Below are 139,665 nucleotides of genomic sequence, written 5' to 3'. Positions count from 1 at the left end.
TCCAACTTGTTAGATTTGAATCACTGGTCCAATTAGCAGGTACACACTCACTTCAACAAAAATAATATTTGGGTGCAGTAACCATGGAAATTCAAAGCCAGAGATACTTATGAAGAATTTATGGGCAATTTTTTATATCTAGATTTAGATTTCATTTCTGAAGAACATTTATTTTCCATTTGAAATGCACTCTAATGGCATGGGGCAATATCAAATGTCATTCTCAATTATAAAAATATGCATCAGTCATATTTTCCAGAGAGTAAGTATGTCTGGTACAACTACATGAATAATTTATTTGATAACATTATTAAAACCAATTTTATTTTTCAAATAATCAGAAAATTTGAAGTCTCAGGAACCTGAAGTTTGTCTTTATACAGAGCATTTGCAGTATTAAGTCCACCAATAGCTGTTATTCTGATGTTATTTACATAATGATGGCGAGCTGTATCACTTTAGACTGGCCAACATAATAAAGGTCTGACAGACTTCAGAAGGCAAGTTCAAAAGAAATGTTACTACTCTAAGCCTTGTGTTTCACTCTCCTGACGCATATTTCCATCTTAAAGCAGGGTTATATGATCCTGCAAATCAGTTCTCCAGGCATCATTCTTAGTGCTGCAGCTTGCTCAAGCAACCTGCTTTACACCCGAGATAATCATTAAGTGGATCTTAAGGATTGCCACATGCACACCCCAGTTAGATATCAGGAAGAAATTCTTCCCTGTGAGGGTATTGAGGCACTGGCACAGGTTGCCCAGAGAAGGTGTGGATGCCCCATCCCAGGAAGTATTCAAGACCAGGCTGGATGGGGCTCTGAGCAACCTGGTCTAGTGGAAGGTGTCCCTGCCCATGGCAAGGGACATGAGATTAGAATGAGATGACCTTTCAGATCAGTTCCAGCCCAAACCATTCTCTCATTCTATGATAGCCTTGCCTTAGAGACACCAACATCCTCAGGAGCTGCAGGGCAGAGAGCTAGTGAGCTGGGTGCAGCTCTCTGCATTCACTACAAGTCTGTCAAAATCTGTCCCCATCCTTCTTACTTCCTCCAGAGAAATTGTTGGACATGGAAAAATCTCATTTCCATGCTCAGATACAGTCACTCATTTACTTGTATCCACTTCTAGGCATATTCTAGATCAATTCATTCTTATTATAGATTAAAGCAAAAATTAAAGACATCAAAATGAAAGACACACTAAAACCAAGGGGTTACATTTTCTGGTGTACCTCTTAGAACACCTACATACAGTACAGAGTACTTTAAAAATGTTGGGCTGTGGCAGGAGACCTCTCTTTCTTTGTAATGTGGTAGAGGAACCACACTATCTTCTACAAGAGGTAAGGTGCTGTAGAGGTGCATGATGTAGAGGAAAAATGGCTGGTGGTGCACATGGGGTCTGTGAAAACCACGGAAGGGTGAAGAAGGTAGGGCTGGTAGCGTGAATGGTACCCTCACCTCCATGCAGTCAGTACACAGCTCCAATTTGTAACACTGTCAGGCCAGCCTAAGGAGGTGGGGAGGGATGATAATTGAATAAAGCAAAACTGTCATAAGTATCTGAAGCAGAACAGGCAGAAGAAAGAGAAGTATCTTTGGAAACTCTGAGCAGTGCCATATTTCTTTCTATTTCAGTTGTGAAAATGAGTTCATAAGTGTTGATAAGATCAGTCTCAAAAATTGAGGCAATTGCCTTCTCAAGTAACTAAATGCAAAACCATAAGAGCCAATGAACAAATGGTGAGAACAATTTTTACTTTTTTTTAATGAAAAAGGGACAAAAATAAGCAAGTATATGTTTACACAAAAATAACATCTAGTCCTACCTGTAGGTCTTCTCGGTGCCAGCTTGAAATCTTTACTAATTAGTAATTATTTTAAATGTGTGCGCTCTAGGGAATCCATTCTAGTTATAACAGCAATGGAATGCGGAGCGTTTTTGTCTCTCATTAGTGAATATCAAGAAGTGTTATGCATGTGAATGGGACACAAAACCATCTCTGTAAGAGCAGTGCCTAGCTGCTCTCTGCAAGACAATGCCTGTTTTGTTTGTAATTTTTTTTGTCAAGAGCCATTTGTGTTGAGCAGTCCCACTGAGTTTGGGAAGCCTTTGTGTATTATTATACACAAAACACAAAATCCAGTCCACTTCAGGCCTAAAACAAGTCTCAAAGAATCCCCTGGCTTACCTCTGAAGGATGAAGGCTTTCCCAAAGAAAGTGAGAAATTTCTACAATTAGTCTTTATTGTTTCAATACTCTCTGAACTGAACAGTTGGCCTAAATTTCAGTTTTATACAATTTAAAGCTCATGGTAAGGCCCATTATTTCTTTACTGTGTTATTTGCAAAGAATGCCATTAGTTCAAATTGGTCAATACATAATTATTATGCCACACCAGTGCTTTTTGCAGGGGGAAAACAGAACAGTAAGGACACAAGAGGACTCTCCTCCTTTCCCATATTCACCAATATTTCTAAACAGTCATAATACTACATTCTACTAACCATTTTCATTACTGAATAGATATTATTTACATAAGGAGAAGTATAACCAAACAAAGGAAGCAGCTTCCATGTTCAGAAACCCAAGCCTCTTGCAATCAGCATCCAGTCTTTCCTCACACTCTTCAGAACAATGAAACAAGATCTTCCATCTGGGTGCATGGCTTTCTGTTCCTTTCTCATTTTCAGTGGTAACAGCCCTGCTACATCTCTTCCATTTCAATAATGGATCTCCCTTCCAAGCTATATCCTTTGCATTATTCTGCACTTCCAAGGTGATTTTTCTCCTACCTTTACTGGGCAGTCATGTAAGTTCTAATGTGGAAACTCTGTTGTTTCTCCATTAAACAGAATTAGGTTAGTCCCTCCCTGTCTTTTATTATTCCAGTTCAAAATGACAAGTGTTGCTTACAGTTGAAATTTTAACAAGTTCTTCCCCTGTGACAATTTTTCTTTGTGAGAACACTGTTGTGTGAATCACAGTGTATTGCACAGCTGACACAGCTCAGTTGCAGAGGTGGTGTTGGAAAAGCAATTCAGAGTACAGAAGAGTGGGAAAAAAAAGAAAAAACTGTGACAATAAAGGCACAATTTTCACAGGTAGCTAATTAGAATTTGTTGTTAATTACATTTTGCATAGTTAATTATTTTTAATATTATAGAGAATCCTGTCCTTGTTAAAGCATGCAGTTTTCATCAGCTTCACTAAGCTCAGAAATTCAGCCTTGTATAACCTTACTCATACATATAGCCTCACTTACACAATGAAAACCACGCTAGTTTTTAGTCTTCCAGAAAAACACAGGCCCAGAAGCTTGCTTTCCAGGTTATGTCTTCCATTAGAAAAGAACAGTTGTTTTGCTTCCCCCAGGCCAGACCCAGTGTTTCTGTCCAGGGAGTCTCTTGCTTTACAGCCCAAACCAGTCTGATCACATTTCATCCTACATTTCTAAACGCATCAACAATAACGAATTCTCTGTGGCTCTTCGTGTTATTTCTTTAAATTATCAATTCAAAATAATCACTTCATAAAATATTTGAGATGCATGTTGTTCTCTGACTTGCAAAGTAGCTTTGGAAATGCCAGCCTGAGTATGCCCACTAGACAGATCTTCATGAGGCTTTGGAAGCATACATCACACAGATATTCAGATATCCATTACAGACCTGTTGAAATTAAAAACATTTGACATACAGTAATGGATATTACATATCCATATACATATGTCCATATACAGCAATTCAGATAGAAAATAATATATATATATAAAAATTCCATATACTAAAAAATAACATTGTCCATATACTAGAAAATAGCAACTTCCATAGGCTGTCTATCATTTTCAAATTAAATACAATTCTTGACTGAGAGCCAAGAAGAAAATGCTTGCATTTAAAAGGCCTTTTCAATTACAAGAACATTCTGTATAAGGTTAGCTAATAATACCATCTAATGATTTATTATAGTGCTAAAGTATATTCATAAAACTGTTCACCTACAAGTACTAGATTTGCAAACTGGTCAAGATGTAATTTAAAAATCCCCCCAAACAACAAGGAAATGCTAAGTAAAAATCAACATGGTATTACACTGGAAATTGAAATGTGTCATCACTGTTATACTAACTTATCTATTGAGAGCAGAATTGTCCTAATACCATAGAAATAGATTATCAGAAATAGATTATTCAAATTTGCAAATTAACCTTTCAGTGGGCAATGCAACACAAGTGCTTTGGAATAATTTGAAATTATGGAGGGATGTTCAATAGGCACTTCCAGCAGCAAGACCATATCAAATTTTGAGTTTAAACAGGAATGTTGCAACTTTTTCCTAAGTTATTATGCAAAGCTAGGTCATTGCAGAAAACTTAGAACCAAAATGAAAGTGATTTGCCAAAATGAGAAAAAGCATTAAGTCTATTTGATCTCAAAAATAAAAAAGTCTCATGCCCTTTAGTTAGGGTGGGTGGCTGCAGCAGAAGGAAATTTTACTAGATAGAGATGAGAACAGTAACCTTTAGCCAATAATCAGTGCATAAGGAAAATCTCCCAATATATGAGAAGTGGGATGCTAATTTTAATTCTTTCCATTTAGAAGCTACCGAGCATTGTATTTCTCCTAATGCCTGGAAGGTGGCCAACTTTAGCTTTTATACATTGCTCAGTATACAGGGAAATCCTTTGTGAATGTTGATAGGGAACCTTTACTCGTTTAAGCAGGAAAGGAAGCGGTATTTCTATAAAGGATTTGTTAACCTAGAGCCATATGGTATCCTTTCATAACAAAATGCTTCATAAGGAAAAAAGAACAAAATTACTTTAAAACCAGAAAAGGTTAGGACAAGTTCATCTTTTGCCATGGATTGTCCTGGCTACAGGATGTTGGGAGGGGCATTAGCAGTGGAATAGAAAGGTCAGGGGCAGGTGGGTCAAAGCACAATCCCAGGTATAATGGCCAGGGTGGGGGAGGAGGGAAGGGAATAAAGACAAATTGTTAGGTCTGTCCTTTAATATTTTAAATAAATCCGAGCCCAAAATAACATTGGGCTACTTGTCTTAATGAATCAGGCAACTGTCCACAGCTCTGTTTACAGCGAGGTGTAAAAACTGTTGGGAGAATCTGTGCTGGGCTTCTCCAGCATGCCCTTTCATAAACAGAGTTTTTTGCAGCACTTCTGTTTTGCCAACCCCACATATTACAATTTCGGGAACTTGTTTTATCCTCAAGGGAGAATGGCATGATATTTCAGATATGCTAATAATGTATATTGCGCCATAAAGTTTGGGGTTGGGACGCCAACAATGTTAGTGATCTAAAATTAAATGAGCTCAAACAGGAAGGAAAACAATCTGGGACAATGTGTGCTTCAGCTTGTTCCAGCACTAGGTCTTCTGTGGATTTGTGTTATGTTGGCTACAAGCACAATAAACTGTTGCAACCAACAGCATTTGCACCTGTTGTATTTTCTGCTTTCAGTACAGAAGTATTTGCACCACTGAACAGGACAGGATCTGGGCCCATTGTTTAGTGCTTTCTTCAGAGCCATAGTTTAGCATGCCCTTTCAGCCAGGCCACAGATTTGTCTCTGACACATCAATTCAACATGCCAGTTTTTTTGAAAAAACAGACTCAATACACCAGGTATCAGTATTTTTGAAAAATCAGACCTCCACTATCTTTTCCACCTTATTCATATTCCTTTGAAGAAAATTCGAGCCTGGGAAACCTCTGCTATGAATCTACTCACCTGTATCAATTTCAAATTACTGCTGTATTTGCAGACAGTATAGAAGATTTCAACAAACATTTATGAAAACTTTGCTATAAGGTTGACTGACTGCTCTTCTGTGATAGAAAGCTGTGATAGCCATGCTGTGGTGGGAGTAGTCCTGCTTTATCACAAATCTCAGAGCCCTTCCTCTACAGCTTCCCTGACACTCACACAAATGACCCCTAGTAATTGTGTGCACTTCTGGCTCTGTATATACATGCATTTCAAAACACCAAATACTCATCTTCCACCATCTGAAGAGTCTGATTCCTGCTCCTACTGCTTTCCAGAGGGACTCTGTCTTTCACCATAATCCATTAAAGACAAGAGTGATTTTTAGTTTTTATCCTTTATCACTCATACAATCAACCCTTTCAATTACTGATGGCATTTTAAATTCTTTTCAGTTGCTTGATAATTCACTTTTCTCTTTGATACTATTATTTATTACCATAGCCTCAAGAGAACCTGAGAAAATAGAAACTGGCTTTGAAGGTAACATACTGCATTTGAAAGCAGAGCCAGAAGGTAAATCTTGTTTTACAGCCTGACACATTTATATTAAAATAGTTTTGATTCTGATATTAGTGATGTTTGTTAATATCTTACTAATGTACAATATATCATAGGAAAAAGACCACTTTACTTTTATGAGTTCCTCAAATTGTGATCATCTTCCTTCCTGTTTTGATGACAAACAGCTGAAATCCCATTTGAAATATGCAGTTGTATTTACTTGTCAGAGAAATAAAACTGCAGACACTAAGTTTTACCTGGAGTAAATCAGTTAGAACTGGTTTACAGGACTATAAAGTAGGTATAATTGGAGGCATGTCGCTAAGATTATCCATATAAAATACAGAAATATGAGATATAATACTCCAGAAGCATATAGTTTTATAATAATCAGTGACCATCAATTCTCCTCCCACTTACACTGTTGTAAAGTACAGGTAGGATTGATTTTAGCTAGCATTATCCATACTGAGATAGTCCTTTAGACTACTTCTAGTGTCAGTGACAAGGGATAGACACCTCAAATGCAATTTATTCTACCCCAAAGTGAGACAGAGGAATTGCACTGAGAAGTACAGGCATCTTTCTGCTCACTACACAAGGAAGAGAGTGAAGTGCAATCTAAAGCAAGTTTGTAAGGCTGACAGAATGGACATACACAGATGGTGCTCAGAGTAAACTCTTGTCATGGTTTTTTCTGTGACCTGTAAGAAAAATATGCAAGATTTTCCTCTTTTTTTCTTTTTTCTTCTTTTTTTTTTTTTAATTAAGAAGAGAGGTCACAGGACTCTCATCTCATTTCTAAAATCAATTCTGATAATAAGTTAAATGCAATCACTCCAGTTATGTTAGTCCTGTTACATTACATTACAGCTGGCTTACTCCCAGGAAATTACAAACTAGATTTGGTTAGCAATTCATGTTTTGACTGTAAAGTTCTCTGTTCAGAATATGCTAGTTCAAAATTGTCATTACAGCCTCACTGTAATGACAGTGCAGCTTCTCTGCACTATCAGAATACTTTTTAGCAGAGAATGATGATGCCCAAATTTAAATCAAATTTATTAATCTTTGTCACCTCAACAAAAATATCACTACAAACACAATGCTTATTGTCATATTAACTTGACATTGTTTAATAGAAAAATAAAAAGCTATGATAATGTATTTCCCATGTACCTAATAATTAGGAAAATAGTTTAATTTCAAAATATAACATGACAATATATTTTAAAAAACAGTTACTGAATCTACTTAGGAACTTGTTAAGGCAAAAACATATTCTTTAAGCCTATAGAATCACAGAATATCAAGATATTTTATGTTATTCTAAAGTTGGAAGGGATGCATAAAGATGATGAAGTCCAATTCCCTGCTTCTCTCAGGATTACCTAAAACTTAGCCACGTGACTTCTTGGACCCTGACAGACTTGGTGCCATCACCACTGTCCTGAGGAGCTGGGCATTCCAGTGGACAACCACCTGTGGTGAACCTCCAGTGAAGAACATTTTTCTGATGTCCAACCTAAACCTCCCCTGACAGTGCTTCATTCCATTTCCTTGTGTGCTGTCACTGGTCACCAGAGAGGGGTCATCACCCATCTCTCTGCTGCCCCAATGGCATCTCTTTTCTGAGACCTGCAAGCCAACATGAGTTTCACTAGGAGATACTTTTTACTGAAGACTCTTCTACAGTGAGATTTTTCTCTAATGCTCCAGCCCTGAGGAAGAGCTCCAGAAAAACTCTGTTTTAAAAATTACTTTAGAACAGTAATTTAGGCTGTGTTGTCTATTTCTGTTGTTCACTAACTGGTTAATTAATAGTAATTTGCTTGCACCCTTCCTTTTGGGTATCAGATACAGGAGTTTTTCAGAACACAGTCCAAAAGAAGTTCAGGGAGTTGCTCCACCATGTAATGCAGTTATGTCACAAGAACACTTCACAGAGTAGAGGAGAGAAAACTCTGCTACCACAGAGTGAAGGCAAACTGAACTGGAAGCAAAAGGAAGGAGCTAAAAGGGCCTGCCCATACAAATATTACTGCACATCAACCCACTCACACCCTAATTTTTCACTTTTTCCCCATTGTCCAGAGTGTTAGAGACAATGCTGAGGTAACATCCTCACCACTGTGTCAACCCCCTACCTACAAGTATACTAATCTAGGAGATGCTGAAACATACATACATGGCTGTATGTATTCTGGAAGATTTTTCATATACTAAGAAATCAGTGTAAATTTTAATTATCTTCAACATTTTGGAAAACATATGTTACATCCGACTTAACTATATTTTGCTGTTCTGTGGAAGAGTCTCACAAAGTCTTAGCTATAAATTATCTTCCCTGACAGAGTCCAGCAGGGGCAAAAGTAGACAATGCTTTGGTTCTTTATAAGATGAGCAACAAACAGACCTCCAACTACTTTACATAACTGTCCTAAGTGGCTTTGTAGGTGATGCTTTGAGTGGTCAAAACTACATATGGACAGAAGTTTTGCATTTATGCAAACAGGTCCCATTTCAGTAGCTAGCATGGCACTAACTTCTCTGCAGGTAACAAAGGCTTGCTGGCTGCTGGCTCTGGTCAAGTGGCATTGCAGTAGCCAATGGACATCCCATACAGCTTTAATATTTCACCACCCTAATTCAAAAACTAAATCAGTCCCAGTTCTTTTACAGCCACTTAGTTGGATGTTTTCTAGATTAATCTCCATTATTTCACCACCCTAATTCAAAAACTAAATCAGTCCCAATTCTTTTACAGCCACTTAGTACATTGGATGTTTTCTAGATTAATCGCCACATAGGCAGACAATTTTGATAGACTGACTCTAAGTGATGCTTTGCCTTACTTCACTGGTATATAGTACCTGCTATTACACTTACATGGCAGTCTTGTTAGCTTAGTTTGGCTGGAAAGAGCTGTTACTGGGCTAAATTAAGTTAGAGTTTGTACCTTAAATCATTCATGTCCATCAAAATGGACAATAGCAATTAAAATGTCAGTAATTCTAGTAAATCCAAAATATTAATGCAACAAAGTAAAGAATGATAATAATGGGAAAAGTGCAAAAGAAATAACCCTGGAAATGAAAATTACTTTGTATGTATTAATAGAGCTTTGCTGTTCAGATTTTCAGAGTCTTGTTTCAATACTATATTGGTGATACAGAGTAAATATGATTTTGCACTGTAAGACATTTTTGCCTGTTATGCAAATATTACATTCAATTTTAGCTCTCAGAAGCATCCCATGTATTTTCTTGACACATCCATCCTGAACTGAAGAAGAAATTTAAAATGGTGTCCAGTCAGTCTCCATTAACAACCCAATTGGTAACTAAAGTTACAAACAATCTGTTTTTTCACTGATCAGTGCCTTTTGTAATGAAGGCATCTTGCAGAGCCATCTTTAGTACTAAAAAAAAATCATCATCTAACTAAAGATTGCAACCCTTGAGCAGTTCTGATTTTCCACAGGACTATTAGAAAACCATACAGACCACACAAGTTCTATTTTCATCACTATAATGTATAGCAATTTGTTATGGACTTCAATAATAATATCAACCAATTTTTGTTCTGTTTGATTTTTTTTAATTTGGTGCAATTCTGAACTAATATTTTATTCACAGAGTTCTCCAATTTTGAAATACATTTTTGAAATATATTCAAACGCCAGTGTATTACCAGAGAACACCAACAAAGCTAAGTACAGAAGAGATTGTACAGAAGAGAAAGTACTTGGATGAGATGTTATAGTCTCTGCCTTCAAAAGTGACATCACTCAAACTCTGCAAACATTTTCTGTCCTACTGTATTGCTATGACATGGATAAGTCTGGAAAAATTTTATTGTTGCATCTTTTGATTAGAACTTCTCATAAATTACTTATTTTTGCTAAAAATATTCACCAGGATTTACAGTATACTACACAAGCAGATGAATGACCTCCAGAGTACCTTGCAAAAAAAAACAACTAAAACTTTCCGAGTGGCAGCAACCAAATGGCTGATGCTGAGACCACCTCTGGACTGCCAAAATTTTAAGCAAAACCTATAATCTCAGTATATAAAAACATTGCAAGAAAAAAATTCAGATTATCTCAATGAACTTGAAAATCCCATCCTCTTTGATTCTAGAACAAGTTTATTTGAGTTCAGAATCAATGTCTGGGAGAAGAGCCAGATATTTATGCAGCCGTTGCGTTTGAAACTGTACAACAATTAGATTTAACAGTTTTGCGTATTTTGGAACTCATCCACTTCCCAATGGTGACATTGTAGAGATCAAGGACAGGAGAGGGTGGTTTTTACCCACCCTACCATTACCGGAGAGAAGAAACATTTTAGGAGCCGCAGCACTGGCTGCATGCCTTACAGATAAACACATTTTTATTGCCAGTGCTCTACCCTTATATTTAGAGATGGAATTGCACTGTATCAGTTTTCCAAAAATTGCACAGAATAAATACACATTGCAAAACACCTGTTAATTTCTAGAATATTTTGAATGAAATAAGAAAATTCCTTTTATAATTACCAAGGAATTACATTCCTTAACGTCAAGAAGGTAAGAGGTATGGTGACTAGAACCCCATGTAAGTGGTTAATTCAATGTCTGCCTTCTGCCTCTCCATGAAAAAAAGAGCAGCTGAAGTGCTTACCTGGTGGTTTTTTATTAGCAAGGGTCACAGCATAAATTTCCTGGAGTTCAAGTATGGCCATTTTTGCCTCTCTGTCCAAGGCCTGTTTATACAATTTAAGGGAGGCTGGACTAGCTCAAGCCCTGGCTCAGAGACTGCATCACATGATGCATCTGAATTCGTCCAGAGCAAGGACCCAATGGCCTGGAGCACAGCCAGCAGGCTGAATAAATGTCACCTGAAAGCAGCCTGGGAGACACACTCTGGGGGGCTGAGTGCTCATTCACACAGTGGAGAGGCGTGGGGGGCAGTGGCCTTCTCTGCAGCTGGGGCAGAAGGGAGACTCTTTCCAGCATTTCAGGCCACAATACTGGGAGTGGGATCAAGTGACTCAGGTGCTCCAGTTCATGAGACAAAGCTACTGAAAACAGTGGAGTGGGAAGAAACAACATGAACCAAGAAATGGCAATGAACTACAGACCGTAGAACCAGAAAGGTTCTAAGCAGAAAAGCCTAATGTTGCAGATTCTGAAATGACATTAATAAAACACTTCGGTGCACTAAGGATCAAAAGGAGACTGTGGCTGTAATTACTGTTCTACCCATTTGCAGAGGTGAACAGGAAAAAGCTGGCAAGATATGAGGGTTCCTCTTCACTGAATGTTTTCTGATCAATTCCCAGTGTTACACTACTACCTTCCACATCTTAAATGAACCTAACTTCTATGATTGTATCATGCATACAACTGTAAACCTTCGTTTCAGAATTATTACATCATCCAGTCCATTTTTTTTCAATATAGCATGGATTATAAAATTTTATGCTTTCAGGATCAAAAGCAGTTGGCATAAAATACGTGAAAATATGAAGCCGTCTAGAACCAAAGGTGTATCAGAGGCTGAGTATATCCTCCTCCATTTCCCAGGGGTTTGACTGCTTGGGCCCCAGGCTGTGCAGCTGTCTAGCCTTGAACTAGAAGTGTAAGCAGTCTTGTGGGTGGGACCATTGTTCTCTTTAGAGATGCTTTCAAGGTGATAGTCCTGTCCTTGGTCTCTGCCTAAGCTACATGGCAGCTCTACCACACCTAGTGTTTACCATTGTCCCAGACCTGGACTTGCTGTCTTGATTTCCAGGCTTGACCTCAGACTTGATTCATCATTTCAGTCTTGTACAGTGATCTGGACTGTTGGATGAGCCTGGTTACCCTCACCCTTGTCAGAGAGGTCACTGCCCCTACCTGCCCTGCTACCACAGCTCTCTCCCTTCCTTTGCTGGGCAGCTCGTGGTTGGATCAGACCTTCCACTGGGAGTTGGCTCCAGCAGGTCATTACCTCTGCAAAACAAAATCAAAGAAATACATCTTTGTTAACTAGTAACTACTTATTCTTGCTGATTTTCCCACAGAACTGAGGAACATCAATGCCTCCTTACTATAAGGAAGGGATTACACGTTTTGATCAAATAACTGTTTGATTTCCTGTAGGGATGTAAAGGAAGTTCTTGAAGTTGTTCACTCTCAGACATTTCCTTTTATCTCTCAAATAATTTACAATCCTTTTTCTACATCATTGGCTTTTCAACGTGCTTATGAAACATTATGAGCAGAGCAGCATCTCCTATTTCTTTATGTTATATAGAGCACATATAGAGAGATCCTGTCTGTGTCACATTGCCTGTTTCTGGAAGTCCTTTTTGCTCTGTCATATCAAGATTGCACATTCAGATGCTTGTTCACTGAGGTGCTCCATCCTACTCTCTGCAAACTGCTTTTGACAATACATTTACCCTTCTCTTCTTTCTCAGCTCCAATCCCCATCACCGTCTTTTTTGTTCTTGGGTCAAATTGGATGAAACTCCAATTATGCAACAGTGTGGGTTTCTCTGCCCCATGAGAGAAACTTGTGCTGTCCTTTTGTGTGGCAAATGGTCAGAACAGCACTGTTGCTTTAAGGTGGTAAAGAATTGATGAGGCTGGTTGGGAAAACAAGCCTTGTCATAAATCTAGTTTGTTGGGGAGATAAAGATGCACACAAAACCACTTTGATAAAGGTCAGAGGGCCCTACTGCTGCCTCAGTACATGGAGGAAGACGATCAAAGTGTTTATTCTACCTCTTTTGTCAATTATAAATTTTGACCAAAAGTAACTGAGCCTCATTAGGCTCCATTAACATATTCACTTACTCACCCCTTGGGATGCAAATGAAAGAGAACATGGGATTTGTAATGCACGTATGACCAAATAACACATGATTGTTCTATCCTACTGGGACAGACCAAAAATTATTGTATAAAAGGGGGGTCTCAGGCAGAAAGGGTTGAAGGGAAATGCACGTATGACCAAATAACACATGATTGTTCTATCCTACTGGGACAGACCAAAAATATAGGGGGAGTCTCAGGCAGAAAGGGTTGAAGGGGAAAAACATTCATGCCTGCTCAAGGTCAGTCAATAGACCATGTCTCTCCTTTTCTCCCAGAGGGAAGCCTTTGCATGAGCTTTGCACCTCCATCTGCATTGGAACACAGCTGGGAATATTCATTTATAAATATATAGCATGGTTAGATCTTACTAATCTTTCTGTGGAAACACATATGAACACTCTGTAGTTGGTGCATTTACCACCCACAATCCTGAACTTGCTTGCCTGGTGCTTCAATAAACTCATGAATCTGGAATGTTCCTAGTCCTTACTGAATTGCTCAGACCTTCAGTAATGTATAGAAGTTTTTTCCCTGTTATTTTGCCTAGCATCAATGTAAATGAAACACACTTAGTCATGAAAAAGGGTAGATAAGACATCTTAAGGCCAGACAAATATTAGCATCTCATTCTTCCTATAATTTCCAAGTGTTTTCAGATGTATTTGTATAACCAATGCAGAGATTGTCTCAAATAGCTTTGTGAGAATTAACTTAGACCTGCTAATTCCAGAGCATTCATGGAAAGGTGATTCTGAAGGAATCCTAATTCCACATCTTTTAACTCCTGAAAGAAAAGAATGGAGATTTTAATGACACCATGAGGTCAGAGGAGCACTGGAGAAGGCAACCAGCACAATGGGATACACACAGCTGTGGGATGGAGCTGCTCACATCGGCTCTATGGAGTTGACAGACTGGAATTTAAGTCTGCAGCCCCAAAGGGCTGACTGTATGAAACCTGTAAGAAAATTCAGATAACCATTATACACCTAGGTCTGCACCACTAACAGGTTGACACTACAAGGCTTGGGCACAAAGTCTTCTAAAGTTATAGGCATGAGATTTCCAGAGCATGCCCTTCCTTTCCTACTCACATTATGGTCTTTTTACATAAGGATAACTGGCTTGTGTAGTATGCTACACAAGAGATATTGGGGCAGCTCTTAAGAGTTTCTTCTTCTTTGTGCCAGAGAAGATGGAAATGTTGCTGCTGCCCTCACCCCTCATCCATGACACAGCAGGAAAGTACCTTACTTACTGGATAGAGACAGGGCTAATAGAGTTATCGAAACCCATTGGCCAACATGACTTTTTTTTTTGCTTCAATCATAATAAAAAATAGGTTGAAATTTTTCTTTAAAATAAAGCAGCTCAGCCTATTTCCCTCAACCATCATCTTTCCACAATCCTTTCCACTTTATCAAAACATCCACACAATTATGCTTCAGACTGGTTTATTTCTTAATATTTCTTTCAGCGTCTTTAAGCTACATTTCTGGATCAATGCCCATACTAACTGTCTTTCAAAGGAAATGAATTTGAGTCATATCATATCTTGGCTTCCTGCTTTTATTTCTCTATTATGCTTTTCAGAGATATATATTTGTTTGTGACGGTTTTGAGAGCTCAGTTCTCTCTTAATTTAAATCTAGCTATCATTCATCTGTCCTGGGGTGACTTTATGATGCTGAATTGTATCCCCATTTGTCTTTTTAGCCCAGAAATAAGTTCTGCACCTTTAAAACTAGATCTGAGAATGAAGGGGGGAAGAAGGAGAGGTGGTGGAATGTCTGAGGCAGTTGTATTCAAAAACATTAAAAATAAGAGCTTTCTTTCTCACAGACTGTGTTGTCTGCAGCATGGACATGTGGGGGAGAGCTCTCCTTGGCTTTTTAGTTAGTTTTATTTTTAGCTAGCTGAGGCAGAGAAGTTCCTGGACTGTGGTTTTTCTTTTTCTTGGAACTGATAAACCTGCTCTGGACTGAAAACCCAGAAGAGCACAGGGAGCTCACACCTGTGGCTTGCTGGGGCCTGGAACGTGGCATTTTCCAGCACAGGAGGGACTGGTAAGAGACTGAGTGAGCCAAGCTACACCCCATGGAAAGGACTTTCTGAATTTGCCATCTCTTCAGAACAGCAAGAGGTTCCATTGTTCAATATTATTAATTTTCTATGTTTGTGAATATTTTGCTTGTTAAATAAACAGTTTTTTCCCACTTTTCTCCAAGGAAATAATTTTCCAAACCAGTAGAGGGAGAGGCCTCCTGAATCTGCTTTCTAGAGGGACCCATTTTGGAGTTTCCTCCCAAATTTGCCCTAAACCAGGCATCATCTTTCACTAGTCCTGTAACTGCAGCTGTTCCTGCAACAGCCTTGAACAGTTAATCGAAAAAGAACAGCTATTTATAATTACAAAATTCACATTAAACATTATCCTAGTAGTGTCAGCCTAAAATTTTAGGCTTGATTTAGCACATGGCCTGCATTAGTCCCAGCCCAGCTGCTGCTCTGGGCACCTCTGGTGCACAGTTCCTGCTCCTTCACTCTACAGTTGTTTTACTGCAGCACATTTTCAGCAGCCTCAAATATTGCTCCTGCTTCATCACAGTAAAGACTGAGCCAAGAAATGTAATTATCAATTTATATGTAAGATACCACTATGAGCAGGAAAACAAATGATTCAGTCCTCTGCCAGCATCAGTCTTACTAAAATTGTTGCATGAGTTAATTTTTTACCTCCATCCTCTCAGAGATAATCAGGCCCTTTTCTAGTCCAAAAAGGAGATAATTACTCTAGTTGGAAAAAAAATCAACTTCAGTCTGTACCTTAAATTTGAGGAGAAAAAGAGGGGGAATAAAGAATTTTGCAAAAGGAAAAGGCGTTTTTCCTTCAAGTAGGTCTCATTTCCATGTCATTTACTCACATAATAATTTTACATTAACTGGATTTTGGGGTGGAAAGACTATTTGTGAGGAACAGGGAAAGAATGCTTGCCTGTGTTAATAGCAATTATCCTCAAGCTTTATTTTTCCAAGGGAGGAAGAGGCTATTAGAGGCATCTGTTTACCTATGAGTAAGAAGCAGCAAGGGCTGTACCTGGCTGCCCTTCTAGACACCCTTGCTATCCCACATTGTGCTACCAGGCACTCACCTACCTGTGCTGGTTTGAGCTTCTGCTATAGACAGACCTAGCCTCTCAAAGGCACATCCATTCTCCTCAGCACCATCCACTCATTTTCTAAAAGCAAACCTGCATATCTTGCTCCTCAAAGGTAAGAAGTGCTCCAGAAGAGAATTCAGCTTCAACATTTATGGACAGAAAAGGGTCCTTGAGCAGCAAGGGGATAATTAACTGTTATCTAATCCTGCCTGTCTTCAGCCTCCAATCTCCTTCCCTCTAGCCTCTGCTTTGGGCTTCAGGGAAGGGCCTGAAGGAAACCTGGACAAATGGAAATTCCCAGTTGACACTTCCTTTCTTTAGGTCTTTTCCCCTTAGTCTTTAGGAGTAACAGGCTACACATATATTTGCACATAGGTTAATACTGTAAGGAATCATCTATATTTGATTCTGTCTGTGTTTGATGCATCACTTTTTGAAGCTTTGGCTTTGTAAACCACACAGAACTTCTGTTAGGTTTCTGTTAAGGCAGAAATATCATAACAGTAATATTGCTTACAGTTTAATCCTCAGTACAGGAAACTATGTAAAAAAATTATATCCTCTAATTTTAGTTCAGTCTTCCTTGGATTGAGACTAAGAAGTTTGAGCTGAAGATCATCATTCAAAGTTACAAGAAAGTGAAACAATTGCATGAAAGATTGCATAGCTGATTATTTTTCCAGCACAGACTAGACCATAAACATCTTTCACATTACTGAGCACTTACACATGGTACCAAAAATTACCAGTTAAGAGCAACAACTTACCCAGCCTATCCTTTGAAACAGAGCAAAAGCCTCAGAGGCATCAAGCACTGTAAAGCCCTGAAGCTCTTTCAGTAGAGGAACAAGTAAATCCTTTGTTCTTCTCCAGATGTTTCTCTTCTCACAGATACATCTAAGGCTTTATCCCACCTGAACATCAATGATGTTTTCAACGCTATAATTTCACCAGTTACAATTCCAGTGGCTGAGCATTCCTGAAATAAACATGCCAAACGGCTTCTGTGTGAGTCTTGTGTGATCACCCAGCCTCAGATCTGCCAGGTGAACCACATTAAAAAGACTTGAAAAGGTGTCCTTTGAGCTGTGGGGTCTCTCTCATATCCCTGAAGTCTGAAAGTACCTCACAGTCAGGATTTTTCCTAAGCAAATGCAAGAGCACCCAGAGAATAGTGCATGGGAACTCACTCCTGTGACCTCTGAAGCATGGTTATGGGACAGCCTTCTGTGGAGACAGACTCCCCATTTCAACCAGAGTTTCTTGCCCCTCTCAGCCCTCTCATACTTCCTTCAGCCCTGACTCCCTTTCTGCCCACTTTGCCTGCCAATTTGTTCTGCTGGTACAGAATGGGAGCCAGTCCCTTCTGCCTTGCTGCCACAAGGACCAGTGTGATCAAAACTCAGCAGCTTTGCTCCCTGCTGCCCACTGCTATGACTTTCTCTTAGGTATCTAACATGCAGTATTCCCATGTTGAAGTACAGGCAAGTTAAAAATAATTCCACTACAGGGATACTACTTTATACTCATAGTGGCGCTCTCCATTTTCACAGTCACATAGCACAAGATTAAAATATATCAAGAGCTGTGCAATGATCTCCCTTGCCATAAAGGATGGGAGGAAACCAACACGCTGGTATAATTAGTCTATACAGGTACAGCAAACCATGTGGTGCAGGTACAGCTGCTGGCCTAAGGAAGCTATTCTGAAATGGATGAAAATGAGATTTGTAAGGGTTTGGGGCCAGCTCTTGCCTTTCTTCTGAAGGATTAAGTGAATTATCTCTTTGAAAGGAACATAAAGTATTCCTTTCATATATGCATTCAAGAACCTATTTTTTGCCTATTTCACAAGAGCTGCCTGTGTATTTGAACTTTCCAGAATCTTGCCCCTGAGCAAGCCGTAATTTATAAAAATTCAGATTCATGATGGGCAAGAAAGAGAAGAAGACCCTGGGAACCAAGGGCTGCAACCCTGAGAGCTAAAAGTATTTGGCTGATTGTTTGCAACAGATGGCTTACCTTAAACACTACATTTCCTTTCCTAAGTGTATAGAAAATTATTTAAGGCATTACAACAAGGTTTTTTAATATAGCACTGATGCTTTCCTATTTAAGAACCATCTTTCCCTCCAAAATGTTGGCCTACTGCCCAAGAATTCAGCATAGGGCTGCTCTTCAGCGCAAGTTTAGGATTTACCAACCCATCCACCTATTTCCCTTGTGACAGAGCTCCACATTGTGGGAGGAACGTGCACAGAAGCAACAAAAACAAGGGATGCTGAGAAGAGAAAGCATTATCCAGAATTTACTCTGCTATTTCACTAATCAGTTTTTCACAGTAATAATGTCAGGCAAAAACTCCAGTCTTTCTTTTATCAAAGAGAGCAGACTTATGATAACAACATTGTTTTATCCTAGTCTTCCTAAGCATGTTTGATGCAGCACAGAAATGAGGAAGTAGAGAGCCATCCAAGTCCAATGAACTACTTAAATACAGACCCAGCTAAGCTGATGGTAAGTTTAGATGTCTTGGAGCATAGGCATAGATCAGCATCCAGAAACAGCTACATCTGAAGATAGTAAATGTGTTCATCTTGCTGAAGCAATGATTTACTTAGAAAGTGCATGTGTTAGAATTTTCAATGCTGTCATTTCATACCTGTTTAGTTTCTCAATTAATTTTAGACTTTAAAATGTAAACTGCATGTTTACCTCTATTATTTTTCAGAAAAGTTAATAAAGGAGGTACTGCCTATTAGTTATTTAAACTGCAGGATATGAGAATCAGAATGCAATGACCTTTAAAAATGAAGTTGCTCAGTACCATAAAATTTTGTCCGTATGCCATGACTGGGTGACATTTTGTTGTGCCAATTTTGTACTTGGCAAAAACTTCAATTAAAAAAATAATTCTTCCAGCCTGTTAGTGACAGTGGTCAGCCTATTCTCTGTAACAATTTTTTCTTTTCTTTTCTGGGGAGCAGGCTCCATGGCTCTGGAAGACCTGCACTGACTGTCAGGGAGCAGCAGCAGCAGAGCTGCTCCATCAGGGGAGGCAAGCCAAGAGCTGAGGGTGACCACAGGGCAGGCAGTGCCATCTCCAGCACAGCTCAGTCCCTGAGCTGGGCAAGCAGGGCACAGTGGTGACTGGCAAAGGCAGGGTGACAAATCAGGTCTCAGCCTTGGAGATACAAACAGGCATGTTTGTCAGGGAGCTGGCTGGGAGCACACGCTGCTATCAAATAGCTCACAGGCCCTGACAGCAGCACAGGACACTCCAGCCACCCCACAGGTGTTGAAGAAAATGACAGTCCTGTCCATCTGTACCCCTAAGCCATCTGACATCTTTCAACTTCTCCAAGAAGGGAAGATCTCTGCCCCATTGTAGTCTCCTTCCTGACTCCTTCTTGCACAGGTTCAGTGATTGATAGGTTTATGATGCAATATTGCTATATCAGCATACACTTTCACTAGAGGGTCAAATTAAAATGGCATGAAAAGGCAAAATGTGGGAATTTCTTGTCTGCAGCACCATTTTAAATATAATTTATGTTTAACCCAGATGGGCCATCTGAACTGTCCAGACTTTCAGACTATAAAAACACACACTTAACATACTGTTAACATACTGTTAAGTTGCTAATTCACTTTGTAAGTATTTCTAAAACAGAAGAAAAATAGTTTCACAGCAAGGACATTGTTCATTTAATTCTAGCATATAGGGATGGGGTCAAAGATAATGATTTCTGTTGCATAAAAGCTCAATAATCTACATTGATCTCTCATTTCCTCTACATTTCACTTTAGGAAACCTACTGCAGCAATATTTAAGTGTCTGACTGGAAAGAAGGTGGAAAACACAAGGTTTCACCCTTTCAAAAACATTAGTCATTGGAACACAGGTAAGCAACCAAAAATACTTAAAGGAATTGAACAGAAGAGTTTGAAGTTTGAAAACAAATGCCAGGAAAAAAAATCCACTATAAAAACAGCAGAGAGGGAGTTCTGAAACCTCAGACACGGAGAGGGACTCAGTCAAAATTTGACTAACAAGTGAAGACCAGCAGTCAAAATTACAGTTTTCCTGGCTGTTACGTTTTGCATGAATGATGCAGATTGTAGTTCTTGTCATGTGGGGACAGGAGATAGACCTCAGGCTCCCTCTGTTGGAGGGAGCACTGCCGAGCATCACCCCAAAGGACAGTGGGAGCTGAACAACAGCAGTGAACTGCAATATTTACACCCAAGTGACTGCTGGGCAAGTCTGACAGGCTGGACAGAGGGGACAGAGAAGGTGGGGAGATGGCATCTCTAATTTCTTCAGAGTTCTGTTCTCCCATGTTCCCTAGCTTTTCCCCTGGGAGCCAGACAGGTACTAGCACAACTTGGCCCCTACAGAGGTATTTCCTTGACAAAGGAGAACCCTCCTGTCACACATGCACAGTGGCATTTGGGCATTCAGATGTTGCCATGCTATTTTGGAATGCAGAGAAGTGCTGCTTTTTCCTCTGCAGTGTGGAATTAGACGCACCGAGCCAGCAGTCCTCAGATTGCTTTTCTGCATCCCCCTCACCATAAGTGTGTTCTGCATTTTGGATGCTCCTCCCACGTAAGAGCTGCTTTTGGTTTGGGTGGATGCAGGGTGAGTGCTGGCTGGAGTGTAGCAGGGAAGATGGCAAGCAGAGGGCAGATGGAGAAGGGGACAAAGTGGCCCCTGCCAGGCAGGCTGAGAGAGGACTCAGGAGAAGGCTCTACTGCTGCAAGCCACAGAGCCAAGCCAGCACCCCTGAGCAGGACAAGGAGACAACAGAAGAAGAAGGCTTTTCCCTGCAGCTCTCAAAATCCACAGATTGCCTCAGCCACACTTTTTTGGTGAAGCCTGCCTCTTACCCAAAGGGAGCCTTTTAAGCACTTTGCTCCCAAGTAATTTTCTTGCTTTCCTACCTTCCCTGCTCATCTTTCAGCAGCTCCCCAGGGACAGGCCATCTTCCCTCACCAGAAGATGTATTCCCCAGATCCCTAATGAAGCATCCATTATCAGTTTTGGAATGGCTGTGCTAAAATGCCTTGTCCTCTCCAAAGATCATAAACAGTAGCCAGCAGCCCAGGATCCAATTAATTAATTAATTAAGATGTGTAGCTTTACTGAAGAAAATTGTTGTCAGGCAATGAGAAAACCAGGCAGGATAAGAAAAGCACACATACAACAAAACAAAACACACACCAAAAAAAAAAAAAGGTGAAAGTGTTGACTCATATTTGTTATTAACTTAAGGCCTCAAGAGAACTGTGCTGATGTGGAAGTTAGAAAACTGAGGAAAAAACCTCAGAAGGCAGGTAGAAGACAACAGCTCATCAAGACAGAGGATTATCCTGCTCCAAGGAGCAACAGATGTTTTCCCACATGACTGACAATGGTGTGACCAAGAACATGTTGCCCTGGGGTGCTGAGGCTTGCATGCCAGACATATTAGGCTATTTATCCCCACGGGTTAGACCTGCTCCCTTCTGTGCACATTCACCAAGCAATAATCACTGGGTACTCAAAAACCTGTGTGCTCCTGCATGGAAAAAGATGCCCAAACATTAGTGAGCTGGTGGAAAAGAAGGCTCTCAGTCCAGATGCTCAGGTGGCACTTAAGTGTGCCACTTTCTTCTCACCACACCGCTGTTCCACTTGCCCAAACTTAAATAGAGCTCAGCTCTGAATCTCAGAGCCTAACTTTAATGCATTCATTTCACAGTTCAGATCAGCAAGTGTTCACATGTATTTGCCTTAAGCACTACTGCAAATAGCAGGCTGTTGGTTTTCCTTACTTGCTAGAAAAAAACATTTCCATCCACTTTTTCTCAGCACCTCAGCATGGGGACCATTTCCTCGAGCCACTGTGTGGTGGTAGCCCACCTTGCAGCAGCAAGGCAAGCTATGGCTTTGATTCTGCTATCATTGTTTTCTCCATTTAGATCAGTTCACAGTTTTTTTTTGCTTTTTGAGGAAATTCTAACAGCCATGGCTGAAAGCCTTCCCTGCTCTAACATGGCAGATGTTTCAGCACCTGTCATTGTCCCTGGGTATAACAGAAGATGCTAAAAGGAACGGCGGGAGGGGGAGGGGGGAAAAACAAACAAAACAAACAGACAAACAATGATTTATTTAAGGTCCCAAAGAGGGAAGTCTCCCAAATATTAATTTTAGGGGTTGGCAAAACTGAAGTCAGCCAAACAGAGTCCAAAAGAAACATTAAGGTAGATAATTATTCTGTTCCAGCTACTGTCTAAATCTCAGACAGGAGGGAGCTTCAGGCACTCCTGCTGTTCTATTGCTGAAGTAGCAATTATCTTATCTCCCTTTCACAGTGCTATTATGCAGTCTCATTTGAAGGAAAGATGTCCTGAAATAAAAGATTTAAAAATACTCTTTTGTTCACAGGTTCCTTTTAAAAAGTGTTGGGTTTTTTTCTGTTTCCTTTTTTAAGTGACTTTCATTTGACATAGGAACCTCATCATTTCATTGAATTTAAGATTAGGTCATTAAACCTGAGACACTATTGTTTGTTGCACTCATCCATGACTCTCTACCACTACATCTCATTTCAGCAGTGGTCATCATTAAAATAATAATTAAATACTCTTAATAGTAAAACTAGAGACAGTATGATGTACACCAAAGACCACTTTATCTCTCTGCATAGGAAGACTTGTCCTGAAGGTTCCTGCAATATTTGCTGGACATCTCACAGCCAGTAAACATGTCTCAGCACTTCAAAGTTAGTGACAGCTAAGCACAAGGATTCCTGTTCTCCAGGCTCATTCTGACAGTTTAGCACCTAATACCTTTTGTACAAAAATCAGTTGCTGTCAAGGTGTCAGTAATCACAATCTCCATATAGCCTGGATAAATATAACACTTTGACAACTATCAGTAGAACTGTGAGAGGAACCAAACCCTTTGGAGTAAGTATTTGAGAAAAAAAAATTATCAAATGAATCCATAAGACAGATGTATGTCAAAGAGAGCCTCAAGTATGTAAATAGAATAGCTGAAATTAGAAGAAGCTCACCAATTCAGTTTAAGTAAATAATAAGTAAGTAGAATAGCTGAAATAAGAAGAAACTCAGTAATTCAGTTTTCCCATGTCCCTTGTTCTTCAACTGCTAACAAGAAACATGACTTCCAATTTCACCTAAGTAGTCAGCATTCCTGACAGCTGCTTTGCATGGAGTCAGACCAAACTCAACCCAAACATTTTGGTCATCATTAAACTCTAATTATGTTAGGATCTATGATGTACAACAAGGCATTAATATTGACCTCTCACATAACAGGTCCTTTAACTACTCAAAAAAATTACTTTTCAGCATTGACACTGACAGGCTTTAGAGAAGATTAAATAAATTTCCCTAGAAGGTGAAAATACCATTCTGACCTTGACTGAGATCTTGATGCTACATTTAATACAAATGAATACAGCCTTGTCATATTAAAAGGTGCAGATCAGCATATGCAATGATTGTGGCACAACACTGAACATCTGTTAAGCACAGTGAGATTAACCTCATGCCAAATGGTTTCCTTCCAGCATAGGTCAATAACTACAACAGCTGGCTTTCAGTACAACTCTTTAACCAGATGTTTTATACATTAAACTCTATTTTAAATATTAAATACTGTCCTGGTTTCTGCTGGGATAGAATTAATTGTCTTTCAAGTAGATGGTAAAGTGTTGTGTTCTGAATTTAGTGGGAGAATAATGTTGGTAACACACAAGTTTTTTAGTTCTAGCTAAGTAGTGTTGATACTACATCAAGGACTTTTCAGCTTCTCCTGCACTGACAGTAAGAAGGCTGGAGGGACACAAGAAGTTGTGTGGGGATACAGCTGGGACAGCTGCTCTAAACTGGCCCAAGGGATATCCCATACCACAGGGCAACATGTCAGCATTAAACTGTCCTTATCTCAACACATGAGTTTTCTCACTTTTACTCTTCTGATTCTCTTTCCCACCCTGGCTATGTGGTTCTTCGTTTCTGGATGGGGTTAAACCACAGCAAATATTAATTACTGCAGTAGCTGTGTCTGCAGCTGCCCTGATCATAGAAAGCTTCCTTCCATCATGCACTGTCTGGTAGACTCTCTCTAGAAACAGTTTGCATCAGCCTATCCTGATTTCTAGAATCCTGTTTAGGCCATTAGTTGGGAATCCCAGCATCTCAGCATTGCTCCCCCAGAGCAGACAGACTGCTTCTTTGTGCTCTCAGAGGTAATGATGAGTGAGGTTGCAAAGGTAGCTTTGCTGGTGGGAAGGTACATATTTAGTAAATAGAACATATTGCTATGGTGGCATACCGTAAGCACCTGGAACTAAATAACTGGGTCCTGGGAACACAATGGCTTGACAGTTTGCAAATGCATTGTCAGTTGAAAGTGAAGCTTCAAGAGGAAAGTAGTTAAATAGGGGACATTTTCATGGTATCCTATTGTTTGGTTTGAAGGAAAAAATCCAGTTCAGATACATTGCAATGCATTTTCAGTTTTCCAACAATACTGAACAGTGAAACCCCATTCAAAAGCACCCACATAAAAATAAAATTTATCATGACATTCCAGCTTCAGAGTAGAATATACGCTCAAGGGTACAAAGACTGATCTCTGAACAGCCAGGTGGTTGCAATATTCCTTGAGGTGTTTGCTAGAAAAGATGTTTTGCTGAAGAACAATGTAGAAAATCCATCCATACAATGTAGAAAATCCATCCATACATTGTTGAACTACCCAGCAAGTCTGACGAGCAAGTTTACTTGATTAATAAGTGTGCCTCCAATGTTCCTCACTTTAGAGAATTTTAATTCTTCAAAACTCCAAGGTATACCCTAAAATGTTGTCTTCACTCATGGAATTCAGCAGCTGGCCAGCTTAACAGGAATAGATTTTCTGTAACCACAGGTAGACCACAGGTAATTCAATGATTACTATGCTTTATTTAGGTATGCAGCTTATGAAGCGAAAAAGATCACTATGTCAAAGCTTAAGATAACATCTGTAAGTCTGAGTCACAAGCCAGAACTCCCTTTATCTCAAACAGAAGATTAGTATGTCCATTTAACAGACAAGGTATGAAAGACAGGCAAATTCTTCACATGAGAGATTGTAATAAAGCTAGGGGAGGGTGGACTTTAGGATGATTGTGATGACCATGCCTTGGAAGCCCTGTTCTAAAGGTTCGTGCTAAAATACTGTGCTGAGCTTCTACCACACTCCTAACAGGAGGAAAGGGAGCTGGATCTACATATGCTATACTCATCACATGAAGATTTTCACCAACTTTCGGAAATCAGCATAGAAAAGAATGCCCTCATCAGAGTTTGCAATTAATGTAGGTGAACTATAACATCTGCTACAGGATTAACTGGGAAATCTCTGCTTTCTTTTGTGCTCCCTAGTCATTCTGCAGTGCAAATGTGAGCAGACATGATGTTAATTAGTATGGATTCTCTGTGGCATCATCATGCACACTTATCAGAACTAGCTATCTCACTTCTGCCTGCTGCATGAAGGACAGGTTTTCTCTGAAGAGATCTGTTTTCCTTGCAGAAAAGCTGAAATGGTATGTGGTCTGTTTGCAGTAGTCTTGCTGTACTTCCTGTGTCAATAACTTAAAATCAGTCTTGCATCACCTCTTCAGGATGCTGAAGTTCTCCAAACCCCCAGAACTGTCTGTGGCCACTGTCATTTAGCAGAGAAGTTGTTTTCCATGGGCAAAAGTGGCAGTAAGCCCTCATTAGCCATTCAAACCAGACTTGCACATCACTAACAAGCTTCCTTGCACCAGCCTTGGACCCTTTGAAAAATGAAACCACCCCTCACTTTTCTGCCTTGATTTGAGTTGCCTTGATTTGCAGCCTGTTCTGTCCTTGAAGAGAGCTGGTGTATGCCGAGGGCTACCCCTCCTCTTGTAAACCCATAGGACAGAGCTTTTCTGCCTTGATTTGAGTTGCCTTGATTTGCAGCCTGTTCTGTCCATAAAGAGGAGCTGGTGTATGCCAAGGGCTACCCTTCCTCTTGTAAACCCATAGGACAGAAACACCACAGAAGCTTGTGTGAGCTCAGTATTGCAGATGGAAGGCAACATTTCATTGCAGTCCTAGACAGTCAAATTCAGATATCAAGGCTGAGCTTAATTTTCAGTTCCAGCTGCAGAGGAGCCAGTCTTGTGGCTATTGTCAACAGTGCAGTAGAACTCAGCACTACAATTTCACTTCACAAAGATCACTCTGGACTTAAAAAACCCAAATCTGGGCTCAAAGACTCAATGAGGTCCTTAAGTTAATGAAATAGAGAGCCAAAAAGCTGAAGGACCCATCTTTGCAGAGCAATACCTTTCATTCATTCTCCCATCCATACATATGGATGCCCGTAGCAAATCAAGGGCTGGACTGCAACAAAGGTCCAAGTCCCTTCCCTTCCTTTCCAAAGCAGAACCACCTGTACCAGTGATGTCCTACTCATACCAAAGCCACTTTTTATACTCTTAGTAACTGATCAAGACTGTCTATAAAGGATTTTGAGGGTTTTTTTGGCCTAGGTTCAGTGGATCATTACAAAAGTCTTCATACAACTGCCCTTACTTTGGTCTTTGGTTCTCAAGAGCTAGAAAAGTAGGATTGCTGCTGTCTTCTTGCTGTTTAGTTTGCAATCTCAGTTCTTACTGCTTCAGTTGCTGGCACAGTGGATCTTTATAGTGCTTCTGCCAAGGAGATTTATTGCTGTTGCTTCAGGGTCTGATTGAGCTGTTGGTAAACTTCCACCCTGCTCTCCCAACTATTTTATAAGCAGTTTCAGATTATCTTCTGGGCTCAGTTACTGTATTTTCATTCTGTGCCAGATACAGAATTATCTGATTTTCCTCTAGCCTTGACAAAACAGCCCAACAACTGATTTAATTTGAAAAAAAACCCCTTTTTTGTATATAAACCAAACAAAATAGAGGAATCCAAGGCATTACAGAGGAAGCAATCAATTTGTTTAGATCAGGCACAAGCATTTTTCTTCCCCCTAAAATCAGGGGAAAAAAAACCCATCCAAATCAGAAAAGGTCCATTACCCCTGCAAAAAAAAATGGTGTAACCTCTACCAACTTTGCTCTCTCACTTTGAACTCCAGCTTACTTCAATCACTCATCCCTTCCATTAGACAGGAGACTTATAAAAGTCTAACAAATACTCCTCCTACCTCTTGGCTGACCCTAAATACCCATGCCAATGGAGGGGAGCAGAGGTTTTTGGAGGAAATGCCATATAAATCTGATGTTCCTTCTATGCAATTTGTGTGTCCATGAGGCATCAGGCTGATATGGCATCAGTAATACTGAGCATTGCAAGGTCAAAGCCAAAGTAACCCAAAGCCTGTTATTTTGCTATACATGATGACACAGCTTGGGCACGAGTAATGATGCTATCACAATGAAACTAAGCCCCAGAAGACTACATGGACCTAAGGAGTTTATATAGGCCATATATGTAATAGTTAAAAAAAGGTCATCTTATTCAAATAATGATAACAGCTGTTTTCATTGAGGCACTTTTATGTCTTGGTCCAAATTGTTTGTAAATTTAATAAAGCAGATATTGGGTGAATTCAGGCTGTTTTCCAAGATATTTGTAAATTTAATATTTATCACTGCTGCACATATTATTTTGGTCTATGACTAATCCTGACACTATACCTATGGCAAGTGCAAAAGTAACTACTGAATAAGGCAGATGAAGTATGCTAGAATTTCCTATCCAAAAACATACTTTGGAAAGGCATATGTAAGATTTATAAGTAAGATATTAAAATGACATGGTTAGAGTGGGTTGGAGTGAAATGAACTTGAGATCTCTGGTACCTACTTTTGTCTTGGTTCAACCACACCAGAGAGAGATTTTGAGTTTAAAAACTGGCCAGGTTTGAGCTCTGTTTAGAAACTTGCCTGAAAATTAGACGCAAAGGCTGTTAAATATATATCCTTTTTCCACTGTGCAAGCATAAATTATTTCCTGTAATAAAATTTTCTGTACATGTTACTAGGCTGTATATAGATCAGAAATGGATATTTATAATTAGCCTGTATTTGTCTTCACCTCTATCTTTGTTTCCAAGGGTTGCTATGGATGACTGTTCTTCCACCTCCTGTGTACTCATTTTGCAGGTCTTGTGAGTCTCACAAGGATGAATCCTCTCTTCCATCACATTCAGTATTGATACAATGACCTGATGAAACAACCTAGGTGAAATATGGGCACTAGTGCAGTAAGCATTACATATCTTGCCATTAAACCTTAAAAAAATCATCACAGTGTTCCTGTGCCTTCCTGGGACAGCTGCCTCAGGCAGTGTAGGTAAATTAAGAAATATGCAGACTAGAAAAATATTTCCAGGAGAAATATTTCTAACCTCGTATTTCCTGAGAATGCCAAAATATGTGTGAAGAACCATGCCCAATTGCTAAAAATTACAAAAATGCCCACTTTCATTTATATTAAGCCAAGATACCATAGCCCACTTCCTCAGACTGATGTTGCCACAGGAATCCATTATGGACTGATTTATTTCAACATATATCTAGAAATAGTAAGAACTGCAGCGAGATACCTGCTACAAAATATTTTGCTGAGCAAGGAAGATTACTTTCAGCTCAGCACTTCATCTTTGAGTGACTGAGTTCTCTCAAAGAGGAGCGGCCCTGTGATGGCCCAGCTGTATTGCTGCCAGAGGGATCTCCAGCCCTTCTCTGCAGTGGCAGGATGGCTTCTGTTCCTGCCCTGCCAGGACACGGAAGATGCTGGATGATAGCTGAGACAGAAGGCGCATAAATAAAATCTGACCTTGCTCTGTGCCATTAGAAGAGAGTTAACTTTTTCCTGGAAGTAAAAGTGGATTATTGGATTTACGGCACGGGGGATTACGGATCCCCAGTTTTCGGGCAATGTGCGTGACTCCGGGCAGAGGCCAAGCTTGCCCAGCGTGTAGCCACACAGTGCCGGGCGGATTGTCCGGCTCTGCCCCTCACACACACTGCCCGGGCAGGGGGGATGGAGCGGCGGCTCCGGGTCACGGCGCCGGCTGTAAATGGCAGCCTTGACCCTGCCTGGCCCTGCCGGGCGGGCCGGGAAGCCAGCGTGGATTTTAGAAACCCCACGGGAAAGCGAGAGCGCTGGAAAGAAGCGCTGCTCCCACACCAGAAACTCTGGCCGGGCGGGACTCGCCCGTCCTGCACAACATCCCTCTGCACCTCTTCTCGCATCACTGTCCTTCCGCATCCTTTCGCCCTGCTAGCATCCTCCTCGCCTTCCCCATCCCTGTGCCCCTTTCTCCACCTCCCCCCGGTCTCCGCAGCCCCCGCCCGTGAACGCTGGCGGCTCGGAGCTCCTGCCCGGTGTGCGGAGCCCCGGCAGGGCCGGCCCGGGCCGCGGCCATGACCCGGGCAGCCGCCGCGCCTGCAGCTCTCGGCGGGGCCATGCGGATGGCGGGCGGTGCGGCAGCGGGCGAGGGGGCAGCGCAGAGCCCCGGCCCCGCCGCCGTGTCGCTGGGCTTGAGCGTGGCCGTGGTCTCCAGCCTGGTGAACGGCTCCACCTTCGTCCTGCAGAAGAAGGGGATCGTGCGGGCCCGCGGGAGAGGTAGGGGCCCGGCGCTGCGGTGGCCGCGGGTGGGAGCGCCCCTCCCGGCGCTTCCCGGCCGCCCTCCGCACCCCGCGACCCCCCGGTCACCTCCCAGGTGTGAGGGGCCCCGGTGCCCCCGGCCGCCCGCGGGGCCGCTCCCCGCCCCGCCCGCAGCCCTTCCCCGCGCTGCGGCGGCGGCCGGCCCGGAGCCCAGGGCAGGAGGAGCAGGGCTGCCGAGGGACCCCGCGGGGCCGGGGGGACGGGCACCCCGGGCCGTGTCAGAGCCTGTGTCGGGGGCTGGCCGTGTCGCCTGGTGTGCGGGACACCTTCCCGGCGTCTGTCGCCTTAAGCGTGTTGGACATCAGCGGTCCGTGGCTGGACCGAGGCGCAGGGAGGCGATGAGCGGGCGGAGCGGCGGCAGGTGGGGTCAGTCGGGATGTGCCGGCGGCGGAGGGCAGCGGGCGGTGATAGCTGCGCATCGGCAGCAGCTCCCTGGGGTACGGCCAGAGCGCTGGTCCGGCGCCCTGTGACAGCGCCGGGGGATTGAGCGTTGTCTGCTCCTCTCCGCACACAGCTTCTTCTTTTTCATGAACTTGTGCGACTTTAGCACCAGTTTCTGTGGCTTGGATAGTTTCTTGCCATGAACAGCATCGGCACATCTTGTTGCTTGTTTATTCCGGCAGTTCCACAGACGCATGCAAGTTGTATCAGTCATGTGGTGGTTTCCACTTTTTGAGAAGAGACAGATCAATAACATAAAACAATTTATTTCTTATATTTTTCATATTGAAATCCCATGCCTCATTATTATTTCCTGAGATGAACATATTCAGGAACTGTCTGTGCTGTCTAGACAGTTTAGCCAAAACAAAGCTGTAAATTCACAAGTGTGAACATATTTTGAATTTTATTTTGAAATTTGAGCTCCCCAAAGGATGTACCTGAACAGTATTTGCTAGTTGCATCTTCATGCTTTGAACATAGGAAAATGCAATTTTAAAACATTTATTTATTTGCTTTTAGTATCAGGCTTTTATGTAAGGGGAAGACTGTAAACACAGGTTGCATCATGCCTTTGAATTGTATTACTGTGGTCAAAAGCCATTTGTTTTTGTTGGTGATGGAGTCTGTGTTGGAGCATGTGTCCATAAGTTCTAGGAACTCTTTTTTGTGAAAAATCCTTTTTAGTTCCAGGATGAGGTATTTTCTCTGTATACGTTGCATGTGTGTAAATATGTACATATATGCACACATACAAATATATATATTTGTATTTTCATTTTCATTTCCTGCTGCATCTAGCATGTTCAGGATGAATGCAGTGGAGCAAAGCAAGCTTGGAACTATGTTACTACAACCTGGCAGCCTGATCTAAAAAGTTTTGTTTTGCTTTTTCTGCAATGACCTTACATCTAAAGGCATCAGACAAACTTTTGTTTTGCAAGCATAGTCTCCCTTTCCCTCCAAGATGGCTGTAACCCATTTTGATTGTCCACAGAGAGATCACGTTTGCATCATAAATACAAACCTTTTTTTTTTTTTTGTAAGGGAAACAATGAGAAAACACAAGAGAAAAATAGTTTTGCATCCCAGGGCAGCAGGAGGAAGTTTCCATTTAGAGTGTGCTTATTCCTGAAGAGCTTTCAGTGGAGCACTGGGTTAAGTGAGTGATGAGCATGTTCCTGTTTTCTCAGTGCTAGCAGCTGTAAAACTTCCTGTTTTGAAGATATTTCTGGTGTTTGTGCATCTTGCTGAGCATGTTGTAGTTCTTTCTATTGGCATGCTCAGTGAGGAGACACCCAGGAAAACACCCCAGGTTTCTCTCTGTTTCATGGTATGAAACAGTAGGGATCTGCCTTGAATCCAGCAGTTGGAGCTGTGAGTCTGAGATGGCCAGTGTCAAATGATGCCTTCTTTCCATTGTCTTCAGCAGGTGTTGTATAATTAACAAGGAGGCACTTCAAGTCTCTTCTGTCTTCTCTCTTGAATCAATAATATAGTATTGATGTAATTAGCAATCCTTGTCTAGTTAGAAACAGCAGTGGCTGACAAATATTTTGCAAAGTTACCTTACTTGAGTCAATATTTTCTATAATTTCTGCCCGCAACAGTGTTTTTATTTTCTATGCAATAACAAAAGTCTAAAAAATTACTACGCCCACTCTAAAGCTGGCCATTTTCATTAGTCATATTTCATCTCTTTTCAATTGTATAGTGTGATTTCCAAGTGCTTAATACTTTATGTGTCTCCAGAGTTAGTGATGACTGTTTTTCTTCCATTTGGGATTTCAGAGTAGGTACAATATTGCCTACTACTCCAGCAGCTTTTAAGGGGCATCTTCCCAAATGAATGCAGAGCTGTATTGCTAGAAAGAGGAGCAAAACACAGGAGCACAACTTAATGCCAAGGCTGTGCTCAGAGAAGGCCATGCTTTAGTTTAGGAAGTGGTCATGAGCCTTGATGTTCTGCAGAAGCAGAACTTCTGTGGTGCACAGGCTCCACCTGGGCACATCCCAAGGCAAGAGCTTATAATCTGCCAGTGAAAATAATCACCCTTCAGTTCAGGGGGCACTAAGGACAATGCAGAGATTTTGCTCCTCACTGAAACAGTGAACTATTTAGGAATTCAGAGGCTTCAGCTGTAGCCCTTTCCAATGCTTAAATGGAGGAGGATCGGGCAACACCGTGGTCCTGCCAAACTTGTGGGCAAAAACTGCAGAAATAATTTCTCAGCTGCAATTTTTCCGATACAATTTCACTGAGGTTGTATTAGCAACTAACTGAGCCAATTCATGTTCGGTTTCCATAGGTTTACAGTTCTCCTAGAAGTGGTTCTAATTTGTATGTTTAAATGTCACCCTCAGAAGCATTTGGTGATATTTTGGATGCTTTTCTACACAATACTGTATTAGTGTCACATAGGTGGTACTTCAAACTGGAAACCAGAACTTCTGACTAACGTATTGTGTTAAGATGCTCTTACTTAGAAGCATAAGCAAAATCCAAAATGGTTCTTTTTTTTTTTTTTTTAATCTCAGATTCATTTGCCTTGAAGAATAGATTTAAGATTAAGGTCTTTAATAACTGAGACTGTTGTTTCATAGTTCCGATATTGTGATTTCATATTTTTCTAATACATTTTCCTGTACTTCCAGGTACTTCATACTTAACTGATATAGTATGGTGGTCGGGCACTATTGCAAGTAAGTATCTTAAAAAGTTTTGGGTTTGTTTTTTTTTTTTAGGAGAGCTTTGCTTAGATGGTAATAGGAGACATCAGGAGGTCTGGGTTTTCATCTTTAATCTCACACTTCCTTGTAATGAAATTTCCATCCCTAGAAATATTCCACTTTTAGTAAACTTACCATGGCTACCATGCCTGGTGGTGTTTGCAGAGGCAAAGGAGCTGGGACAAACATGAGTCAGACATCTTTCCACATTTCCAAACCATTTGGTGCTTGCAGCCCTTGGCAGCCACACACTGCTCTGCCTCTGGGTTCCTGCATGGTTTGTGTCTCTGTATTGCACTGGCCAGCTCAGTTTTTAATAAAAGTCAAAGCTGAATTAAAAATTGTTGCTGTGCACAAAAGGGCTCATTGAGCACATGTTATGTTTTAAATCAGAAAGCATTTAACCAGGCTCAATTAAAAAAAAACTAAACCAAAACAAAATTCTTTTGGTTTCTTGTTCAACAGATAAAGTTTCAGTTTTGCTTTTAATCTGCAAGATTAATTGCTTTTGCTTTTAATTTGCAAGATTAATGCAAAGCCTTCTCTGGTGCTGATATGAGATCAGTGTAATTTTACCTTTAATATCTTTGTAATTCTGCTCACACCAAGTTCATTCTCTGATGTGAATCTGGAGCATGGTGGGCAACTAGCTTTCTCCTCTAACATGAGCCCTAGTTCTACCCACAAACTTAGAATCACACCCCACTTTTAGATTCTAATCCAGCCTTTTGTGAATTATTTGGAAAATTCTGATGCTGTTTCTGAGAAGTATATGAGTCCAGTTGTGCCCCTGGTTTTGTGGCAGCAAGGTAAGTCTCTGATTTTTGGTTTTGTTGTCTTAAAGCTATGCAAAAGAAATGAAAACAAATAGATCCCATTGAAGGACAAAGTTCACAGCAAGTGTAGAAGCCAACAGAGCTTCAGAAGAAAAGTCCTCAGCTGATTTAACCTGAGTTTAAGTAGTTCTTTGACAGCTTCCTCCCCTGACAGGATCACTACTGCCTAAGTAAGAGTAAATCTGTGCATCAGTCATTGTTTGTCACTCCTGAGGCTCCCATCTATAATCTGTAAGCAGAAGGAGTTAAAAAAGGGAGGTTTTATTACAGAACTTATCTTGGTGAATCAGAGAAAACAATTTCATGCTTAAAAGAGCTGACTGAATTGAATGAAGGCAAAACAGCTGAAGGGAATGGTATCAGTTGGATTTTTTCCAGTAGCTAGATGCAGGTATTTCAAAACAAAACCTCAGTAGCTTTACCGAGGAGCTGAGCAAGAAGAGTTGCTTGTGCATATTACAGACTCAGAATGGCAGCACAGTCACAAGCAGCAATAGCAAGGGCTGGGTGGGCACCTATGGGATGCAGAGAAAGGTGTCACTGGGGAAAGGTGTTACTTGTGGGATTAGCAGTACCCCCAGTTATCTGGGTGAAATGATAACAGCTGACATCATTTTCTCAAGCAGAGAATTTGGAGTTTGGATGACTAACAAAAACCACATAAATTCTATCAACTTGTTCTCATGGTATTTGTTCACATGGTGAATAAGTGTTTCTGTGTTGGCATGCTGACTCAACATAATGCTGCCCAACCATTTGGGGGCCCTGGGATCCACTGGATTACTGAAGACTTCAGAGGAAGGGCTGCACATTCTGCTAAGGGACTTTTCCTTACTCTGTAGTCAAAAGAGTGATTGCAGCATGTGTACAGGTATTTCAATGAGCATTAAACTAATTAATTGGCTAATTAATTAGTTTCAGTGCAGATTTTGATGGCAGCAGAGATGTGACTGGTTCTTATAGCAAAACATCTGACATTAGTGTTGTATTACAGATGGGGAGTACACTTGTGAAGTGCATCTCCTGTTTGTCACCACAGATTTAGCTGTATTTCACATTTCATAGTGGAGCTGGGGCTCCTGACCTGGTCTTTAAAATAAAACTAGGTTGGAAGATGAATTCTGGGAGCATACTTAATGTACTTGATGCATGTGAGCTGCAAATAGACTTTAGGTTAGTGGGAGCAGGCTGAAGTTTGTCTGAAATAAGCCCCCTGGAACAGATATCTAGAATATATCCCCCCCCAGAATAGATATCTTTTGCTGTACAGGTCTACTCCTGGTCTCCTGCTAATGGTGACATGCCAGTGTGCATCAGGTTTTGTGGTGCAGTAACTTTGAGGGTACTGGTACTTGTTTATCATATTAAAAGCTTGGTGTGCCTTCAAGAACTGAAATCATGTCTTGACTTACAGCACTGATATATCTGATGAGGAATTTCTGTTCAGAGAGGACTGGATAGGTTGGCAGCAAATATTCTCAATGTCAGGTAGACGGTAACAATCACTGAGATTTTTTTTTTTTTTAATTGGTGTTAACTAGTCCTGGTCTGTCATTTGTGATGGTAAGGGACTGTTACTACTACTGGTTACTACTACATGGTGATATGGAAAATCTCCAGTAAGTTCTGTTGCCTTACAATATGTTCCATTGGACTGAAGCTTCAGAGACCTACTTTATGGATTAATGTTGGTGCCGTCTGTTGAGAGTTCTTCCAAGAGAAAGTTAAGACACCCGACCTCCAGAAAAAGCAACCTTTTGTCCGAGTCATTTGGAAATTTATGTAATCTGCAGAAGTGCAGAGTGCCAGCTGTGTGCCATTCTCCATCCAAGATCTGCCCCAATGCCTTCAGATGCCTTGAAGATAATGCCAGAGCTGCTACATAGATCTCCAAACAGCCTGAGGCTGATAACTGAGTTACTCAGTTCCCAGGGACAGGGAGACCACCATGTTTCTTGTGCCTTGGAAATGCTGCCCATCAATTTCTCTGTCTCACTCCTGCACATAGAGGAAGCCTCAGTGAATTTAATTAGTATAATTTTTTCACACTCTGCACTTTTGCAAGTTAGTTTGTCTCCTTAATATTTCCTGTAGGTTACACAGGTCTTCAGCTCTACTGATAATGTGAGCTAAATTGGTAAATTAATTAATGTTTGCAGAGCGCTTTGCAGATGTAAAAAATTGGATGATAGTAATGATATTTGATAGTTGAGGGCAGTGCCAACCTGAGCATAAAGACATCTTGGATTCTTGAAATGTTTTTAAATGCTGATAATGGCTTTTAACAGCAACTGGAAATTGGAGCTGTATGTAATTTGTGTTCAGTCTCAAGCTTCTTGCCAGTTACCACAGACCCTGTAAGTATGCAAGTATGTTGACCTATTATAAACTTGCCAGCACTTGCAAAACCATCCAGCTTTTATTTTTTAACTGAAAACTTGAACACATGAACTGTTATCACAGCTGTGATGTGCAATACTGTGGTATATCTTGGAATTTGGTTTTACTGGAGGAAAGAAAAATAAGGTTGAGGCTGTTACTATGTCTTGTCAAGCATGTTCTTTTTACAGTTGTCAGGAATGACTTTGGATGTTACATAGTGTTATGAAAAGTTCATGTATATTGAAGAGCCCTTATGCATGTGCTTTGTGTTTCAGTAGTAGATTCCTTAGCACTGTCTTTATTTTCCCCCCAAAAACTAACACTACTGTTAGGAACTATAATCAAGTACATTTGCTTTAGGTGAATGCACATTCTAAAGATGAAACCAGGGATTATATATACTTTTACCCCTCCTCATACCAATATTTGAGTGTAATACTAAGAGTATAATCCATAAGTGTTTCTAATTTATAGTCTTATTTATATTTAACTAAGAGAAGTTACAAATGAGATTATTTATTGTGCCCACCTGGATACTCCTGTGTGGCAGATATAAACCCTGTATTAACAAATAAAAAATTACAGAAAATTTCCAGCCATTTTGTTTATGTGCAAAATTAACAGAACTGAGCAAATTGTAACATCTGTTTTCCAGTTAGGTCAGTCTTTCCCAAACGGTATTGGGCAAGTTTTGATTACTTATTTTTACAGAGGGGTTTCAAGGCTTATTTCTGGTTCTCTTGACAGTGGCACTGGGTCAAATAGGGAATTTCTTGGCCTACACTGCAGTCCCAACTGTGCTAGTGACGCCCTTGGGAGCACTTGGCGTTCCATTTGGGTAAGAGTTTGCTTTTCTTGTTCTTATCTGGATGTCATTACTACTTCATAAAATGTCAGATGGACTCCTTCTCACTGGAGGTCCACTGAGAATTGTCAGGTTTATGGCTGTTCATGATGTGTTACAATGTCACCTATTCCTGTTTTCCCCAGGAAAGCATGGCTGGGGGAAGGCAGTGGTGAGGAAGGGTTTTCCTGAGTATCTTCTGCTTTTAGCTCTCATGATTTGAAACAGACAAACATTTTTTTTCTCTCTTTTCTGTGATTTTCTAGACTTTTCTGCCTATTCTCTTGTTCACAGTTCCCTTACTATGTAGATCTTTCCTTTTGTCTCACAGTCTTTCTCTATCCAGCTATCCACAGCCCACGTGTGTTTATTGATGCTGATTTCATGTCATTGGATCTGGCCTCTTTCCAAGGAGGAAAACTCAAGGGAGTTCCTTGCACATGCATACCCCCAGCCTCTTAGAGGTTATGTTTATGGGAGGCACAGAAAAGGCAGTGAGTTTAAGGAGTTTAATATGTAACTAATGTTTTGTGAATAGGTGAATTACAGTTGTGGAACTACTGCAGTGAAAAAGCACAACTCTTTGAAAAGAAAGCTCTGCATTGCTTTGAGATTTTTCTGTTGCCTGCTGAATTGTGACTGCATCTGCTTCAGAGTGTAGATGGCATTGCTTCATGTCTTTCTTTAGTTCTGTCACTATGAAGCACACTGATGGTGCTCTAAGTACCACCTATTATTTTATCCTAGGCCACATATTTTTGCTCACTGTGGTCAGCTACATATCTGAGCCCAGCCCTGGGAACTTTGAAACCAAAGGTCACTTATATCTCATGACTGCTTAGCATAAAATGGGGCTTTGTGACAGCTCACCAAATTTGTAATGGGTAGATGTTTGCCTCAGGGGTCAGATGTCTGGTTTGTGGGGTTTTGGTTTTTTGCGGGGGATGGGTGAGGGGGGGATGTAGTTTTGTTTTTTGGGGTGTTGTGGCTAGGAGTTTTGTTGGGGTTTATATCTTGTTTTGTTGGGGTTTTTTGGGGTTTTTTTCCTAAGGTGAGATGTCAAGGATGGAGTAAAACTGCAAATGGATGAATCTTTCCTCAGATAAGTCAGAAATACATTTTGAGAATTCATCAACGTTTGATAATATTCCTTTGAAAGGGAAATTCGTATGGCACAGCACTGTTAGAACATTATTAACAGGATGTAGTCAAACTTCTGTTTTTCTTCCTCTTTTCAAAGGTCTATCTTAGCTTCTTACCTACTGAAAGAGAAACTGAACATTCTTGGCAAGCTGGGATGTTTGCTGAGCTGTGCTGGGTCTGTTGTTCTCATTATCCATTCCCCAAAGTCCGAGAGTGTAACGACTCAGGCTGAGCTTGAAGAGAAGCTTACAAATCCAGGTAGTTTGTTTTTTCATTAATTCATAATGATTTTCTGCGGTTGAGCAGGAGCACCCTTGAGGAAGAGGCTTATCACTTCTACCAGGTAGAGAAATTGACTTATAAAGAAATCATGATGTGACAGAGGCGAATCAGTACAGGTTTTGTGTAAGAAAACTATGCTGTGCTCTTAGAACTTGCCATACTTATTGGGACAAGTGTGCAGAAAGGAAAACATGGATACTTTTGAAAACATTATCCTGAACAGCAGGCTCAGAACAATGGCCAGTTGAACTTGTAATTTCGTAACATTATGAAAGACTGTATCTTGCTATTTAGAGATGAAAAGTATAAATCTAGGACCTCAATTTGTTTTATACAAAACAAAAAAATACTGTCTTTCTTCTTTCCTTTATTTCATCATGTTTTTTTAATTAAAAGTTTATACTAAATACCAGTTATGTTCCCAGATTTATTTGCACAATAAAGGTATGTAGAAATAGGCTGTTGAGACATATGCTGAAATGCCTGTTCTTTCTCACCAGCTGCTGGAGGACACATCCTGGTACTAATATGTTCCAGGCCCATTTTTATTTCTCTTGCTTAAGCGCTAAGCTGCCAACTATTGTTTTTCTTGTATTTGCTTGAAGTGAGAGAAACTCAAACCTAATAACATCAGCTATTCAAAAAGTCTGCAAACAATGAAAAGAAAACAAATACCTTGGTTTCAGTTTACCATTTAAATCTGAACAAAGTGCATTGGCTATGCATTTTTTAAAAACTCTAAAGCATGAAATGTTTTTCCCTAATCTTATATGTGTACTGATTGTATAATGTAAATAATATGGCCTCATGTTTGCTCTAATGGTCCCTACTCATGTTCTCACCTTAGGGGGATCTAACTTTATGTTTAAGCTCTTTGCTGGATCCACACACTGTGCCTTAATGAACTGTGTATGAATGAGGTATTATCCTTCTGTCTGTCACAGGAGACTTTAAGGAGTATAGTCCTAGTGGAAAAGAGAATAAAATTTTAAAAAGCCATTTCAAATGTGCCACAGTGTGTAATTTTCTGCATGGTTATTTGTTTTTCCCCAAGAACATGACATAATCATCAGTTGTTGATGCCAACATTTCTGGAAGCTCAGTGATTTGGGTCTATCTTCAATAGCAAATCATAATTGTGATGTATACCTGAAAGTCACTGTTAGGACATGATTTGGCTGCTAAAATCTTTAGAAGGCCAAAAATTCTTATGTTGATATTTTCTTGTTTTCTTTTTGTTTTCCAGTTTTCGTGGGTTATCTCTGCATAGTGCTGCTAATGCTTCTCCTGCTTATCTTCTGGATAGCTCCAGCTCATGGACCTACTAATATTATGGTTTACATCAGTATTTGCTCTCTGTTGGGCAGTTTCACTGTTCCCAGCACAAAAGGCATTGGGCTGGCTGCTCAAGATATCTTTCACAATAACCCATCAAGTCAAAGGGCTCTGTACCTCTGTCTGGTACTTCTGGCAGTATTAGGATGTAGCATTATCATTCAGTTCAGATACATCAATAAGGCACTGGAGTGTTTTGACTCCTCTGTGTTTGGTGCCATCTACTATGTTGTGTTTACCACCCTAGTCCTGCTGGCTTCAGCCATCCTTTTCAGGGAATGGAGTAATGTAGGAGTTGTAGATTTTTTGGGCATGGCTTGTGGATTCACCACAGTGTCTATTGGAATTGTTCTTATACAAGTCTTCAAAGAATTCAACTTCAATATTGGAGATTTAAACAAACCTAACATGAAGACAGATTAAAATATTTTTGAGGGGAAACTGGATGGCTCAGGGAAGGATGCAGAGCTGTTCATTTCTAGGTCACTATTTCAGGTTGGTAACTACCCTCTGACAATTTGGTGGCCTATGTGAAATGAACTGGAGACCTCCATCCAGTTTCAAAGGATGTCCATGTAACCCAGTCCACACAATAAATTACCTTAATTGGAACTACTAATTGAGTCAGCAGAGAGACTGATGTATTTCCTCACTGTAAAAGGTAGTCCATCAGAAGAGCTCTGTGAATATTCCAGCAGACCTGTGTGAAAGCTTGTATTGTGACTTCTGAGGTACCATTTCTGTGGGCAGAGGACATCAGTTTCTAATGCACTCAATCTGATACCTTTCATCATAAGTGATGTATACCTTTAAATAAGGGGGGAAAAGTAAGTGGAACGGTTTGTGAATCTCAGTATAGCAATGTCTTCACTGTCAAGGCTGTGAATTCTCAGACAAATGTTGGTTGGATCATGGACTGTAGATTTGTTCTTTGTAGTGACTGTCATGGCAATTTTGTCTGCCATGCAGTGAAGACACGGGAGTTTTAAATTGAGTTCTCTGTACAGAGCAGTGGACCTTTAAATATCTCTCACTAATTACTTATCAGCTCATGGTAGTGTCCAGGTATGCATTTTTTTTTTGTAACTTACATACATTAAGACATACTGCATTCATCTGAGAGTTCTAATTGGGAGCAGGTAGAAAGACTGTGAAGGATGTGGAAATTATGCACAGGCTCACTGCCTACATGGTGGCATATTTGTAAGCAGCTCAGCATTGTTTCAGTGCCTTTGCAATCAAAATATACTGCATAATTTTGAATGTATTTGTTTCAGATGGCCTATACCAGTTTAATAATTCAATTTCACTGTCTACAGTATTGGAATATTTTCAAATTCTAAACACATAAAGCATCCAGAAGGACCATATGTTTTTGGAAGAATTTACAAACCTGAACTGAAATCCCTGGATACCTTGACAGCTTCTGAAAAATTCATAGTCCTAATGGGAAAAGGAGTGTTGTAATCAGTCCCGCATACTTTTTTTTAGTTTAGTGACTAAATGCAGGAGACCATTTTGTGAAACAGATAATAAATAGGGACCACAAAAAGAAAGAAATTTAAGAGAGATTAGAGCATGGGATTTCTCATAGCTCAAAAAAAGATGGTCTGATGTTGTAACATGGGAGAAGGAGGTTAAAGACTGAAAAGACTAAAGCATTCAGAGAGCTGGATTTAAGGTAACTGACAGGGACATACATTCAGATCAGTAATTCATAGACTTGTGTGAACACGTCAGTTTAATTTGACAAGTAATACAGACAGCTTAAGCTACGATGAGGATGACATTTAGAGAATATTGACATGTTAAAGAATGAAATAGTTAATTTCATGTTTTACTTATATCTGGTAGCAAAAACATCATGGGTCAAAAAGTTGAAAGCTTGAAATGCAATGAATATTTGTTTCCATCTAAGTACAAAAATGGAAGAGTGCAGTGGAACACAATATCTCTAGATCAGAACATCTATCTCCTGAGAAAACAGAAAATCCCAATGTGATTACAAGAGAGTATTTGAGAAAATTCACAACATTTTATTAAGAAATCATGAATGTAACTTTGTAGCTGCCTGACAGTACCATGGATGTTGATTAGTGGGGAGTAATAGTGTCTGCTCTTGTGGTGTTTTTTGTTGATCTGAATTGAGGTTTCCTTAAAACTAAGCCTTCATCTTCATTTAAAATGAATGCTGTAAGCCCTACGAATGGCAGCAATAATTCCAAAAGTGAATCCAAAAGATTTAGTGTTCTGAAGGGATTGTTCTGAGGGAGTAAGAGCCCTACTATGTTATTTGCAAGGTTGTTTTAAAATTCCATATTGCAGCGAATGGCTCTGATTTGGCAGAAATGTGCATTGTTACAGGCCAACACACAGTAACTGGGTACCTTAATGAAATAGAGTAGCTCCAGCAGAGAAAAGAGCGTCTTCATGGATTTTCAAATATTGTGCAAGATTTTTAGAAAGTCTGAGAATTGTAGATGAGGGTAATTGGGCTATGAAATCTGGTTAAACTAGCCTCTGTCCATTATTGATTGGAAGATGGTATCTTGGTTCTCAGCAAACATTCATATTTTGTCATATTAGTTCCCCCCCTTTTTTTTTTTTGATTGAACCTGGAATTGCACATAGGTTATGAGACCTGTACTAACTTACTTTTTAAAACAATGTTACCTGTTTTCTGAAGCAGTCAAGTTGTCTTTTCAAAATTCAGCTTCAGAGTTCATAATTCTATGTTGGTTTTCTATTAGCCTTTAATCTCTGAAGACTTCTCTGAAAATCTGTAGGTCAAAATGGAAATTATTGTGGACCCATCTTACTCCTTCTTTGGCCATATTTGTTTGTCTTGGTTGGTCTTAAAGTTAATTCTTAATTATTTATAAAGTGCCTGTCCTAGTATGTTAGATACATATGCAAATTATTAGTAAATGTTGGATTCAGAATAACTTGATTGCCCTGTCTAAACCTTGACATTTTCTGCACCACACAAAGTTTACTTGGTTAAGTGCTCACTATGCAGAGGAAGAATAAAGTAGCAACTGTGTTCTGTGGTCCTCTGACCATTGTAAACACTGACAAATATCAGCACAGTTTTCTTCTCTTCTCCCCAGCTGCTCCTCATCTCTGATGAGCTTTTTAGAAATGTCTAATTAATCCTGATGTTTAAAACAAAGACGCCAAAAGCCAGCACATAAGGTGGAAGAAAATCTCGTGGCCTTGCACATCATTTGTATCTGCAGCCTTTTACTTCTTGAATGCTAAGTAACTGAAAGCTTTATTTTTGCTACTTTGTTCAGTGTGTAGCAGTGTTCTTTCAAGTTCTGCTGTACCTGGATCTGGTTCAGTTCTAACTTTAGAAATGTATTAGCATTTTCTGTTGTCACTGTTGATATGATTCTTTCCCCCTCCATCCCACGCCCTCCTCTTTCCAGGTGTCCTACCTTTTTTAGTCCCATTGCTTTTCTGATTTAAAAGGAGGCACTGTTGAAGTTGAATTTTAGCTGTTCCCTCTTTTTTTTCCATCCCTTTGACAAGTAAGCACTTTGAATAAGACAGATATCCGAGTGCCATCATCTCAGGGAGCAAATGTGCATAGTTGTCTCCTGAGCTCTGGCTTCCCTCATGGGTCTGCCCTTTTCACATTCTCATTGTGTTATATGCATTGATAGCTGCAAGCCAGATGACTTCAGTTCTGATTCCAAAGTGGAAGTGGGAAAGGCTACACATAGAAAAAGTGGATTCATTACAGTGGTGGAATGCGTTTGAATTACGTCCAAATCCACAGGAAAGGCATTTCACTCCGAATGTCTGACTTCTGTTATACTTGTCAAACATATTTACTTGGTACTCACTTGAGGATTGCTCTTTGATCATTATCCCTTCAGTGTATGGAGGATTTGCATTTGTCAGTCACGATCTCTATTAGGTGTCAAACACAAAAATCCCTCAAATGTTCAGTAGGAGAATAGAAACCTTTTTGATACAACCAAAAAACCACATTTGTTACACTTCAAGTACTTCTGTAAAAAAAGAAAAATATCTAAACAAGTTATCTGCTGTATTGACTTTCCAGGACTCTGTATGTGTAAATAGAGCCTATTTATTAGTGAGCTGCAACTAACATTAATAAGAACCTGTCATATCACACTTTGACAAGTGAGGCTTCCTATTAATAATATTGATTTTATTGGAACTTATGTATTTTTCTGAAGTAACTAGCACTGAAAAATTGAAACACTGGATTAAGTTGTTGACACACTAGAAAGTGAGGTTTAGCTTTCATTTTATTTTTAAAAAATACAGGGTTTGTATTTGAAGAAATTTGGAGTTAATAATTAGGGGGTGCTTTAAATGGGAAATTGCACATTGTACCCCCCCTCACATTCCTGTTTCACAAATATAAAACATCAAGGATTCTACAGATATTCCCTGGTTGTCTTGAGATGGTGTAACTGCTGAAGTTTTACTGTTAAATCAAGCATTATGAAATGTTTATCTGTTACCTGTTTTCTTTGTAATAATTCTTTGGTGCTATCTGTGGGCTTACAGAATGCAGATTTTTAATGTGTACTGTGTTAAGCACCAATGTTGTCAACAGTTATCATTACTAGTGCCCAAGTGTATCAGACAGCAATGTTGAAAGGTTACAGATTAAGAAATATCTTTTTAAAAGCTGCAAATAAGTCTGGGGTTTCTTTGTGGTTGTGTTGGGTCCTTCCATGTCCACATCCCTCCCCAGACAGTTGCTCTATAGAGGAAAAGATTACACAAAAAGGGTATTTTTAAATCAATTTTTTTTAACAGTGGAACTTTCTATTTTTTTCTTTTTTTTCTTTTTTTTTTTTTTTTTCCCCTGGAATGTAAAAAGTAGTTATAATGGGATATAGGGAAAAGGTAGTTGGCAACAAAAATACAATGTCAGGTTTGGTTGCTTCAATGCTCTTGCAATATAGTTACTACAGATTACATAAAAATGGTTTATTTTATTAGCTTCCAAATAATGTATATATAGATTTGTTAATGGCTTACAAGTCAAGCTTACTCTCTTTGCTTTTTAAAAAATAGTTATAGGCATGTTGTATTTGCCTTGTGTAAATTATAAAAGGCTATTTATTAAGTTTTCTGATAATTAATCTATTTATTAACCTGTATTGTTTTAAAATAAATGATTTATTTCTAGCTCAATGCTTGTTTAGTGACTTGTTTTTAGCAGTTGGGATCGGGGGGAAATGAAGTTTGCCACACACTGCTTTACAGGCTAATTCCAGTTCATAAGCCTAAACTATTTCCATTACCTTTTCTCACAATAGCAGCTTTTCTTTTAATCAGAATTGCAGATTCTTGCCTGGGTACAGATCAGTCAGCCTACAAAGGGCTCAGTTGCCCTATACCCATATCTACCAGCAGGCTGCAGTCTTAATGTCTTCACTGGACTGAAGTTTGCTCACAGGTAGAATGAAGACTTCTCTGGCAGAAATGTTTGCTGGGGCTTGAGTCACTTCAAACTGTGTATTCAGGGTTAACATGTGCTCTGTTCCTGCACTGCTGTACATTGGTTACTTGCTAGAGCTTCTGTTCCAAGATCTACTGCTCTGCAGTTGGGTGTGTATCAAGTGGTAACAGCTGTAAAGAAGTCTGTGTCACCAGTCTCATTTACTCTCTGTCATAATAGCTCTGTGTAGAAAGAATTCTTGGGAAATTACAGTGACTGCCCATCTCATTCTTCATCTGAAATTCCTAGCCCCTCATATCAGGTACTGACAAATTCATAACTTTGAGTGTCTCTCTCTTTCTCTGTGTGTTTCTTAGATTTTGGTTGGTTGGGTTTTTTTTAGTGGTGGGATTTATGATTAAGAACTGCTGCATTCTGTGCATTTCTGTTTTAGGGGATGCATTGATATTATTGACAGTCAAAATTCAAAGTTATCTTTAAACAAGGAAACTAGCTCCTCAATAATATTAAATGTATGCAGTGGAAAAGATGGGTATGAATTTTTTATTACAATTTTAGTTTTAAAGGTATTTATGATATTACTGCAATGTACAAAGATAGACCAGAAACCTTGAAAGGCTTTCACTTCTGCATGCAGCATCTCTGATTTTTAAGTAGGTAGGATAAGGAGTCTGTATGTTGTTAGCAAGAAAATTCAGCTGTCCTTGTCTTGTGCATGCCAGGAGCTAGGCCTCTAAGGCAGCAGCATTGTGGTAAAGGCAAATGAGCCATTTACACCACTGGTGTTGTTGAAAGTCTGGGACATAATCAATCCTAAGTATATTTATCTCAGCAACACAGTTAATATATTTATCTCAGCAATGCAGTTCATATTGGAAGAGCATTAAAGACAAAAATCTCATTGTGTCAAAAGAAAAAAAAAATTCCTGTTGATTTTTGTGAGGTTTGTTCTACAAATTTAGATTTTAAGCAGAGTCCCCTAAGTTCCTTGTGACACTGTAGATGTTGCACAAGTAGACTTACAGACATGGTTTGTTTGTTCTGCTCAGATGTCTTCACAAAACACAGCAGGGAAGTATGTCTCTCACCAGAGACCCTGTTAAAGCTTCCTGAGGTTGTACAGGTGTATTTCTGCTCTTTGCCCTTTTACATTTTTCAAAATATTTGTACACATAGATACTAAACCCTAAAAAATCCTGTCCATAGCCACACAAAAGGACATACATTGACCACTGTCATGAAATTCCTTGGGCACAAGGAGGGTTTGTGCATCTGAATTGCCCTGTGAGAAGGGGTTAAATTAGGCAGGTTACCACCATTCTCATGCTTGGGGTTCTTGCCAGATACTCAGCAAACATGCCTGAAATACTGTGCTGTTGTAAATTACTCTGAGATAGTTTGAGTATTTTCCAAGTTACTGAGCACAAACCCTGGCTTTGAAATAAATATTTAATGTGCCAAATTTTGTGCCAAATGGAAAGCATTGAATTTGTACTTTGAACAGTTGCATGTATGTTAAGTAGAACTAGCAGCTGAAAAACACAAGAGAGGGGATTAACAGAACTGAAGTTCCACAAGCATCTAAACTGCTTAGACGTCAATATTAGAGTTAATATTTTCAGATATTTTTTCATTCTTGTTTTACCTTGGTTGAGAGGTGTTTTTGAAGGGAGGAGAGCAGAGGAAGGGGAAGACTAAATTGACTTGCTTCAGACATTACTGTTAACTCAGAAATATGTACACAAATACATTATCAGCATTTGGCATGATTACAAGCAGACGAAGTTCTTTGGCTCCTTTAAGCTTTGAACCTAGCTTAGTACTTAGTTGCTTCTGTTTATACTGTACTGGTTAGGTGGCACAGGTTTTAATCTTTTAATCCATTTGAGAAACCATTTTCACCAGCTGTTAACTTTTTCAAAAACTTCACAGTTTTGATATCTTTTGGTAAAACCCAGAAAAGCCAGTGTCTTACTGTGTCAGTATGTAGGTAATTACTGTAAGTTGCTTAGCAGCTTTTTTATCTTAAAGTATATTTTTATATATACACACATATAATACTATTTAGTAAGTGCAAAGTTAGTTCACGTCAGGAATACTAGATTAGTTTTATACTGGGGAATGGAATGTTGCCTTAGAGAATAAAATAGGCCTAACATTTATCCATGTGCTTTGGGTGGTGTAGAAATGTAATTTTTGTGTCAGAGTGAGGGACCATTTTTAATGAGATATAACACAACAGGTAATGTGATAGGAGGAGTGGCTTTGTCATGGGTATGCTGCAAGGGAAAGCCAAGACTGGTTTTGTTTCCAGGTCTTTCCAGGTGTTGCAAAAATGAAGCAGCTGCAGACTGGGATAATGTCAACACAAATCCTGAGAAGACTTAAAAAATAGGAACTGCTGTCACTAAGGGATGTGATAAAACTGTCTTGAGTTTAAAAAGCCGCATCTTCCACATGGAGATACCACAGATATATTTTGGTTGGTTGTTCAGACTTGATGTTACAAGGCAGCTGTGTAAAGCATACTCAGAGATAGTCATGAAGAAACCAAAGCACCCTCTGAGCCTGATGTTATGACTTTCAAATACTCCTTGTGTGTGAGGACAAATATTTGTCTAACTGTATTTATCCATTCACTTTGTATGAGATTTAAAGCAGTTTGGGTAAAGCCCATGCTGAGAGTGGATGGCCTAGATTAAATTGATTCACTAACCATTCCCTTTACCTGGCTCAATAAAATGTCTCTCTGCCTTGCTGTTGTTTATTTCAGCCTGAACAAGAGAAGGCTTCGGGGTGACCTAATTGCAGCCTTCCAGTACCTGAAGGAAACTTATAGGAAAGATGGGGCAAGACTATTTATGTAGTGACAGTGCAGGAGGGAATGGCATCAAAGTGACAGAAGGTATGTCTTAGATTAGGTATTAGGAAAAATTCCGTACTGTGAGGGTGAAGAGGAGCTGAAACTGGTTGCCCAGAGAAGTTGTGGATGTCTTATCTCTGGAAGTGATGAAGGCCAGATTGGATGGCGCTTTGAGCGAGCGGGTCTAGTCGAAGGTGTCCTTGTCCACGGCAGGGTGGGTTGAAATTGGATGATCTTCAAGATCCCCAAACCATTCTGTGATTTTACGATTTTCTGTGAGTGCAAAATCTGCTCAGCGCGGATGCTGGCCGGGGCGGGCCGCGGCAGTGACCCACCCCGGCAGCAGCCAGCCCGGACGCCCCGTCCCGTCCTGTCCCCTCATGGCGCTGGAGCGCACGGGCACCGGCCCCTCCCACCGCCCGCTCCGACCTCCCCCGCCCCCGTCTCCTCTTGGTTCGCCGCTCCCCGGCGTGTGAGAGGGGCCGTGACCGCAGGTAAGGCGGGGAGAGGCGGGCAGGGGGCCCGGCCGGCCCCGCGGGGGAGGCGGCAGGCGGGGCTCCTGCCCCGCGGGGCGCTCGGCGCAAGGCCCTCGGTGCCGGGCGCTGCGGCTGACAGCGAGCGGGGCTCCGGGCCTCGCCTCTGGCTGGACAAGCCCGAGGGTGCTTTCTCCGTAGTGGGAAACTTGTGCTTTGGTCCGAGAAGGCCGGGATTAAAAGCTGTAAATCGGGCTGTTGGCGGGGTTCTCCCAGCGGGCAGAGGTTCCAGGTACAGTGCGCTGGCTCTGGCCGTGCTCCGGGGCCGCTGTGCCCCGTGCAGCGCTTCCACAGCGCCTTCAGAACTTCAGAGCCCTGGTGCCTCATTTTGACGCGGAGAAAGTAATCGTAGCTTTGCACTGTAATTCTTTGTAGTCTTCAGCTGACATGGGGAGGTTTAGATTGGATATTAGGAGGAATTTCTTCATAGGCAGGGTGATGAGATGTTGCAGTGGTTGACCAGGGAGGTACTTGGAGTCACTGTCCTTGGAGCTGTGTAAGAAAAGACAGGATGGACGTGGCCCTTAGTGCCAAGGTCTGTTGGCATAGTGGTGGTTGGGTTATAGATGTGACTCCGTCTGACGTGTCTTTTCCAGCCTAGCTGATTCTGTGATTCAGAGTGAAGATACTGCCTGGATCTAAGTCCTTCATCCCTGTTTTTTCCCACAATCTTTTTCAAGCAGTCAACTTTCTCTGTTTAACATTGTTTGTACTGAAAATGTGATAAATGTAAGTCTTTGTGGTTCTATCTTAATGCCTTTGATGTGCCTCCTTGTATTCAGTTAGGGCTTTTCCCCCTGGAAGGTAACAGCTTCATCAATAGAAAATTATTCCATAAGGTTTTGTTGGTATCATATTTAGAATTCATTGTCACACTAGTTCTGCTTTTGTTAAAGTACTTAATTCTGATGATAAAATCCTGTCAAACAGGAAAGCAGGTTATAACAGGTTATCAGTTGTGTCAAAAGAGTATCTGTGACTAATGTATAGATTGGACTTTAACTTCCTGGATTATCTTCAATTTGAAACTGCCCATATTAAATACCAAAGGTGGAACTTCAGTGACCCTGTGCTGGGTATTCCTCCCACAAGAGTGGAACTCATGTGCCAGGTACAGCAAAGATGAGGCAAGTCTTACCTTGAGTCTATTTTGATAGCTTTCCATGAAAGCAGTCAATGCAGTATCAGTTATAAAGCACTCCCTGTAGTTTGTATTCAGTTAATGAATAACACTGTTATAGTGAAGATCCTTTTTAGCTTTATGTGAAAGTGCTTTAATTAAAGGTCAGTTTTTTATAGAATAACTACAAGTAGCACATGCACAGAATAGGTTTTTTATGTGGATTTTGTTTCCTCCTAGGTTCATAAGATGAAGTGCTTGTTGCTTTTGCTTTATAAATAGAAATCTGCTGTAAAGTATTAATTTTCTCCATAGTTTATCTAAACCTTTTAAAATAGACAACTGTAGGATAGTTAAGGTATGTTTTGCTTTCTGAGCACATGATAGTGCCTCTAACATTATATATGTGCATATATATATCATAAATATGATTTTAGCTTGCCTGTGTGTAATATGTAAATAATTATGTGTATAAGTTTAGGCAGTTTTTAACTTTGACAGAGCTGGAAAACTTTATCCTGTATTGGGGGAAATGTGCAGTACAAAATTGAATGTATTGTATCCTAAACAGTGTGTACAGGATCTGTAGGTACTGTGTGCATCCATCTTGGCCTTTTAAAGGTGCACATGACTAAGGTTTGAATATCCTACTCCTAATACTCTGTTGTGTCTGTCCTCCAATGTTCTCTCTGTACCTCTGTTTAAAAGATATGTTTGTGAGTGGATGGAACATGGCTGAGGAAGGCTTGGATTTAATAATTAGGTATGTTTGGGGGCTTTTAGTAATCTTACTAAGAACATTTCTGTGTTCATACTGCCCACTGCCCCATCACTCTGTGTATCCAAAGGAGGGCTGCAAAGATGGTGAAGGGGGTGGAGCAGCTGAGGCCACTTGCTCTGTTCAGCCTGAAGAAGAGGAGCTCAGGGGAGACCTCACCAGGGTCTACAGCTTCCTGATGGGGGGAAGCAGGGAGCAGGCACTGGTCTCTTCTCTCTGGTGACCAGTGACAGGACCCACGGGAATGGCCTGAAGCTGTGTCAGGGAAGGTTTGGGTTGCATATTGGGACAATGGTCCTCACCCAGATGGTGGTTGGCACTGGAACAGCTCCCCAGGGCAGAGGTCACAGCAGCAGCCTGACAGAGTTCGAACGTGTGTGTGTCAGGCACATGGTGGGTTTCCTGGGGCTGTCCTGTGCAGGGCCAGCAGCTGGACTTGATCCTTGTGGGCTCCTTTCAACTCCAGTGTGGGGCTGTCCTGTGCAGGGCCAGCAGCTGGACTTGATGATCCTTGTGGGCTCCTTTCAACTCAGTGCCTTCTGTGATTCTGTATAAACATCCTCTGAAAACTCACCATATGAAAGCAAATAATTAAAACTTGATATTAGTTATCTTGGAATAAAAATGCCTTAGCACTTTTCAACTCAGTGCCTTCTGTGATTCTGTATAAACATCCTCTGAAAACTCGCCATATCAAAGCAAATAATTACAACTTGATATTAGTTATCTTGGAATAAAAGTGCCTTAGCACTTAGTTACAGAATGAAACTGAAAGAATTAAAAAGTATTTCAGTTCAACTTTAATATGGTACCTTCTAAAGAATAACTTAGATCACAGGTTAGTTTCTTTGATTTGTGAAGTGAAAAGCAAAAGGATGAAATAACTATGGCTTCAGGCAAGCTGTATCTAAGGAAGATCAAATCTAAAATCACACTGATTTGTTATGCAAGTGTTTCTGAAACAAAAATCCTCTTCCTTTTTAAAGCATAGATTGGACATGGTCTTGTGTGTCATGCATGAAAATTAAATTGTCTTGAAATAATGGACATAATTTTTTTGCCAAATTCTTAACATGCCAATTAATGCTATTTTTGATTTCTGTTTTAGAAACCTAACTTCAAAATACTTAAGAAGTGAATGCCTCTGGATTTTGGAACAAAATTGGTATGTATAATGAGCTGTCTACAGGCTCATCACCAAACATTTGGATTTCTGTTTTCTTAGGGAATGTTTGTTTCATGTAGATTTATGCTTGTGGAAAGGAAGAAGGGAACACATAATAGCCAACATGACACATAATAGTCAATGTGTATTTGTTAAAGCAATTTATTGATTCAACCTCCTTTTCTTCCCTGACAAGCTTTATGGCTAGAAGGGCATTAAATAGGTGCTTAATTCCAATGTTAGAAACATAAAACTTAAGCAGAATTGACAGTGAAATACCATAGAACAGTTCAAAAGGTGCAGAGTGGCTGTACCTAGAGTATTATTGTCTTGTCAAAGCAGGCTTTTGTTCAAAAATCTTCCATCATGTCTGAATCTTTGGCTGTTTAATGTTATTGATCTGGCTCAAAAGACAAAGAAATAATCAATAACTTTGGGCAGGGAAGGATTGCCAGTATGTAACCTTGGTTGAATGTTTTCAGGAAACGTTTCTAAAAAAAGAGATGTTTTTTAATAGGAGTAAATGGAAGATATTTCACCCAGGCAGGAGTAATTTGCTGTACAAGTGCAGGAGGTTGCACTAATAGAGAAGTTGAAAATGAGTCAACAGTAGGTGACTGCAGAAAAAGGGCTAAAAAACCCACCTGCTTTGGACATTTGAAAAGAAATAAGAGTCTACCACTTACTGCAGAAGTGATAATAACTCAAGCCAAAGTACTATATACAGCTTTGGAAATTGCACTTAAAAAAAACTTTTGGGAAAGAACCCAGAGGGTGGCACAGCAGGAGACCTGCAGGGTAATGTTGATATGTGGATTCAAAGATAAATGGGCTTGTATCTTTTTCCAGCAGTGGGATTTGGTAGTAAAAGTGAAGATGATCAGATAATGAGAGTTCCTAATGGCATCAAAGCATGGCTGCCACATTTTTGAAGTTTCCTTTGCAAGAATTTTGTGGGAGAAGTTTGGCTGAATTATCTATAATGAGGAGCAGCAGTGAATTATGTAGTACATGGCAAAGGGTTGAAGTAAATGGCCTTTTAAGGTCTTTTTTTTTGCTTAATGGCATCATCCTGATCATAGTTGAAAAGAGCAGGTTTTAAAAAAGATTTTTGAATTTAAATAATGTAGTGTATATTTGGATTATTTCTTGTAAGTATTTTAAGACTGTCTACTTAACTGTAGAGGGCTTGTGGCCAAGTAAGCAAAGTTGGAACAATGCACCATGTCTGCCTTTCCCAGCTCTAATTATTGCTTCCATACAATGTGCAGCTTGTGGAAGTGATACTAATTTTCTTTGGCTGGTAACTCCCATATTCTTACTTATGCTTATCTTCTCTTAAATGTAATGTATTACTTCTTCTCATTACACCACTTTTAATGTTTCTGAATATTTAGAGAGGTCACTTGCTGCAATAAATGTAACATCTTTGGAGCACTGTGTTTGTGCTGCTTTTGAGAGAAAACGACTTCTGAGCCAAGAGGCGAAGTGTTAGCCTGTGTTTTAGACCAGAGAGTCTGTATTTTGCTAGCATTTATGGTACATTTGGTTATATCTTAAAAATAAGCAAAAAAACTTTATGGCTAATCTGGATTTGCTTATCTCCCACAGTTTTTTTTTCGCATTCCAAGTTTCTGCATCGATCCATGATAACCTTCAAACCCAGTTCCCCGTGTGCACTGTCATTGCACTGTTGCACGCTGAGAGCTGTGACTCATGACACCAGCAGATCCACAGGCAATTCATTAATGAGTGGCTCTTGGAGGCATGGTAGATGTTGTAGCTTCTGCGAATAGGAGAGTCTCAGCCCTTCTTTGCTTCTCTGAAGTCAGAGCAGGAAACTAGTACGCCTCCATGACACTGCTGGTCTTGAGTGGATGAAGTGTTCTATGTGTTAAAATCAGCTGTGAACTTGATTAGAGAACCTTTGCAGCACTGCATGAATGCCAGCTTTATTTAACTCCTACATTTTCTGGCTTTTCTCTGTTTAGAACCTAGTAGTGGCCCTGGCTGCTGGAATGCAACAGCTTTGGCATGTCCCAAGGCAGAAACATGAGAGGCGTTATTTATTCCAGAAACTGCTCATTTCATGGCATTTTCTCATGCCCATAGATAATTTTTCTTGATTATATTTATAAGCATGCATTAGTTCTTCTTTTAGTAAGTCTTAGGGTTAGAATTAAAGTCCTGATTTCCGAAAGTGTAAAACTTCCAGTGCCTGGTACTGCTTTGACCTTCCACATGTCAGTTCTGCACATGCAAATTATATCTGCTATATACAGAGAGAGCCAGATCTCTTCAGAAGGAAGCTGGGTGCACCATGGCTGTGTGACATGTGTCTGCAACTGTAGACATCTGAATAAACCTTGGGTGGAAATAAGGCAGCCCAGCCAAAGCAGAAATGGGACTGGCTATGTCTGTGAGGACAAATAAATGTGATGGGAAGAGCTGGCAGGAATTTATCTGAATTTTTGTAATGTAAGTGGTTGAGATTTGAGTGGTTTACAAGGTTAACAAAGTGGTTGACAGGGCACTTCAGTGTATTTGAGACATAGGGGAAAGTAGAAATACTAGTTTTGAAGTGTAGCATCCTTTTCAAGTCTAAATTCATAAAATTACCTGTGAGCAGACAAGGTTCTTCATTCTTCTGCAACCAAATTCTTCCTCTGCTGCGAAGAAAAGCAGCCTGTGCTTTTCCCTTGTTTCTGGTATGCAGTGGGTGGAAGGTGTCAGGATGGGACTAACTGATGCTCTTTGTCAGTGTAGGTGAAGGTATGCAAGTCAGGGAGGGAAGAAATAAAAAAATTTAAAAAAAGTGGCTTTGCCAGTATGGAGAGTTCTCTTTTAGTAAAAAGCTACACCAGTAAAAATAATCCCATTAATAATATAGCTAATTGTTTAAAAAACTGGTAAAGTATAAAGCTTAGCAAAACCAGCCCCTCCTCCCCCAGGTGATGCTATACCACTGGCACATTTTGCACCAGCTGGAGTTGGAAGAACATTGTTAGCTCAGTTACCTGAACAGAGTGCCTTACACCTGCTACAACAGATGGTGGAGAGAACAGCCACAAAAGTCTTACGTCTTTTCCTTGCATTAAAAACTTCTTCAAGGGACTGAAAATCTTGTTTGAATTTAAAACCAGGATGATATTTTATGCAGTTGGTGAGGTGGCTGGGTTTGGTCTGTCTCATGCACTGATGGTTTGTCTTTCTTGGTCTCATTTTTTTAGGTGGTTTTGTGTCATGCAAGAGTCTAGTTTATTTTTAAAAATTTATAGGAAGTGAAAGCACTCTATTGTAGATAATTTACTTACTTTCTCCCACAAAATAAGATCTTAAAAATTACTGTGCAAGGATTAAGGGAAGTAGATTTGAGAATTTTGAACTGTGGCTCATGCAGCATTTTGAATAGTGCTATGTTGAGTGCTTACTGTTTTCCTTTACTTTTCCACAGCCTAACTGGATGCAAGTAAGAGGATCTGTGCTCAGTTTTAATGCTAACCTACCAGTAACTCTCTGTTAGGTTTTCCTAGAGGTATAGCAAATTAATCAAAGTTGAAAGCATAAAAGTACAGGGAAAAGTAATATTGAAAGGTGCTTCATACAAGTATGGGAAACTGTGTAAAATAATTTAACAAAGACTTATTTCTTGCCAGATTTTCCTGTTAAAGAGTAATTGCATGTGCATGCATGTGAGGTTTGTTTGTATTAAGAAAATGGCTGTATGATTAAAGATCCTTCTAATACTCTCTTTCATTTTTCTAGGGAGTTTATATGGAAGAAATGCTGCTGCGACTGTTCTCAAACTCTATTACAGACTGATTTCAATGTAAGCAATTTCTTGTTCAGTACCATGGTGTGCCAGACACAGATTTGCATACTCAATGAAAAGAAAAATAAATTACATATTTGTAAAATATCTCTAAAGTTTCTCAAGGAATTTTTGTTTGCTTGGGTTTCAGTTTTTATATGCCAGGTCAGAAATCCTTCCTTCTCTGTGTTCAGACTTGTTAGTTGCTCCTCCTTAGTGCAAGCTTATACATGCTTCGGATTGCCTTTTTTATTTTTTTGTTAACCACTCTTTGCAGAAGCCACTTGCAGGACAACCAGTCACATGAGCTGTTGAGGATTTTCCTTTTCTACCAGCTTAATGTAATGTGTATATTTTGCTCATGTTTCAGTGTTGCATCATTTTCTGTTGAGTATCAGAAGTTCTACGCCTTGTTGATCAATGTGACGGTGTTCAGTAGTTTACGAGATGAGCCAAACTCGTGGGAAGTATGACTTCTGTATTGGTCTGGTGTTGGCTATGAGTTCCAGCATTTTCATTGGAGGAAGTTTCATCCTGAAAAAGAAAGGTCTCCTCCGGTTAGCCAGGAAAGGCTCCATGAGAGCAGGTAAATACATACATCTTTTAATAATTTGCTGATGTTTAGGTGTTGCTGTTTAACAGAAGATTACTTTTGTTCATTAGTTCATTAAACTAATGATCTTGTTTTGACTTTCTTGGGTTTTTGTTACATGTGTATGAAACCTAAAACATAGAGCTGGTGTGTTTTTCTCAGGGTGTCAGATACCCTTAACTCCGTGTGTGACACATGCTATTTAATGCATACATAATGCCCTTTGGGGACACTTGTCAAAGGATTCCTTTGTATGTCAGTTAAGTCTAAATTGTACTTGCAAATTGCAAGCAGCAGTCTTAACTATGTCTGTGCTCCTGAATGAGTGAATTTAAGAGAGTTTTAACCATGTTTGGGTGTCAGAAAATTGTTTTGGAAAACTGAAAGTCACGTGTAGTAACTGATGAGTAGAGTGTCAGAAAATTGTTTTGGAAAACTGAAAGTCACGTGTAGTAACTGAGCGTGATGAGTAGAGCACCTCAAGGGTTCATACTGGAAGCAATGCTATTAAATATCCTCATCAGTGACACAGACAGTGGCACTGACTGAGCATGCTGGCAGTGGGGTTGTGAACCTCACTGAGCTGAGGGGGGCAGTTGATGCTCTAGAGCAAAGGAAGTGGCATCCAGGGGGACCTGGATGGCCTTGGGGAGTGGTCTGTGCAAACCTCTCGAGGTTCAACCAGAACCAGAGCAAGGTGGTGCACCTGGGTCAGGGCAACCTCTAGTATCAACACAGGCTGGGGGATGGACAGATGGACAGCAGCCCTGCCCAGAAGGGTTTGGAGATGCTGGTACATGAGAGGCTGGATGTGACCCAGCAATGTGCACTCACAGCCCCGAAAGCCAAGTATGTCCAAATCAAGTGTGGGCAGCAGGGCCAGGGAGGGGATTCTGCCCCTCTGCTCTGCTCTGGTGTGACCCCACCTGCAGTGCTGCATCCAGCTCCAGGATCCCCAGTGTGGGAAGGACATGGACCTGTTGGAGCAAGTCCAGAGGAGGGCCATGAGAATGATCAAAGGGACAGAACACTTCTGAGGATAGGCTGACAGAGTTGGGATTGTTAAGCTTAGAGAAGAAAAGGGACACCTTATAGCACCTTCCAGTAACTAAAGGGGGCTTATGAAAAAGAGAGATGAGATTTGGTTTTGGGTTTGGTTTTGGTTTGGTTTTGACCAGGGCCTGTGTTGCCAGGACAAGAGGCAATGACTTTAAATTGAAAGAAGATAAATTTAGGTAGGATAGTTGCAGCATCCTTAGATGATTTAGAAGGTTGACTCTGAATATTTTTATTTAGTACCTGTCATTTTTGCTTCTAAAAGATTGTTGATCTTGAGATACATAATTCATGCCACCCTGGTTTGGAATGAGAAAATGTGGTGCTTGCACATGCAATCAATCACATATAAACCATGCACAATTTCTGCAAATCAGCAGTCTTAGTAAGAGGCACATAACTTGGCTTTTCTTGTAATTTCAGTGATTGAAAGAACTGTTTCTCAGGGTAATGCAGATATGATCATCAGTGCCATTTCTAACACAAAAGAAATAAAATAACTGGTTGTAGGAGGCACAGGCACATCAGAAACTGAAGATGCTTTGATTTCAACCCTTTTACCTAGACAGCCTAGGTATCAAAAGACTGCTCATGTTTTTAAGGGCATGGGTTGCAAAAATTATTTTGTCATGGCAGTGTTACAAGTGACAGGGTGTCTGTTTTTAGTGGAATAGCCAATGTTCTTTCAATTTTAGGTCAAGGTGGTCATGCATACCTTAAGGAATGGCTGTGGTGGGCTGGACTTCTTTCAAGTAAGTATCAAAAATTATTCATCTAAACAATCTACATTATATAATTTTAATAAATAACTATGCCACAGATGGCAGCATGGTTACAAAAAAGGGAACAAGATTGAGTTTCTGCAATACATGATAATGTTACCTGGTGATTTGATGGATGCGGTTCAGATTTTAATGTAACCTGTCTCACACCAGAAGCTCTTCCTTTAGTGTAACAGTGGAACTAGGCAGACATTGCTTTTGTATGTCTTTGCTACCCACATGCATTTTGGTTTTTGTCTTAGCAGAGAAGTGCTTAGATGTATAGGATTTCTTGAAGGGAAGCATATTTTGGGATTATGCCTGTTGTTCTTAATTTTTTTCATTGCTTGAACTCTCAATTTACTGTTTGTATTCAGGTAACCATGGCTTACTGTATGTGCTGTGCTACATCCTGCTGTTTCAGATTTCTCCATGCAGAACTTCATGAGTCAAGCTGGCAGGCTGGGGAGCTACAGCACAGACACTAAAATAAAACACCTTCTGATTTGGTAGAATTAATTCTAATACCTGTTGTATGTAGTTCCACAGCCTGCTTTTAAAATTTAATAGTGGGGATGAGGGGCGGGGCTGTGTTCTGCTCATACTGTTAGCTGAATGCTGTCATTAGAATTTTGCATCGTTCCCTTGCTGCATGTTTGTGTCTCCATGAACACTGGACACTTACTTGCCCTGATCAGAGAGGTTTGTTGCATGAGACAGCCTAACTGCTGGCTTTGAATTGCTGTTCCTCTGCAGTGGGAGCTGGAGAAGTAGCGAACTTTGCTGCCTATGCTTTTGCACCAGCTACGTTAGTGACTCCTCTGGGAGCTCTCAGTGTTCTTGTAAGGTAAGAAACACTAACAGAAAGCAGTGTGACTTGAAGCAGAAAAGTAAATTATTTCTTTAGAAATATGTCACTGAACTATGCTGTAATAAATGCACTCTTCACAATAAATGTCAGGAGTAACTTTTAAGTTTCTCCAAATACGTAGTGGCTATGATATGAAAGGGTTCTAGCAATGCATCTACATGTCCATCTCTGGAAAAAGCTGTCGTCTTCTGCATTTTGAAAACATGGTGATCAGAGCAGAGCAGTATTTTCACTCCTAAGTAAAGATTTTTTTTCTTTGTAAAATTATTTTTGCAAGTTCTTAGACATAGTATTTTTTTGGCAGGCAACATAAAAAAGGGGTTCTGGGCAGAGATGCCAAATACTAACAGGTAGTTCTGTCCACAGCAAGTATCTCAAGATAGAAAGTAGCTATTTTTAAACTGCAGATTGTGTATATAAGTGACTTGTACAGTCAAAACAACCTGTAACTTGATGAGCAAATGAGTATTACTAATCTCATGTTTGTTGGTGCCTTTTTTATTTCTTAGTGCCATTCTGTCATCCTTCTTTTTAAATGAAAAACTTAATTTACATGGAAAAATAGGATGTTTGTTAAGTATACTGGGATCAACTGTGATGGTAATTCATGCTCCACAAGAAGAAGAAGTAGAAACTTTGGATGAAATGTCACACAAACTAGGTGATCCAGGTAAGAAAAATGCTGGCTTGAGTTGTACACAGCCCATAATTTCTTCGTTTTATAGTTTGATTACTGTTTCATTTATAGTTTCATTGTACTCAAGTTCCAGGAAGATGGCCTGTGTCTGCTTCATGTCCAAATGAAGTAGAGATTTGAATTCTGTAACATAATTCCGTAGAGAACTTTGCATGATGGCAAGATGAACTTGTCTGGCCTTGAATAAAGTGCCTTTATGGCAACTGAGGTGGCAGCAGCACAGGTGGATAAACAAAACATATAGAAATTTTGATTGAAGCGTGTCATCTCTAAGCCCAACTTTGAGATGTCCTTAAAATGAAAAGGTAGGTGTTGTGGTGTCTGCTGAGAAGTAAAGTCCTACAGATGAGCTGCTATGCCTGTGTGGAAGATGAGGCATTCACAAATGCATGTCTGTAAAATACTATTTATACAAAGGCATATTAAACATGAGGAAACAGCCATCCTACAGATGAGCTGCTATGCCTGTGTGGAAGATGAGGCATTCACAAATGCATGTCTGTAAAATACTATTTATACAAAGGCAATTCTCATATTAAACATGAGGAAACAGCCAGCACAGAGATTAAAAAGTTATTCTTAAGGAATGACCTGATAATTAGAAACCTGCTGCTGAATACAGCCACCTGCCAAAACGTAGCTCCTAGAAGAGGCTCTGTTCAGACCCAGACCTGTGTCCAGTGGCACCTACACCTCAGTGAGTCTGGCTGTAAGGCAGTTTAGCAACCTAATCCTGCAGTAGTAGTGCCAATAGACAAGTAAAGGTAATACAGCATGCCTGAGGTACAACCTTTGTTCTGGCTTACTCACTCTAAAATCATCTAAACTGTGATGCTGGAGAAATAATGAGAAACACCCTGAACTCGTCTGTTTATGTTGAGTTGGTCCCATTGTTGATGAGTGTTTTCCCTGCACCCCTAAGATACATACCCCTGCTTCTGATAAATAGAGTCCATAAGTAATAAGTGTGTCCATTAGTGTCTATAAATAACAAGACTTTTTTTTTCCTCCAACCACAGGTTTTGTGGTGTTCGCAACGCTCGTTGTCATTGTGTCTTTAATTCTAATATGTGTGGTGGGACCTCGCCATGGACAGACCAACATTCTTGTGTACATAACAATTTGCTCTGTAATTGGAGCCTTATCAGTCTCCTGTGTCAAAGGTCTGGGCATTGCTATAAAGGAACTTTTTGCAGGAAAACCAGTGCTGAAACATCCATTGTCTTGGATTCTGCTGCTAAGCCTTACTGTCTGTGTGAGCACGCAGATCAACTATTTGAACAGGGCTCTGGATATATTCAACACTTCAATAGTGACTCCAATATATTATGTAATCTTCACAACATCTGTTTTAACTTGTTCTGCCATCCTTTTCAAGGAATGGCAACACATGGCGGCTGATGACATTATTGGCACCTTCAGTGGCTTCCTGACTATTATTGTGGGGATCTTTTTATTGCATGCCTTCAAAGATGTTAACTTCACCCTAGCAAACCTGCCCCTCTCTCTGCGGAAGGATGATAGAGCAGCAAATGGCACTTTGCTGAGCACATATGACAGCTTTCATGATGATGAAGAAAGTTCTGCCTGCCTAGGTGAAATGCAATCCACTGAGAGTCTCTCAGCCAGAAGAAATGGAAGCCTGTCACCCTTCTGAAAATATCTACTTGTTACTTAAGAAAAGAACAATTCTGTAACCCTGGATTTTTTTTTTTTTCTGCTGTGAAATGTCTGAGCTTGTCTGGAAAGTCATGTACTTTTTAACAGTATGTGTAGACAATCGTTGATTTTTGAGTTTGATTCATTTGGATAAAGAACACTGAAATGTTTTTTATTTGCCTTACTTTTACTTTAAAAAGTACTAAAATGACCTCAGACCACAACTGGTTTTGTTGCTTAAGTTATATGTAAATACTTTCATTTCATTCTTCTGTTTTTAAGATGTATTGCACTAATTACAGTTTTATCAAAAATAAATGGCTTTATTTCTGCATTGGTGGTAAAAAGGTTGCAGCAAACCTGAATCTTTTGTACTTGTGCCCTGACTGACCATGGAGTGACTGCAACCGTATTGAAACAGGAGCTGCAGTAACTACTCCTGTCCTAGTTTGTAGAAGAGAAAAGGGAAGGCTACAACCAAGCAAAACTGAGCCTTTGAAAATACTGGTTAGGTAAAGCTGTATGCAAAAGTTGCTGGATTTGCATCAAAAACCCCCAGCTTTACCAAATCAGAGTAACAGGCTGGCAGAAAGAGGAAGGCAGTAGCTGTTTTCGGTGTGGATAGGTGAGATGGTGGCACCTGCTTTGACAATTTATGCAGAAGGAAGGATCTCAATCATTACTAGTAGCCAAAGAGCTGCTCCCTCTTCTGTAACAGCAGTCAGGTTCTGTCTGTGCTGCACCATGCTGCCCTGGCTCTGCAGACCTGCACTGTGTTCCTGATGTTACAGCTTGAACTCACAGAATTGCTGTTTTGTTTGCTGCAACACTGAGATTTAAAAAAAAAATGAAAAAAAAAAAGAAACATGAATAACATTGCTTTAAAATTCAACAATACAACAACAATTCACTGTTGTAAAGGCAGAAAATAAAAATTAGGGAAGAAGGTTTTATAAGAACTTTCTACCATGCATGTGAAACTTGGAAATACTTGGGACAGAGACTAATAGTTACTGCTCAGTGTTGTCAGGTTTAGTGCTTAGTATTGAAGAGAAATCAAGATTTTTACTAGGACAGAAAAAAACCCAACCTGTTTACCACTTGTGAAACAAAATTCTGCTGGCCTTCCTTTCATATGTGTCATAACATACAGGAGGGGTGAAGATGTCAAACAAGAAAAATGTTTTTGCTAAGAACTAATTGGAAATGAAAAAGTTACACCTTTTGTGCACCTGTGCTGCATTTTTCCTTTTAGATAGGAAAGGTTATACTAGCAAAGGATATTTAGCTCCTATCAAGTCTATAATCCTTTCTGAAAAATAATAAAAATTTACATTATAAAAATCGGAAACAAAACATCTCCTAGGACTAATGTCTGAATTGTCTTAAACTCTCTTCCCCCTCAGTGATCATAAAATACGTATTTGATAGCAGTTTTAAGACGTTAAAGGAACAATTCTCTTACTGCTGAAAGTTAACTGGTAAGAATTAGAAATTATTCACATAATGATTAGTTATTTTTAAATAGTTCTTAAACAAAATCAGGCTTTATTAATTAACCATTTTTGCACCAGTGCTGAGCCAAAATCTCAGGTATATAAGACATCCTTAACCCAATAGTGATGTCAGCAAATTAGGAAAGTTGTTCATTTGCTTAACTGAACCTGGAAGCACAGGGAAGCATCTGGCTGACCAAAAGCCTTCTGTGAACTAAAAGACTGTTTCTTAAAGAAGATCATCTGTAAAACACCTTGTAAAAGAAATCCTGCAACCAGCTGGTGTAACAAAGCACGAGTGCTTCTGTGTCCCACGCACGGGGCAGCGTTGTGTGCACTCTCACCACGACAGACACCACTCCAGAATGGCAGCTCTCAAGCACAGATGTCCTAGGGAAACCTGTGATTGTGGAAACTTGCTGATAGATTGCCTGGAAAATCTCCATCCTGTTTTGCTGAGAAAATTTCAGTTTATTTCCTTCCTCAAAATTGAGTTCTCTGCCACTCTAATACCTACATGTTCCTCACTTCCTGTGTACCTCTTCTGTCAGATGCTCATTTCTACCCACTGCTGGAGTCAATTCCATGGCTGGAATGAAGCACTGAAAGAGCTGAGCAGGACAAAAGATGTGCTGTAACTTAGCCATGAACTACTAAGAGGGAAGGAAGAAAAACAGGTTCTCAAAGGGATGCATTCTTGGTTTCATACTAGAGGTTAGAAACACTGACCAAGTAACATCTCCACAAATCCACATCCTGGGTAAAACATATAATTATCTGTGTCTGTTTTGGCCATCTTAACATCTTGGTTAGGGCTGATCTCAAAGCCAGATGACAGGATCCTGGAGTAAGCAAGCAGGAGTTACTACTTTTCCCTGAATGGTTTGCTTTAAAATTCAACTTCTATAGTTGCAAAGTTTTACAATTTTACTGATGCAGTGTTTGCATTGTACAGCAAGTGTAATTTAACAAATACTTTCCATAATAAATAATGATTAACATCATTAGAGTTTATGTACTGGGATAGATTACACCTGATCACTGTAGTCAGGATTCTCATAAAGAAGAATTCCTCATCACTTGTAGATGTGCTTGGGTACAGAGGTATGTATGGCAAACCAAAATATAAACTGTGTTAGAAGCTCTCATTAGGAAAAAGTAAACTGTCCCCATTCTGATTGATCAAACTGCCACCTTTAAAAATATTAGAATCCTATCAATAACCTACATGTTAAGTGACTTTGAAACGAACACTTTAAATAACCTTCATTTCCATAATTACTGATCTCTGAGAATAGATTTGCAAAGAGGAAGAAGAATCAACTGACGAGAAAATTACTCACAAAGCACCAGCAGAGTTTGTTTTGTTGTTTTTTCTCTCTTTTTTTTTTAATAAAGGCAAATTAAGCAATTAAGGCTCTAATACAAACAATTATTCATTGATTTCTAAAAATTTTTTCTACAGAACCGTTTTTTACCCTCCACAGCCATTATTTCTATAGCTTCAGGGGAAAATTATACCAGTCCAGTCTAAAATGGCCACCTCGGACAGGAATGCAAAGAGGTTTCAAAAATCTCACAGGCTTTTAATCAAAGTGTATAAAATTTTAGTCTAGAAAAATAAGTATGGATTGTATACAGTTACTGTGCTTGGAGACTGGAGAGAACAGTGTGCCACTCAAATGGCACAGGCATACTGAAAAATGCAGATGAGAGAATTCTTCAAAACTGTTGGTGTGGGTTTTGTTTCTTGCTTTGTTTCTCATACTTTTAGCCTAAAGAGGTGCAAAAAGTATTGTTAGCTGAGAATCTAGTTGCTGGCAAGGGACTGATGAATTGGTGGCTGGAAGCAGCGCACGTGTTCCACGGGTGTGCTCTCTCCATCGCCGGACTTCAAATACTTGTCCAAAATAGCAATTATTTCATCATTCAGAATCTGGAACTTGCGAATTCTCTCAACCATTTTCTTCAAAGGCTGCAAACATCAAAAGAACAGACACAGGAATTAGCTTTGGATATGAAAAGCCTTAGCCAGAAAACGAGCAAATGCTGTTGCTTCATCTCTCCCAGCAATGTTACAAATGTTTCCCTCGTGCTGCTAAGCCAGTGGAAATACAAGGTGCATTTTGGGTTTTGACAGTGCTGCTTTGGGTACAAAGAAGCTCAACTTAGAGCAGGTTGCCATTTTGGGAATGAACCTATATAAGATGGAAGGCATTAAGAAAATCTTATATATTTGTGACATCAGAATTCTGCTTGACCAGTCTTCCAACTCCAGCCTAAATCTTTTGTTTCTGAAAATCCTGGTGCCCTCATTTTCAGCAGTTCATTCTAAAAACTGGATTGCCACATCTACGCTACATCTGAATACAAACAGCTCTGAGTTGTCTTTATTACTAAAACAAATACAGATGTTTTCAACTCACCACATTCTTGATAACCTCATCTTTGCCATCGTGCTTTTGGACTTTCAACAGGTGGTAGCAGAAATCCAACACGTCAAAGCGCCGCTGCTGTCCCAAAAGTACGATGATCATACATCCAGCCCAGTGCAAGCCATCCCCAAAGCACTGCCTGGAACAGGAAACACACCACAGAGCACGTTTCAACTACATCTTCAAACACAGTCACAGCAAACACTCAGTAATCAGCCACTTCACTAAATAATAAATGTGGTAGACACTCATTTACAAAGCAAAAGCTCTGGGATATTAATTATCATTGGAGATATCACAAGCAATTCAAATTGATGCGTAACAAAAAGCAGAACTCCCTCTCCTCCTTGAATTCCACATAACAGAGTTACTCAAAAAACATTTACTGCCCATTAGACTCCTGCGGCATTACATTTCATTTTCAGTGGAAACAACACTTGCAAAGAAAACAAAGTGGGAATTCAACACCACTCTGCTCCTTTGGGCTGCAGGCATGAAAGGAAGTAAATGTCCTATGCCGTTTTCTAATTGCCCAGTAAAAAGCATGTTACAGCTCATACAACAATTTTTCAAAATAATTATATTCTCAAAACCCACAAAACCAAGAACAAACAAACATGACTCGTGTTAATCATGTTGAATTCCAAGTGCTCATTCCTGCTCTTAAATTCAGAGAAGAAATACTTCTTAAAGTTAGATGCACAAATATTCTGCTATTTTATTTAAGCTGGGTGTCCATAGGGGCACGACCCCTATTGAAAGACACGTGCTAGGGCCCGTTTGTCACAGGATCATTCATTATACACTGCAATACTTAAAATAGAGGGTTATTTTCACTAGAGATAACAATAGTATCTGTGTTCATGGACGATGAGCCCCTCGTGGTGACGGCAGCACTTCTCCCTGCTCCTGCCCTAAGCTCCTGCAGGCAGGCACACAAACGCCTCCCTCCAGCCCCGCTGCCACAACAGGACAAGCCAAGCACTGTGGCCCCAGGGGCACTGCGGGCAGCTGGCAGCACGTACTCCACAGTGAACTCGTGTGTTCCCACGGGGATGCAGTAGACGAACTGCATTGCGCTCCAGAGGCGATGGAACTCCACACACTCATCCACATGCATCACCCCATTGCTGGGCAGGGGTCCGCGCCAGATGGGATCGTCCAGGAAGGAGCGGATCCTCGTCAGGATCACCTCAAACATGGACAGGCCGCAGCAGAGGCGTTCTTTGGTCAGCAAGTCCCCTTCCCTTGCAATTGCTATTTGCTGAAGTGGAGAGAAACAAAGAGAGAAAAAAAGCTGGTAAAATCCTGGTAAAAGCCACTTCACCACAAGATTTTATTTGAAAAAATTAATACAATACACTTTTCAGTTTCACACGATTTATTCTAGGAGAAACGTCTTCTGATTTAAAGTGAGGTCAGACACTGCTAACCTGGGGATCAGATCAGTGGAAAAACATTCCGAGAAAATTGTAAAATCCTTTTTAAGCAGACAGACTTAAAGTGAGTAACACTAACTGCAGTAAGGCTAGTCCTGGATTTATCTCAAGGAAGTTTAAAGAATTCTTTGTCTGAATGGAGGCAGAAAGCAAAACCAGAGTTCAGTGCTCTGCTGTAGCTCCTACATGCACTCTCCTAACTCTCAGCTGTTGCTGTTAGAGATGAGAAGGCTCCAAAGAGGAGCACCAACAGGCTCAGACAAAATCCAAAAGAGGAATGCTGCTTGTGCCTGTCCCAGCTTGTGCCATCACACAGACAGCTCTCTCCTAGTGCAGCAGCACCTACTGAACTGCAGCACCTACGATGACAAAAGCAGTCTGAATTGTGCTGCAGGGCATTCTGCTCTTACTTTCTACTATTCACATCTCAACCTTAGTAAACTGCTAAGATTAGCAGGGGATTAATGCACCCTCACCCCTGAGAAAGGGGAACAGTGCTGAAGCAAAGGCAGTTCAAGAATGTTCTCTTTGGTCATTGTTCCCAGGAGACCTCAACTCAAATGACAGCTAATTCTCCAAGAGTTTCTAAATGGCTGAAAGAGTGACAGAATGATTTAAATATATATATATATGTGCACAAGAAAACGGATTGCTTTTGGTGGAATTTGCAGGAGGAGCTCCCAGGCTGGACCTTACACTGGGAGGGTATCCCATGGTAAACATACATACCAATTAGCATTTTCCCCCAAATGTGTCACTTCTGCCCCAGTCTCAAATGTTTTAAACTTCTAAGCTTTAGCAGCTTTTTCCAAATTTATGGATCTAAATAAAAATTATTTGTGTGAAGAAGCTGGATGTGCAGGTTGAAGTTCTGACAGGGCTATCAGGACAGGCTTTCTGATGCTCAGAAATTTCTTGAATTGCCTCTGACACAAATGAGAAAGATTACCTGGGGTGTGCCAAGTCTTTCAATGAGAGGAACCAAATGTAGTGAAGCATATTTTGATTCTAGTCTCTTCATTTTAGCATCAAGTCTTTCACCCTCTGAAAGAAAAGAAAAAAAAAGTGAAGAGAGGAATCATAAATTGCAAGTAACCAAGAGAATTCTTATTTTAACACAATTTTTATCCAGCAAGGAAGAAAATTCTGTTCTTTTTAGGCAATTTAACTATTAAATAGCTGGTTAATATTTTATGCACTTTTAGAGAAATACACACATATTTTAAAATGCTATATTACATGTGCAAACAGAAAGGAGGATTTGTAGCAGAGTACATCTAACTAAATTCAAGGAAGAATATAAGGCTCTGTTATGCTGCTGTTGTCAAGATATTTGACCCCTACTTGTACTAAGACAACTAAGTTGTCTTTATGCACAAAATGTTTGTCTCTAGAACGTGAGGTAAAATGTGGATACAATCTTGTGTATAGCAAAGCTAAAAAGCAGCTGGAACTTCCTGAACACTGGCAAGTAGGAAAGGTTCTCTGGCAAATGGGAAAATACAATTTACAATGATCTGGTTAGTTTTATGCAGAGATGCAAGCAGCTACTGTGAGCTCAGAAATATTCTCTTAGCTTTGTAGCTGATGGGATTTCTCCAAGCAGAACAAATCAGCTAGCTCCAGCAGTGAGAAATGGAAAAGAAAGAAGACAGAAGAGAAACACAGAAAGAAGAGAGGGCAAAGGGGAAGGGAGACAGCTCACTTTCTGATGATGAGGAGAGCAGATACCATAGGAAGCAATCCTGCAAATATTCACTACTGCATACTCTCTTTAGTGAAAAGGAAGTGAAAAATCTACAGGGATCACCTTTATTTACTTACTTGCTGACGGACACCCTGCACCATTTAACTGACAATTCTATAAGCTAAAGAGAAGCTTCAAAAAAGCCTCTCACTATATCCACAAAGCAGGATAATACTGCCCTGGGCATCCATCCTGTGTTCCCTGTCATGGCTGTAATTTGCACAGAGCATTGCCAGGAAACATTTGTTTTTTCAGCCAGGCAAACAGGCCTGGATCTGATACCTCTGTCCTGTGGTAAAGGGTGGCTGGAGGTGGTTGCTGAAGGCACAGCAGCAGGAAGGGAAAGGGGAAAGCACTACCCAAGGAAGGTATTTTCACTTTGCCGATACCTTTGACGTGAACCCTGGGCAGGATGTTTTGGAATGGCGCTGCGTGCAGCAGGTCACACACCTCCTCCAGAGACTGGGACAAAAAGAAAACGAGAGGCATTTAGGACAGAAGCATCAATCCCAAAGCACAGCAGACCCCACGGCTGCAGGAACACCGCAGGCCGATGCCGCTGCAGGAACACCAGAGGGCGGCCGGCCTCTGTCGCCAGGCAGGAGCCGTTCCGAGCCCTGCCTCTCCCCACGGATCGCTCCCAAAGACCATTTCACCAGCTCCTCTGCACTCCCAAAGGAACTCCAGCAACTCCCCTCCCACCCTCAGCTGGCAGTTCATAAAGGACAGGGTATTTATTAAATAAACTAATGGAGGATGAGTAATTTCGGTGGGAAAGTGGCAGACAGCTCCCGCGCAGACAAAAGGGGGAAGAGCATGACTCACTGCTTGGTTATTTTTACCAGAGCCACAACCCATTATCCTAATGGGAGCTTATCGTGGTGGGAGCCTCTCCCCGCCAGGCAGGCTGAGACGTATGACAACAGCAGAGAACGATGTCTTAGGAAGTATTTTACATCTTTAGGGACAGGGGAAAGGAAGACAGATGTCTCCTGTTTCTTTGCTCCTTTGTACACACAGAGAAAATGCAGATGACCAGAAGCAGATGCATGACTTTGCTACGACCTCTCCTCAGTTTTGAAGCAGAGACCCTACTAATTTGTAATCCCTCAACACTAACATCAGAAAAGTTAGTGTCATCCATACTCTTAGCAAGGCTAGGGTGCTGGGGGGCTCATGTGCCTTTTCCAGTTCCTTTTCTAATTCCTTGATGTCAACCAGGAAATGCAAGAGACCCACTACCAAGGATATACTCAGAATTACATTTTGCACTGTCCTAAAATCTAGATTGGTTATGAGGGATGACCATAGAGGAAAAATACCGAAATACATGACAGGCCATGGGGACCTAACTGAGGACAAAAACAAGAGGCGAGGCAGTGAGCACGGGTGTGTGACTGGAAAGGGTAACCTCGGCGGTGCCCCAAAGCAGGCACCTCCGTGCTGGTGTCACTCTGGTACTGCCTCAGTCCTCCCAGGAGGGAGTGATGGCCCTGCCTGGCTTTTCACCACACAGCCACTCAGCCTGAATCCAAAGCAATCCAGCTTCTCATTCTGTTTCAGCTGTGCCATTATTGACTACAGGTTTGCTGTGTGTCCCCCCACCCTACAGTTCCTCTCCACCGTGAGGGAGGGATCCTCTAACACCATCAAGCAGGAACCCTGAGGAACAGCATGTCTTCGTTACCTTATCTAACACTGACAGCTTTAATACACCCTAGAGAAGCCTTCCATGAGGGTTTATTTTTGTCCAACAGCAGGCCCCCAGCCAGCTTGCTGAGGAAATGACGTGGCTGGTTTGCAGTCAGCAAAGATCTCTGCATGCTGCCCAACCTCAGCAGCACTATGAGATTGCACAGCCTGGGCAGGGTGCCTGTATGCACAGCAGGAAGAGACCCCCCACCCAACATTCAACAACACCATGCAGGTAAAGAAAGGGAAGCCAGCACACCTGCTGCTGTTCTGATCCATTATCAATGCCCACCTTTCCTCTGTAAGCACCCAAAAGCATTGAAAACAAAGAAATTACAGGTATGGGCATCTTGTTTGAACAGCAAATACTAATAACATGGGAGAAGGGTGGGAAAAGAAAACTGGAGGCAGGGATAAAGATCAATTGTAGCACTGTGCCATCAGCTGTGGGCAGGTTTACACACAGTTTTGTTCAAGCTAGGACAGATTTAAGCAGCTCAAAGACTGAAACTTTTCACAGTTTTGTTCAAGCTAGGACAGATGCGTGAACTTCTGCACCACTGTCAGCCATCCAAGCAGCAAGGAGGACATCCAAGAATGTCCACGTTAACCTTGTGATGTTTCAGACCTCAACAGGAATGACATGCAGGAAAGGAAAACAGCAGTACCAGATGCACAGCTTGCTAACACTGCGTGAACTTCTGCACCACTGTCAGCCATCCAAGCAGCAAGGAGGACATCCAAGGATGTTTCAGACCTCAACAGGAATGACCTGCAGGAAAGGAATACAGCAGTACCAGATGCACAGCTTGCTGACATAAAGAGTGGCCACACTGTGACTGTCTGCAGGAGTGCCATATGTGATTATAATTTATGGTGAAGATTGCAATGTCAGATCCTCAGGTACCACGCACGAGGCAACGTCTCTCACCCAGCAAAGTCAGGCATCACTGTATCTAACAGACATGAAAAGCCCTGCAAGACTGTGAGAGAGGAGTGCAGGGAACTGTTCCTACCCATCTGCCCATCAGTAACAGCAAACTCACAGATTTCAACCTTGTTATTGATGACGTTAGTAACAAAAATATGAGAGTACATTTTGAGAGACAGATGGATTTTAAACTAGCACAGCAGGCACCTACCAGACTCTGTTCAATGAGGAGGCAAAACAGGACAGCATTTCCCACTTCCCGTAAATTCTGGAAGCAGACAGTCTTCAGTTCTGCATATTCAACAATGTCCTTCAACTGATGGTGAAAAAACTCCAGGAAGAGAGAAATCAGAAGAGAAGAGAAGAGAAGAGAAAAAAAAGTCTCAGAAGCCAGAACGAATCTAGTGATGACCACACAGGCACACTGTTACCTCAGGAAAGCAGACAACAGATGCTGGCCATGTGAATAAGAGTCAGAGATCAGGATTCATTTCAATTTCTGCTTCAAAAGCCCTTTTCTAACCAATTTGTCTATTCAAAAGTAGCAGAAATGTGCCTCCACACACTGTTTGATGCAAATAACCGAGGGTGAAGGTTTAGACTTCCCTCTCCATGTATCAGCACACGAGATTTTATCTCCAGACGTGCAGCCTAGAGGAAACTGAAAGGAGCAGCACTTAAATGCACTAAAACTCAGAGATTATGAAGTGTTAAGCCAGTGCACTGACCTTTTTAACTGGATAAATCATGCAAAGTGGAGTGCCTAACTTTTCACTCCTGGAAAAGGGAGCCGTATAAGAGGTAAGAAAAAAATACCCAGGAGCAGAAAGAGAGACTAGAGCTCTCATCTGCTTTAAGCCCTGTTCCAGCCACCGTTCCCCATCCTGCTGCACCACTGGCACACTCAATTCACAGCTGCTATTTTCATGGATGACAGAGGCAGCAAGGAGCAGAGAGCTCAGACACAGGGAGGATGGGTAGTGTCAGGCTATAACTGACAGTGCCATGGGGCCAGAGGTGATCTGGGACCTCTCAAAGCAAATACAGAGATCACAAGTCAAGCTCTGCAGGCAAGGGTACACCAGATCCTGCTGACAGGTACAACCAGAACACAGTTTCTGACAAAGTTTTGCAAAAGCTGTTAAAAAAAACCAGCTAAAATTATGATTTTCAAACCCACATAGTTTACATAAACATGTGTCTCTTCCATCAAACTTCTCCTGAGCAACAGTGATGTGTAACATGCTGGTGGACTTCCAGTCCTTGCCCTCTAGCCCCAGAAAGGCTGCACAGTCCCTTGGTTAGAGAGAAGCTCAGGAAACCACAGGCTCAGCAGCCTCTGCAGAGACCCAGTCTGGTTATCTGTCAGAGGTTCAGGCCATGTGCAGGATGGGAGAGGAAGAGCAGTAGGAACTACAGTAGGTCAGACAGCTCTTCAGCTTTTTACAAGTTAATTCTTCGCAGCATTTCTCCATCTTTCTGCACAAGCCTGTCCCTTCTAAAAAGCCACCAAAACACTTGACTGAGAAGAAAATGCATCATAAGAAGCTTTTAAATTGCATGCTGCACACAGCAATTAATTTCCATTACACTGAATCAAGCCAGATAAATCCCCACCCAACTACATCTGAAGCAATTGAGAGAAGACAAGGAAAGAGAATGCAGACACCCTTCAGCACCTTCCCATGAGTTCCATTGACACAACTGATGAACACTTCTCATGCAGGAGATCATACTTGGCTATCTATCCAGTGAGGCAATGGCTGAAGACAGCACATAAACATGAAACATGAAATCCAGCCTGCAGCATATCTCTTCCAAGGAAATTCCTCAAATTCAGAGGTGTTGGAATGCATGAAATAGAAGCCTCTCAGAGAGTCCCTCAGAGAGATAAAGGAATTCAGGGATTGAACTGGAACCTTTAGAGAAACTGAAATATATTAAACCACAGACATGAAGTAAGAGCGTAAGTTTTAAGTAAACAGAAATATATCTTAAGTGCCTTAAGAAACTGTATTAGCTAGTAAAAAGCCCTAAAGCCTAGTTTAAAGTTCAGTAGTGTTACCTTTCACAAAATTAACTTAGCTCTAGACATAATGAAAACACAGCAGAACATTGCTTGCATTTCTAGATAGAACAGACAGAATTATATGCGTAGATTTTGTGTAAGAACCAACACTACTTTAGAATCAAGCTCAGGTGCAGGAAGAATGTTTTAGAATCATGTTTTTAGCTGATTGGATGATTTATTAATAAAATCCCACTGTTCTGGGATGAAAAAGAGGAAGAAAAAAAAAAGGTGTGGGAGCTGCTGCTGCTTGGGACATTGGGACTATTCCTGAAAGCTTTTAGCACAGATTTTAATACTCTGAACTCTTTGCCTTTGAGACTGATGCATTCATGCAATAAAAAACTTTACAGCAACCAACTGCTCTTGTCTCTTTGAAGGCCCAAGACCCACTCAAAACTTGACACAAAGGAACTTGAAAACATACAGTGAAGGAAAGAATTATGTAGGTAACCCACACACTTCTACAGAAAGCCTCATATAATTAAAATTAGTAACACAAAACATCTGTAAAGTGCATGATGAGGGGATGCAGGCTGGCTCTGTTACATCTCAAAGAATTGTTTGTCGATAGAAAATTAACAGCAAATGAGTGTTCCCACATGAAATTCACTGCAGGTGAATTTCAGACCTAACTTGAGTACTTTGGTGACTTCAAAGAAAAACAGAACTGAAAAACTGATGGAGAAAGGTCAGATCTAGCGTGTGCTTGCTGAGCTTAATTTATTCCAAGGTAACACATTTACAACTAGCTAAAAAGCAAACAATGCCAGCACATCACCAATTCCCACCTCCCCACAATGCAGGGACTGTGGAATGGAAAAGCTGTGGGAAAGGCTGGCAGTGCTCACTGAACACGGCAGGATACCAGCCAGTCACAATCCCCAGGTGTGTGAGGAGCAGTGAACACTTGTGTTTGTCATTTAAACACACCTGCCCCCCATGGCAATGGGATTCTGCAGTGCTGAATACTGGGACTCGCATTTTAAAGATCAGACTGAAAAGGTTGAAAATTTTTCCCCAAAATCTTTTGATGCTAGGAAGAAAATGCAAAGTTAGGGAACTGAAATCAGATTTATCACAAACCTACAGTGTTTTAGTTTCACACCCTAGTCTTTGTTTTGTGTTTGTTGGATTTCCACATCTAGAAAGAAAGGATGAACTGCAAGAAGCCAAATACTCTCCTCATTCCAAGACTTTCTGCAAAAAGAAGTGTTAGCCTCGACCTAAGTCTATGCCATAAAGGAAATCAAACTAAAACATGTACCAATGTTTCTGGTCTTATGATCTGTGCTACATACACAGAGATTGATGGTGAACCAACACACGGCCTGTAAGACTCCCTGAAACACCATGAGGAACTGTGGACTTCTCCACAGGGTGACCATGGAGAGAAAGCACTGTCCAAGCAAACAGGATATTGGTGACATGCGTGGCCGTGGACACGCTCTTCCCTTTAGCTTGTGTGGGGGGTGAGGAGCAGCTTGGTGAGAAACATAAGGTGAGCAGAACAGCAAGGAAGATTCTGCTGCTGCAGCATGGAAACAACCACTGGTCATGACAGGGATCAAAAAGAATAGGATTTTCAGACTCCATTCAATCCCCTTCCCAACCTGTGGATTTTGTGGGGAGTTTCAGGAAAAAAGGCTGACATCTCATCTGAAAGATGAGAAATATTTTTTCATGGGCAGTGAAATCCTGGGAATAACCCATGTCCCCTGAAGCAAATATAAAGGAGCAGAATGGCACAGAGAGAAACCACGAGCAGCACAAAGAACTGTGACCACAAACAGACTCATCCTGAAAGTTTGACTGAAACCAAAATGAGACATTTAAGTGCACCCAAAAGCAGCAGGACAGTAAAAGTCAAAGAGGCTTGAGGTTCATACCATAAAAATTACTTACTGTCTTTTACAGTCAATCCAGGTGACAGAGCTCCTCTCCAAGTCCTTAACAAAGCTCCTTATTTCTTCACTCAAAGCCCAGTCTCCATATACAGATATATAAATATGTACACCCACACGCATTCATGAACAAACTGTCGTATTATTTTGAAAATCTGACAGCCAGTATTTAGCATGCAGGTGTTCCAAATGCTGCCATCATTAGTGTACTTCTTCCCTTTAGATCAAGAGCTTGATTTACCAGCAAAACAGAAGAAAGTTTACAGAGCTACACAGGCTATTTCTGATGAAAGACCAATCTGCTCCCCAGTGGAGTCCTGTGGCAGAAATACATCCTCATGTTTTCATTAATGTCTGAGCAATGCCATTCCAAATTACACTTCTGTGCACATTACACAGAAGTGTATTTTTATGAAAGACTATGCATGCCTACTAAAGCCCTGGAAAAAACACAAGTGTCTTAGGAAAATTAATTTCACTTAATTGCCTGCAACCTTCCTTCTTCCTCTAATTCTGTTTGTGGGTGGAATTCATAAGTTACTGAATTAGTTATACATACACAGAACTTTGCAAGGTAAATGAATCAAGGTTTTTTGCTCCTCCTCTCCAAGAAAGCAGTTTTAATTAAATCCCTCTATTCCTGCAGATGGGACGACAACATTAGGTGTCATAATAATTGATTATACAATCCCAGTTTCTGACTTACACAGATCTCAACAGAAGCAAAGACTATTGATATAGAATAGACCCAGTAAAATACACATTAGGTGTCATAATAATTGATTATACAATCCCAGTTTCTGATTTACACAGATCTCAACAGAAGCAAAGACTGTTGATATAGAATAGACCCAGTAAAGTACAGAAGATTAGTAAAGGATTAGGCTCCCTCTGTCCTTCCAAAATCCTATCTCAACAGCACTCAAATAGCAGATGCCAAGTTTCAGCTGTGCACTCTGTACACTGATTAATTTAGGAAGTCAGAGCAAATCAAAACATGCAACTCAAAGCTGAATGGATTCCTTTACTTTGGTCACCTTTCATTTCTCAATTCACACCTACAGACTGAAATTAAACATGTTCCAGAGCTTGTAACAATTCTGGTACCTAAAAGATTAGGACAAAAATGAGCTATTAATTCTAGAACTGAATTTTTGACTACTAACAAACTGGATCTTGATTATAATTCTTGGTCTAGTTGTGTTTTGGGTTATTTTTTGTAAAGAACTGACTTGACTATTATCAAATAAAATCTACTAATCTGCAATAGCAAAGCTGCTCCCAAGAAACTGGGTGCTATAATGACCTTTAGTTTATGTTCTTTTTCATACTACTAATCTGCAATAGCAAAGCTGCTCCCAAGAAACTGGGTGCTATGACCTTTAGTTTATGTTCTTTTTCATCGAGACCTTCAAATGCTGCATCCAAATACTTCTCTGGCTCACCAGAGGCATCATTAACTCTGCATATCAACAGTGCTGCCATTCATTCCCTTCAATGGAAATATAAATCAGGTTTAAGCATATACATATATCCAGGAATTATGACCATAGAGCCTGTGTGCTGTGTTTATTTTGCTAGAAAGAAATATTCCACTTTTCTGTGTATCTAATGAATTCTAAATGCCCTGTTAAAGTCATCAACGCAGTCTGGGCTTCCCATAAATTCTTTCAAATAGTCTGTGATGCCTTCCCAATTCTTCCTTCCTTCCAAATCAGGAAGATTTATGAATACATTTCCTTCATCCAATGCGGACTTAAGCCATTGTGCCCTCACTTGAATTATTCTCCTCCTTATCTTAGTTTGATCAAAAACCAGGGATAACATGTGGAATTACAAACCCTTCTGCTATGCCCCAAGTGATGCTACTCTGGAAGCCTCCAGCTAGCTACTGCTGCCCTTCCCCATCCCAGCCCAGGCTTGTTCCAGCTCCTCTTAGACTCTGACCTGAGATAGTCCAGAAAAAGAAGGGGTGGAAGACTCTTTTTTGCCAGACTGCTGTGCAGAAACAGCCCCCAGAGTGTTGCCAGCACCACAATCAGCCCAGGGAGAGATGGGAACACAGCAGCCCGTGGCACAGGGCTTTGGAGGGATTCCCCAAACTGCCTTGCCAACTTATGGGATTTCAAGAGGTCATGGCCTGGGATAACAAGTGCTTTGTCCTGCACCAGCTTTGAGTGTTCTGTTTCTTTGGTTTGATTTTGTTATGTTTTTCTTTTAAAGAAGAAACATGGAAATGTTTTCACTTAGGAAAAAATACACAATTTGGCTCCTTTCTCATGAAGTTTGTATCTTGCTAAGGTAATTCATTTTTTTAAAAGTTTATCTTGGAGGGATGACAATACCAGTGACAAAAGCCTCATCTCATAGTAGAACTGACAAACTACTTTTCTTCATGGTATTCAATGACGCTTCAGAGGGGCAGGATACTAATTCATTAAAAGCAGAAATGACATGTTCAAATACTCAAAAAATAGCAGAAGAAAACGCTACCTCCAAGATGAAATTTCAAGCTTAAACTCTTACAAGGCAAATATTCCTTTAAGAGCTTTAGCAACTTTAAAAGGTCCCTTTAAAAATCCTTATGCTTAATGTATTTTTAGACAAATATTTTTATGACTACAAGATGAACAAGTTCCCCACTGCTTTAGACTGTTCCTATGGAAACAAACCCATTGGCAAAGAGGAGTCCTGAACAACTCTGATGCCACTGTCTGTACCCTGCTCCTTTTAGCAACAATAAATCACCATTTAGAAATCCACAAGTCTAAAAGGCTGATTATGAAGGGGCCAAGGAATTGCAATCAGCAGAGTGCAAACAAAACTCTCCAATTGAAAAGTCTGAAGTGCATGAACGAGCTAGAGGCTTACTTACTGAGTGTGCTTAAACCACTTTGCATGTGGAGAATGGACTCAGGAAATTAATTCTGAATTAATAAGTGCATGTTACAGCAAGATAGATGAGAATCTGTATACTTCATCTAAAGACTGGAATCACAGTTTTGGTCTGTATATGTAGGTTGTGCCAGTTATAAAGATGTTATAAAATGATTTGTTATGAAAGAACAGAAGCAGCACACAGACATATCCCACAGCACTCAGGCTTACTACTACAACTAACAACTTCTGAGGAAGATTTTGGAGGCAGAAGAGGGAACAGACAACAGTTGATGTGTGGCTTGCATCTTCTGTGACAAAACACATAAACAAGGTATGGAAAAGACTGCTGAAGAGGAGAATTTAGCACAGAAAGGAGAGGACAGTGACTCAAAGGAAGCATGCTCTGAGCCTGCCCTTCTACTGCCTGGCAGTTCCTCTCCCGATGAAGGGTGAAATCTGCAGCACATCCTCATCACAGAGAACATTTTCCTTTCTCAGCCAGTCTATTCCAAGGGCAGACAGCTCCATGATGGGGAGGTGTCAGAGAGCAGGGACAGTTTTTCCTGATGTGAGAGAGCAATGGAGGTGTCCTGATCTTGGAAAGGAAAGGGAGAGCTGGCGAGACAGTGTTATAAAGGCTGTCTCTGCATTTCTTGGAAGAGACTCTCCAGGGGGTTATTATGTGTCCTCTGCTAGAAATAGTCCAGAACAGGAAAACCACATGTGTTAAGACAAAACCTGACTGGAACAGGGGCAGTAAAGGAGCGGAGAATCAGGTGGGGTTTTGAGATCCAGTCCAACTCCAAAACAAGTATGATATTCCATTGTAAAACCAAGAGTTGCTTTGATCTCTTGGTACAGCAGGCATCTACATAAATGGCATTTCTTTTGGAAGAGTAAACATGAGGTCAAAGTAGTTTGTTACCATTACACCAGTAAAGTTCTGCCTTTCCTATAGCATGGATTGTCTTTCAAACTTTACAGAAAGGTTTCTGCTAAAATCCCTGGGCATCTCCTGCCAAATATTTAGCCCTTACAGGTGAGGATTTCTGGCAAGCTTCCTAATGTCACCTGCAGCATCACAGATCCTGGTGATGCACTATCTATATTTGAGAATACCTACTGCTTTTGCGGTCAGACCTTAATGAATGGCTAAAAGCCTCAGAGAGATTATTTTTATACTCCTAACTACCATGATTCATCCATTTCTATGCTCCAGGGAGAAAAACAGGAAGGAAACACTTACTAAGACCTCAATTTCATTTAACATTGGTAATGAACGTCAAGCAAGCTGTGGGAAGCAGAAAAAACCCAACCTCATTCCAGTTGGAGTGGCATTTAATAAAACTAAGTGACTCTGGAAAAATAAACTCAGGAGGTGGGTGGCACATGGAAGGACTAATTTGTGTTAATTAGAAGTTGTGAAGGAGGAATATTTTGAAGGGGAAAGCAGATTCAGAATTTCAGTGAACAATGTGATAAATACTAATTAGCCAATTATTTCTCCATAGTGGCAAGCAGCTTTCAATGCCATTTCTTCTTCTGCAACTGTCACACCTCCTGTTGAGAGGCTAAGATGCACCCCACACAAGCCTGAGACATAACTATTCTGGCAGGACCAGTTTACCTCCCAGCAGTACCACTCCTTTTATCTTGCATTTGGTGAGGGCAAAGGAAAAAAGAATAGAGGCTGTTCAGAGAACTGGGTTATCTAAATTAGATGTCTGAACAGAAAAAATGTGAGAGGCTAACTTGCTGAGGCAAAAGCTCAACACACTCATGAGAAAGATAAGAAACAGAAACTATTGTGGACATCCCAGCTCAAGATCAATTATGTCATAAGGCTGTCTCTGTACAGATTGTCATCCTTTTTGCCCTACATACAGAAGTCTTAAAACTTCATAAAGTACTTTCAGAAAGCATAGCGTTCAAATATTCTTTTGATGGGGAAAAAAAAAAAGAGATAAAAATGCAAAGCCAGGCTAAAATCTGATTATCAGGAAAAAAAAGGAGGGAGGGAAAGATAGATTTAAAAATATTCAGAAGATAGTGGTTAGTATAATCTTATTAAGGCTGCTAAGGTAACATCAAACACAAACTAACCTGGAGAACCATACTCATGTCTTGGTAACCTACAGATCTTAGGCATCACTTCCATTAGGGTCTTGACATACTGAAGAATGGTCCCTTGTAACTAAGAGAAAACAGATGTATGTAAACATGTCAGTGCTGTTGAACTACAAAACTTTACAACAAACTGCATTCAAACAATACATGAACTGGAGCAGCTCTAAAAATCCTGCATTTAATTCTGCCAGTCATCATATTTAGAAAGGCAACTTTTTAAAATTTAAAGAGTTCACATGGCATTAACCATCTTTGCTACAAGGAGAGTGTCACAACAGCTAAGGCCAGGAAGGTAAAAAAGGAAAACGTTTTTCTCTTACAGACTCTTTACTGTCTCACTAACTTTTAGGGTTTTGGTTAAGAAGTTGCATTCAAATGCTTTCAAAACCATTCAAAAAGCATCTGAATGTGTTCAAAAGCAACATGAAAAAAGCCCTTATGATTAGGAATGGCTGCAACAGCCCAGACTGGTTCTTCTGGACATACCAGTTGAGATAGTTCCAGCCTCCAGTCAGCCTGTCTTCCTACCACTAGACACCTCTCCCTTATCTGTCCCCCTGCATCTGAGCATCTGCATCAGGCATTGGCAGGATATCCTCCCCAGGCCTTTTAACCTTCTTTATAAGTGACCAGGTGTTCAATGCCACCCTGAATGAATTGAGACAATTTATCACTAAGTTATAAAAAATCCAGCAAACCAATACTTGACACTCAAACCCTGAAAAATATAAGTGTTTTCTTCTCTCCCTGAAGATACAGCATCTTTTCAAGCAGGATTCAGCCTTTCTAGAACACCAGAAACATACTTAGAACATTGTGGGAATTACTGTAAACAAACTGCCAAATGTGTCAAGTGCCTGAAGTACGATTATGAATACCACAGCTTTCCCTGGTACAGCTGGATTATTTTGGCAGCATGCTCCTACAAGCAACAGGGAGGAAAATATAATTTCTTTGGCTTAAATTAACTGCAATGCACTATGGCTGTATGTATAGACTCTAATAGTATAGCAAACAGCCAGCACCTCAACCTCCTCCCAGTTACAAAGAAGGCCCTTTCCAATACAGGATACCCAGGCTGTGAGGATAATGTCTTCAAAGCTGGCCTGAGCAGCACTGCTAATCAAGCACAGAGGTTAAACTCCTGCTGTTAAGGAGTCACCTATCAGTGATGCCATTAATGAGAGCCCTGAAATTAGGTCCCAGGCAGAAAGCACACTACAGCTGTTCTCAAAAATGTCAAGGAAGTGAATGTACAGTGCTGTCTTTAAGTTGAAATAAACTAATTTAAAATACTCATAATTTTCCAGAGCCTACCTAGGCCCTGGAAAAGTATGAGTATTTTAAATAAGTTTATTTCAACAGCTCAGGTCACCACAAATTGCATGAATTTCCAAAGAAGAATCCAAAGATTTCAAAACACTGCTGAGAGCACCAAGGCACTTCTTTCTATTGCTTATACAAGACATTGAGTACTGTCAAGCCCAGCTTTTATCAAATTTCAGTGGAAGTTATTTTAATCATTTTTATCCAGGATCTCAATTTCTTTGTTTTTCCTGAGATACTTGCTCTAAGAAACCATTTGGACTAGCAGAAAAATAAAGACAATTAGCATACCAGGCTCTTGACAACTTTCAGCAATTCTTCCATCACCACAGCAATGCCCTGATATCCAAGAAGTCTACAGATGACTTTAAAGTGGGGTGGACCAACAAAATTCCTGTAGTTGCTGTAAATGCTGGAATATGCCAAATTCAATGCCTAAAACAAGAAAACAGATATGATTAATGAAAATTTTGTCTGCCTTTATCTCAATAATAATGTAATTTAAAAGTCATTTTAAAGCACATTAAAACTGAAATAAAAACTTTGTATCTCACTGTCTCTGAAAGAGTTTTAAAAACACAGTTTCTCTTTTGGCAGTTTCTCTTAAGGCAGGAACTTCAACAAAAATCTATCAGCAAGAAAAATTAGTGAGCTTTTTTTTCAAGCAGACATCTTCTGTTTATCATTTATAAAGCCTCAAATACTTTCTCTTTTGTACTTTTCTATTTACCCAAGCATAAAAGGGTAAAAGTAGCCAATGCCATGTCCAGATCCCTGAATTGAAAGCACAGCTTCTATTGCTCTATCTTCCATTTTATGCACAAAGCATCTTGAAAGAAATTAATTTTCTGTTCATAACAGGTGTTTTAAGTCTCTGAGTACTCCACTACAAAAAAAAAAAAAAAGCCTTCTGCAGCTACTGCTCTCTGCAACTAATTAGTAAGGATCTTTCTTTCTCAAACCCCCTTGCTGTACACAAGATCAAAGCAAATCTAAGTTTGGGATCCAACCTCATAGAAATTCTTCAAGACTTGTATAAATAGGACCAGGTGCTTTGCTATAGTCATGTTTACTTCCATGAAAGTGAACACAGCTGTACAGACTGATGTGATGTGAGGATTTAGGAACTGGTTGCTGAAGCTGCAGATTGGAGAGGGTTGGCTAACTTAGCATCCTCAATTTCTGCAAGTGGGTTGTTCTCCTAATACCCTGAAATTTAATTTTAGCAGGAATCTTGGCCACCTTTCTTACAGAAGGGACTGTTGTGTTTCCTTCAGTTTATGAAGTTTCATTCTAATGGAAAACAGCATACTGTTAAACTTTCAACTTCACACAGAGCTGTAACAGAAGATTTTCCAGGAAGAAGCATTCCCAGATCCTGCCCTAACTACCCATACAAGTCAACACCAGATATTGTAAACACATGGCATTAAGCTAGTTGGAATTCAATTTAGAAAATGCTACCAAGCTCTTGAAGGATTTTATTCTCATAAAAGGACTTTAAAATCATCTTTGGACGCAATCAGAATACAATATGCACATTTTTATTTATGTTGTATGTCTCTATATAAACATCAGCTTCCAACTGAGGTCTTAGAAACTTAAAAATTCTAAATGCAAACTAAAATAGACACTTGTATAACTATTAGAACCCTAGTACATAACACAGCCCTGCTGTTACGTCAGAGTGGGCTAAAAGGCCAAACTCCAAGTGTGTCCCACCAGGGACAGCCTAAAGCTGTATGCCTCCAGTACAACCTGTGCATTTCCATAGCTCTCTGCATACAAAATGAGGTCTGGGCCAAAGACAGCACAGAGAACTGGTAAAACCTTAAGAAGATATGTGCAGCTGAATGTCCTGATAAACTAAGGATTTATACAATTGCCACTAAAATATGAGATTTCATTTTTTGGTTTTGATGTTTCCAATTATGTAGGACTCCTACAACAGACATGTCAAAACTATGTATTTCAGCTACAGCACTAGGAGAATTTTCTTTTAGCATTTTACTAAATTTTTATTAAAGCATTTTACTGCCATGAGGTTAAGGGAAGTGAACCTCTCTTTACACAGCAGGAATTTGTCATAGAAAAGCAAGCCCTAGAATCATGGTATTTAAAATATATGCTGATACATAATAGTAAGAAGCCAACCAATCTAAAAATATATCTCCCATGTAAACCTCATGGGGAAGTACCTAAAATTTACAATCCACCTGTAAATGTTGGATTAGTGGATCTTTCTAAACTGTAACAAGGAATTTAGAAAAAACCATTACATACCAATACCACTTCCCCCCCAGTGAGACACAAAAGCATAAAACCCTTAGGGAAGAAGCCACTAACTAGAGGGGGGTGGAGGTGGAAAGGGAGGGAAGGGAGGGAAGGGAAGTTGCTGCTCATTATTTTTTAAACTATACTTGCTCCCTCCCCTACTTAAATTAAAAAAAAAAAAAAAAAGAGTTGTTAGTTGCTGATGTCATCAAAGTGCTAACATTAATCACTCACAGCATCACTGGTCCACACACAAGAGTATATAACAGGGATGCTCAGGCAGCATACTGCCAAGGGGAGGCAAGCAAGAGAGGGGGGAAAAGACATTATTTTCTTCTCCTGTGTGGTCTTTGAAAAGCAAAGCAACAGCATCTTTAGACAAGATGTGCTCTTGCAGGAATTTAAGTGGAAGAGACAAAGAAACCATGCTACCAGCAGCATCAGAGAAAAAAACTGAAATCACCAAGCAATGAGAATTCAGTCCAGAGAAGCTGAGGAGAAGAAAAAGCAAACTGGCAAACAGAGATCAGTCAGGAAATAATTCGTGTAGAAAGGGATACAAAAAATGTGGTGTTTGTAACATTTTCACAGCAGTACTACCATAAAGAAATTCTGTTCTGGAATTTCCATCAAGGAGCAACGGTAAGTACTGACTTTATGATCCATAAAACATCAGATGGCTTCTCCAAACATTTACATGTCAGTAATTGTGTGTTTTCTAATAACTGATGGTTTGTAGCAATAGAAATGTATTGTTGTTATTTAATTACAGTTCATTCTACTTACAAAATGCTATGAGGATTAAACTGTTGAAACTCTTGTTCCTAGGCTGTGTTAAAAAGTGTTCTATAAAAAAATAGATTACAATTTTAAGTAACAGGGATCTACCAGTTAAAGAGAAGGTAACCGAGCAAGTAAAAACTCTGATCTCACTAATGCACTCTATTTAAATATCTGCAGTAGCTGGGTAGATGCCAAAATGTGTCTGTTTGGTAAGTTTATCTGATAGCAAACTCATTTTCTTTATATTGTTGCTGTATTAAAAAGGGTGCCTTTACTACAGAATTTAAAAAGTAGTATCTACTCAGATCAGTCATATCCATGGTTTTACATTGTCATGAAAATAAACATACCTATTTTTCTTCCCACTTCCCAGTAAGTATAATCTAAAAGCCTTGAGCAACAATTTTCATACATAAACAGGCACAGAATTCTTACTGTTAATGTAATGTCACTACCTAAATCCCATAAAATATATATTTTCCCAGTCTCCTATCTAGTATAAAATACAAGTATTACAGAATAATTTTAGAATATGATATGAGCAAATCTCACAAGCTTTCTTCCTTAGGAGAATTTTTAATAATTAATTGTTATTTAGCCAGGAAATATAACATTTTAAACTTGATACTAAAAAATATATTGGATTTAATTTTCACATCAAAGTCATAAACAATGAAATACAGTGTTACTGTCATGAACATTTATAGTCATAAAAAAAGTGAGAAACTTTCAAAGTGGAAAAAGAACTTCCACAAGTGCCACTGGAAACTGACAATCAAACTAAGGGATCAGATTAAATTGCTGAGGTAAGCTCTTTTTCAAAAGTTACCATCACATCAGTAAAAGCATAAAACCAAAGCCAAACAAATGAAAATTGTATGGTTGTTATTATATATTCTTTAACAGATGTGTTTAGAGAAATTGCAGAAAAGAGATGCTTTCCTTTCACTATTTACAGTGTCTACACATACTGAGAACCTCAAAATACTGGCAGATTTTCTAATTTGAATTGAGGACGAGGAGGAGTATAAATTCAGGGCAGACAGACTATGGGATTACATAAAATGACTTAAAACAGCAAAGAGCATTAGTAATTTTAAAAAATCCCCACTATTTATCCAAAAGGTAGGCTACAGTGTATTTCACTAAGCTTGACAAAGCTTTTCCAAGAGGCTGACTAGCATCAAGCCTCAAGTTTGTGATACTGATACCACCAATGTACAGTGCTCACAGCCACTGCCGCAGTGTGGCTGCAGAGGCTACAGATGTGCAACTTAACAACAAAACACAGAGAGTCTCACAGAGTCACTGAACAGTCTGGCTTGGAAGGGACCTTAAAGATCACCTAGTTCCAACACCCCTGCCACACGCAGGGACACCTTCCACAGCTCCTCTGGGCAACCCATTCCAGTGCCTCACTGCCCTCACAGCAAAGAATTTCTTCATAATATCTGATTTAAATATACCCTCTTTAAGCTTAAAATCACTCCTCCTCATCCTATCAATATCTGCCTCTATAAAAAGCCCCTCTCCAGCTGTATTGCTGTATCTAGATACCAGAAGGTGCTGTAAGATCACCCTGGAGCCTTCTCTTCTCCAGGCTGAACAGCCCCAATTCTCTCAGCCTGTCTTCATAGGGAAGGTGTTCCTATGTGAACTCATGAATAAGAAACTAACCTAAGATATTGGAGACAAAAGAATATGTGGTCAGGTTTCCACATACTCTTTTGTTCTTCAACTAATTGTGACCAGCAAAAATAAAGACTTGTGGATGGTAGAGACATTTGTTCCTCAATATCCACTCCTGCCAACCCCTCTTGCCACTTAACATAAAATGCAAGATACACAGACTAGAGAAATAAACATCTGCTGCATTTTTTTTACAATCACCTGGGGGAAAAAAAAATGTGAAAGGAAGTGATTCCCCAATTGCAAATTCTGCAAAAATTCACCATCTCTCAAGACACAACAGGTCACTTGTACAGGCAGCAGTTCTGATTAAATTTCTCTAAGTTTATCTTTATACTTTCACTTGGAAGAGAAATACACATTTTAAAACACCCCAGACTTTATGAACTTTCATTCCCATTTTTACACTGCAGTGCCAAAGATGAGAGCATACTTTCCTAACAAACTCCATTCCTACATTACAGAGCACTACAATTAAGATTCAAACGACATCCTCAGTGCTGCAGCTTCTGCAAAGAACATCTTCCCTTTCCACAGGGAGATCAGCATCAAGAGAGAAAAAAAACCTCCCAAATAACATCCTGATGGGAATAACCATCCAAAACATCACAGGAAACACAGCAATGGTAATTTGGCCGAAAATGGCCAGTTGTGTCGACAGCTTTTACAGCATCATGTACCACCCTAACTGGAACAGCATGCTGTCCAGCTACTCCAGAAAGAGCTTCCAGAGGGAAGAGAGGGTGCCCACCACTCGCTCCTCCTTTGTTGTTGAAAACCTGACCCCCCTCACAACATACATCATGTGCGTGACCTGCCAGTCCGCAAACCCCTCCAGCGACCAGTGCAGAGTGTTCAACACACTGGAACGAGACCCGGCGTCGGCGAGCAGCACCAAGAAAGAGCTGGCACTGGGCATCTGGCTCACCAGCAGCGTGCTGCTGCTCATCATCGCCGCAGTCCTGCTCTACGGCTGCCTGCACCTGCTGTGCCGCAGGAGACACGAGCGCTTGCAAGAGCGCAACAGGACCTCCAAACAAGAGCCTGAGGAGCCACGGACCAAAAGCGTGGCACGCGCCTCTGATGAGTTCAGCAGGCAGAGCCAGCACGCACAGGACGCTGAGGAAAAGCATCCACACAGCATCCAGCTGGCCACAATCATAGAGAATCCCTCAGTGTGCAATGAGCCCATCATGCCATCTTCTAAAAGTCAGGAGCGAGTCCCAGTAACAGGACAGTGCTCTGCTATACATTAGAAATGTTTTGTCCAGGAGAAAGTTTTTGCCACCTAAGGTACCCCAACTACTTCAAACACATCAGTCTGTATGCAAAGGTTCACATGCCCAAGAAGTGAGCACTTCACCCACCCTCCATTATTTAAAAATTAAGCATGTAGCAAGTAACTGGCTTACATTTCAAGGGGATCTTTTTGTTGCTTTTCTTCAGCCTAAAACAGCAAACAAATATAAAAAGTGACCAAAATACTTTTTGTTAACTAGCATGAATAAAACTGAGTAGGAGTTTTCAGACGGCCAGCCAGACTGCTACAGTATAGGCAACTGGAACATACACACAGAGTGCAGTGGTTTGCCAGAGTTACACCCTGGCAATCCCAGCTGCTTCCCAAAACACACACTACAAGCAGTACTATACTCAGACAACACACCTCACTGTCCATGGTGTTGTCTATCCCTCCCATCTGCACTGAGGTCAGTCTCAGAATGTAAGATAAACTCATCAGGATTTTAATTGTTTCCTGTCATCTGTCTTATTTTCCCTCAGTCTAAATACATGCAAGATAGAGACTTAGTAAGGACACATCTAATTAAGGAAATATCCTGGGTTATTGCATTTTGCACTCTTCTGCTCCCACCACAGGCTACCTTCTGCTCCATGGGCCAGAGACTCCCTGCAGAGGAAATGGAATTCAGAGATGCAGCTCATGGCCCTACCTTTTTTCTTTCCCTTTCAGCTTTAATAATAACACGCATTAATCAGCTGCAAATTTCCTTTCAATTGCACAGTACATTTTGTGTAATGAAGGGGGGCAAAATAGTAAAAACATGTCAAAATGCATTTTTTTTTTGTAACAAGAAAACCTGCTGATCACCTCACTCTGCCTTGAGCTTCATGGCAAAGTGCCAAGGTCCTTTGGACAGAAATCTGTTCACCCTCACAACGTGAAAAGTGTTGTCTGATTTACCTGTGTATGTCACCCTGTTTTAAACCTCTTAAGCGCATTTGTGTTCCATAATAAATCTTAGTATTGCTGTATATTATGACTAAAAAAAAAAAGGTGCACTGTGACTGCAGGCACTCAATTGCTCTTGGTATGAATGTATGTGTGAAGTCAGCTCTCTCTGACACTGGGTTGTACCAGGGATGGCTGGAGAGCTGCTGGCTGGGCAGCTGCCACCCCCCTCCACCCTGGAAGGTAAGGGGGGGTACAATTTTGGCAAGAGAGCTCCCCATGAATATTTCACAGCAGGTAGTGGATCTTTTCAGCCACTCTATTTTGACAACAATTCCCACGACTTGTGAATTGCATTGACTATGAGTGCTAAGGAGAAGCTGGCATAAGTATGATGAATCTTCTTTACTCTTTTTTTTTTTTTGAGTAGGATAAGCATGACACACAGAGCACTTGCTGAACGGGGGCGAGTACGACTTTCAGAAAACACTTCAAAAGGCATTTTTATTGTGTGAAGTTAGCAATAACGAGTTCTCCACCTGCTGCAGAGCACTTCCTCCAGCTGACACATTTTCCTTTGTCTTGCACGTCAGTCTCAAACTGTGAGAATAACAGTTCACTGACTACTGTTTCAAATGACGGTGTTACACGAAATAGGCACTGAAAAACCCTTATCAGAGCATGAAGCCAACACAACAGGTTAAGTGCCATAAGAGGTGCCTGGGTGGTGAGGACAGAGAAAATGCTTTAAAAATATCTTGTAATCAAATTAACAGTAACACTTCTCTGATTAGGTTTTCATCAAGAAAATATTATTTCAATATTAATGGGATGAGGCCAAGAGACACACTGTCAATCTCTACCAACATCTTGGGCTCTTGAAAACCTGTTTACCTCTCTGCATGTCCATTTCTTTATGTGGGTTTTAAGGCAGTCCAATACATACACAGACACATGCTTATGTTATATACACATGTACACGCCACATTGAGAACAAGGAGCAGTTCTGCTCAAAGCAGTTTTGAGGCAATTCACCTACTGCATTTTGTTATTTATACATAAACACATATAACCAGAAGACATGCCTATATCCAAGTGAGAAGGCAAAGAGCTACCATGGTAGTGCTTCCCAAGGGATTCACCTACTCTAAATATAAAACCATTCCACCCACAGTTTACTGTGCACTACTAATATAAACATTTATATCATCTCACAAGCAATGGACCATCTCGCACCTGCTGCAAATGAGCAATTCATGCAGAGCGTCATCTGTTTTCTGCTCTAGTTTTGAAAAGCTCATGTCATCACACGCTCACAGAGCTACATGATTCTTTGTTTCTTGCTGAGAAAGTTTTATTACAGATTAATTCAGGTTCATTCAGGCAATTCTGTATTCGATTTGGTAATTCTCCACTCAGCAGTCATTGAGTATGGGGCAAACATTCTAAGTGATTACCAAACTGATAACAGGTTGCAACATAGTGCAGACTGCCTTTACTTCGTGCACCAGCAGTAGATAAAAATCATTATATTCACAATGAGAAATACCCTTCAAAGATGTATTTTTCACAAAATAAAGGAGTGAGCATCTACAAAGTGCTGGAGACATAAAAACATGACAATATTTGGAAAATGTTGTACAAGACAGAAAGAAAGCCCTTCAATTCTAGTCTACACAACCTCTATAAAACCAAGTATTTAACAGAAAGTTAGTTCAAGTTCCCAGAAAAGATACTTTCTTATATGTATATTATAAAATATTTCATGCATTCACCCAGTGTTGCTGAATTCCAACCTGCTAACATTAATATCATTAATACCACACATACTCTGCCTGAGTAAAGGGATTTCAGTGACCATGTTCAACCAAACTTTTAAAATAACCGAGCTCACTCAAAAGGCTAACGAGCTGTTGTAGGCTGGCTCCTTCCCACCTGACAGCTCTGCTTCCATATCAACCAGAAGAAGGAAGTTGTATCTGTGGGTTTTTGTTTTGCTAATTACATGAAGATACCACTCAGAAAACTTTAGGTGCTAAAGAGAATGTTACTACAACTCTCTATGCTAAGTATCAAGACACATTAATATAGACCAGATGCTTTGATCCATTTAGAAATATCTGGGAATATGTGAATGCTTTGAGATACAAATAAAAAATTTCTTTAGTTACTCCTGTAGTAGTGCAGCCTCTATAATGTAAGAATTCCTATCTGTTACTGGCTATATAAAGTAGAAATATTAAAAACTCCATTCAGATATCCTCAATTTCAAAATACATTCAATTCAAGAATAAAAATATACTCTTGTTAAAATTTAAAACTAGATAGAGTCATAAGTTTTCTTCTAATATAGGCCCATCTAGTTATGAAATTTGCCCCAAAAATGCAAGTAAGACCCCCTCCCCTTGATTGCTGCTGCTCATATAGAAAAATAATCAAGAATTCTGAAAATGTATAGCTCTCAGTGTGAAGACTACTAGACTTATTTTAATAATGTAACCTGACTGATAAAAAAGTATTCCCCATTTAATCTTCTGTCACTCACCCCACTGTATCATCACTTAGATAAATTAAGTTAGCAATCTCTATGAAATTCAGGTTTTTGCTCTATGCTGCATCTGGTCAGTTACTAAAATAGCAAGGAACACAATAACTCTAATGTAAGGAAATTCCACTTTCCTATAATTTACTGCTCATTTTTGGAGAACAATTACATAAAACACTATTTACAGAAGCAGACAGTCAGTTGCTACATTCCACATTAGGACATGTGAATCCTTTTCTACCTCCTTTACATTTTAAAGGCATGAAACTTTTACAAATGCAGCAGATATTTTAGCACTGAAATTTGTAACTCCTGAGATATCTCAAAACCTAGATTACTGGGTTGAAATTGCACCATACAACTATGATATGATGTGCAGAAAATACGAATAAAACAAGGACTAATTATGTTCATGCTTAAGTAGGAGGTAGATATTGAGAGTAGCCACCCACAACACTTACAGCACATCTGCATAAATTAGATGTATAATTAAATATATCTTTTAAATAATTTTAAATAATAATAAATAATTTTAAGCTTTTTTATTGTCCATCCTCTAATTTAACCCTTATATTTGCATTTATCTTTTCCATACTTCAGCTTGCCACCCTGATAGACAAGAAAACATTACAAAATTCAGAGTGACACCTTGTCATATAGTTCCAAATGTTTTGCTGAAGATAGTATGCTGGTTTTTACTGCTGTTTGAAGTAGATCAATATTTCTGACTAGATATTAAAAATGCAAATGTATGTTAATGTACTATATCTTTAACTGTCATTATGACACAAGTAATAATTCAGAAGAATAAGAAAATAAATCTGCAGTGGTCAGGGAGGACAAATCTATCACACATGAGCATTGCATTGGTCCTGTAGGCTACTTGGGTAGCCTACAGCTGTTCTCTTGTGCCAAGTACTCTTCTATGCAAATGTATGTTAATGTACTATATCTTTAACTGTCATTATGACACAAGTAGTAATTCTGAAGAATAAGAAAATAAATCTGCAGTAGTCAGGGAGAACAAATCTATCACACATGAGCATAGCATTGGTCCTGTAACTACAGGCTACTTGGGTAGCCTACAGCTGCTCTCTTGTGCCAAGTACTCTTCCAAATTATCACCCACACAAGCTCCTTAGCAACCTCAGTATTGGGGATTGCCACGGGGACAGAGCATGTGAGCACATCACGCACCCTTCTACTGAAAACTTGCACAAACCTTCCCAGCCCACCTAACTGCAAATCAGGAAATATGATGGTAATAGAAAGATGAGATGGCCAAGACACCAAGTTCATCACAGTGAGTTTGCAGCTCTGGGGTTGTAGAGTCCAAAGAAACATTACATTAAAAAAAATAATTGAAATAGTTAGGTATCTGATAGTTTAAGATGGTCAGAATCTATATTCCTCTTAAGTCAGATAACATCTGAAGCAGTTTTTCTATCTACTCCCTTTTCTCCTGTCATCACAGTCTTCATCACTGGAATAAGGGAGGGCTGCATCAAGATGGGCTCTTGTTCTCACTTCACCAGACGAGTAATTAATGAGTAATTAATCTTTATTTTGAGTCTGCTCTGCCACTGTTAGCAACTGAATAATGCAAGGTGGTTGAGAGAAGGGCTTATTTTTAGCTTTGTCAGATAAGACTACACATCAGACTAACCAATTGCACTATGGCTGAAACATATGGCGAGCTTCAAGCAAAATCTTTAAAAAAGTGTATGTTCAATTTAAAATACACACAAAACGTATTTCAGTCTATTTCTAATGACTTTCACATACCATTGTTTCTATAATTTAAAAAGATACTTTTAAACATTAGCAAACCATAAAGGGAATGAAGATGAAATCCAACCTTTGATCCATAGAGATACTGTGGCTGTGCATTAGGCTGCTTATCACGCTGAAACTCCTGAGAAAATGGCAGCACAGTCCGAACAAACCTATATAAAAAAATAAAAACAAGAATTCATTATTTTTACATAGGTGAGCAGGTGTGCACCTAGTGCACCCTACCCTGTAGAAGACTGCTTTTGCCAGCACATACAGTCAAAGACAGACCAGCAGCCTTTCAGTCCTAGTAGAAACTGGGGAAGCACACAGCCTGAGTTGCCCAAAACATGGACACAAATCACACTGCAGTTCAACAATTACTGTTCTTCCCATGGTGTGCAGGATCCCCAAATATTCCTCACCACTAACCCAGGCCAGCAAACAGGGAAGTAACTAACCAAGTGGCAATAGCCTCTCACAGGGCATAACGTGCTGGCAAAATGAAGTCCTTGAGAAAGAAGTATGCCTTCAAAGAGGAACATGGCATTTCTGTTTAATGTCTCAGAGCTTTTTCCCCCAAAATTCACATCAGGAGAAATATGTTAGCTGTTACCTTTAAAAAAAGTCATGAGGAAGGGTATAACGCAGCAAAATCAATGTTTCAAAAGTTTGATCATAGTTCAGTGTGAGCATGTACCAATACAAATCATGCTTAGCTTTACCTTTGTATACTGTTAAGAGGATGGTGAGAGAACTACAAAGATATGGAGCACTGCCAAAGACAGGATCAGCCATCCCACTCACAACTGAGGGCACCAGAGCCTGAAGGACCATTCCCAGTCCTCTGGTGAACAAGCAGCACAAATCTTCCCCCCCTGACATTCCCTGTTGACTGTGTAACGCACATTTGGCAGCACTGCAGTTTTTGTGCAGGAAGAAGTTCATATCCACTACAATTCTGATTCTCCTTAACTTCACTAAACAGAGGAAAATTATTGGGGGATGTGTGTTTACAAGCTGGATGGCTACTTTATTTTTTAGCTTAATTAAAAAGTATTTCTTGATAAATGGTGCAAAGCTGTATATGCACAGCAAAGAGGGAAAATAGCTATTTAAGAAGTGTACATCAAATGGTTGTATAATATCAGGCTGGTCTGAGTGATACCTGAGAAAACAAATATATCTAGGAAAGTGTTTCAGGAAAGAAAACTTGCCTTACACTATAACATCATAAGATACAATTATATCTTTTTTGTTTAAAGTATTTACATTTCATCAGCACACAAAAATTAATTCTTCATTATTAATTCTTCCTAGAAAGGGCAGAGACATTCTATTTTTAATATATCCATCTTCTAGTTAAAAAAAACAAACAGCCATGCTTATCAAAAATTGTATCACCTAGACTAGTATAAACTGCACTATGTTGCTTGCAATTACTTCCACTGTGTTTTATTTTGAGAATCTATAATTTCAGAACAATATTTTCTGCATTTTTAACCTTCACAAAAATAGGTACAACTACTTGTTCATACATAGTTTAGCCACTCCTCCCAAAAATACTTGTACTTGCTGTAGTCCAGAAAGAGTTTGCATTTAGAGCTTTTAAGGAAAAATACATTATTTATATGCATTATTTTTGATACTATACATCAAATATATATATATATTATTTAGATCTCCTTGCATTTTTATTTATTCAGCTTACAAGTTTATCCTCTTCTCTCTCACTTACACAGAAACTGAAAACTCTCTTTTGAGAGAGATTACTTGAATCTGTATTCTGCAGATACTTCATTAATGAGTTTACCAGAGATGATGCAAACATTTGATGGAATTCTAAGTAATCTGCAACATACGACAGTGCCAGAGATTACTCTATTCCCCCTTTTTTTTTCTCCAAATCGCACTACTTTTTAAACTGACATCAATTTTCAAGCCCTAAGAGAATCTCTAAAATGAAATCATAATACCGTGTCATTTGAGATAAGACTGGGTTTCAGTGTGCAGACATATTTGGCAAGAGCAGATTTGCTACCACTAAATTAAAATGCTCACAAGGAAAGGAGTGTTTCAACATATAAGTGGGTGCATCCCATGACTCTGGAAGCTGTAACTATGATTCTTAGACTTATCAGAAGTTATTGTGTGTGTTTTTCTCCATTGCAATGTAATTAGTGTCTGGGAACAAACCAGTCAGTGCAAGTAAATGCTCAAGTAACTCTTGTGTGTTTTCCAGGGCTCCTCTGCATGCTTGGGGGTTTCTCCATCTCTAATTTGCTTCATAGTAGCAAAATAGTCTTGAAGTTTTCTTCAAGACTTGAAGCAAACACACGTGCTTACATTTTCTTGGGTGAAAGAGGCCAAGAGAGGAAGAGAAGGAGTAAGGAAATAGGGGCAAAAGATAACATTCACTTGCAAAGTTATAGAGAGGCAGCATCTAAGATTAAGGCTACAGCAGCCTAAAGAGTGCATCATGTTAGAAGGTATGTGACTAACCCCAGCACATCATTCAGGTAAGTAATAGAAATTTCTTCCCTAAAAACTAAGGGCTATATGAAAACCTTACAGTCCAGCATCACCTACTCTTCTTCAAAGTTTTTCAGTGTCCATGTGTGTATGTGTGTGCTCTTTCTTTCTGACATTCTGCTGGCTGGCTTCCTCCTACTCCTCCTCCAAGAAAGAGGAATGTCTCTTTGAAGGACTGAAGCTCTTTGAATATCAAAGCTAAAGCTAAACAAACTTTTACTTTCCCCTGGATACTGGTAGGATACAGGTTTCAGCATACTCCAAGATAATCAGTTTCATTTTTAATCAGTGTTGATGATATCACAGCAATTTATCCATTTTAATCAGCACAGGATGTAAGCAGTCAAAGTAGATTAAGCAGATGAAAAGCCTTCTGGCTTACCAAAGCTTTGCAAGTGAATGGCTAGAGGACAACATGAGCCCCCAAAGTAAGTATTTTAGCAATCAAATAATTTAATATTAATTTTTCTGTGATACCTACCAGGAAGGAGTTTATAGTGAGCACTTCACAAACTAATCTAAATGATTCTATGATTTTAATGACTATAATCTATTTAAGGATATAACTGAAAGAGACTGCTTTGGTCAATGAGCCTGCTGCCTTGCAGGCAACCAGGTCAAACGAACCTCATTCATAAACTTTCTGAGCTTCATCTTAGAAGAAATAAGATATGACAATCATCCCTCCCTGCTCCTACAGAAAGTGTTCCTCTGCACCTCCCTGTCTAATTGGTATGAGCACTTTTTGCTTCCAGCATTCTCAAATTAGTTTGTCCTGTCTAGCAGAACTAACGGTAGCCCTCCACCCCCTCTCAGTGAACACTAGATCTGACTCACCCTTCTTAAACCTGGATGCCAAGATGGAGAGAACAGAGAAACAGCAAGGAAAATACTGCATGAGAGAGTAACAGATCTGCCAATCCAATGCTGTCACTTTTCATTTTGGCAGAAAGACTTTGGTTGGTTGCTTGTCTTTTTAGGAGAGGAAAGGCAGTTGAGTACAGTTACCCCTATGAATGAGCCTACATGAGTCTATATCCCTGTACCATTTGGCTCTTGGTAGCAGAAGCTAGATGGTTTTCACTGCTACTTTTCAGGTTTGCTCCAGCACTATGTGCAAGGGCTGAAAATTTTTCTGAACAGTGACTGTCAGAGTATATGCAACACAAGAAGACACAGCTGTTCTCTCATGAAAACCAGTCTCAAAAGCAATATGAGAGAGAGCAAGCTCGCAAAAGGAAGCAGGAGAGGCTGTCAGGAAGAGTGAAAAATAAAAAGCTGGTCTTTTTGCTCCTTCTGTGACAAATCTGCACCCTTGGAAGAAACATGTCATACTGCATTTGGAAGGGTGCTATACACATGAATTTATACCAGAGAACACAGATTTGGGTTATGTGTTAATGGAGATGGAGCTACTAGTTTAACTACTGTCACCAAAAGCTTGTATCATTTGTGTCAAGAAAGCACAGAAAATCTTCAATTCAAATAAATATAAGGCTGTCTCACACTTGCTCCTCTGTTAGTCCTTAATACAAAACAAGCTGTCAAGGAAGGAAAAGATCAGCTTAGAAACAGTAAAGAAAATAAAGCAGAAAAAGGGACTCTACAGACAGTGGAAAAGGAACAAAGACTGAGTATTTGAGTCATTTGAATCTAGATAACCTAACTTCACAGGGAAAAAGTTCAGATGCAGGCCGAAGCATGACAAATATTCCTGGTGTGGAAAGACTTGGCTTGACAAGACCTGCAACTGAGGGCCAACATGAGAGAGGACTCTTGAAAAACAATCCCAGGCAGCACAGAAAAGACAAGAAAGCCTCACACAGCTTTATAAAAGGGACAGGACAAAACAATGGGGAAAAATAAATACCCCTGTAAAGGGCCACAACTGCACTAACATTCCACCATTTTTGTTTTACAGAAACATCTAATCATTGCTAGAGGCTGGAATGTCTCCTGGGAGAAATATCACCTCAAGCCTTCCTTGTTTTCATATTCAGCCCCTTTATGGCTACTGACAGCATCAGGACACTGGACTAGAGACAACTTTGACCTCATCTGCAGTTCATATGCTTGTGCACTATCCAAAGGTTTGTTTTCTTTCTTTCATGATGGTCAACAGGTGGATAAAAAATACCCCTGGATTTCACTGCTAAGGCCCATCTGCAAAGATTCTCTCACTCATCTCTCCATTCCTTCTCCATAAACTGCTGTCCCTGAGTCTGTGCAGCTGGCCAGCATTAATGAGACTAAATTTCAGATAAATGGCAACTCCAATTATTAAATTGCTAAATCTTCTAATAGCAGACTCACTGTCTAATCTCAGTACATTACCAGATATAAAAAAAAAATGTCCTAAGTCCCAAATAATGAAACATGCAATGTGTTTCAGCACTTCTGCATGAAGAGCTTTAGCTTTTGAACTAAACGTGCAGGGTTTCTAAATAGTTGAACTCTTCTACAGATATATGAAATTATCATGTTCAATTATTCTTGGGAAAAGAGCTTCAAAAGGTCGTGGAAACAAGTTAATCTGACCAAAACACTAACTTCAAAAGAAGAACCCTTATACCAAGCTGTTATATTAAAAGACAAGCCACAGGTATGACACATTTTCTGAGAACTCTGCCTCCAGCCCCTCACACCACGAAGTAACCTCTCTGCTTCTCATCATGATTATCTCTCTTTCTTCCAGCCTTTAACTGCTACTTTTCTTCCCTTGTTTACATGTAACCTTCATGCAAGACAAGAGCCAAGCATTAAACCAGCAGCTCTCACACAGCTCCTCACAGTGTACTACTCCTGTGTTTGCACTCAATAACCTGTACACTTGAGAGGGTGCAATTTAAAGTTCATGCTAGCAGCAAGGCAGCAATGAATATGCTTAAGGACTATAAAAAGGCTAAAAACTTCCTGTTCTCTCTCTCACCAAAAATATCAAAGGGCATTGTATAGCATGTGCAACACATACATTAATTCTCTCCACACTGCTGCTTTTGACTGAAACCAAAGCATTCTGTGATGAAATCAGACACATGGTATACATACTGCCTAAGATCTGGCTCCCTTTAACACCTCTTAAATTAATTATCCTGAATTAATTACCCAACAAGCTGAGCCTAACTCAATTCTCGTGTACAGATTTTAAAAACAGACAAGCCACAGTGATAGAGGATCCTGCTAATGTCCTTTGGCCCCTCACACCCATTTCTCAAGCACTGTGGTCTGCAGTAAGGCAGCTCTTGCAGTCAGGATGAACATAGACTAAACTCTACAGGAGCTACTGAATGTCTTTCAATAAAGCTGATGGGTGGAAGAGCAGCATTTCATCAAACATTTTACATGATTCTTAATACAGCACACTGAATATTCCAATACTGTTCTCCAGATACATTAACTGCACAGAAACTCCCTCGGAAATAAATTCAATTTTCCTGTGCAAACAGATTCCTGTAACAGAAGTTTCTCGGGTAAAACTTAACCACAAAAAAAAACCCACTCTTTTTTTTTTTCTTTGCAGACAGAATCTTGGATCTAAAATACAACACAACCATCACAGAACATGTCAGACAAGGAAAGCTCTCCAAGGAGACAGTAAAAGATGAGAACAGGCTTTCTCCTCTTCCTACAGCTCAATATTCACTATCACTTTACTGTCACTGCATGGGGCTTTAACCAAAACCTGAGTAAAGGCTAAAAGTAACACAAATCCTAAAAACAGCACACGAGCAGGAAGCACAGAAATGCAAAATTCTGAGCACTGTGCTTCCCCCTCATTCAAACCTTAGATCCTACCTTCCTCTTTCTATTTCCATTACTCACTCTCCTTAAAGGCTACAATTGCAGTTTCCAGTGAATACTGAACTCCTCCTTTCTCCCAAAAGGAAGAGTTCAGTATTAACTGAACAGAAAGGATCAGAAATAAGAATTATATAAATATCAGAAATAATTCACAGAAAGAATATTTTTCTTCACACTAGCACAGAATCAGGACTATAATTTTATTTCCGTCATCTCACCCTTGAAGATCCTGTTTCAAAATACCTTCCTGATATGCACTTAGCAGTGTTTTGATATACTTGTTTTTCAGTATATCATAACTACGTCATCAAAATGTCAGAATTTGGATGCCGTGGTTCCATTTGCCTTCTATTGTGGACAAATAACAGGCTTTCATACATTTAACAGTACTTGGTAAAATGACTCATGCTGCTTCATTTGAAGTAAAGCCTTAGAAGTGGAAAACACCAAATGAATGGAGATGAACTTGTCAGCACTTGCTAGGAAGGAAGTAGCAGAAGGGTGGGAGAATAAACAAAAAGCTGCAAATAAAAAAGCTGCCTTGCTAACCTGTTAGTTGATCCATTGTAGCAGTAGTTTGGAAGGAAATCATAATTGAGTTCCCAAAAGACATGAAGAGTGATTCTGCCGTAAGGGGCTGAAACATTGTGGTTGGCTTCTCTGAACATGGCATCAAAGCTGTCCAAGGTCATGTATCTACTCAGAAGCTTGTGAGTCATTTTGTTTATCTCTATCAAGCCATCCAGCTCCTACGAAAAACAAGGGGAAAGAAAGAGAATGATGCATTTGATAAAGTGGAGAAACTGAACAAAGTACATAAATAACCTTGAGGGAAGAGAAGACTAGAAAGAAGTCAAAATGAACAATTGACTCTCTCCCAGTCTCTTACTTTAAAAATAAGGGCTGGACAGAATCAGTTCTCTTGGGATTGTTTCTTAAACCTTCTGAGACTTTAAGGGTATTCAGATGCAGATAGGTCTCAAACACAGATATGTACCAACACTTCCTCCACTGAGCAAAACTTGAAATTCCAACTTGAATAGGATCAAACATAGGCCAAAAGCACCTTTCTGCACTTCCTACTTTACAAACAATCACAAAGTAATTTCTGCTCAGTAGAGTAACTGGTGAACTAACTACTGTAGTGCTAACGTTAGGAATAACATCACATTTACCATAAATCCTTCTCACAGTCTATTCCAGTGAAGGATGTACAAAAATGCAATGAAAGACCAGATCAGACATTTACAAATGTTGTGAAGGTATTCACAAAATCACTAGCTGCAGGCTACACAACTCTATATGAGTACTGCACTTCATAATGTTTCTTCTCTTGACAAGAAATTCCTAGTATCTGTTCAGGCAATTTCTTTAAAATAAAATAACTCCATATCTGCCATCAGACACTGAAAACACCAAGACACAACCTTTACTTCAAAAATCAAAGTACCGCATTTAAAGATTATTGTGTAGTGACCTACTGAAGAAATATTCAAAGGCTTCCTCTAGCTGTGTATCAAACTACTACTACTATCTTCCCATGAACTGCTCTCTGATTTAAGTGCTCCATATTTCAAAGGAACTTTACACCTGTGAGCAAGTTAGTTCAAGGGAAAAAATCACTATGATTATTACTACAGAATTAAGTCCAGTTTGAGGAGAAAATAATAGCTCAGTCTTGTAAATACCTTAAGTTATTTATCTTGAAAAACAGCAGAAATTACAGATTACTTAATCTATTTGGATCAGTTTCTTTCTGAGGAGCATGGTAAAGGGACAGCCCTTAGTTCTGTCACTCTCTTACTCAAAGAATAAGAACCTGTGACCTAAGGAACACATCATTGATGGTTTCTGTTCACTCAGTCACTAAGAGTGTACTGCACATAACAAAGAAAAACTGCATTTCAATATTTCAAAGTTATAAAAGCAAGCATTCAGAAGTCAAGAGGCTCCATGGCCTCAGTATTTGATTTCTCTTCCATAAAGAATGAAATTAAACACGATAGTTAAGTGCACGACAAAATGTCATTGGTAAAAATCTTGTTACAGAAAGAACAACAATAAACTCTTTTGCAGAACTTTTAATTCATTTTTCATTCTAGCAGAACTCAATGTGCCTGATATTTTTCTTGCTGACTGCATGTTTACTTGTCAAATTCATGCTGTCTTGAAATAAAATATGGCTTTTAGCATTTTAATCAGGAAACTAACTCAAAAGGACACCTCAAGATTGCACAGATGCTCTTCTACCATAGGCACAAGTCAGATCTCTTTCCTTCACAAAAAAAATATTTTTGTCATGCTACAAAACCAAGCTGCCTGAGTAAATAAATGAATTTTGATTCTACCAAGCACAAGGCTGTTTTTTTTTGATGTGCAATTTATTTATAAGCATGGGCAGAAATGGGCACTGACAAAAATTTAAAGCAAAAGGTAATTGCTTTCTTTGTTTTCTCACAGCTCCAAGCACCGCCTTCTCTACACTTTGCTCCCAACGCCTTGGGTGCAGTAGGTTTGGGGTTGTTCCACCTCAACTGGTGTGTCAGTGATCTGGCAGAACGGCAGCGCAACACTCACCACAATGGAAGTCAAATCCTCGCTTTCGAAGCGGCCGATGGCCAGCTCCATGGAGCGGTACATGGCTGCCGAAATGCGCTGCGTGATCAGCCGGTTCAGGTCTATGGACCTGCCAAGGAGCTAAAGCAAAACATGCTGTCAGGCTCTGAACTGGCAGCCAGGCTACAAGACAAACTGTACAAGGACTATGAGACTCCCCAGATTAACTGACTCTCACTTTGTGAACTTGCATCCCAAACACACTGAAACAAAGCAGATGGACAAAACTTATAAATTCATGAGCAAATGTGGTACTACTATTTGAATCCCAATTCTCTCCCCAAAAAAAGTACACATTGCATCTACATTTAAGTACTTATATCAGCATTTCATGCTTCCATGATATTGTGCCAACAACATACTGAACACTGGTAAAAGACATTACTAGGAAGACAACACTACCACCCATGGCATTCCTATTTGGCTCATGGTTTTCTTAATTGCAACAGACATTTGCATTAAAATAGGATCTTTTAAGTTTTCTTTCTTATTTTACACCTTCATGTGACAAAAAAGCAGATCTCAAGTGTTCAGTTATGCTACCAAGATGACAGAACATGAAGCACAAAATGAGTTTTGTCTACCTACATAAATCAACACCACTGGAAAGCTTCCAAGCAACTCAGACACAAGATGTAGGAGTTAACTCACTTGAACGTGTCTCTGTTTCAACAGTGTCTCGTAGCGGTTGGACTGCAGCAGCTGAATGGTTGCTCCCTGGTTCTTGCACTCTGAACGCAGCCGTTTATCCAGAAGCAGGCTATGAAGAAAGGAAGAAAATGCTTAAGGTATACTAAACAGCAAAGCAAAGCAGAAAAGTGTGAAGAAAAGCTCTCATAGTGGAAGGAATAGCTACCTGCCAGCCATTGCCTTGTAGTATGCAAATATTTGGTCTGCCAGCTTGTAGACAAATTGGTCAAAACACAGGTTTACCTTGGGGAGAAAAATATCATATGTTTAGAGATACTTAAAATTTTTAAAAGAGCTGCTCTAAGACCTCCCACTGTTTATAAAACATAGTAAAAGAAGTTAATAGATCAGAATTTCCCAGTACAAGAGATGTAGTTCATTTTTCACCATTAATGTGAAGGATTTTTGCAGAGGTCTACAATTTTCAGCATTAATGTGAAGCATTTTTGCACATATCTACAGCTTTCCTCACAACCTATCACCCATCCAGTTACCCATCTTCTGGTCAGTCTTCTCAGTTTTTCTGTTATCTCCAGCTGTTCTGAATCTCTTAAAAAGGCCTTGCCCTTTAGCATGATTTTCACATTCAGGTACAGATTTTTCTATAGCTAAGTAGGTAAGGTTACTTTACCTCTGCCTCAATTTCATCATAGAGGAACTGCTTCTTAAATTTGGTAAGTGCATAATGAGCACTGTCATTATAAAGGTCCAAAGAATACAGAACATACCTGCAAGAAAAAGAATAAAACACGTGTATAGAAGTCATGATTCTTTAGGATGGTGCAGTAAGATGAAGTAAGCCAGTCAATATTGTAATCCACAAGTGGTTCACAAAAACAGGGTATTTTCCTTTTTTAGTTTATATAAAAAGGATCACAATTTTTCCTTTAAGAAAATATTTGTTGGTTTAAGAAAAAGTGTAGATATGTTTGAAGTCTAAAACTGGTTTTCTAGCTGTCCATCAAAATGGAACTAGGCTTTAACCACTGTACATTATGTTTGACATCTTCGAAGAATAAGTAAGGAGAACTCAAGGAGCAAAATATGTGGCTGGTGCAATGATATGAAAGGTTTAGCATTTTAAATACTCACTTCAAAAAGAAAACTTAGAGACTCTGAAAAGGGGCAAATGTAAAACAAAAATTTCATTCATGTTTAGAATATCTTTTCAATGACTACTTGTTAAAACCAATTAAAGGAGCAACATTCTAATAAGGAATGGCAATCATTAAGAATAATCATTCAGTGGAAGAGCACAAGCAGGTCTTACTCCATCATTGATGCCTCTTTTGTTTCCAAAATATGATCCGTCAAAATCCAAGGCATGGACATCTCAATGGGAAACTGGATTCTTCTGCCCATGGTTAGCTCTAAGAAGAATTCCCTGAACCACAGCTGGGACAGATCACAGCATTGCTGCAGAGTTTCTTTCAGAATGAATAAGGGAAAATTACATTTCTTATAGAAATACATCAGGTACAATACAACTGTGATTCTGATGATGCAATGCAAAACAAAAAAAGCAGGTGCAAGTCACTAGAGCTGTACACAGGCCAAATAATCTAAAGCAAATTCAAAATGTAAAGCCCATGACTTTTTGTAAGAGTTTTGAACTCCTCACTGACCCCCAAAGTGGTGCCTTCTCATAGAAAAAAAAAGAGTGGAGGTGGACAAAACTATCAGTTAAACATAAAAGCTATGTACACTAGTAAAAATGGATTTCTAATTTAATTTCTCAGCTGGGGGCTGAGAAAGCCATACACTGAATTTGGGAAGCAGTAAGTGAAGGAGGCAAAACTGCACTGGAACTACCAGTACCATCCCTCCCTATGGAGAACTGAATTGCTCCACATGTTCCTGTTGATTAGATGGGCAGAGAATGACAGACAGACACATGAAGTAGGCATTAAAAAAACGAGTTTCTAACGATGCCATCAAGGGCACAGAGGTGTGCTTCCCACCTCTCCAGAAAGCACTTGGTACAATTCCTTTCCCAAAGGCTTGTGAACTAAAACAGGAATGAGCTTTTGACACTAAGACCTTCTGAAGACCTTTTGCAGTGCTGTTCCCCTGTTAGCACAATGACTGGTATCAACAGGCTCCCCCTTCTCCAAGGGTAAAGGAGACCAGCAGCAAAACAAAAATGAAAGACAACACAGCATGGTGATGACAAGGACTAGGTACACTCAATGTCAGTAGGTGAATTCTTTAGGACAGCATGTTTCCGATTACAATTAACTGAATAGTAAGAGTAGTGAAATGACATCAAATTTACCACAACAGAGAATTTGTTTCCTCTGTACTTAAAACAAAAACAACAAAAAAAATCTCCCAAAACACAAAAACTATTTCCTTTTAAAAAATTTCAGTGTGTATAGGCTTATTGTTTATGTAAGTACATACATAAAATAGAAAAAGGAGGTAACAATATGAAATTTGACGCATTAGAAACAAACATATAACAAGTCAAAATAAAAATCCCACCACAATGCTAAGTACCATCTCAGAAAAAGTTTGGACAGACCAAGGCTTTTGATAAATAAACCAAAGGTTAAGTTGACTTAGGCAATCGGAAACATTTTCCAGATCGTGTTAGAGGTGTTAGGACATGCTAAGCTGGACACTGATCATCTACATATCTTACCACTGAAATTTATCAAATGAGTGTAGAAGAAAGACTCGCGATGGAATTTTTCTATGTCCAATATGGTGGGCCCCTCAAGGCTACTTCTCAAGGTTTTCTTGGAACCACTTTTGTCAGCAATGAGGGACTCTAACATAGTTCTCACCATGTAAAGCTGTATCATTAAAGGAAACAATTACGGTGGAAAGGGGAGGGGAAAAAAGGAAAATACACATGGTACATTAGTTGAGCAACACTGAGAATTACTATCAGTAAATGACTGCTCCACTTCAAATTGAAAACTGGCACTGTGTGGACAAAAGCCTTTGAGGCAAGAGGAACAGATGCAACACTAGCCTACACACCAGCACAAATGCCTACCCGTGCCAAGGGGACCTCCACTGACACTCAGCAGCAGACCATTTGCAGTGGAACAGTTCATATCACCACAAAAAGTAAAAGTAATAAGTAATGTCTTACCACCAAAGTTTAAAAGAGGCGGATAGATGTAGGACTGCCTCAGAAACTTGTGTGTCACATGCAATAGCTTTTCCAATCCCAGAGACTTGAGCTGCTTCAACAGCTCAGCAGAGTTTAAGGACTCTGTCATAGTGCGAACCATGAAGAGCTAAAAACCAACAGACAGGGGCAGGCAGGGGAAGAGAATCCGTTAATAAAAACACATGGGTAAATAAGGAACGGGAAAGAGAAGCAGAGAAAACATGTTAGTTTGTTAAAAATGAAAAGCAGCACAGTAAGCATGCACAGGAGGTCATACAGAAAGGTTGTTCAGAAAAATCACCGCAATCTGGAGCTCCCTCAAGCAAAGGGAAAGTTCCCTTTCATTTCAGAGGATGCTCAGAGAGCCATTAGTTTATCAAAATATTTTAAAAATTATTTAGCACTAATTACCCATTTATACACAGCCATTTTAGAATCACATGAAGCTGAGGAAAACCTATCTAAAATTTGACCTCTTGCCTTTCTGTCAGCCCAGGCAGAGAAGCGTGCCAGCTTAAGAGCAGAAAAAGCAGAAAGAACCACGTACTCTAAACAGTCTGTTGCAAAGGTGAAGTAAGCCCTTAAAGCACAGGAGAAGCAAACTGGTGGTGATATTTAACCTTTTCTTTCACCCCAGGAAATTAGAAATCAAAACCATTTTCTGCAATTATCAAAACAAAATCTTCATTAAACTAATCTTATCACAAACTAAGCAACATTTTATCATCCCAAATTATTAACCATATGTGTTCTCTTTCCCAGAGATTTTAGGTATTAAAAGATTGCCTTCACAAACCACAGTTGCCTTCAATTTTTCACCCCAAGTACTCAGTACCTCATTTTCTCAGATAAGCCATGAATATCAGACCATACATTCTCCAAACACATCCACAAATGAAATAAGAAAGAGAACTATATGGAGGTAACAAGAATGAGCATCTATGTATGGGATTTTGATGACTACCACAGAAAACATTTGAAATACATCATTTTAGTGGCAGCAGCAGACAAATTAGATTCTAGGGACCAGCTTTATAATTCATTGCTGAACACTGCGAGGGATTTTGTCAGAAGTCATATACTTTCCCTTCTTTTAACAGACATTCATTTATATTTTAAACATATTTTAAAATTACTAGACATCTACTGAATAGTGTGATTTAAGAAAAAAAATTTCACCAGCCATACCAGAGATAGAAATCAGTTTTGAGTCAGTCAATAAATAATTCATATAGTTCAAAAATATTATTTTAAAACATTAGGAGCTCAATGAGAAAATATTTGTTCCCAGAAAATCAAATTAAAGAGATTGAACCCTTGGAAAAATTATGTATCAGAGTAGAAAATTACAGCAATCCATGCAGAGGATCTTGGTTAAGCGCATCTAATTTTGCAAATATAAATCAGAGTAGATTTTTGGCATTAAAAAAAGACCGCAATAAAACCTGCAATTTTAAAATAATTCAGGACAGAAAGAAAACACCTCATGCAATAATTGTTGATAGGAATCACAACCACCAGACAGGAAAATACCTGCGTGCTGGAGGGTCCAACTGCACGTCTTGGGACTTTGATGTCAAATCCACTTTTGGGGTCCTTCTCTCCCCTTAGGGCTGGGTCATTGAATGGCTCGTGACCTGCTTCCCAGTCACACACTGTCTTCCTTATGGCCTGCAAAACACTGAACACAATTCCCACAACTTCAGACTGCAGCACATCCAAGTGCCCTGATAGAACACTTCACTTTTTTTAAGCATTCTTCCACGAGCACAGAAACTTTGTGACAGCATTCATGAGCTCAGGGTAATTCCAACCAAGAACAAAAAATTTCACCAATGTTTTCAAGAATGACACATCCACAAAATAACAACTCCATGCTGTATATCAGAAAAGGTAGTCTAGAGCCCTTAAAGAACATCTAGTTCCAACTTTCCCCCTGCCAAGGGCAGAGACACCTTTCACTACATCAGATTGCTCAGGGCTCCATTCAACCTGGCCTTGAACACTTCCAGGGATGAGGCACCCACAACTTCTCTGGGCAAAGCGTTACAGTGCTCCATTACCCTCCAAATAAAGGATTTCTTCCAAATACCTAATCTAAACCTGCCTTCCTCTTTCAGTAAAACCATTGCCCCTTGTCCTGTCACTATCTGCCTGCATAAAAATCCTTCTCCCTCTTTGTCATAAGCCCTTCTAAGGTAGTGGAAAGCTACAGTAAGGCCTCCCAGAGCCTTTACTACTCCACACTGAACTACCCCAGCTCTCCCAGCATGTCTTCGTATCAGAAGTGTTCCAGCCCCCTGATCATCCTCATGGCCCTCTGGACCCTTTCTAACAGGTCCACATCTTTCTTGTGTTGAGGACCCCAGAGCTGGATCAATCAAACCAAATTCATACCAATATGAATATATATTCACTATCAATCCAATTAACATTCAACCAAACCAAAACAGATTATTAACCACCTTAATGATGGCTTGAAATGAAAAAAAGCAAAATTCCTGTTTCCAGAAGAAATTCAGATTCCAGAATTCAGCTGAAATTTACACAAACAGCTTCATTCTTTTAGGTCCAAATACTGAACTGTAACTCAGATACTTCCCAGGAACACAGTCAGACATAATCTGTGACATGCTGAATGATCAAGAAAATGTTTCATCCCAAATCTGAGCAGGTATGAAAGGAATATTTTTCTATTTCATTAAAATCCTGTGACAAAAACACTCTCCCTGAAAACCTGATAACGTGGAGCAATTTATTTATTTTTAGCTTATGATGATATTTTTGTGGCAAACAGAGCACTTAGCAATAGCCTAATTAGCTAAGGACTTTCACCTCTAAGAGCTCTGCAATGAAATGTGGGAGTAAACGCATGACAAACAAGTCAAGATTAAAAGCAAACAATTAGGGACAAAAAAAAAGAAGGTCAGGAAATGTCACCAATTAGTGTGGGCAGATGGAGCACTGGAAGAGAAGTGTAAGGCTAATAAACCAAAAGCAGGAGAAGCTGAGAAATAAGACAGAACACTAGGAGAGGCAGAGAGAAGAGAGAGTAGGATAAATATAAGACACTAAGAAAGGAAACACTGGAATAATAAAGTGGACAGTGAAAGCTTTCTTCAAAATACAAACACTGATTTTGCTTTCCTTATTACTGCATTTGTATTTTCTTAAAATAAAAATGAACAACAGGGAACACAAGACTTCCTAAAGTAGTCCTAAGAGGCTCAGGACAACCTGGACTCCTGCTGCAGCCATGCTGGCAGCCATTCATTTTTAATTTCAGACTGCTTCAACTTCAATTCGTATCCAACTAAGCTAACCATGAATGCCAGACAGACTGGGAGTACAGACTTTGATAAAATTTAACATCTGTGTAATTCTGCAACTAATTTACTAAGGACTGGAGAAAAGAATATAGAAAAATATGAAAACAGTAATGCTACCTCTGAATGACATTTTTCTTCTTTTTAATGGCTTGTCTTAATGGCTCCCTAAGTGTGACCTGGGCAAAGTCCTGAAGAGCTGCATAAATTGTATGACGAATGGCATGATTGAAAACACTTTCCATTCGTCCCATCAGCACCTGAAGACCTTTGATCATGGCAATCACCTGCAAAAAAAAACCAAAAAAACAGACATTTTTATTTTGTGTCTATATTTGTACAAATAGCGTATTTTCAAATATAAGAAATGAGAAGAGAGGAATTAACAAGTTACAAATGACAAAGGATGGATTTGCTGTGCTCCTCATTTACTGAATGGAGGAACACAGAGTCAGACTGGTTTCAGAGTCAGCACAGGGCAGTCTGTCTTTTTGCACTGGGTATGCAAAATGCCTATAGAGAATGCTCTTTTTTGTATAGAATTAATCTTTGGAAAATCCCTATAGAAAAACATTTCTCTTACCTCAACCAAAGCAAACTTCTCCTCACTAGTATAATTGTATCTTGTTGCTCTTTCATACTCTTCTGCATTGTCAGGACAATCTTTATTAGAATATTTGTCAGTTGGGTGCACCAGCTTCCACGAGTACTGCAGTTCACAAGGCAGAAGAGGGAGAAAAAAAGGTAGGGGGAACAAAAAGAAACAAAAATGCCTGAGAAACACAAAACACAGCTGGACACAAATAACATGCTTTGAGAGATATCACAGTGTTTTCACGAATATTTGAAGAATAGTATTTGGTACTATGTTCAAACCTTGTGTAAATTGTGAAACTACTATCTGGTGGAAATGCCAAACAATAATTTTTTAAAAAACTTTCCCTGAAAACCAGCAAGTCTGTATTATTCCAAAGAAATGGAACTCATACTCAACAGGTATCAGAATTAAGGGCATTTTTTACTGTGCAAAAGTTTCTTCTCTGCTTCAAATATGACAAACACAGAAAAACTTCAGAACATAAGAAAAAAAATCCATCAGACCCACACACAAAAAGAGGGGCGGGGGGGCGGTGGAAAGCTGATTTTTAAGTTTGCTAGGCTGAAATGTGTGGAAACAGCTGTATTATCTGTGACAATATGATCTGCACAGCATGCAATTCTCTTAAATACTGCCTTTTCAGTCACTGCAAACACAGCTCAAAATGTTCCTGAGCAGTGTCAGGCTGGCCTAATATCCATCAGGTACATCAAGTGAAAAATCCTAGTCACATTTAAATACAATTTTCTCACAGTTTGAGTTCAGCACATAGCAAGATCTGGTTAAGACCATGTTAACATAAATATTAGATTACAGAGCAATGTAAATTTGCTTAATATAATGGATTAACAGCATCAATTCACCTATAGCAAAGGGGAGCATCACGCCCTACAAACCTGAGTGCTACAAAGAGGGCACTGGGGAAATGATTAAACAAAGAAGTTCTTTGGGGCCTTAAAATGACAGGGTTAAGATTCACAACAAACATATGCTGCAATTTTTATCTGAACATGATGCATGTAACTATGTTCATGGATACTCAGTGAAGGTAGAGACAGGTAAATAATTAGGATACTCCCTATCAGAATAAATTCTCAGTAGAACAGGAGAAGGTGAACACAAACTTGAACTTAGATGAGAAGTATTTATGGGAATTCATTCAAACTAGAAAGACAATGAAAAGTAGTGAGAATAGCCAAAAAACCTGCTGTGATGCCCAGAGAAAGTTTGTCCTGGAATAAGTAGGACAGAAACAGAGCTAAGAGAGACTTCCTGCAGAGATATAATAAAATAGGAAGATTTTCATTGTGAAGACACCCTGGAGCAGCAATTAGTGATGACAGAAATAAAGGGTGCGAGTCTAGGAGCTGCAGAGGCAAGGAATAGATGACAGCAAACTCCCTTAAGAAGAGAAAAGGAGAACAAGGTTTTCACCATTAAATACACTGTGGATTTAAACAGGAATAGGATAATACAGGGAAAAGCATGACTCATCTACTGGCCTTTAAAAGAGGCAGTTAAAAATACAAACAAGAGAGAAAGTTGGTTCACCAGCTATGCCCACTGCGGAGTCACATAGTGCAAATTATTTCATGCCCCCAAAACATCTGAGGCAGAAGAGGAGCAAGTCTGGTTTCTGTCATACAGGAAGTCACATTTCAACCCTTCCTAGAACATGTTTTGATTCAGCTTTTATCCAGTGTCTGCAGCATAACAAGGACTCCTGCATCCTCCTCTTCAATTTCTGCCTTAAGCAGCTTCTTATTGGAAAAAAGCACAGTCACTTTTCCAACTGGCATCTGTTTTTAAAACAAACTATTACAATATAGAGAAAAAACTCATCTCCTCACACATTTTCCTTTTCCTGCATTTACTTTCCTTTTGACTAAAAGCCCAATCTAAACCAATGGGAGCCCTTCCATCCATTTTTGTGGAAGCACATGCTTCCATCTATTTACTCAGTGGTGATGTCTAAACAAAGCCAGCTGAAGGAGTCCTTTTCCTGCATTTACTTTCCTTTTGACTAAAAGCCCAATCTAAACCAATGGGAGCCCTTCCATCCATTTTTGTGTGTTAAAACCGCACATGCTTCCATCTATTTACCCAGTGGTGATGTCTAAACACAGCCAGCTGGAGCTGTGTTCTGTCACCTCCTCAGTGACTGCATGTCAGTACAGATGTTTCCAACAGTATGATTCTAAAAAATGTTTAGAAGGAAATGATGAAGTCTTAATCTACAAAATGTTAGTATCAAGAGTGATAGTAAAACCTGGGGAAGGTTCACAGGTGACAGCCTATCCACTAAATAGAACAAGTTGAATGTACTGTGTGAGATACAAGCTACTGGATCTTCAAAGCAACAACATTACTCCTAGACTCTGAAGACTTCATGTGCCCTCCTCTAAGAATGAGGTTTGAAGCAGAAGGAGAAAAGGAGTGAAGGAAGAGGGAAACTAAGGGAGCAAGATTCTTGTTGGGTCCCTTCCAGTTCAGAATATTCAGAGACCCTTTGGAAACACAACATACATTTTCAGTCCAGTAAAGCAAAGCAATTTTATTCTGTCTAACCTCACCAAGCCACCTCTTTTTCATGTTTTTATTTCCCATGTAACATACCACTTCCATGACATGGGCACTCCATTGGGAGAGAAGTTGCAGGCCTTGGAGAGAGAGATCAAAGAGCTTCCGATATTCCCCATCTGTTTTTTGAGCTTCCTGTCGACCAGACCCAGTCACCACCTAGACATTATAAAAATTTAAAAAATTTTAAAAATTTAAAAATCTATGTCCAAATCCACATCAGAAGATGCTGTGTTTGGCACCCACAGCCAAATTTCTACATCAACTGAAGCACTAAAACAGCATCATATACCAACACCTGCTTTACCATCTAACATCAGCTTTTTCTTCTAGATACTCAGGAAATTTCACATATTTTGGTCAACAGATGGAAATCACTAATGACTACAATACTGCTGCAGATGAATTCAAGATACCAATTATATAGTCATTTTTGTCTCTAGATACTATATATGTACGAGTGTGTGCATACATATGCATACATATGCATTTCTGTACTCTTTTACTAATCTTAACTTAGTTTTGTTTAAATTCTTACTAGCACGTGTGGAATAAGGACTACATATTCTAAATGAGACATACCAAAATTTCTAGGATAAATCTGAGATACATAAAGAGGCCAAAGGATGTTAAGAGTTTGTATGATGTATCATTATTATGTCAAATATAATTCAGAGAATGGGGATTATACTTGCAGCCTAATCAGCTTTTATTGACTCAGGTGGCCAAGCTTTGTCATTTAGCCAGAGATCTACCTGCTTTTCAGATATTTAATAATTACTGTTAATGAGTGTTGTGCCATTTGCACACGTAGCTCTAACCCCACTCACCTCACTGTTGCTGTAACGAGCCAGTTCAGATATGAAACGCATGTGGTCTTCTCTGATTTGGATCATCTGCTCACATATATTGTACTGGGGACTGCTGCTGGAAGACGTGCATGTCCATCTGGTTCAGAAGACAAAAAAAACCCCCACCTAAATCAGTTTTGACAATAGACAGCACAATTGATACTGTAAAGAAAGATCCATAATGCATTCCCTTTTTTTTTTTTACACATTTCCTTCTCTGTTGTTAGAGGCTTTTCCTCTCTTCATACCTCTACCTCTGCACAATAGCACTTCTTCCAAGTCTTAAGAAAAAAATGGTCAATTTTTCTTTTCTCTTTTGGGAGATTTCTTTTTGTTTTTTTAAAGGCTGCTGCTATGAAATACAAACCAGCATCTCTCTTTAAGGGCACAAGAACAAAGATTAGAACAAGACCAAAAAGGATTAAAAGGTAGGGCAGAAGCACAGGTATAGGCTGTAAGATACATCTAGCCTCCTGCAGATATTTTTTATTCTTGTTGAACTCTGAAGAGTGTATAGTATGCTCTCACCTATAAAAAAGACATTATCAAGACTATTAACATGTTATGAAGAGGCACACAGAAACATGCTACCAAGAACATCATGTTAAGTAGCCTCATATTTTTAGTTTCTCAGTAGGCTTATTGCCATTGATTTTCTCTTAGCAATTACATGCAAGTTATGTAGTTTTTTCTGCAGGAATTAAAATGCAAAGCACAGCATTCTAAATTCATGTAACTGCATAGAGGCAAGGTCTTGGAGGAGCACAGAAAGGCCCACTAAAACAAAGCAATAACCAGAAACCATGGATCCATTAATGCAACAGCTGGCTGCATTTTCCAACCATTTTGCTGCGCTGCACACCTAGCCAAAAAAAAAAAAAGTAGGGGGGAACAAGCTAAGTTGCTGCTCCATGTACAATGTACACATGCCTATTCACCCATGCACTACTTGCTCACCTTGCTTAGTAAAATCCTTCATTTCTTTTTAATGAAAGTTTTCATATTTAAAGGAAAAAATAAAAACTAAATTAGTGTAAGAAAAAATTAATTTCTTCCAACCCAGGTGATAAGAAATTTCACAGCTACAAGAATGAGCTCAGCAGCACAGAAAGGTTTTTAAACCATCTGTTTCTTTAGCTGTATCCATTACACAAATTATATTAATAGTGAAATACCCACACCACAAAGATGACAAAGTGAAAATCCTGTTAATTATCACAGACCCATGGACTAACAGGTGAATATGAAAATATACTCCAAGGGTCAGATCTTCCCCATCCAAGATGCTCCTCTCTGTTTCATTCTCCTTCTTACCTGGATTTATTTTCCTCATAATGGGCACTGGTCTTAATGTATCTTGCAAGTTCAATCTGCATGTCACCAAACAGTGGGACAACCTGCAACTGCTGTACACAGGGAACAAATCAGATTAGATAAATTAGTAACACAAATCATAGTGAAAGGAAACCAGTATTTACCCATATTATAACCCAAAGAGATCTTCTTTTTCTATTTAAATATATTTAAAATACAAGAGAAACTACCTTTAAAATCACATCTTAACCAACCTTAAAGTACTTGTCTATCTTGGCTAAATTTATCCTTTTCTTTGCATCCAACTTATAGATGTTACTGACACTTCCATCCATCAAGTATAATCCAAAGCCCATCACCTGAAAAAGGAAAAAATTAAACCTTCCACAAAAGGATCTCAGAAGTAAAAACCTATAAGTCTGCTCCTCATATAATTAAAGAAGTAACATTTTAAAACCAGTCCTGAAACACCCAACCTCCTTCAAACAGAATATATTTTTAAATACATACATTTCTGTACTATTCTTTTTTTACTGTATTAGCAGTTTTTACATTAACATTAGCCTGATCAGTTACCCTTAAAGGATGCTGCTTTTTTGTATAATGGTTTAGCATAAAAAACCTCACTGAAATGAGACTGGCTATTTTTAGAGCTTTTCTTTTCACTTCCGATTTATTAAAATTCTGTACATGCAAACTGATCTGGTAACAGGAGTTTAGATCTAACATCTCTGAGTGATTGCTCTTCTGGCTTTCAGAGGCTTTCAGCCTCTCTGAGTTATACACACAAGAGCTCAGAAGCATCCAAAAAAAATCTAATTACATTTTGTCCAAAGTATTTAACATAAGGTTAGGAATTTATTAGGAAAAGGTTTTTCACTCAGAGGGTGTTTGGGCAAAGGAACATTCCCCAGGGAAGTGGTCACAGCTCAAGAAGCATTTGGACAACACTCTCAGGCGTGACCCTTGGGGATGGTGAAGGGCCAGGTGTTGGACTCAATGATCTTGTGGGTCCCTCCCAACTCAGCATATTCCTGGATTCTATTTAGTATTTACAGGAACCAAACAAAGAAACTTACTTTGTTCTAAGCATCTCTAGTGAACAAAAGGCCCAAATACATGAATCACACTAGGCACCCTTGTAGACAGAATGTAAATGGTCTAGAGTTCATGTATGGTTTCAGAGGACTTTCAGTTACTCCTAACAAACAGAGCTCTTCAAAAGTTAAACAAAATATTTGTCATAAGGCAATTTTTTAGTTCTTACTCGGTATATTTTTTTCCACTGCAAGACATACAGCTGATAAAATCAGGCACATTTCACATTGCCCAGCACCTTCTTATTACTGGTACAGCTAACTAAACTGATTTATTAGTCCTAATTCCAAGATACTTGTTCCCTGAAATATTTGATACACAGCCTCACTTCCAAAAGTTTTTTAAACAATCTTGACACATATCTAAAGTAAAACGCAGTAGTTCCTTTCTACTGTCATTATACTTCAGTGAAACACAATTCCACAGAACTGGATGCAGTTCAAATGGGTCAACTTCAATTTATGAAAAACAAAAATGGATTAAAAGCTTTCAAATAATTTTAGCATGTAATACAACAAAAAGACAATAATGGGGAAAAGCAGTAATGCGAATTATTTGCTTAATCTGGTTCTTTTTAAAAAAACAAAAACAACCAGAAACAATCTAGAGTTCAAACACCTGTGCCCTGCCTCAACATTCTTTTTTTTAAATTTTGTACCCAAAAGAAACCTACTTTCAAAAGCATATGTTTCTCACTGGGTGTTAGGTACATTTTGTTTTCATAGTAGTCCACACACAAATTCACAATATCTGCAAGCAGCTCCTCATAGCCAACAATCACCTCCAACTGCTGCTGCAAAGACTGGAGAAAAAAAAAAAAGAAGGATATTAGTTAACTAGTTACACTGACTGGGAAAAAAGTTACTACCAAACTGGAAGAGCTTTATTTTGATACTTTTGCAAAGCATTAGGTAACTTGCAAAAAGACAATTCAAGCTTACTTGTGTTATCTTGTTGTGGTTGGCAAGGAACATGGAAAGGTTCTGAGATTCTTGAATGGACTGAGGATCTGCCATTTTCCGCAGGAACTGAGCAGCTCTTTAAAAACAAAAGAAAAACTGTATTTCCCTTGGCCAGGACTGTTTGTAAGTAAATCTATCTCCTCAAAAAAAAGGTGAAAAGTTCACTAGAAGACAGATATGGACCTAATTTATCCAAAATAAACTGCTTTGCTCTCCCAAATTCCTCACTACAACCCTACTTAGCTGGTCCAATAAAAAATGAAATGAAAAAACAAATTAAAAACCATTGGCTATATCCTTCAACTGAGTGCAGCCGTAGCTCTATAGATCCAAGCCACTCAACAACCCAGGAAAAATCAGTCTTCACAGAAACACACCTCCAAAGAAAAAGAAAGGCAAACCAAGTAAGCTGAAGAGGTCTCCAGGCCCAACAACTACAACAGGTGGAGGCGGAAACTAAATCTCACGTAAGTAGAAACAACACAGGTAGATTTGGCTTGTCATTGACTGAAGAGTTTTCTGCATGAAAGACTACAGATGCTAGAGCTGGCATAAAGCTGTCTTTCCTTGCTACTCTGACCACTGTGCTCAACAGAAGATACCTGATACCATCTGGTAGCTCATGTACAAAATTTGGCCACAGGTATTTCACCCCCTCCCTTCCCTGCTACGCCTGCAATCACAATGATTTTGAACAGCAAAGCTGAAGCATCTTAAGAACAAGTATAACAACTCTCAGCTACAAATATCAAAAGTGCATGCCAAGAATAGCATAGATCAGAATAAGCATAGCACAAGTGACCAGAAAGCCAGCTTCCTCTCAAACTTAAAAACAGAAGCTTTACTGAACAAAGTATATGCATTGCATTTAGCATACACCAAGACAGAAGTATTTGACAGCTTGGCATTAAAGGCATAAAAACCTTCTGCTGCTGGAAGAACAGCACAAAGAAAACAGATGTATTCAACTGCATAACTACAGTCAAGCCATCCCTAGTTTCAAGGTAGCTTGTCCCACACGTGAAGAGACTATTTTTGAAGGAAAAGCTGTGAGAAAAAGAGAAACTGCTGCCATCTCGTGGGAGGCCTGAATCCTGGCAGCAAGGGCTGGGTGCTGCTGCCCCGTGCACTCACCGCTTGTAGGCTGAGTGGTCGTTCTTCACACTGCACTTCATATTCTTCAACTCATCCAACACGGCAAACATGTTGATGAATTTGCCCAGTGTGATCAGATAGGCTTCAGACACAAAGTCCTTCCTCCTCTCTGCGTGGCACAACCGCCTCACCTCCCCACAAAACCGTTCAATCGCATTTCTCTAATGGGGGGAAAAGACAGAAAAACAGGGAGTAAAAGTCATGACATTTCCAGGGAAAAAGTTTCATCATGTACCCAGAGCTGGTCCTGTGAAAAGCTCCAGTGAAGCAGACAAATATTTAAAGCATGCAAAACTAGCAAGATATGAGTACAGGCCTTTCAGCTCCTCCACTGTGTACTTGATGCCTGCTGCAAGGGTCACCAGTGATTTTTACCAACAAGTTTGCCTAACACAAGAACCAAGGTTCTTCTTTGCAGATAAAAGTAATTAAAAGTACAAATAAAAAATAGGGCAAGGCAAGGAGTAATGTTTTTAAACTAAAAGAGGGTCAATTTAGATTGGATACAAAGAAGTTTTTTACTATGAAGGTGGTGAGGCACTGGAAAAGCTTGCCCAGAAAAGCTGTGGATGCCCCATCTCTGGAAGTGTTCAAGGTCAGGTTAGACAGGACTCTGAGCAACCTGATCTACTCAAAAATACCCCTTTTTCACTGTAGGGGGGTTGGATTATACGGTTTTCAAGATCCTTTCCAATTTAAACTATTCTGTGATTCTATGAAATTTAAAATCCCCCAGAAAAAAGGGATTTCATGCTCTTTGGTGAGGAAGTATATATGAATTAAAAGGCAAATTATAGGAATGCTCCCTTCAAACAAACAAATGAAAATCCACAGCACACTGTACATGCCAGCTCTGTTAAGTCATCCTGGCACGTGTTTATTTGAGGGCTTATTTCCCAAGTGCACACCAGGGCCATTTCAGATGGAGATTACAAATACCAAAAAGACAGCAACTTCAAACATAAAAAGGAATCTGTTCTGACTTTAAAGCTCTAATCTGCTTGAATGAAAGGAGACTGAATGAAATGTAACATTTCCTGTTGTCTTCCCCAACCGGGGGTCTTACTGAGTACAACAACCTCCTCCTTCCTGTGTGCTCCAGGCCTCACAGGCTCTAGCTGCTCCATCTTTGAATAATGCCTGGAAACATCCTCAGTCCATTGAAAGAGATGGCAAGCTGCCAGGAGGGAGGAGAAGGCAAGACAGACTGCTATTCTCCAGCTCGGGTGGCTGGCAGGTCACAACAACTGGGTTAGCTTGCCTCAATTATGAATCGCCATAGCAAAGTTGCACCTGCTGCTCTGCTGTCCAGATTTGTGGATCCCTCACTCCACAGCAAATGGTTTCTGTGCTGATATGTTTTTATTATACAAGTGAAACACATTATATATCTATTTCCTTTCTTCCTGAAGTAACAGGTCTCTGTCCCCATGTGCTGCATAGGGACTATATGCAATTACATTTGACTTTATGTTGAAAGTCTTAATGGAGATTGACTCCAATTTTTAAGACAGGCATTAAAAATTCTGCCCTTCTGTGAGGAATATGATGTATTTTTTCTAAGATATAATGACTAGGTTCAGTACCTGGGCACACAATATGATGTATACAAAACAGGAATATAAAATTACAAGCCTACTGACAAATTTTGTTTCCATTCCTTTTACCTGAAAATACATAAAATTCATCAGTTTTGTGACTTCTGGCTCCAGAACTTCCACAGTTTTCTCATAAATTTCTACTCTGTTAGGCTGCTCGTTGCACTTGACCTGTGGATAATTAAAGAGGTTGTTATACTTGCAACTTTCCCTGAAAAAGCCTCAGCAACTAAGATCCTGAAAAAATGCATTATCATCCTAAAGAGACTAACTTAAAGACAAAAATTTCCAGGTTTGGTAATCTTATGCTAATCTTCTAAGCTTAATTGTATGTAAAAAACCCCAAAACAATCTAAGATTCTCTTTCTACCTTACAGTGAGTAATTCAGTTGTCAAACACCTCTGTAGGGTGTGTAGTGCAACCTTTCCAAATTAAGCCACTTGCTCAAAATCATGCACTAAAATAGGGCCAGAACTGTAAATTAAAACAGATTACTTGACTTCTACTCTAAATAATTTAACCACAGGATAAGCTTTCCTTGCATTTCAATATAAAAAATAATTGCATTACAAATCTGTACAAAAGGAAGGAGTCAACTCATGATAATAATTGTGTTCAGTTTTCTGACGCCTCTTAATATTCTTCCCACCCCACTCCTGTACAGCCACTTCCAGACATTTGAAGCTGACTTGTGCCCTATTCACAGCAGGGTTTTGGGTTTTTTTGTATACAGATCAAAAACCACTGTGTAGCTCTGAACTTTAGAAAGTGGCTGCCTCGGAGTAATAGTGTCTAGAAACTTACATGTTTAACCTGAATGTTAATCGTGCTATGCTACCTGTTTTGAATTTAAGAATTAAACTGGGGAGTGGGAAGAGTCCATTTTCTTTACTGAAATGTTGACTTCAAGCAGATCCCACAGTCAAAAGCTTTCTTTTTAAAGCACATTACCCCTATATTGCTCTTGATCCAAATTAAGTCTGACACAAACCCTATGTGGTATTGCTATAAATGCCCTATAAAAAAATAAAGTCCAACTGGTCCCCAAGTGCTAAATGGCATGCCCAGCTTAACAATTCAGGAATTCAGAAACAGACTCACTAACAAATCTCTGTGTAATTCCACCCCAAAACAAGAAGTTCACAAATTGCATGACAGTAGAGTCCATTACCTGGGGAATGGCTCTTGAGCAGCTTCTCCATGTGTATAACATGATTGCATACTCCTGGCCTTCTTCTAGCATTTCATTCTGCAGGGAAGACACTCAATGTAAATAGGAATTGTAACAAACAAGGATTATATCCATGTGTCTTCTGTCATTCCAAGCCCTTGTCCAAATGAACCTACTTCTCTTATGAGAATGTATATGTACAAACATACGTGTATTGCATGCTGAATGATACATCATCAATTATTATCTCTTAGACTAGTTTCTGTGTGTTCTTTCTTCCCAAAATGAATGACACTGTGATCCATAAGTATAAACAGGAATGCTGTTTATTTAATGATCTTGGGGTGGGCAAGGGTGATGAGATTTATTCTTCTTTTTAAATTCAGGGTGGAATGTTCAAGGATGGAAGAGTCAGCACATGCAAAGCAACTTTTTACATGGCGAAGGAGAGGTACAACAATGTCCAAATAATCAAAATAGGTAAAGGAATAACCATATAATTTTAAAAGTAGATTGATGTAAACATACATAATTTTCAGTATCATGTAACCAGGTGCTTTATCTGTCAATTCCACCATTTGTGAACTGGCCTCTATAATTATAAGACACATTATTCCTAATTTTCCAAGAATGCCATGAAAGAAGGGAACAACATTAGTTGCTCAAGAGGAAAGGCAATTTTAAAAAAATTTAAGAAGTGTGTTTGAGAAAAAAAGAAAAGCCGCACCCTTCTTCATCGTACCTCCCCCTGGAAGTAGGAAGTAGGTAACCTGTTTTCTGTGACCATAATTATTTTAATGAACTGCAAGAAAACACATTCCTCTCCTTCTGTTCTATGTAATACAAAAGTGTGTACCTGAACATCTACTTACCATGCTAGAATGGACTGTAGCTTGCTCAATGTATCTTGCAATACCAGTGACAAATGCATTTCTGTCTTCAAAATTAGTGTTGAAGTTTGGCTGCAGAGAAAAGGAAAACATGGAATTAATGGAATTAAGTCTTCTGTAGGAGCATGTCTCCTAAGAAGGACAACTGAGAACTTGGCATTTTTCATCCTGGAAAAGAGAAGGCTCTGGAAGACCTTATGGCAATGTCCAGGACCTAAAGGAGTCCTGCAAGAGAGCTGGAGAGAAACTGTGTACAGGGGCATGTAGTGACAGGACAAATGGGAAGGGATTCAAACTAAGAGTAAGTTTAGATTAGGTATTAGCATGAAATTATTGACTGTGAGGGTGGTGAGGAACAGGTTGCTCAGAGAAGTTGTATACAACAACTTCTGTATACAACAACGTTCCAAGCATGAAGACTTCATGCTTGGAAGTCTTCAAGGCCAGGCTGGATGGGGCTTTGAGCAACCTGCTCTAGTGGAAGGTGTTCCTGCCCACGACAGAGGGGCTGGACTAGATGATCTTTGAAGTCCCTTCCAACCCAAACCATTCGATGGTTCTGTGAAAAGAATTTTTTTATATATTGCCAATATAAACACAATTTGCACGTTTTGGGCAAAACGTACTCTTTCTTAGCAGCACTGGGAAATGGAAAAACCTTTTCCTCTAATGAGAAAATACCTGGTAGAGAAGAGATGATGGTGGGGGCTCAATACACGGTTGCTGATCCGGCAATGGTAATTCCTCCAAGAGATCCACATTGGACAAGGCATCCTCCAGAGTTACTTGAGCAGTCATTTTGCACCTGGTTAGAAAATACATACATAAATGTAGCTATGTAGATGTATACATATAGAGATAACTTTATATGTGTTTCTATATACATTGCAAACAATTGAGTAACATGAAGAGCAAGGAACTATTTATATTGCGGGAAATGGTAAGTTTCCCTTCAACCAAAACAGAAGGGAAATAGTCAAACAGAAACCCACTTGATTTTCAAATACAAGTTTAAATAAAACTTTTCAGACTTACATCCCTGTCCTTACTTTTAGGACTCGAGAAATGTTTCTCCTTCCCCCACTGCTGGACACCAGAAATAGCTCAAAAATAGAGGAAATGATGACTCTAAAGCTCAGTTTTGAGCCAATGTACTTTCAAAACTTCATGCACTACAGCTTCTACAACCACATCATCTTCAGGAGACCAGGCTGTCAAAAAGTACCAGCTGTTTCCACTGTTTCATGTCCTAGGACAGCCAGATCTGCTTTGGGTAGCTGATGATAGACCCCTCAGTGCCATGGCAATCTCCATAAACCTTAGACTGCTGCTGCTGCCTGGGGTTCTGAACCAAGAAGGGCAATGGAAAGAAATCTGGGCCACCTGTGACCAGTGACCAAGCACCAGAAAGGCTGCCCAGAGAAACTGTAGTCTCCTTCACTGGAACTTTTCAGGAACTGTCTGGCTGCAATGCTGTGCCGCATGATGCAGAATGACTCTGCTTCAGCAGGGAGCCACTGTAGTCCTTTCCAACCTTACCCATTCTGTGATGTTGTGAAAATTTAGGAAGAAAATGTGGGGTGGAACAACTCAGTCATCCACTTTTGCATAATGATCTCATTCTTCTCGGTGGAGTTAAAAAAATACTGATTTTTAAGGTAAAATCTCTAATCAGCATGTCTCTTTTTTTTTTTTTGCAAGTTAATTCCCCTCATTTTCCAGAGAAAAACCATACACCTATGGTGCAGGGAGCAGCTGAGCACTGCCCTCAGCTCTAACCAGGAGGAAAGCAACACTGAGCACCCACATCCTAGAGGAAGAGGACTCTGCCTGGCATGTGACACCCCATGGATTTGTTCCATCCCCACATACAGGGAGGAACTTTGCAATGCAACTTTGATGAAAGCTCTCTTCAAGACAGCTGGTATGGGCTGGTGATCCCACTTTTATTGGCCTGGGAGAAACACCGCCTCACTTTCTCTTGCCTAATTACAGATTCCTGGAGAAAGATCCACAGAAACAGCAGCTTTACCTCCAAGGAAGGGCTCAGCTGATAAAGAAAAAACAGAACCAAAACCCAAACCCAAGGAGAGAAAGCAACCAGGAGTGACAACCTGTCTATCTCCAGAGACCAGCCCTGTGTACCAAGCCATTGCTGCAAAGCTAATGTACCACATATGGAGAGAGCTTGCCTACAACTTTATAAACAACCAACGGAAAGATTCAGAGGTCTGTTTCTTCCTGAATGCCCAGCCCAAACCTCGCTCCCAGCCCGAGCATATCAGTTTTTGTTAAAATAAATAAATAAACAAACCAGTGCCCATATTGTGCAATTTGTGATCCTTGCCAAAAAAGAGATAAAGGACTGGACTGACAGGAATGCTAGCTGACAAACCTGTGCCAGGATGTTTGCCCAACACCTGCCTATACCCGGATCAAGCTCCAACACAAGAACCACAATTATTCTCAAATTAGAGATTGGCAAAGAACATAGTGTCCTTCTTTCAATAAATCAACACATGCCAAAAAACTTCCATGGCTGGGCAAAAGTCCTGTGAGGAGATCAGATTGAACAGTTTTACCCTAGAGGAAACTGAGCTGCCAAGTAGTCATAACATCTACAGATGAGTCTATGTCTATAGGCACTTTATAGGTGAGTCTGAGTATCTATAAATCAAGCTTTAACTAAAAAAGAAAACAGATGAATTGACAGGCTCCTTTCAACTTGACACTTTTCGTCCTCTTAGCCTCCCTGTCAAAGTAGAAACACTCAGTGTGCAGCTGCTCTGGGATGTGCTGCGGGTGGGATCAATGGGTCCACAGCCCTCCCCCACCAGACAGGCAAATGGCCACAAAGCATTGGCTTTGAGAAGGCACTACAAAAATGGTTCTAAAACCCACAGTGAAGAATGGTCAGCCGTTCTACACCAAAAACTACTGCAACTATCTGTGTAAAGGGGAGATGTCACTGCATGCAAGATAAGTATCATCACCCTCTCCCCAGTCCACACATCTTCCTTCTCCTCCTAAAACATGGTCCACCAATGACTTGGGCCCCTGCTGTTAAACACAGCCCTCCCCCACCAGACAGGCAAATGGCCACAAAGCATTGGCTTTGAGAAGGCACTACAAAAATGGTTCTAAAACCCACAGTGAAGAATGGTCAGCCGTTCTACACCAAAAACTACTGCAACTATCTGTGTAAACGGGAGATGTCACTGCATGCAAGATAAGTATCATCACCCTCCCCAGTCCACACATCTTCCTTCTCCTCCTAAAACATGGTCCACCAGTGACTTGGGCCCCTGCTGTTGAACAGAGTCAGGTATTCACAAATTCCAAGCTCCTGACTTGTACTTCCTCAGCATTACAAGTGAATATTCTGAAGATGTGGCCCGTACATCCCAATTCTGTAAGCACGCTTGCATGCTTTTGGCCTCAATATTTACAGCTGCACAGGAGTATTCCTCTAGCATCAGCTATGTTCACACTATAGGACATTAGACTATCTGTGGATCTGTTTTTAATACTTAGAAAACAATTTCAAAATAGAACCCAAAATCCCAGCTGACTTGCACTCCCCTCTACTTAATAGCACAGGTCTAGGAAACCCCCACTAACAGGCCAGGGGCACAAGTAAGAAACAAAAGCTTCCTGCTGCCCTCTGGGTTGTGAAAAGAAATATGGGAAGGAACACTTTTTTAAATCCTTCAGCATGATTTCCCAAAGATCAGCATTTTTCAAAGCAGGAAAACAAAAGCCATTGGGCACAGACAGTTGTAAATGTCCTCTTGTTCTGAGGTTGCTCACTGACAGCTCCGCTGTGCGATTTTGCCAAGGTATCCACACGCCTGGTGTCTCGTTGGCCAAGTTCAATGTCCCTGTTCCCCAGCCTTTGCACTCCAGTATCTAGCAAGACATGAAAGAGGAAGCAGCTCCTTCCTGCCCAGCTTTGACACATTTGCAAATGTTGCAAGGGTGTGATTCACATTTCCCCTCTGACCCCCCAGAAGAGAGGAGTTTTGACAACAGCAGCAGCAGGGTGACAGCTGGAACTGGCTCAGGGGTTTTCTCCCCTTCTTTATCTTTGTTGATAAACAAGCTCCAAAAGACAACAGCTGTTTCTCATGTACAATGATGAAGGGCTGGCAAAACCAGATTTTTTTTTTCCCCCTAAGCTCAGAAAAATTAATTTAAGAAAAGCTAAATTTCCCAAGACACAAAATTGGATAGCTTTGCCTCCTTAATGGTTGTGAGTTTTCAACAGATAAAATTATTGGGCAGGAGAGCTAATATTATAACAGATTCCTTTATGGCAGAGAACATAAGAAACTTCAAAGACCTACTTAAAAAAGAGTTTGATTAGGAGTTTACATAAATGAGAACAGACTAAAATACTGTAGTCACACTCATCATTATAGCTATATGAGGACATTTATCCAAACTAAGAAATTTTTTCCATGCTAAATTCCTACAAAGCTGTGTTTTCAGTTCTGTACCCACATGAGATTTCCCAGGACAGCTTTTCTCAGGCAGAACACATGTAAGCATTACTTCTGAAGTAATATTTTTCTTTTTAGTATCTTTGGATTATGACCCATCCTTAAAGCACTAAAGTAAAAATGCATTTACAAGAACATGTTTTCCTGGTTGTACACAACTTAATTAGTGAACACTCAACATTCATGATCTTACATTCTCCCTTGAGGAGAGAGAATCACATACACCAGCAAGCTGTTTTGCTAAATGTTGGTGTTTGATGAGCACACACAGCTTTCTAAGCAGGGAAGAGCAATGTCTATGCCAATTCTCAATTCCTTTTTCTGGATTTCAAAGCAAGAAAATCCCTCTCTGAAAAGAACTTCAGCCTCACGGTACCAAGTCCCACCATGTCCAAGGGTCAAGAGATATCAGTCCCAGGATGTGGGGCTTTTTTGGTATGTTAGTGCAAGGCCACAGACTAGCTTAAACTAGGATATCCTCTTTTTCTTCATTTCTGAAGGAGATGAGCACCACATGGGTCTGACCTGCTCAGAACAGCTTGTGCTGTGGAGAAGTGCACTGAGCTGTCTCTCACATTTTGTCCACGTGAAAAATCAACCAAAAAAAAGAAAGCTCCTCTAGCATTGTTTACATTTTGATTTAACTTCAGAACCAGATTATTATTGCAAATATTCACAAAAAAAGAGCTGGCAACCTTTTTAAAATGGCATAATTCTTCATCATTGCTCTCAGTCCTGCAACTGCATGTAAGTAGTGCCCTGCTAACAGCATTGATTTGGTATCTAGAGGAGATGATCGTCAGTCCTAGTAGAGATACCATTTCCACATCTCCATCCTTACAGAATAATGCCTAAGTCTTAGCAGAAGGCCTGTATTCTTAATTCCAAGCATTCAGAAAACAGCCAGCATGCATCTCTCAGCCATGCTCTTTTCAGGGCCTCCTGAAGCTTCAGATTATTTGTAAGAAAATATGATCAGGAGCAAATTATGGGGGAAAATGTTTTGGACAAAAAAAAAAAAAGGAAAACTGACCACAAGAAATAATAAGAATTACAGAAGATAAGGACTGAGAAAGCAGATAATAGAGCATTAATTTCAGAATCACTGTGAGAGAAAGGATTGCTGTAACTATTCTGTTCTAAAACTTCAAGAGGTAAAAAAATCCTCCAAATACTAGAGAGTTAAGTAACAAGCTTTTAAGCTTTCTTTCAGTGATAGAGTTAAGCAGAACTCAGCCTATTAATAGCTGAAACAGGAAAAAATATGCTTGACGATACAAGACAGTTCTTACACGTTCAGTAGGAGTGCATAGAATCCAACACATACAACCTGTAGCTAGCAAGTAAGTTATATAAATGTGGGTAAGGCAAATGAACTTAGATAACTGTACCCTTATTGAGATCTTCTTATAAGTGTAGAAATTACCACACAGTTCCTCTTTAGCCTACGGCCAAGACTTCCCAGAAATGGACTAATGGTCTTATGAAATTATCCAGCTGAGTTTCAAAAAGACACTGATCCCCAAGATAAAAGTTCTACCTCAAATAACTGGCGATGATATCTACTTACTGGTGAAAAATAAAGCCCTTCACCACAAAAGTTATCAGGTGCAATGCTATGGCTGTGTTAGACAAGGCAGGGAGATGATGAGGCTGGTATCATGTTACCACAAAACATTTCCAAAAACCCAAAATGTATATTGAGTATCTTGAAAATACACAGGGGAAGAATGGAAAGTCCTTGGAGAATACAAGTACATATGCCTTTTAAATTACTTGCAAAATGTCATTATTGCCTGCACTAAGATTGTCAAGTGAACATTCCCACAGAAAACTGATAAACAGTATAATTCTGTCAATTAATAGTACAATTAGTATAGTTAGTATAATTAGTATAAATACTATAATTAATAGCTATAAAAATAAAGGTAGAAACTATCAAGCTACTATGAAAGCCAGCTTAAAAAGATTTAGACACAGAATGCAGAGGCATTTACTTTATGACAATTCTTGCTTTATTTTATAAATAAATAGTTGGAGTTGAAGTTGGAGTAACAATGTTAAACGTTCCTGAAATAAAAAAAATAATTAAAATCTAAAGCTGACTGGCACTTTTTTTCCTTTGCATCACTCACTCAAAGGTTTGACACCCTGAGGCTATCTAAGCATTCTCACTTTGAAATCTCTAAGGATTTATCCTCACACAACCATCTGAGCAGTAAGACAGACAGCTTCCCTCCCTCCTGAAGCACAGTGGATTGCAGCAGGTAACAATCTGGAAATGATTTCCAGGTGTTTTTTGCTGTCAGTTCCTTACAGTACATCTCCTGGTATATTGCTGCATACTGGAAAGATCAGACCGTGGACACAACTGTGTGTATTGCAATTCTTGCTTTACCATGCTACACACTATACCAGTATCTTAAATACATCTCTGGCTAAAAAAAAAAAAGCAAAAAGAAAAAAAAAGTTGTTCTCCACATCTTTTAACTTTATTTAACCAAAAGCTCATAGAAAACTGAGTTTAAATGTAGCATGTATCCATTCAAAATGCAGATAGTTACTCTTCAAACAGCCTGAAACAGTCCAGGAAAAACAGATCCTATAGTGATCAAGCTGCAGGGCAAGTTCCCAGCCCTGGAGAGGAGAGTTTGGGGCCCCTGGACACAAAGGGTTGGATCAGCAGTTCTGGGCTGCAGCTGGCAGCCTGGGGCCTCGCACCACGCTCGGAGCTGGGATCAGCAAAGCCTGACCCACTCAAGCACAGTTTCTCTGTCTTTCCCCATGACAAGAGAAGTTACCACAGGACACTCAGAGTGGGATGAGCAGATGTGCTCAGCACACCCCACCTCCAGCTGCAGCAGCACAGTGTAAGCCCTGGACACCAGCACACGCCCAACAGCAATAAAGCACATGCAAATATTAGCTGGAGAATGCAGCCCAAGGAAGCAGAGATGTTTTTGGACATCCAGGGAATTGGTTTTGGCTACAGCATTCTCTACGTAACCCAAAAAGCTCTCCAAGACTAGAATTTAATGTGGCAAAAAAAATTATTTCATATTAAAAACATGGAGAGTCGTTATGCCAAAGAGTGAGTTAATTAAGGTGGAGTTTCAATGACAAAGAATTGCTGGACTGCAGAAATTTTGGAATATTTTCTGACTTTGCAGATGAAAATAGTGTTTCATTTGACTGGAAAATGATGTTGGTAGGGGGTGCCCCATGCCTTTTTGCAGTCCACTGGACACATTTGTTTTTAAACAGATGCATTTGATCTCCACGTGCTTGTATGTGTTCCCAGGCTCAAAATAAGACAAAGAGTAAGTATGTCTACACTTTAAACAGCAACTTCCTTTGACATGGTGTCTCTTCTTTCCCAAGTCTGCAAAAGCAGAGTCTTTGAATCTTAAATTAAAATATAGTATCATGAATACTAAAGGTTAAAATTGCCATGAAATCCATTAATTGAAATATGTATCCACATGAGTGGTATTTTAAAATAAATTATTATATATTAATATAAATGCTAATAAATAATTTTAAATACCTTTTGCAGAAATAAATCAAAGCTTACCCTTACTTAAAAAGACAGAATTCCGTGATTAAAATCAGGAAGATTTTACATATTGCAGTTCAAGAGGGAGAAGAGAAGCATATTATTAAAAAAAAAAAAAAAGAGAAGAGAAGAGAAGAGAAGAGAAGAGAAGAGAAGAGAAGAGAAGAGAAGAGAAGAGAAGAGAAGAGAAGAGAAGAGAAGAGAAGAGATTCCACAGTCCACACACTGAAGGAAATAATTCAAATGAAAGTATATTTAAAAAGATGATTGACTCGCCTGGTGAACTGGGGTCTTCAGGACCAACCACAGTAAACTCCATGGCAACTAATGGTAACATTCCCACAAGAATAGAATTGGTCCTCACAGAAGCAGAAGTTAAGTTTTATCCCTACAGCAACACAATATTTTCAGGGTTTTTTTGTCCTATTGTGTCATTTTTCTATGTTACTGGATTGCATAAAATCAATTAAATAATTTTTCTATTATGAAAATGTGATTAAATATTCTGTGTAATGCTGCTACTCAATTTAAACCATGAGATTCCAATCACAAAGGGCCCTTGTAATAGAAAGAGAACAAAAGGAATGGATTTTCTCTTCCAAGAACCGCACAGTAATAACAAAAATATTCATTTTTATTTCAAACCTCCAAGATATCTCTCAAAAACTCTCTTTTAGTTCTATTTTAATTAAATTTTGAACACCTCAGCCATTCAACTGCTTACCTATCAATTCAGACTGAGATGAAAACATTTTAACACCCTGATTGCTAAAGCACTTCAGAGAACAGCAACACGATGGATTTTCTCTGTTAGAATGCTCTTTTTCTGTGCTCTGGACAGGACAATCTGCCTTTTTGCCATGCAGATCAGCCTAAGATGTTCCTTTTGGGACTGGAGCTCCTTTCTGTTCCTAAGCAACACATTTGCATAAGCTGAAGGAGCAAAGAAAAATGCTTTTCACATCATTTACTGGCTTGCCTGATTAAAGTAAAAGACAGAAGAAAGCAAACAGCAGCTGACAGTCCTTTGTGCAACAGATTTGACATACTGTTAAGCTTTCAAAAATACATCTGCAAATGGAATTTAAAAAAAAAAAGGCTTAAAACGTGAAAAGATAAAAAAATTCCAGCACTGTATTATCCCATTCAAACATCATAGCAAGTCCCAGAAGAATGGCCATATAATAGAAATGATTAATTTAGTATCAGACTCCTACAGGGTGATGTGGCTCACAATAACTGCAGGCTTCTAAAAGCAGGCACAGACTGAGGGAAGAACATGAGGCTAATAGCATGGGAGGAATTTTTTTTTCTTTAAGAAAATATCAGCTTCCTTAATTAAAAGCTCTTTGTGCTCAGTCACATGTGAATTTTTCATGCAATCCACACCACTACCTGTCCAGCTTCTGTCCCCTGCAGGGAAACATCCCAGCAAGCAATCCCCATCCCTGCCATCTCTTCACACAAGCAATGCCTGTGCTATGATTGTGCGAGCAAGGTTCAAGTGCTCAGTGATACACCAGTCTTATCAGCTGGAAAACTGAATTCTGGGCAGTATCAGTAAGCAACAGCAGCACCATTAATGCAACATAAAAGCCACACTTCAGTGAGTCAGTTCTGTTCCTCCCACAGGATAACCAAGGTCAGAAGGACAGCACTGCTGAGGATGCTGTCATGGAGCTGAAATGGCTTGCTGACACACTGACCACCAGGACTCGGAGAACAATTAGTTATGCCTGTCAAGTAACTTCCCTTTCGGTATCCTGGATGAATTCAAGCACTTTCCAATAAAAGGAAGGTGTGGCACTCTACTATCATCACAACAGATTAGGAATGAGGGAGTCTTGGGCTCTTTGGAAGACTAGCTCAAGACTGAGTGAGTAATGGTGAGTGATGATAGTCCAGAATTGCCTTTCCTGAAGCCTGCCACCACGTGTATGTCTACTAGCTACTCCTTTTTACAGCATCAGTAAGAAAACTCTGCCATAACTAGAGAACACTGTGCAACCTCAGCACTTCTGTACCATAGCACCAGGCTGGAGTCACTATATTTTTGCTAGCAAGGCACCACAAGAGTGAATTTATCTTTTCCTGCTGTGTTAGCAGCCAGCAGGAGCACATGGATGAGCACATACTAATTCTACAGCAGCAGCATCTGCAGTGGATGATGATGAAGCAGCAAGTAACAAGCAAGTATTTCAAAGGGCAGCCTGGCCAGTACCATGCATCTGCAGCATCATTCCACATCTTGAAGCTTTAGAAGAGAGATACAACTTCCTGATGTTAAAATATAGGGTGAAGAGCTATCCCTCTGTAGGAATCTCAAGTGAAGGATGCACACACTTCAAAAATGAAAAATTAATTCTGTTTATTCCACTTATTTAATTTGATACTCCATTGCAATGGCATGGGAGAAGCCTAAGCCTCTAAAATTTCCTCCAAAAGTATCCCACTCAGATGAACAAGGAGGGAGGGCCTGTCTCTGAAGTTTGTCCTGCAGCATGCAACCCCCCTCTGCAATGGCATTTGTGCTACAAGAATTCACATAGGTGTTTTGTTTGGTTTACTTTATCTGTGAGCCTAAGTCTAAAGCCCAAGATAAGTCACAAATGCAAAATAAAAAAAAATAATCTGCTGTTGCTGGGGCTAGATGACTGAGAGGGTTTGTGCTGGTTTACTACTTAATTCTCACAGAACTGAATTAGTTCTCAGTGAACTAACTAGTGTACAGAATGAATCCCCTTCTGCAATATCTGATTTCTCTTCAGACTGCAATGAAACTAGATTTAAGCATTGTTTCACATTCTAGGTTAGGTGTTCTGAGATCTGTCTTGCTACACTTACTTGCCTTACCCTATTAATATTCTCTGGTATTACACCGTTGAATTGCACCATTTCACCTTCCCGACCAACCCCCTCCCCTTCTCTTTTTTGCATTCTTTTCCTCTCAGCCAGTTCACTCCTCCACACCCCTTTTTAATCTTCTCGGTTTGCCATTTTTGCATTCTGCTGATGCTGCTCTCTCCTGCAGCTGTTCTCAACAAGCATTTCTTCTGTACTGGCTCCTGATCCTGCTGCTGCACGGCTGGTAGGAAGCAATGCTGCACAGCAGTGCTTTGGACAGACTGAAGTTTAGCACAGAAGCACAGCACTTACAGCATGTGAACAGTACAACAACAGTGTGAAAAGCTCTCTCACTTCTTAGCAAACATAACACTCCCCCTGTGAACGTTCTGCAAAGAATGAGATGGGGAGCAGCAAAAGCAATGACCACCCCAGAAAGGAAAAAGGAAAGCAAGTTCACATGGAATTAGCCTGGCATGGCTCAGGATGAAGTCTTCCATCACAGAATGCCCACACTTGCTCAGCATGGGCTTCCTTGGCTGCCCTTTGTGTCTGGTGTGCACAGAGTGCTGGTACTTTAATCAAAAAGGGCACACCTGTGTATATGGGCTGAAAGGAGCTGGCGACAGGGGAACTGAGACCCCAGTGGATAGAGGACTGCCATCTTACAGGTAAAAGAGATGAGCCTCAAAGATGGAGAGATAGACAAGAGTCTGGAGTCTTCAGGTTTCCATCTAAGCAGCAACACAACCCCTCAGCCTTAGACAAACTGTTTATTTGTACTCAGAGAACGGCTTTGGCTGAAAGGGACCTTAAAGACCATACAGTTCATCCCCCCTGCCATCAGCAGGAACACCTTCCACTAGACCAGGCTGTTCAAGGCCCCATCCAACCTGGCCTTGAACACTTTCAGGGATGGGACACTCAAAGCCTCTCTGGGCAACCTGTTCCAGTGCCTCACCATCCTCACAGTCAGGAATCTCTTCCGTATCTTTTAGCTAAATTTCATCTCTTTCAGTTTGAACCCATTACTCCTAGTCCTATCACTACAGTTCCTGATAAAGCATGCGAGTTCCTGTACTTTTATTTCACAAGAACAGAAAGAAATAAGAAAAAACAAGACTGTTTTCTCAGGGGAGTGGAGGACAGCACTCTCTTCCTTAGCCCAGTTACACAGATGGTTGCCCCAGCTCCAGGGTCAGTCTTACAGCTTCTCAGGGGAGTCTGCTTGGCAACACCCCTGCCTGTGGGAAGGACACCCACCACAGCACTGCTGGGGGCAGCAGTGCCTCTGCATTTTGCACCCAGCTCCATCTTACAGCACATGTCCCCCAGTGACACGACAGGCATTCATTATGTCCAGGGGGTTCTTTCAATGCACGCCTGCAGCTGAAGCTCTGGCTTCCGTGTTGTCTTATTTTGAGTTTAAAAATTCAACAAAGGCTTTAATAAAAATGACTCTGAAAGAAGGGCTGTCTGCTGTCATTCCACTCCTTCTCTATGCCTGTAGGTACTTGGTAAGTCAACAATACAAGACTCTCCACTTTCAGTTAAAAAAAATTACACAGCTTCAGCTGAAAAGTAAGTTGGAAGGTATTTTAGGCAAATTTGTACTAGCCATGCTTAAAAGTAGCTTTTTGTTTCTTATCTAAATCAGTACAATAATAATGTACAATTTTGCTAAATTATAGTATTTAAAAAGAAAACAAAATTTAAAAACCAAACCAACAGGCTTCAGAAACTGTAAAAAACCAATCCACCATTATGTGCATTTCTGTGAGGAGAGAGTGAATCAGCCAAGAAGTGAATAACAGCTAAATAGTTCTCTTAAAAAAAACCCAAAACTAAGGAAATAGTACAGGACAGAGTAGAAGAGAAAACAAAATGAAATAAATTTTAGTTTCTTAAGCTCTCTTTTTCCTCAGAAAGAGCTCATGATCTGTAGTATTTTATACAAGAAAATACACAATTTCAGTGAAAATTCATCCAAAGCATTACTTCAGATATCACCTGACAAGCATTCACATCTATCTTGAGCCGTGTGTCATGACAGTTTGCCTGAACTTCACACTCAGAATCTATAATTCAGTGTACTCTCCTTATTGATTTTACATCACTGAAACCACTTAAAATAATTAGAGCTATACTGAAAGAAGGCTATAAATAGCTTCAGGTCAACAGCATTTTTATTTCCTGCCAACAAAGTGCCCATGCCCCTGTCAGAATTATAGTATTTTGAACTGAAGTACAGCACTAACATATTTTTATCTAAACCCTGGAAACAAATCTCTTGTACAGGTGTAGAGTATAAAGTAAGCATCTCCAAAAGCACCTTGTGTCATTTGCACAGCTGGAATTACTACTTAGCACGTCAACTCTTGAGACCCATGTCCTAACATAAAACCACAGTACTGATTTAAAAATCTGTTTCTAAAACCAAAAGCACCATTTAATTTTTTTCCTTTACTTTAGAATAAAGTAATTCAGAAGAACATAACTCAGACTCAACCCTGCTAATAATTTGCAAAGAGTGTCATCTAGTAAGCATAAGTCTACACACTGACTGAATTCTTAAGATGCCTTTCAGTGGATGGAGAGCAAGGGGGATGGCATTTTTTTCCACCAAATGAGCAATTATTGGCTTTAAAAAGTTTGTTTGTCACTCTATTACCTCCTGACCAACTGTACGGAAAGCAGACCTGCAAAAACCAGCCACATGAAAGGCTTGCTGAAAGACAGACAACTGAGAAAATCTCACAGTATATGGCTCGAGCAAAAAGAAATCCTACAAGTTCACCCCACAAATAACCACTTTGTAAGCTGGGAGCACTCACAAACCAGGAAAAGGAGGGCACCACAGCCTGCTGCCCTGGCATTTACCTCTGATGAAAGCAAGAACAGCAGTGCCAATTCCATGTGTGTTACCCGACTACTTGAGTAAGTAAAGGTTTAGTAGAGTTAACAAGCAGAACTCTTGTGGAGGACACTCACTAGGCCAGAGCACCTGTCCTGGCAGCACACAGAGAACCACAGAACAACCACCCAGTCTAAGAACTGCCATGTTCACTTTTACTTCTCTGCAGTCATTGAGAAGAGCACAGCAGGGACCTCAGAGCTTGTCTACGAGGGCTGCAAATCTACAGCAGACCACAGCTGGCTAAGTGCCACACAGCGGGTGCCTGGCAGGCAGCTGGTTTAGCAAGGAAGGGATTTCCACCCTGAGAGTCCTCTGAGCTCACCATCACACTGATGCCTTGCTGGGGTCCCTTCCAGCAGGAGCAGAGGTCTGGCAGAATGAAACAGCTACAGCAAATGTGGGGATGGGATAGAGCAGCAGGACAAGTGCTGCTCCTCAGGAGCAGGGACCACCACCATCTCCCATCTGGGAAGGGCTGGAGAGATGGGCTCCCTCTCCAACACCCCAAGCCAGATTTGTGCTCAACTCAGCTGCCCACAACCTTAAATCACCTCTCCCACAATGGTCTTTCTGCAGAAAGGCTACACAGCTATAAATTTACTTGATATCTGCTCAGCCTGAGGGAAAGGGGGTTTCTTCTGAGATGGCAAATGCCTGACGATTATTTGTGCCATACCAACCTTTAACACAACTCTACTTTCTACATTTTAAGTCCAAGATAGCCAGTTTCCCCCCCCCAAAACATTGAAGTGTGTCAATACAGGATTTTCTTCACAAACATTTGTGAGTGGACATATATTTACAGACATAACAGAGGCATACAGTAAACAGTACACACTAACACAGAGAAAAATCTTTCCAGTCTTATGAAGAAAACATACTTCAGGATTTTTGCCAGTGTGTTTACAAGAGATAAGGAGCCACCCAAAATATCTTACAACATTTTTGGTGCCAAGAGATAGAAAGATTAACTGCTGTTTTGCAATCTCTGTCTTCTTGTAGCAAGCCTCATCAATGCATCATACATTATTTTTACCACCAGAAAGGCAGTGATGTGGATTAATGGAATTACGTTTTAACAAAGCAAATCAATACACACTCTGTTATCAGTATTACACAGCAAAGTGTGCCCCCGAGCCCTACTAATGTCAGCTTCTAAGGGCAGACGTGCAGTAAAGAAGAATCCTGAACTGACATATGTAGCTTAAAATATAAAGCACCATTACCAAGCTCTCTGTGAGCTTTTATAGGTATACAATCATATTTCACAATGTTGAAATGTCCTTCTTTCATTTTACTGTTTCAATTCTGCACAAAATCCAGGACAAGGGTAGGTGGATGTTATTTGTTCTCTATACAAATAACAATGTAGCCAAAAAGTAGCAAAATGACCTTCAAGAGTAAAGTGTGCCAGAGGCCACTTGAAACAAGGTATATTTTCTACAGATCAAAAATTTACAAATCTGTTACATTTACTCCTCCCTCTTTGCCTCCATCCCTGAGAACACGCTCACAGTGAAGCTCGGGGCAGTTCAAATGGATCACAATCCCACGGACACGGATGGATCCACCTCGAACTGCTTCACTGGCCACTCACGCCTGGGCTGTGCCAAGCTCCTGCAGCATCCCTGGGTAAACAAGCACTTTCCCTGGTTCAGGCATAATTGCTTATTAAGTTGGGGCTTGCCATGGTAGCTACAGCTATTTTAAAATGTATAAACAGTGGAAATTCAGAAGGGCACACAGCCACTGGTGGAAGCACTAAAGTCAATGGCACAGCTGACTTCCAGCTCAGCAGGGTAAAACTCACTGCCCAGCATTCAAGTTTACTTCACTTGTTGGCACAGCAAAGGAACCCCACTTGAAGAACTTGCCCAAAGAACATAGGGCAAAAACTGTAAAATGAAACCCACTTGATATGCACATACAGGCATGGAAGTCACATTAAAATAATTTTTCTCTTGTATAGCATTGCAAGCAGCTTTCAGGCCAGAGGATGAATACAACTGTTCCCACAAAAAAACAAGCTTTGTGGGGATTTTTTTGTCCCATCTTTTTATTCCAACCTTGCAGCTGAATTCCAACCACTCTGAATTTTCCACCTCAACTCAATATCTTGGAAACCTTCAAGAAACAAACTTTAAAATAAAAATCAGATTATTTTGACAAGAGTGTTACAGCAAGATTTTAAATCCTACCCTCAGGAACAAGCCACCTTCCAAGGCAACTCTCTCCCAGAATGAATAAACAAAGCACTAACCTAAACTTAAGGAGTATATCAGACAAACATCTAACATGGAACACATAGCTAGAACAGATTTCTAGTAATTACTTAATTATGCTACAAAGTCAGCACAATGGACCAAGAGAATCTCTTGGTTTAAGCCCAGGGGACAGTTTCCATCTAAGGCAAACTGAAGAGACAAGAATTTTGTTAATGAATACTTTGAGTATTACAGGTACATCACTAAAACTCTATAAGCTTTTTTATAAGTCACACATTCAGAAGGTAAAAACTGAAAAGTCTGAATTGTCTGTGAAACATTCCATTTCTTATAACATACATTTCAAAAAAAATTAAACAACTTAGACAATTTGGCTCCATTTAAGTTTGAATGCTGTGATATCTATTTTTAATCAGCAGAGCTGAGCACACCACTCCATTCAAACACCACTCCACACTCATCAGGACCTTCAAAAGAAACTGACAAACTCAAGACCTGTAAACAAAACAAAGTCTTTCAAGCAGGGATGTTGGGGGCTGGGTGTATTTGGGTGTTTTCCTAAGACTCAGAGAGGTTTATTCTCAGAATACATAACCAAGCTGACAACCTGAAAACCAAAGTACCTTAGAGATATTCCATCAAGTACATAGTCCCAATTAAAAAAAAATAAATATTAAGCTGCTACAGTACAAAGAAAGACTGATGTACACTTTTTAGAGGGCAAGCCAAGCAAGCTTTGATGATACTGGGGTTAAGCCTTCCCAGTGCTGTACAGACTTCTTCCAAATTCCTCCTCCTCCCTCCTGGCAGCTACAGAGACAACTGGCTGCCTACACCAGCCAGACTTCACAGACCAGTTGCCTGGGAAAGCTTGAAGAGTCTTTTACACTAGAACAGGAGATACTTTGTGTTTACAAAAGATTGGGAAAAAAAGTTTTTTAGAGGTAAAAGTGGGACTTAAATGAAGTCAAGAATCAGAACTTAAGCAAGGAGCAGCAATGCATTTTCTATCACATAGCTCAGACATTCTCTGAGCATAAAACAGTTTAAGTACAATTAATAGAAACATAATTCAGAGACTGCCAAATTGCACTACAGTATTATTATAAATTCAATTTTGAAGAAAACACTACCACACAACACTGCATATGTGCATGTTCAGTAAGCTTATTACAATAAAGTTATGCCAAATAAGTAACAAGGAATGCAATAAGGATTGGAGTCCTCATTAGCCTAAGCTTACCATTTCCCACAGTTTACAGAAAAGCCTGGTATGACCTTCTAATTAAGAAGAAATTCCTCCAGCTAGCTTTCCTCCTCCTCCAATACACGCTCTCCAGCCAGCACTTCAGGCAGGCTGGCTGCATCCCACAAAGACAACTTCCTCCCAACAGCCTTCCTGGCACAAACAACCATTTACATGTCTAAATGCTACTTCAGCCTGCCATCAAACAGCGCAGGAATAAAAATCAAGGCAATGAGAGCCTAGTGAAAAGCAAAAAAAATTAGCAGAGATGTTGAACTAGAGGAATACTCAGAAAGATGAAGTGCATGTGTGCCTTCACCTTTGCTCATGACAGAGGAGGAATGGGGTGGCAGACCATCCATCTGGGGATTTTCAAGCCTATAGTGCTGCTGTCATTACAGCATAGTTATTTTTACTGGATAATTCTCAAGTTCCTCATGAGGAAGTTATTCCACGTCCTTAGACAGACACTACAGATCACCTCCTTCCTCTGAAGAGGGAGATGAACCTGCATAGGGCTTTTCATTTTTATTTTTTCCCCATCTAGCCCACTCTAAGACAGCCTAGGAGGCAGAACTCTGACCACTCGAGCGCTGCAGACACAGGGGCCACGCACGAGAGAGAACAAGCCAAAGCTTACCCCCAGAAACAAAACCCAAGAAGGGCTTTCAGGTGCCCGCCGCTGCGGGACCCAACCCGCCTGAGGCCCGCGGCTCCGCTCGGCCCTGCCCGCCGCGCCCCGGGCACCGCCCGAGCAGCGGGACCCCCGCGGCACCGCCAGACACCGAGGGGGGCTAAACCAGCCCCAAGCAGGAGCACCGCGCTCACGGTTACCAGCCAGAGGGGCGCGGAGCCGCCCGGCCCCGCAGATGAAGCGCCCGAATTCGGGGGAGGGGGCGAAGGCGCCCGGGCGGGCCCGGGAAGCGCTGCTCACCCGCTCTCCGCCGGCTCCCGGGAGCGCGCTGCCCGGCGGCGGGAGGAGCCCGACTGTCCGTCTGTCTGTCCGGCCGCCCGCGGGCTCCGCTCGGCCCGGCCGCCGAGGGTCGCGTCGGCCCGGCGGCTCCGCTCCTGGGCCGCGCCTGGCAGGGAGTTTCCTGTCTGAGTCACTTCAGCCGGGAGTTGCGCAGGGAAACACCCTTCCTGCCGCTCCAGCTCCTCCTCCTCATCCCAAACCTGCCGCCCCTTCCCGCCCCGGCTCCTCCTCCTCCCGGGGAGCCGGGAGCCGTCCCGGAGCTGCCGCACGCGGCGGAGCTGTGTCCCGGACCGGCCCTTTGCCCCGTGTACAGGGCACGGATGAAAGTGGCTTTCATTAAAAGCAGTCTGCCTCTCGGAACACAAATCTACGCCCAGGACGACCGTGCCCACTCGTACAAACCCCGCACAGTGCCATCCAGTGCCC

The 139,665-nt window shown here is 40.1% G+C and overlaps 4 protein-coding genes across 11 annotated transcripts; 3 read left to right on the top strand and 1 right to left on the bottom strand.

The window, feature by feature from the left end:
* Nucleotides 1-29,784: 29,784 nt before the first annotated feature.
* On the top strand, nucleotides 29,785-45,195 carry NIPA1 (NIPA magnesium transporter 1). Its single transcript, XM_039725697.1, has 5 exons — nucleotides 29,785-29,976; nucleotides 33,115-33,162; nucleotides 37,155-37,245; nucleotides 38,492-38,652; nucleotides 39,923-45,195. Exons 1-5 carry the CDS (start codon nucleotides 29,817-29,819, stop codon nucleotides 40,432-40,434), a joined length of 972 nt encoding a protein of 323 aa, XP_039581631.1. The 5' UTR covers nucleotides 29,785-29,816; the 3' UTR covers nucleotides 40,435-45,195.
* Nucleotides 45,196-48,681: 3,486 nt separating this feature from the next.
* Nucleotides 48,682-61,716, top strand: NIPA2 (NIPA magnesium transporter 2). 6 transcript variants are annotated; one of them, XM_039725656.1, is made up of 10 exons: nucleotides 48,682-48,820; nucleotides 49,456-49,588; nucleotides 50,688-50,742; nucleotides 51,866-51,922; nucleotides 55,688-55,751; nucleotides 56,104-56,319; nucleotides 58,077-58,133; nucleotides 58,899-58,989; nucleotides 59,523-59,683; nucleotides 60,730-61,716. In XM_039725656.1, exons 6-10 carry the CDS (start codon nucleotides 56,181-56,183, stop codon nucleotides 61,365-61,367), a joined length of 1,086 nt encoding a protein of 361 aa, XP_039581590.1. In that variant the 5' UTR covers nucleotides 48,682-48,820; nucleotides 49,456-49,588; nucleotides 50,688-50,742; nucleotides 51,866-51,922; nucleotides 55,688-55,751; nucleotides 56,104-56,180; the 3' UTR covers nucleotides 61,368-61,716. The 6 variants fall into 6 exon arrangements, with proteins under 6 accessions (XP_039581590.1, XP_039581588.1, XP_039581587.1 ...); XM_039725654.1 differs by lacking the exon at nucleotides 50,688-50,742; XM_039725655.1 differs by lacking the exons at nucleotides 48,682-48,820; nucleotides 50,688-50,742 and adding an exon at nucleotides 48,851-49,091.
* Nucleotides 61,717-71,732: 10,016 nt separating this feature from the next.
* On the bottom strand, nucleotides 71,733-139,396 carry CYFIP1 (cytoplasmic FMR1 interacting protein 1). Of its 3 annotated transcripts, none has more exons than XM_039725652.1 (26): nucleotides 139,201-139,395; nucleotides 121,658-121,781; nucleotides 120,959-121,048; nucleotides 120,087-120,164; nucleotides 118,984-119,085; nucleotides 117,296-117,477; nucleotides 116,141-116,237; nucleotides 115,873-116,001; nucleotides 114,356-114,460; nucleotides 114,102-114,193; nucleotides 112,767-112,884; nucleotides 111,973-112,095; nucleotides 109,342-109,467; nucleotides 108,879-109,045; nucleotides 106,966-107,113; nucleotides 104,953-105,106; nucleotides 103,579-103,735; nucleotides 102,940-103,036; nucleotides 102,475-102,551; nucleotides 102,270-102,378; nucleotides 101,580-101,699; nucleotides 99,552-99,751; nucleotides 92,755-92,842; nucleotides 81,706-81,849; nucleotides 80,065-80,155; nucleotides 71,733-71,770 (listed from the first exon to the last, which is right to left on the bottom strand). In XM_039725652.1, exons 2-26 carry the CDS (start codon nucleotides 121,772-121,774, stop codon nucleotides 71,742-71,744), a joined length of 2,940 nt encoding a protein of 979 aa, XP_039581586.1. In that variant the 5' UTR covers nucleotides 121,775-121,781; nucleotides 139,201-139,395; the 3' UTR covers nucleotides 71,733-71,741. The 3 variants fall into 3 exon arrangements, with proteins under 3 accessions (XP_039581586.1, XP_039581584.1, XP_039581585.1); XM_039725650.1 differs by lacking the exon at nucleotides 71,733-71,770 and adding an exon at nucleotides 71,832-73,039 and having other exon boundaries at nucleotides 139,201-139,396; XM_039725651.1 differs by lacking the exon at nucleotides 71,733-71,770 and adding an exon at nucleotides 73,071-75,398 and having other exon boundaries at nucleotides 139,201-139,396.
* On the top strand, nucleotides 84,000-88,867 carry LOC120510158 (fibronectin type III domain-containing protein 9-like). Its single transcript, XM_039725659.1, has 2 exons — nucleotides 84,000-84,330; nucleotides 86,625-88,867. Exon 2 carries the CDS (start codon nucleotides 86,745-86,747, stop codon nucleotides 87,414-87,416), a length of 672 nt encoding a protein of 223 aa, XP_039581593.1. The 5' UTR covers nucleotides 84,000-84,330; nucleotides 86,625-86,744; the 3' UTR covers nucleotides 87,417-88,867.
* Nucleotides 139,397-139,665: the final 269 nt, after the last annotated feature.

This window comes from Passer montanus, unplaced genomic scaffold (genome assembly GCF_014805655.1).
Source record: "Passer montanus isolate IOZ18808 unplaced genomic scaffold, ASM1480565v1 scaffold56, whole genome shotgun sequence".
NCBI lineage: Eukaryota > Metazoa > Chordata > Aves > Passeriformes > Passeridae > Passer > Passer montanus.
This window is presented reverse-complemented; position numbering and strand designations above follow the sequence as displayed.

Bases quoted from the DNA above. Each gene is read 5' to 3' on its own strand.
- NIPA1 (XM_039725697.1), top strand. From the start codon at position 29,817: ATGCGGATGGCGGGCGGTGCGGCAGCGGGCGAGGGGGCAGCGCAGAGC. The intron at 29,977-33,114 runs GTAGGGGCCCGG...CTGTACTTCCAG, and splicing joins CGTGCGGGCCCGCGGGAGAG to GTACTTCATACTTAACTGAT. The intron at 38,653-39,922 runs GTAGTTTGTTTT...TTTGTTTTCCAG, and splicing joins AGAGAAGCTTACAAATCCAG to TTTTCGTGGGTTATCTCTGC.
- CYFIP1 (XM_039725650.1), bottom strand. From the start codon at position 121,774: ATGACTGCTCAAGTAACTCTGGAGGATGCCTTGTCCAATGTGGATCTC. The intron at 119,086-120,086 runs GTAATGGACTCT...AATTATCCACAG, and splicing joins GCTCAAGAGCCATTCCCCAG to GTCAAGTGCAACGAGCAGCC. The intron at 103,736-104,952 runs GTAAGATATGTA...TCATTCTGAAAG, and splicing joins TCATTTGATAAATTTCAGTG to AAACTCTGCAGCAATGCTGT.
- NIPA2 (XM_039725653.1), top strand. From the start codon at position 56,181: ATGAGCCAAACTCGTGGGAAGTATGACTTCTGTATTGGTCTGGTGTTG. The intron at 58,134-58,898 runs GTAAGTATCAAA...GTTCCTCTGCAG, and splicing joins GTGGGCTGGACTTCTTTCAA to TGGGAGCTGGAGAAGTAGCG. The intron at 59,684-60,729 runs GTAAGAAAAATG...CTCCAACCACAG, and splicing joins ACACAAACTAGGTGATCCAG to GTTTTGTGGTGTTCGCAACG.
- LOC120510158 (XM_039725659.1), top strand. From the start codon at position 86,745: ATGGGAATAACCATCCAAAACATCACAGGAAACACAGCAATGGTAATT.